Source organism: Bufo bufo, chromosome 4 (assembly GCF_905171765.1).
Source record: "Bufo bufo chromosome 4, aBufBuf1.1, whole genome shotgun sequence".
NCBI classification, from domain to species: domain Eukaryota; kingdom Metazoa; phylum Chordata; class Amphibia; order Anura; family Bufonidae; genus Bufo; species Bufo bufo.
In genome coordinates this window covers 351,327,257-351,471,435 of record NC_053392.1, presented here as the reverse complement: position 1 = coordinate 351,471,435, position 144,179 = coordinate 351,327,257, and positions in this window count along the sequence as shown.

Sequence of the window (144,179 nt, the reverse complement as noted above, 5' to 3'; positions counted from 1 at the left end):
CTAGAAGAATGGTCAGAACTCTGGCAACTGAAATTTAATGTGGATAAGTGCAAGATGATGCACCTAGGGCGTAAAAACCCAAGGGCAGAATATAGAATATTCGACACAGTCCTGACCTCAGTATCTGAGGAAAGGGATTTAGGAGTAATTATTTCAGAAGACTTAAAGGTGGGAAGACAATGTAATAGGGCAGCACGAAATGCCAGCAGAATGATTGGATGTATAGGGAGAGGTATAAGCAGTAGAAAGAGTGAAGTGCTTATGCCGCTGTACAGAACACTGGTGAGACCTCACTTGGAGTATTGTGCGCAGTACTGGAGGCCATATCTCCAGAAGGATATAGATACTCTAGAGAGAGTTCAGAGAAGAGCTACTAAACTAGTACATGGATTGCAGGATAAAACTTACCAGGAAAGGTTAAAGGACCTTAACATGTATAGCTTGGAAGAAAGAAGAGACAGAGGGGATATGATAGAAACTTTTAAATACATAAAGGGAATCAACTCGGTAAAGGAGGAGAGCATATTTAAAAGAAGAAAAACTACCACAAGAGGACACAGTTTTAAATTAGAGGGGCAAAGGTTTAAAAGTAATATAAGGAAGTATTACTTTACTGAGAGAGTAGTGGATGCATGGAATAGCCTTCCTGCAGAAGTGGTAGCTGAAAATACAGTGAAGGGGTTTAAGCGTGCATGGGATAGGCATATGGCTATCCTTCATATAAGATAGGGCCAGGGGCTATCCATAGTATTCAGATATATTGGGCAGACTAGATGGGCCAAATGATTCTTATCTGCCGACACATTCTATGTTTCTATGTTTCTATGTAAAATCCTCTGTTGTATTGCTGGGTGACATGATCCCCCTTTTGCCGTGAATGAACCCCTGCTCTGCTATGCTGACAGGGGCCTAAATCTCTCAAAATCCTCTGTTCTATTGCTGGGTGTCATGAACCCCCTTTTGCCATGAATGAACCCCTGCTGTGCCTGGGTGACTGGGGCCTAAATCTCTCAAAATCCTCTGTTGTATTGCAGGGTGACATGAACCCCCTTTTGCTGTGAATGAACCCCTGCTCTGCATTGCTGACAGGGGCCTAAATCTCTCAAAATCCTCTGTTGTATTGCTGGGTGACATGAACCCCCTTTTGCCGTGGATGAACCCCTGCTGTGCCTGGGTGACATGGGCCTAAATCTCTCAAAATCCTCTGTTCTATTGCTGGGTGACATGAACCCCCTTTTACCGTGAATGAACCTCTGCTGTGCCTGGGTGACAGGGGCCTAAATCTCTCAAAATCCTCTGTTCTATTGCTGGGTGACATGAACCCCCTTTTGCCGTGAATAAACCCCTGCTCTGCATTGCTGACAGGGAACTAAATTTAGTGAAAAGATCTTTTACTGATCGGAAGATGTGCGACTACAAGCGCACGCTGCTGATGACATTCCCACCTGACAGCGGGGGCACAGTGGAAGCACAAGGCGAAGGCAGAGGAGGAGGAAGAGGTCGCCAACGCAGCTGGGGCACCGCCAGCACATGAGAAGGCAGGGTTAGCATGGCCCAAATGTGGAAAAGCTTTGTCAGCCTTGGAGGTGCTGACCTGCCCTGCAGCCAGTGTATAGTGTGAACGTGTGTTTAGCACGGCAGAGAGCATTATCACAGGCCGCAGCCAATGTGGACAAGCTTACGTTTATTAAAATGAACCAGGCATGGATCCCACAGGACTTGTCCGTACCTTGTGCAGAATAGACATTTATACCAGCCTCAACCATCCATTCTTGTACTCAAGTGCACTTATTCTTAGTTTTATTTTGTTATATGTCCCAATATTTTGGGGGATACCCCAATTTAAAAAAAAAAAATAACTCAAATCAGTGTTGGCTACCTATTCTTCCTTCACCCTCCGCTTCCACCTATACCGTCACGTCAACCTACATTGCCACATCCACCCATCCACCACCTCCTCAACCTCCTACTCCTAGATCCAGATTGTTATTTAAAATTTTTCTGTATTTTATGTTATTTTAAGTCATTTCCCTATCCACATTTGTTTACAGAACAGTTACCATGCTCTTAAGCATATTTTGATGCCCTTTGCAGCTCTCTAGCCCTTTCCAGGACTATTTTAGAGCCATTTTAGTACCCAAAAGTTTGGGTCCCTATTGACTTCAATGGGTTTCGGGGTCAAGTTCGGGTCAAGTTCGGGTCCCGAACCCGAACTTTTTTTTCAAGTTCGGCCAAACCTACCAAACCCGAACATCCAGGTGTCTGCTCAACTCTAATATTGACTAAAATGTATGACTGTCATGAAGTACAATGTGTCAAGAGAAAATATCAGAATGTACAAAAAATAGTGGTAGGTTGTGGTGGCTCACTAGCAAGTAGTTAAGGTATGGTGCTACAAGGAGAGTAAATCTACCCGTAATGCGTATGGTGAAACAAGTGATGTACTTGCATTGAAAAGCCTCCGATAATACTGTATGGCCATTCAGAAGAAAATTTCTACAGTAAAGGATTAACTATTCTTATCGTCGAAAGCTGCACCAAAGGAAATTGCGGAACAGAGTGGCAACTCCCGCGATCTTTGGAACTCCCGCGAAATTTAAACCAGCTTGCTGTATGGAGCGACTGAATAAGCCGGTAAATATTTAAAGCTCCATTGAAGCAATAGGCAGACAACAGATGCTAGACGGCAAGCCAAATATCGATTTAAAGTTTTCTTTGATTCAAAGCTCATATCGACCTTAAAAGGATATGCTATAAGAGACTTTTCACATTTTTAGGATTCCTGTGGACACTTTATGAACATATTACGCTCCCAGTGAATACACCTACAACATTTTCAGTGACATTCAGTTTCCCAAATTGGGATAGAGCGCTAGAAGATAATACCCCCTCTTTCCCAAATAACAGCATATGCTTGAAGTTTTTTGGTGTGATATATATTATTGAATTTATCGACAGTATTGAGTGGTATCGAATATTCTATCGAATATTTCAACATTGAATTTTCTACCATTCAATTTATCGAATATTTCTATTGAATATATTTTTATCGAATATAGTATCGATCATATCTACCACAATATATGTGACTGTAATGTTGTATATTATTGCTACATTGTTCTTATAAATTATATTACTTGTATTTTATGGGGATTTAATAAATATTTTCTGCACATGTCAATTTGGTTGCCAAGTGTATGAGTGCTGGCTCATTTTCCTATTAAAATATCATAATGGTTTGGATAAGCAAAAGTGTTTCAAAGTTATTACCACATAAAGTGACACCTGTCAAATTAGCAAAAAACGGCCTGGGCAGTTGGGCAAAAACTGGCCCAGGGTAGAAGGAATTAAATAGCAGACACCTGGGGCATAGCAGACCTATGCAATTGATGATCATGCCGATCGCGCACATTTAACAGCTCAGATGCCTTGGTCAAATGTGACCACTGCATTGGCTCCCCTTAGCAGATATTGGGGGAGCTAGATGGTGTGTGCGGCAGCCTCGGTCCTTCTGAATGATCCGAGGCTGCAGCAACTATGTTCCTATGAAGAAGAACTCCATAGGAACATAGTGAAATTCTCATAGACTCCAATGCTAATGCATTGGAGTCTATGAGAAAAGCTAATTAATGATTGCTTTTTCAGGTTTCTAGTGGAACTATTAAAAAGTGTAAAAAAAAAAGTTTTTTTCGCGAATATTTTGTAGAATATTAGTCATATATTTGCAAATTCGTATATTCGTTATCTTCTACATTCTTTTTTTTTTTACGCGAAAATCGGCAAGGTAAGGATCGCGTAATACTCTAATATTGTGCGCTCAATACAGATGTAGGTCATTACAAATATACCTTGTATAGCACTATATTCTAAATATTTGCGAATTCTTGAAGTGCCAGTATTCAAGATTAAAATTCGCTATTCGAATATTCGCGCTCAACACTAATTCCAAAATGGTATTAATAAAAACTACATATTGCCCGACATAGGCGTGTGCAGCCTATTGCATTAGGGTGTGCACCCTAAAGCACAAACACACACGCCGCGCATGCGTATATGTATGTATATATTATATACACTTACACACTCACACATATATATATACACAGGGGCGTAGCTATAAATGACTGGGCCCCATAGCAAAAAAAAATTTATGGCCCCCCCCCCCCCCTTTAAATAATGCAGCTGTGCCTGCCAGGCTTGAGGTACAGCCGGATCTCAGCATCTTCCCTATTCACACATATACCTGCTCAAGCCTGGCAGGCGCAGCTGCATTATTTATTTATTTATTTGTGTGGTGTGGTGTGGTAATGGTTAATGGCATTTTGGTGAAGAAACAGCCACCTAGGCTACTTTCACACTTGCCGCAGTGTGATCCGGCGGGCAGTTCCGTCATCAGAACTGCCCGCCGGATCCGCTGATTTTGATGTGACTGAAAGCATTTGTGAGACGGATCCAGATGAGGATCCGTCTCACAAATGCATTGCAAGAACGGATCCGTCTTGTATTTATTTTCACATTTTTACCGGTCTCATAGTGATAACTCTCTGAGTATAGATAATGTAGTAGATATCACCTGCAGCCCTATGTAACAACACAGATAACACAGTACTGGCTATCTGAGTACAGAAAATGTAGTAGTGTTACCTGCAGTCCTATGTAAAACTACAGATAACACTAGAGCTGATAATGTGGTAGTGTTACCTGCAGTTCTATGTAAAAACCACAGATAACACTAGTGTAGATCATGTGGTAGTGTTACCTGCAGTCCTATGTAAAACCACAGATAACACTAGTGTAGATCATGTGGTAGTGTTACCTGCAGTCCTATGTAAAAACCACAGATAACACTAGTGTAGATAATGTGGTAGTGTTACCTGCAGTCCTATGTAAAAACCACAGATAACACTAGTGTAGATAATGTGGTAGTGTTACCTGCAGTCCTATGTAAAAACCACAGATAACACTAGTGTAGATCATGTGGTAGTGTTACCTGCATCCTTAGTGTGCCTCCCTGTGTCTCTCCCACGGACTCCATGCTGGCGGCGCTGCCTCCTCTTCCATCTTCTTCTTGCCCCGCACAGAACGTCTGATGCAGCTGTGTCAAGACATAGGAACACTGTGGGCATGGTGATGGTGACACACAGGGAGAGACACACAGACACAGGTGACAGACACACACCCACACAGGGACAGGGACATACATATGGACAGACACTTATACGATGGCGAGATCGTCACAGGACCTGCTGTGTATGGGGCAGGCTCACCGCCGCAGTCCGCTCCATACATTGTCTCAGCTCAGCACCGCATAGTGAGTGGAGCACAACACTGCCTGCATGGCCCGGCTTATCATAAGCTGTGCCATGCAGGCAGCCGCCTGAGACAGCGGTGAAAACCCAGTGACAACTCAGGCTTCTTTCACATCACCGTTCAGCCTTTCCGTTCTCCTGCTCCATTTAGGACTAGGAGAACGGAAAGGACGGATTCGGCACATAACTGAGCCGAACCGATCCTAAGGACCCCATAGACTATAATGGGGTCCGTTAGGTGTTCGCTCAGAAGAAGATTTTTGAAGCGGAGACAAAAGTCCTGCATGCACTACTTTTGTTTCTGCTCCAAATTCATCTTCTGAGCGGAAACATAAGGACCCCATTATAGTCTATGGGGTCCGTAGGCTCCGTTATGTTCCGAATCCGTCCTTTCCGTTCTCCTGCTCCTAAACTGAGCAGGAGAACGGAATGGCTGAACGGTGCTGTGAACGAAGCCTCATATTGATCCTTTCTATACGGGCCCCCTTCTCTCTCTGTACAGGGAACACTGACAACTGTTGCGGTCCGCATCTTTTGCAGCCCTATTGAAATTACGGAGGCGGACCCAGAATTACGGTCGTGTGACTAGACCCTAAAGGTGGGTCATCAGCGATACTTGGTGGTGACAGCAGCGCTGAGGGACAGTAACTACTGACAACACCTACTAAGGACACGCTCTAAAGATTTAGCATGACAAGTACTACTTCTCCATGCTAAATCTTACAGCGTGTCCTAATTAGAAGTAAATGGGACATCATGGGAGGGGAGTGGTGCTGGCTGAGACTCACTATTTGGCTAATGGAAAAAGCTCAGTCACTGTGACATGGCTGAGCCTCAAGGGGTTAAAATGAAACAACTGGACAAAAGAAGGAAAAAAAAGAAAAAAAAGGACCTTACTAGCTTGAAGACAGGCCAGCAGCAAGCAGGACAGGAAACAAATCTGCAGGGATGGTAGAAAGGCAGGAGCAGCCACACTGGTCACCCTCTGGTGATCACAGAAGAACGTGGGGCATGTCAGGAGGACTGCAGAAGGAGGAGGCAATGATAGGGTTATTTTCCTGGGACCCGGCCCCTCCTCCTGCAAGTGTCTCTCTCTCAAGGCTCCCGAGCTCTTTTCCCTGGCTGTGTGAGGAGGCGGAGCCAGGAGGCAGCATCGCACAGTCAGTGAATGAGAGGCAGCAGCACACTGCCTGCATGGCCGGGCTTATCATAAGCCGGGACATGCAGGCAGCGACATTTGGGACCGATCATATGCAGCTGCAGGAGTGAGCTGGCACAGTGGGCCCCCCCAGGAGCAGTGGGCCCCGGCACTTGACCCACCCACACTCCAGCAGCTCACCTCGCACGCAGCTTCCTATTCTTGAAAGTGCCGCTCCAAGTCTGCGACTCCGCCTCCTCCACTTCCGGCCAATCACCTCCCAGACTGCCTCTCTACCTCCGCCCTCCAGCTCCGAGTCCGACTGCCCCCTATCTGCCCCCTATCACAGCACCACGGCCGGCCCGCTGGCCACATGAATTTTATTTTTATTTTTTTAATCCTCAGTCGGCGGCGGGCCCCCAGTGGCGTAGGGCCCCATAGCCATTGCTATGGCTGCTATGGCGATCCCTACGCCACTGTATATACACAAATACACTCTGCATACATACATACATACATACATACATACCCACACTATCAATATAATGAAGGGAGAAGAAATCATTTTTAAACTTACCCGTATTTTTCGCCCTATAAGACGCTCCGGCCCATAAGACGCACTTAGGTTTTAGAGGGGGACAATAAAAAAAAAATTTCATTACACCTGAGGTCAGACCCCAATGTTAATCAGACCCCAGCTGACAGCCCCAATAAGACCCCCAATGTTAATAAGACCCCAATAAGACCTCAGATCAGACCCCAATGTGTATTACCCCCAATCAGACCTCAGATAAGAGCCCCAGTGCCTCATATCAGCCCCTAGTGCCCCTCTTCAGCCCCCCAGTGCCACTCTTCAGCCCCAGCAGCCTCTCTTCAGCCCCCCAGTGCCTCATATCAGCCACCAGTGCCTCATATCAGCCCCCAGTGCCTCATATCAGACCCCCATCAGCCTCTCTTCAGCCCCCAGTGCCGCTCTTTAGCCCCCCAGTCCCTCATATTAGCCCCCCAGCAGCCTCTCTTCAGCCCCCAGTGCCTCATATCAACCCCCAGTGTCTCATATCAGCCCCCAGTGCCCCTTTTCAGCCCCCCAGTGCCCCTCTTCAGCCCCCAGTGCCTAATATCAGCCCCCCAGCAGCCCCTCTTCATCCCTCAGTGCCTATCAACCCCCCAGTAGCCTCCATCAGCCCCCAATTAAAAAAAATAACACTTACCGTTCCTGCTCCGGATGCTGCCCACTCGGTAATACTCTTGTACAGTCTACTGTGTGGGCACGCACATTGTGAGGTCACAGCACGGCCTCACACTGTGTGCATCCTTCACAGTGGAGCACCGAGGACCAGGCAGGAAGAGGTGAGTATAATTTTTCAAAAGTTTTTCATTTTTTAGAAAGAAAAACTATACAAGTGGTATTACTGTAATTATACTAGCATGGAGAATGAAAGTAACAGGTCAGTTTTTCTGCATAGGAAACGCTGTAAAAACAAGGCCCATAAAACTGTAATAGAATTTTTTTTTTTTATAATTCCACCCCTTTTGAACGTTTTTTACCAGTTCCCACTACATTGTATGCAACTGTAAATGGAAAAATAAAAAATGTATGGCTCTGGGAAGTTTGAGAGTAAAAAATGAAAAAATGTCCTGTTCCTGAATGGGTTAAGACATTTTAATACATTTATTAATAAAGAAAAAATAAAATTTTACATGACGTAAGTATTCACACCCTTTGCTATGAGACTTGAAATTTAGCTCTGGGGCCTTCCATTTCTCATGATCAACTCTGATCAGGGCGAACATATGGCGATGTCCGCCAGAGCCTTATTCTTTTACATTGTGAAGAACTTTGACCCATGACACATCTATCAGGTGGTACAGCACAGCCAATTGAGACGATTCAGCACATGGACATATCCCCTACCTTATAAATAAACCCGATCGGGCCGCCGTTTTGTATTCAGTCTTTTGCCAGTGTAGGGAAAGGTAGCTGTGTGGAGCAGGGACAGACTGTTAGGGATAGGGATGAGCGAACCCGAACTGTATAGTTCGGAATCGTACCGAATTTTGGGGTGTCCGTGACACGGACCCGAACCCGAACATTTTCGTAAAAGTCCGGGTTCGGGTTCGGTGTTCGGCTCTTTCTTGGCGCTTTTTGAAAGGCTGCAAAGCAGCCAATCAACAAGCGTCATACTACTTGCCCCAAGAGGCCATCACAGCCATGCCTACTATTGGCATGGCTGTGATTGGCCAGTGCAGCATGTGACCCAGCCTCTATTTAAGCTGGAGACACGTAGCGCCGCACGTCACTCTGCTATGATCAGTATAGGGAGAGGTTGCAGCTGCGACGTTAGGGCGAGATTAGGCAGATTAACTCCTCCAAAAGACTTCATTCTGTGATCGATCTGCAGCTGTGGATCATTGAAGTGCTATTATTGACTTGCTCACTTTTTTGAGGCTGCCCAGAGCGTTTTTAGATCACTTTTTTTCTGGGGTGATCGGCGGCCATTTTGTGACTTGTGGTGCGCCAGCACAAGCTATCACCAAGTGTATTTAACCATCGATAGTGTGGTTATTTTGTGCTATATCCTACATCAGCTGCAGGCTGAGCCTGTGTCACCGAAGTGCATTTAACCATCAACAGTCTGGTTATTTTTTGGCCATATACTACATCAGCTGCAGGCTGAGCTTGTGTCACCCAAGTGCATTTAACCATCAACAGTGTGGTTATTTTTTGGCCATATATTACATCAGGGGCAAGTTGAGCCTGTCACCCAGCGCCTAAAAAATAGACCTGACATTTCTATTCAACCAAATCTGTACTGTTTTAGCTGGTCAAGTTATTTGTAGTGACCGTAAAAGCACACTTTTTTTTCTGTGTTGAAAAACCATTCCCAAATTTGCCATTCTCAAAATAACTAGTTTCTGGTATTTGAGGCCTACTTGAAATCTATCCCAAACAGAATATCTTACATTGAAGCTAGTGATAGTGTCATTCAGAAAAACCTAAGACACACGCTAGCGTGCTGATAGAAATCGGATTCTGTGATTAAACCTATACCTGTCACACAGCGCAAAAAAAAACAGGCCTCACATCTCTATTTAACCAAATCTCTACTGTTTTAGCTGGTCAAGTTATTTGTAGTGACCGTAAAAGCACACTTTTTTTTCTGGGTTGAAAAACCATTCCCAAATTTGCCATTCTCAAAATAACTAGTTTCTGGTATTTGAGGCCTACTTGAAATCTATCCCAAAAAGAATATCTTACATTGAAGCTAGTGATAGTGTCATTCAGAAAAACCTAAGACACACGCTAGCGTGCTGATAGAAATCTGATTCTGTGATTAAACCTATACCTGTCACACAGCGCAAAAAAAAAACAGGCCTCAAATCTCTATTTAACCAAATCTCTACTGTTTTAGCTGGTCAAGTTATTTGTAGTGACCGTAAAAGCACACTTTTTTTTCTGGGTTGAAAAACCATTCCCAAATTTGCCATTCTCAAAATTGTGTTGAACGGGAACAATGAGGAAAACATCTAATAAGGGACGCGGACATGGACATGGTCGTGGTGGTGTTAGTGGACCCTCTGCCACAGCCACACGTCCTAGTGAACCAACTACCTCAGGTCCCAGTAGCCAGCAGAATTTACAGCGATATTTGGTGGGGCCCAATGCCGTTCTAAGGATGGTAAGGCCTGAGCAGGTGCAGGCATTAGTCAATTGGGTGGCCGACAGTGGATCCAGCACGTTCACATTATCTCCCACCCAGTCTTTTGCAGAAAGCGCACAGATGGCGCATGAAAACCAAGCCCATCGGTCTGTCACATCACCCCCATGCATATCAGGGAAACTGTCTGAGCCTCAAGTTATGCAGCAGTCTCTTATGCTGTTTGAAAACTCTGCTGCCAGGGTTTCCCAAAGGCATCCACCTAGCCCTTCCCCAGGGGTGGAAGAGATAGAATGCACTAACGCACAACCACTTATTTTTCCTGATGATGAGGACATGGGAATACCACCTCAGCACGTCTCTGATGATGACGAAACACAGGTGCCAACTGCTGCGTCTTTCTGCAGTGTGCAGACTGAACAGGAGGTCAGGGATCAAGACTGGGTGGAAGACGATGCAGGGGATGATGAGGTCCTAGACCCCACATGGAATGAAGGTCGTGCCACTGACTTTCACAGTTTGGAGGAAGAGGCAGTGGTGAGACCGAGCCAACAGCGTAGCAAAAGAGGGAGCAGTGGGCAAAATCAGAACACCCGCCGCCAAGAGACTCCGCCTGCTACTGACCGCCGCCATCTGGGACCGAGCACCCCAAAGGCAGCTTCAAGGAGTTCCCTGGCATGGCACTTCTTCAAACAATGTGCTGACGACAAGACCTGAGTGGTTTGCACGCTGTGCCATCAGAGCCTGAAGCGAGGCATTAACGTTCTGAACCTTAGCACAACCTGCATGACCAGGCACCTGCATGCAAAGCATGAACTGCAGTGGAGTAAACACCTTAAAAACAAAGAAGTCACTCAGGCTCCCCCTGCTACCTCTTCTGCTGCTGCTGCCTCGGCCTCTTCTGCTGCTGCCGCCGCCTCGGCCTCTTCCTCCGCCTCTGGAGGAACGTTGGCACCTGCCGCCCAGCAAACATGGGATGTACCACCAACACCACCACCTGCGTCACCAAGCATCTCAACCATGTCACACGGCAGCGTTCAGCTCTCCATCTCACAAACATTTGAGAGAAAGCGTAAATTCCCACCTAGCCACCCTCGATCCCTGGCCCTGAATGCCAGCATTTCTAAACTACTGGCCTATGAAATGCTGTCATTTAGGCTGGTGGACACACACAGCTTCAAACAGCTCATGTCACTTGCTGTCCCACAGTATGTTGTTCCCAGCCGCCACTACTTCTCCAAGAGAGCCGTGCCTTCCCTGCACAAACAAGTGTCCGATAAAATCAAGTGTGCACTGCGCAACGCCATCTGTGGCAAGGTCCACCTAACCACAGATACGTGGACCAGTAAGCACGGCCAGGGACGCTATATCTCCCTAACTGCACACTGGGTAAATGTAGTGGCGGCTGGGCCCCAGGCGGAGAGCTGTTTGGCGCACGTCCTTCCGCCGCCAAGGATCGCAGGGCAACATTCTTTGCCTCCTGTCTCCTCCTCCTCCTACTCAGCTTCCTCCTCCTCTTCTTCCACCTGCTCATCCAGTCAGCCACACACCTTCACCACCAACTTCAGCACAGCACGGGGTAAACGTCAGCAGGCCATTCTGAAACTCATATGTTTAGGGGACAGGCCCCACACCGCACAGGAGTTGTGGCGGGGTATAGAACAACAGTCCGACGAGTGGTTGCTGCCGGTGAGCCTCAAAGCCCGGCCTGGTGGTGTGCGATAATGGGCGAAATCTCGTTGCAGCTCTGGGACTAGCCGGTTTGACGCACATCCCTTGCCTGGCGCATGTGCTGAATTTGGTGGTGCAGAAGTTCATTCGCAACTACCCCGACATGTCAGAGCTGCTGCATAAAGTGCGGGCCGTCTGTTCGCGCTTCCGGCGTTCACATCCTGCCGCTGCTCGCCTGTCTGCGCTACAGCGTAACTTCGGCCTTCCCGCTCACCGCCTCATATGCGACGTACCCACCAGGTGGAACTCCACCTTGCATATGCTGGACAGACTGTGCGAGCAGCAGCAGGCCATAGTGGAGTTTCAGCTGCAGCACGCACGGGTCAGTCGCACTGCGGATCAGACACACTTCACCACCAATGACTGGGCCTCCATGCGAGACCTGTGTGCCCTGTTGCGCTGTTTCAAATACTCCACCAACATGGCCAGTGGCGATGACGCCGTTATCAGCGTTACAATACCCCTTCTATGTCTCCTTGAGAAAACACTTAGGGCGATGATGGAAGAGGAGGTGGCCCAGGAGGAAGAGGAGGAAGAGGGGTCATTTTTAGCACTTTCAGGCCAGTCTCTTCAAAGTGACTCAGAGGGAGGTTTTTTGCAACACCAGAGGCCAGGTACAAATGTGGCCAGACAGGGCCCACTACTGGAGGACGAGGAGGACGAGGATGAGAAGGAGGTGGAGGAGGATGAGGATGAAGCATGTTCACAGCGGGGTGGCACCCAAAGCAGCTCGGGCCCATCACTGGTGCGTGGCTGGGGGGAAACACAGGACGATGACGATACGCCTCCCACAGAGGACAGCTTGTCCTTACCTCTGGGCAGCCTGGCACACATGAGCGACTACATGCTGCAGTGCCTGCGCAACGACAGCAGAGTTGCCCACATTTTAACGTGTGCGGAATACTGGGTTGCCACCCTGCTGGATCCCCGGTACAAAGACAATGTGCCAACCTTACTTCCTACACTTGAGCGTGATAGGAAGATGCGCGAGTACAAGCGCACGTTGGTAGACGCGCTACTGAGAGCATTCCCAAATGTCACAGGGGAACCAGTGGAAGCCCAAGGCGAAGGCAGAGGAGGAGCAAGAGGTCGCCAAGGCAGCTGTGTCACGGCCAGCTCCTCTGAGGGCAGGGTTAGCATGGCAGAGATGTGGAAAAGTTTTGTCACCACGCCACAGCTAACTGCACCACCACCTGATACGGAACGTGTTAGCAGGAGGCAACATTTCACTAACATGGTGGAACAGTACCTGTGCACACCCCTCCACGTACTGACTGATGGTTCGGCCCCATTCAACTTCTGGGTCTCCAAATTGTCCACGTGGCCAGAGCTAGCCTTTTATGCCTTGGAGGTGCTGGCCTGCAAGGCGGCAGGCGTATTGTTAGAGCGTGTATTCAGCACGGCAGGGGGCGTCATTACAGACAAACGCAGCCGCCTGTCTACAGGCAATGTGGACAAGCTGACGTTCATAAAAATGAACCAGGCATGGATCCCACAGGACCTGTCCATCCCTTGTGCAGATTAGATATTAACTACCTCCCCTTAACAATATATTATTCTACTCCAGGGCACTTCCTCATTCAATACTATTTTTAATTTTTTATTTTACCATTATATTGCGGGGCAACCCAAAGTTGAATGAACCTCTCCTCTGTCTGGGTGCCGGGGCCTAAATGTGTGACAGTGGCCTGTTCCAGTGGTGGATGACGTGAAGCCTGATTCTCTGCTATGACATGAAGACAGATTCTGCGCTGACATAAGGCCAGATTCTCTGTTACGGGACCGCTCTCCTCTGTCTGGGTGCCGGGGCCTAAATGTGTGACAGTGGCCTGTTCCAGTGGTGGGTGACGTGAAGCCTGATTCTCTGCTATGACATGAATACAGATTCTGCGCTGACATAAGGCCAGATTCTCTGTTACGGGACCTCTCTCCTCTGCCTGGGTGCCTGGGCCTAAATGTGTGACAGTGGCCTGTTCCAGTGGTGGGTGACGTGAAGCCTGATTCTCTGCTATGACATGAAGACAGATTCTGCGCTGACATAAGGCCAGATTCTCTGTTACGGGACCTCTCTCCTCTGCCTGGGTGCCTGGGCCTAAATGTGTGACAGTGGCCTGTTCCAGTGGTGGGTGACGTGAAGCCTGATTCTCTGCTATGACATGAAGACAGATTCTGCGCTGACATAAGGCCAGATTCTCTGTTACGGGACCTCTCTCCTCTGCCTGGGTGCCTGGGCCTAAATGTGTGACAGTGGCCTGTTCCAGTGGTGGGTGACGTGAAGCCTGATTCTCTGCTATGACATGAATACAGATTCTGCGCTGACATAGGGCCAGATTCTCTGTTACGGGACCTCTCTCCTCTGCCTGGGTGCCTGGGCCTAAATGTGTGACAGTGGCCTGTTCCAGTGGTGGGTGACGTGAAGCCTGATTCTCTGCTATGACATGAAGAAAGATTCTGCGCTGACATAAGGCCAGATTCTCTGTTACGGGACCGCTCTCCTCTGTCTGGGTGCCGGGCACCTAAATGTGTGACAGTGGCCTGTTCCAGTGGTGGGTGACGTGAAGCCTGATTCTCTGCTATGACATGAATACAGATTCTGCGCTGACATAAGGCCAGATTCTCTGTTACGGGACCTCTCTCCTCTGCCTGGGTGCCTGGGCCTAAATGTGTGACAGTGGCCTGTTCCAGTGGTGGGTGACGTGAAGCCTGATTCTCTGCTATGACATGAAGACAGATTCTGCGCTGACATAAGGCCAGATTCTCTGTTACGGGACCGCTCTCCTCTGTCTGGGTGCCGGAGCCTAAATGTGTGACAGTGGCCTGTTCCAGTGGTGGGTGACGTGAAGCCTGATTCTCTGCTATGACATGAAGACAGATTCTGCGCTGACATAAGGCCAGATTCTCTGTTACGGGACCTCTCTCCTCTGCCTGGGTGCCTGGGCCTAAATGTGTGACAGTGGCCTGTTCCAGTGGTGGGTGACGTGAAGCCTGATTCTCTGCTATGACATGAAGACAGATTCTGCGCTGACATAAGGCCAGATTCTCTGTTACGGGACCTCTCTCCTCTGCCTGGGTGCCTGGGCCTAAATGTGTGACAGTGGCCTGTTCCAGTGGTGGGTGACGTGAAGCCTGATTCTCTGCTATGACATGAAGACAGATTCTGCGCTGACATAAGGCCAGATTCTCTTTACGGGACCGCTCTCCTCTGTCTGGGTGCCGGGGCCTAAATGTGTGACAGTGGCCTGTTCCAGTGGTGGGTGACGTGAAGCCTGATTCTCTGCTATGACATGAATACAGATTCTGCGCTGACATAAGGCTAGATTCTCTGTTATGGGACCTCTCTCCTCTGCCTGGGTGCCTGGGCCTAAATGTGTGACAGTGGCCTGTTCCAGTGGTGGGTGACGTGAAGCCTGATTCTCTGCTATGACATGAAGACAGATTCTGCGCTGACATAAGGCCAGATTCTCTGTTACGGGACCGCTCTCCTCTGTCTGGGTGCCGGGGCCTAAATGTGTGACAGTGGCCTGTTCCAGTGGTGGGTGACGTGAAGCCTGATTCTCTGCTATGACATGAAGACAGATTCTGTGCTGACATCAGGCCAGATTCTCTGTTACGGGACCTCTCTCCTCTGCCTGGGTGCCGGGGCCTAAATGTGTGACAGTGGCCTGTTCCAGTGGTGGGTGACGTGAAGCCTGATTCTCTGCTATGACATGAAGACTGATTCTGCGCTGACATGAAGCCAGATTCTCTGCTATGGCATGAAGAGACTGATTCTTTGTTGACATGAAGCCAGATTCTTTGCTATGGCATGAAGAGACTGATTCTCTGCTGACGTGAAGCCAGATTCTCTGCTATGGGACCTCTGTCCAATTGATATTGGTTCATTTTTATTTTTTTAATTTTAATTTTAATTCATTTCCCTATCCACATTTGTTTGCAGGGGATTTACCTACATGTTGCTGCCTTTTGCAGCCCTCTAGCTCTTTCCTGGGCTGTTTTACAGCCTTTTTAGTGCCCAAAAGTTCGGGTCCCCATTGACTTCAATGGGGTTCGGATTCGGGACGGAGTTCGGATCGGGTTCGGATCCCGAACCCGAACATTTCCGGGAAGTTCGGCCGAATTTCTCGAACCCGAACATCCAGGTGTTCGCTCAACTCTAGTTAGGGACACTAAACGCTAGCTAATAGGGCCACAAAAGTCCTTTTAAGGACTGGTATAGGTGTTCTATCGATAGGTGTGACTTACTGAGGGGTGTGATATACTTATAAGATACTTTCTAAGGCTCCATTGTCACGCCCTGCCCTGTGGGTGTTCTGAAGTGATCTGTCAGAGTTGCTGCATATGACTCGATCTGACAGTTTGTTTTGTTGTGGGTTTGAACTGAATCCCACCTCCTCCCAGGTGTTGTTCTTTAGGTAATTGGTGAGGGTATTTATTCCTCCCTCTCCCTATAGCCTTTGCGGGTTATAGTTCTGCCTTGTGTGAGCTCTGGAAGTTTGGTGGATCGTCTTCTCCAACACATCTCTAGATAATTCCTTTTCCCTTTTTTCCTTCTGTGTCTGTTTTTTCTAGGCCTCTAGGGTGACGCTGGCTCCTTTGGTTTTTGAAGGAGCTGGGTGTCTCTTTCCCTCTTCCCTACAGCTGAGGGTTTGGTTCAGTGTGTTTTAGTCTTAGGTACATGGGCATGTGCATATCTACCATCGAGATATGCACATGGGCATAGCAGCTTAGGGAAAGTGTTTTAGGGATTGCTAGGAGGTGACCCCTTTGTTCCCTAGCATTTGGAGCCGTGTCAGTTGTTTTGTTTGCCTCGTCGTGTTCTGTTTCCTTCTCTTATCTTACCTACCGTGACATTATACCCCGCCATACCATAATTTTTTCCCTTGCTGTTTGCAAAATGGAAACTATTGATGCTTTGGTTGATCACATGCAGAGATTGTCTTTGGAGGTAGCTGACCTCCGCAATTCGGTTGCACAGTGTCAGAGTACTTTGGCGTCTGGTGCCGCCGGGGGAAACCAGGTCTGCCTGGAACCTAAGGTCGCTCTCCCTGATAGGTTTTCCGGGGGAAGAGATAACTTTGTTCGGTTCAGGGAGTCCTGTAAATTGTATTTTCGTCTACGTCCGATTTCATCTGAAAACCGAAGAGATGGAATTATTATTTCTCTGCTAAAAGGTGACGCTCAGTCTTGGGCTTTTTCTCTGCCGACAGGTTCACAGTCCTTCCGGTTTGTGGATTAATTTTTCGGAGCCCTGGGCCTGATTTATGATGACCCAGACAGGGTCTCTATGGCTGAATCTAAGTTGCGCAGCTTGTGCCAGGGAGAATGTACTGTTTAGTCGTATTGTGCTGAATTTAGAAGATGGGCGACTGACTCGGAGTGGAATGATCCTGCACTCCGTAGTCAGTTCTGTCAGGGGCTATCTGAGAGATTAAAAGATGCCCTTGCATTTCATGAAAAACCTGATTCTTTGGAGGCGGCCATGTCTTTGGCCGTACGGATTGATAGACGTTTTAGGGAGAGGTGCAAGCTTCCCCTCGGGCCGGTGCTGTCTGGTGGAGAATCAGTCCCTCCTGTCCCTCGGGGAACTATGACACTTGAATTAGGGGCTGGAGAGGAGCCTATGCAATTGGGTCAGGTTACTTCTTGCTCTGGTAATAGGAATTTTAGGAAGCTGAATAGATTGTGTGACTTCTGTGGTAAAGAAGGTCATTTCGTTAATGTGTGCCCTTTTATTAAACCTCGAAAAGGTAATGAAAAACAAATGGGGGATTCCTTAAAAGAAAAAAAAAAACTCCCTTACTCTTGGTAGTGTGAATCGGGAGTCAGAGCAGGCATATTCGTATCCTACCTGCAGTACACGATTCGTCCTGTCTGCCATGGTGGCGCTAGACTCTGGAAATTTTGAGTTAAAAGTATTTGTTGACAGTGGCGCAGGGGTTAATCTTATTGATTTTCAATTTCTTCAGAGTCATGGTTTTAAAACTAGCGCATTAAGCAAAGAGATACCAGTGTTTGCTATAGATTCCGCCCCCCTCTCGCAAAGATTTCTAACTCATAATTTTCAGGATATTCATTTGAGGGTGGGTGATTCTCATGGTGAGTTCATTTCTTGCTTTGTTATGAAAGGTTTGCCTGTTCCGATGGTTCTGGGTTTACCATGGTTGATAAAACATAACCCTACCATTTACTGGTAAACAAGACAAATTAGTAATTGGAGTGAATTTTGTATGAACAACTGTCTTAGTGCCTCTATTTCGGGGGTGTCCACTAAGGTATTGCCTCAGTTTCTTTCCGATTTTTCAGACGTATTCTTGGAGGGTGGAGCTCAGGAGTTGCCCCCTCACCGAGAGTATGATCGTCCAGTCAATCTTATCCCCAGAGCAAAATTGCCAAAATCTCGGTTATATAATCTTTCTCAACCCGAAAGAGTAGCTATGCGTGAGTATATTGCCGAGAGTTTGGCAAAGGGACATATTAGACTATCTAAGTCTACTATGGCCGCTGACTTCTTTTTCGTAAACAAGAAGGAAGGATCCCTTAGACCGTGCCTAGATTTTCGGGAACTGAATCTCATTACTGTCCGTGATCCTTATCCCCTTCCCTTGATTTCGGATCTATTTGATCAGATTGTTGGTGCCAAGGTGTTTTCTAAGTTGGATTTAAGAGGAGCTTATAATCTGATCAGAATCAGGGAAGGAGATGAATGGAAAACGGCCTTCAATACCCCCGAGGGTCACTTCGAGAACCTAGTCATGCCCTTTGGTTTAACTAATGCTCAAGCAGTCTTTCAGCGCTTTATGAATGAAATTTTTCATCATTTGGTGGGAGGTTCATTGTTATTTTCCTTAATGACATACTAATTTACTTACCCAATATGAAGACTCATCAGGATCATTTGAGACAAGTGTTATTGGTCCTTCGGGAGAATAAATTGTATGTTAAGTTGGAAAAATGTGTGTTTGCGGTTCAGGAGCTGCCATTTTTGGCGTACTTGCTTTCTGCCTCCGGTTTTCATATGGATCCTGAAAAAGGTCCGTGCGGTACTGGAATGGGACCGGCCGGAGAATCAGAAAGCCCTGTTGTGGTTTTTAGGATTTACTAATTACTACAGAAAATTCATCCTGAATTATTCCACCATTTTCAAACCTTTGACAGATATGACTAGGAAGGGCGCTGACTTCTCTGTCTGGTCGGATGAGGCATTACAGGCTTTTTCTGCTATTAAGAAATGTTTTGCTTCTGATCCCATTCTGATGCAAACTGATGTGTCTCAACCCTTCATTGTGGAGGTTGATGCGTCAGAAGTGGGAGTCGGAGCAGTCTTGTCGCAGGGCCCCTCTCCTAGCAAATAGGGCCCGTGTGCTTTTTTTCTCCAAGAAACTCTTGGCCGCTGAAAGAAATTATGATGTTGGGAATAGAGAGTTGTTGGCCATCAAATTGGCCTTTGAAGAGTGGCGTCATTGACTAGAAGGGGCTACCCAACCGATTACGGTATTAGTTGACCATAAGAATCTGGCTTACCTGCAATCTGCAAAGCGTTTAAATCCTAGGCAGGCTAGATGGTCATTGTTTTTTAACTGGTTCAATTTTGTGGTCACCTATCGCACTGGGATCAAAAACATCAAAGTGGATGCTTTGTCACGTAGCTTTTCCGGGGGCGGATTGGATATGGAGGATCCCGCTCCGATTTTGGCTGATGGGGTGGTGGTTTCCGCTCTTTACCCCGAGCTGGGGGCGGAAGTGTTGGGGGCTCAAGAGGAGGCCGCTGATTCTTGTCCTCCAGGCAAGTTGTTTGTTCCTTCTGAACTGTGATATAAGGTGTTCAAGGAACATCATGATACTGTCCTTGCGGGACATCCTGGAAGTAGATCCACTGTAGATCTTATTTCCCGGAGATTCTGGTGGCCAGGGTTGCATAAAAGTGTTGAGTGTTATGTAGCAGCTTGTGAGACCTGTGCACGCGAGAAAGTGGCTCACACTCGGCCATCAGGATCTCTTCTTCCTTTGTCCATCTCGTCCTTGGACGCATTTGTCCATGGACTTCATTACTGATTTGCCAAGTTCCTCTGGGAAAACTGTGGTTTTGGTGGTAGTGGACAGCTACAGCAAGATGGCTCACGTTGTACCATTATCAGGTTTGCCCAATACGAAAACTCTCGCTCAGGTTTTTATTGATAACATTGTGAAATTACATGGCATTCCCTCTGATGTGGTGTCTGATAGGGGGACGCAATTTGTTTCCAGGTTTTGGAGGGCGTTTTGTTCTCGTCTGGGTATTCAGTTGTCTTTCTCTTCGGCTTTTCATCCTCAGTCGAATGGTCAAACTGTAGTAAAGAAATCCCAGCGGGCGTAAATCTTCATTTGATGTATCCTTTATTTCATAATAGCAGAAATGCAACAATGTAACAATGAATTTGCAACAAAGGATACATTAATTGAAGATTTACGCCCGCTGAGATTTCTTTGCTACATTTGAGGAGTTTCCTTTCCCGTGCGGACGTCCTGTGGGGTTGAAGTGCTGACCGTTTTACTGCACCGAATGGTCAAACTGAGCGCACTCAACAAAACTTCGAGACCTATTTGAGGTGTTTTGTTGCTGAGAATCAGGACTAGTGGTCCTCATTCTTGTCTTTAGCTAAGTTTGCCTTGAATAATCGTAGGCAGGAGTCAACTAATAAGAAACCATTTTTTTGTGCATATGGTTTTCACCCTCTGTTTGGTACTTTTTCTGGGACCAAATATTCTGGGATACCGGAAGAGGAGAGATTCTCTTCCTCTTTGTCATCTATCTGGCGGAAGATTCAAGTTAATTTGAAAGAAATGGGTTAAAGATATAAACGGATGGCTGACAAAAGACGTATGACTGATCCGGACCTGTGTGTGGGTGATTTGGTGTGGTTATCCACTAAAAACTTTAAGCTGAAGGTAACCTCTTGGAAATTGGGTCCAAGATTTATTGGCCCTTACAAAATCTCGGCCATTGTCAATCCGGTGGCGTTTCTTCTGGAACTTCCGCAAGCTTGGAAGATCCGTAATGTGTTTCACAGGTCCTTGTTGAAGAAATATGTGGAACCTGCGGAACCATCTTCTTTGCCTCCTCCTCCTGTTTTGCTTGATGGTAATATGGAGTTTCAGATCTCTAGAATTCTCAACTCATGTGTTCTTCGGGGTTCCCTTCAGTACCTGGTGCAATGGAGGGGATACGGTCCCGAGGAAAGAATGTGGCTTCCGGCTACCGATGTTAATGCTAGCCACCTTTTCAATGCCTTTCACAGGGCACACCCGGATAAAGTTGGACCTGGGTGTCCGGAGGTCACCCGTAGAGGGGTGGGTACTGTCACGACCTGCTCTGTGGGTGTTCTGAGGAGATCTGTCAGAGTTACTGTACGTGACTCGATCTGACAGTTTGTTTTGTTGTGGGTTTGAACTGAATCCCACCTCCTCCCAGGTTTTGTTCTTTAGGTAATTGGTGAGGCTATTTATTCCTCCCTCTCCCTATTGCCTTTGCGGGTTATAGTTCTGCCTTGTGTGAGCTCTCGCAGTTTGGAGGATCGTCTGTTCCAACACATCTCTAGCCACCTCCGGACCGCCTAACGCAGGATCGTGTTCCGGAGGTGGCAGCCCTGCGCAGAGTCACGCATATATGCGTCATCTCGCGATGGCCGAGATTTCCTGTGAACGCGCGCACACAGGCGCGCGCGCTCACAGGAACGGAAGGTAAGAGAGTTGATCTCCAGCCTGCCAGCGGCGATCGTTCGCTGGCAGGCTGGAGATGTGTTTTTTTTAACCCCTAACAGGTATATTAGACGCTGTTTTGATAACAGTGTCTAATATACCTGCTACCTGGTCCTCTGGTGGTCCCCTTTGTTTGGATCGACCACCAGAGGACACAGGTAGCTCAGTAAAGTAGCACCAAGCACCACTACACTACACTACACCCCCCCATCACTTATTAACCCCTTATTAGCCCCTGATCACCCCTGATCACCCCATATAGACTCCCTGATCACCCCCCTGTCATTGATTACCCCCCTGTCATTGATCAACCCCCTGTAAAGCTCCATTCAGACGTCCGCATGATTTTTACGGATCCACTGATAGATGGATCGGATCCGCAAAACGCATCCGGACGTCTGAATGAAGCCTTACAGTTACAGGGGCGTGATCAATGACTGTGGTGATCACCCCATACAGACTCCCTGATCACCCCCCTGTCATTGATTACCCCCCTGTCATTGATTACCCTCCTGTAAAGCTCCATTCAGATGTCCGCATGATTTTTACGGATGCACTGATAGATGGATCGGATCCGCAAAACGCATCCGGACGTCTGAATGAAGCCTTACAGGGGCATGATCAATGACTGTGGTGATCACCCCATATAGACTCCCTGATCACCCCCCTGTAAAGCTCCATTCAGATATCCACATGATTTTTACGGATGCACTGATAGATGGATCCGATCCGCAAAACGCATCCGGACGTCTGAATGAAGCCTTACAGGGGCATGATCAATGACTGTGGTGATCACCCCATATAGACTCCCTGATCACCCCCCTGTAAAGCTCCATTCAGATGTCCGCATGATTTTTACGGATGCACTGATAGATGGATCCGATCCGCAAAACGCATCCGGACGTCTGAATGAAGCCTTACAGGGGCATGATCAATGACTGTGGTGATCACCCCCCTGTCATTGATTACCCCCCTGTAAAGCTCCATTCAGATGTCCGCATGATTTTTACGGATGCACTGATAGATGGATCGGATCCGCAAAACGCATCCGGACGTCTGAATGAAGCCTTACAGGGGCATGATCAATGACTGTGGTGATCACCCCATATAGACTCCCTGATCACCCCCCTGTAAAGCTCCATTCAGATGTCCGCATGATTTTTACGGATGCACTGATAGATGGATCCGATCCGCCAAACGCATCCGGACGTCTGAATGAAGCCTTACAGGGGCATGATCAATGACTGTGGTGATCACCCCATATAGACTCCCTGATCACCCCCCTGTCATTGATCACCCCCCCTGTCATTGATCACCCCCCCTGTCATTGATCACTCCCCCTGTCATTGATCACTCCCCCTGTCATTGATCACCCCCCTGTCATTGATCACCCCTCTGTAAGGCTCCATTCAGACATTTTTTTGGCCCAAGTTAGCGGAATTATTTTTTTTTTTTCTTACAAAGTCTCATATTCCACTAACTTGTGTCAAAAAATAAAATCTCACATGAACTCACCATACCCCTCACGGAATCCAAATGCGTAAAATTTTTTAGACATTTATATTCCAGACTTCTTCTCACGCTTTAGGGCCCCTAGAATGCCAGGGCAGTATAAATACCCCACATGTGACCCCATTTCGGAAAGAAGACACCCCCAGGTATTCCGTGAGGGGCATATTGAGTCCATGAAAGATTGAAATTTTTGTCCCAAGTTAGCGGAACGGGAGACTTTGTGAGAAAAAAATTAAAAATATCAATTTCCGCTAACTTGTGCCAAAAAAAAAAAATTTCTATGAACTCGCCATGCCCCTCATTGAATACCTTGGGGTGTCTTCTTTCCAAAATGGGGTCACATGTGGGGTATTTATACTGCCCTGGCATTCTAGGGGCCCCAAAGCGTGAGAAGAAGTCTGGTATCCAAATGTCTAAAAATGCCCTCCTAAAAGGAATTTGGGCACCTTTGCGCATCTAGGCTGCAAAAAAGTGTCACACATCTGGTATCGCCGTACTCAGGAGAAGTTGGGGAATGTGTTTTGGGGTGTCATTTTACATATACCCATGCTGGGTGAGAGAAATATCTTGGTCAAATGCCAACTTTGTATAAAAAAATGGGAAAAGTTGTCTTTTGCCAAGATATTTCTCTCACCCAGCAAGGGTATATGTAAAATGACACCCCAAAACACATTCCCCAACTTCTCCCGAGTACGGAGATACCAGATGTGTGACACTTTTTTGCAGCCTAGGTGGGCAAAGGGGCCCATATTCCAAAGAGCACCTTTAGGATTTCACAGGTCATTTACCTACTTACCACACATTAGGGCCCCTGGAAAATGCCAGGGCAGTATAACTACCCCACAAGTGACCCCATTTTGGAAAGAAGACACCCCAAGGTATTCCGTGAGGGGCATGGCGAGTTCCTAGAATTTTTTATTTTTTGTCACAAGTTAGTGGAAAATGATGATTTTTATATTTTTTTTTTTCATACAAAGTCTCATATTCCACTAACTTGTGACAAAAAATAAAAACTTCCATGAACTCACTATGCCCATCAGCGAATACTTTGGGGTCTCTTCTTTCCAAAATGGGGTCACTTGTGGGGTAGTTATACTGCCCTGGCATTCTAGGGGCCCAAATGTGTGGTAAGGAGTTTGAAATCAAATTCTGTAAAAAATGACCTGTGAAATCCGAAAGGTGCTCTTTGGAATGTGGGCCCCTTTGCCCACCTAGGCTGCAAAAAAGTGTCACACATCTGGTATCGCCGTACTCAGGAGAAGTTGGGGAATGTGTTTTGGGGTGTCATTTTACATATGCCCATGCTGGGTGAGAGAAATATCTTGGCAAAAGACAACTTTTCCCATTTTTTTATACAAAGTTGGCATTTGACCAAGATATTTATCTCACCCAGCATGGGTATATGTAAAATGACACCCCAAAACACATTCCCCACCTTCTCCTGAGTACGGCAATACCAGATGTGTGACACTTTTTTGCAGCCTAGGTGGGCAAAGGGGCCCATATTCCAAAGAGCACCATTCGGATTTCACAGGTCATTTTTTACAGAATTTGATTTCAAACTCCTTACCACACATTTTGGCCCCTAGAATGCGAGGGCAGTATAACTACCCCACAAGTGACCCCATTTTGGAAAGAAGAGACCCCAAGGTATTCGCTGATGGGCATAGTGAGTTCATGGAAGTTTTTATTTTTTGTCACAAGTTAGTGGAATATGAGACTTTGTATGAAAAAAAAAAAAAAAAAAAATCATCATTTTCCACTAACTTGTGACAAAAAATAAAAAATTCTAGGAACTTGCCATGCCCCTCACGGAATACCTTGGGGTGTCTTCTTTCCAAAATGGGGTCACTTGTGGGGTAGTTATACTGCCCTGGCATTCTAGGGGCCCAAATGTATGGTAAGGAGTTTGAAATCAAATTCTGTAAAAAATGACCTGTGAAATCCGAAAGGTGCTCTTTGGAATATGGGCCCCTTTGCCCACCTAGGCTGCAAAAAAGTGTCACACTTCTGGTATCTCCGTACTCAGAAGAAGGTGGGGAATGTGTTTTGGGGTGTCATTTTACATATACCCATGCTGGGTGAGAGAAATATCTTGGCAAAAGACAACTTTTCCCATTTTTTATACAAAGTTGGCATTTGACCAAGATATTTATCTCACCCAGCATGGGTATATGTAAAAAGACACCCCAAAACACATTCCCCACCTTCTCCTGAGTACGGAGATACCAGATGTGTGACACTTTTTTGCAGCCTAGGTGGGCAAAGGGGCCCATATTCCAAAGAGCACCTTTCGGATTTCACAGGTCATTTTTTACAGAATTTGATTTCAAACTCCTTACCACACATTTGGGCCCCTAGAATGCCAGGGCAGTATAACTACCCCACAAGTGACCCCATTTTGGAAAGAAGAGACCCCAAGGTATTTCGTGATGGGCATAGTGAGTTCATAGAAGTTTTTATTTTTTGTCACAAGTTAGTGGAATATGAGACTTTGTAAGAAAAAAAAAAAATCATCATTTTCCGCTAACTTGTGACAAAAAATAAAAAGTTCTATGAACTCACTATGCCCATCAGCGAATACCTTAGGGTGTGTACTTTCCGAAATGGGGTCATTTGTGGGGTGTTTGTACTGTCTGGCCATTGTAGAACCTCAGGAAACATGACAGGTGCTCAGAAAGTCAGAGCTGCTTCAAAAAGCGGAAATTCACATTTTTGTACCATAGTTTGTAAACGCTATAACTTTTACCCAAACCATTTTTTTTTTACCCAAACATTTTTTTTTTATCAAAGACATGTAGAACTATAAATTTAGAGCAAAATTTCTATATGGATCTCGTTTTTTTTGCAAAATTTTACAACTGAAAGTGAAAAATGTCATTTTTTTGCAAAAAAATCGTTAAATTTCGATTAATAACAAAAAAAGTAAAAATGTCAGCAGCAATGAAATACCACCAAATGAAAGCTCTATTAGTGAGAAGAAAAGGAGGTAAAATTCATTTGGGTGATAAGTTGCATGACCGAGCAATAAACGGTGAAAGTAGTGTAGGTCAGAAGTGTAAAAAGTGGCCTGGTCTTTCAGGGTGTTTAAGCACTGGGGGCTGAAGTGGCTAGATAAGTCCTTTTCCCTTTTTTCCTTCTGTGTCTGTTTTTTCTAGGCCTCTAAGGTGACGCTAGCTCCTTCGAATTTTGAAGGAGCTGGGTGTCTCTTTCCCTCTTCCCTACAGCTGAGGGTTTGGTTCAGTCTGTTTTAGTCTTAGGTACGTGGGCATGTGCATATCGACCATCGAAATATGCACATAGGCATAGCAGCTTAGGGAAAGTGTTTTACGGATTGCTAGGTGACCCCTTTGTTCCCTAACATTTGGGGCCTAGCCAGCTATTTTGTTTGCCTTGTCGTGTTCTGTTTCCTTCCTTTATCTTACCTACCGTGACATCCATTCATATGTCCGTAATAATTGTTCCGCAACCTTTCCACAAATTGCGGAATGGGTGCGGACCCATTAATTCTCTATGGGGCAGGAATGGATTCGGACAGCACACAGTGTGCTGTCTGCATCCACATTATCGGAGCGCGCCGCCGATCTTCCAGTCCTCGGCTCTGGAAAAAAATAGAACATGTCTTGCAGACAAGAATAGGCGTTTCTATGGGGATGCAGGCCAGGTGTATTGCGTATCCGCAATTTGCTGATCCGCAATGAACTACGGACGTGTAAATGGACACTAACATAGAAAGTACATTATAGTGTATTTGTATTGTGCAGCAGTTGTGTGCATTTCTGCTGCGATACTGCAGCTATACAGAGGCGCAAACGCTCTTGGAACAAAAAATTTCAACTGGTGTGATATACTAGTTGCCCCCCCCAAAAAAAAACTAATTGAAGCAGGGGTGTTATATACCAATAATATACTTTCTATATAGTGCATTTGGGTAGTGCAGCATTTGTTTTCTTTTCTGCTGCGATACTGCAGCTATACAGTGGGGCAAACGTTCTTGGAACAAATAATTTCAACTGGTGTGATATACCAGTTGCCCCCCAAAAAAACTGATTGAGGCAGGTGTGTGATATACCATTAATATACTTTCTATATAGTGCATTTGGGTAGTGCAGCATTTGTTTGCGGTTCTGCTGCTTTATCGCAGCTACACAGTGTGACAAACGCTATTGGAACAAATAATTTCAACTGGTGTGATATACCAGTTGCCCCCCCCCCCCCCTAAAAACTGATTGAGGCAGGGGCGTGATATACCAATAATATACTTTCTACATTGTGCATTTGTGTAGTGCAGCATTTGTTTTCCCTTCTGCTGTGATACTGCAGCTATACAGAGGGGCAAATGCTCTTGGAACAAATTTTTTCAACTGCTACACAGAGTGACAAACGCTATTGGAACAAATAATTTCTACTGGTGTGAAATACCAGTTGCCCCCCCCAAAAAAACTGATTGAGGCAGGGGTGTGATATACCTTCTACCACAAATGCTGTTCGTCTATAGGGACTTTTGTCACAGATATATTTTGAAAATGACAGGCAGAGGAAGAGGCAGGCCATTCCGCAGGGGTGGTAGGGGTCGGGCAGGTCTCTAAGTGGGAATTTTCAGAAGGTGCATGCGATTACGTCAAAGGACGCACCAGAGTTGGTTGAGTGGCTTACTCAGCCTTCCGCTTCTGCACCCTCCTCATCCTCTCTATCTGCACCCTCTTCACTCTCTGCTGTGTGCACCCCCAAAGACACCACCACCACCACCAATACCATATCCCCTCCGCTCGAATCAGAGGAATTATTTTCCCATCCATTCCAAGACCTTACCAATGCGCAGCCATTCTTGGCATCGGGTCAGGAAGAGGAGGTATCAACAGTTTGCCACCCAGCAGTCTGAAGACAGTACCCAGATCAGCCCAAGGAGGGTGGTCCCCGCTGTTGCTGCCTACTCCGAGATCTCTAATGTCAGTGGTAGTGAAGGTGACAATAATGATGTGTCGATGGACGTCACGTGGTGCCCACAAGAGAGAAATAAAAGGGGAGTTCTGAGGGAGAGACGAAGCAGCAGATAGGGAAGATAAAGAGGAGAAGCAGGCAGAACTTACAGTGCACAGGAACCAAAAAGCAGACTGCTAATGTATCTGGAAAGAGCCATCCACCATTCACGGTCACATCTGGTGCTCCCAGGACGCCGGCACATGGCTCCGCAGTGTGGGCTTTTTTTAACGTGTTTGCTGCTGGCAATAGTGTTGCCATATGCAGCCTGTGCTGTCAACGCATAAGTCGCTGTAAGCCCAACAGTCACCTAGGGACGACCACCTTAATAAGGCACCTGGCCTCCCATCACCGAGCCCAGTGGGAGTAACACTGTCTGAACCCACAAAGCCACACTCCCGTCGCTCCACGTCCTGCCTCTTCTCCTTCTCCTCTCTCCTCCCATTTGTCCTCCACTCCACCTTCCACCGTGCCGTCGTAGCGTTCATCTGACAAAAGGCAGGCTTCCGTGGCCCAAATGTTCGAGCGTAAAAAGATGATGATGCCGGATAACCCTCTTGCCCAACGGCTGACTGTCAGCTTGTTGGAACTGCTAGCCTGCCAACTACTGCCATATAAACTGGTCTTTAGAAAATTTGTGGTCATTGGCACACCGCAATGGAAGGTCGCGGAAGGAAATATTTCTCCCAGAAGGGCATTTGGCCAGGTTTAGCGGCAAGTGAATGTATCTCTGGCACACAGTGTTGGTGCCAAGATACATCTGACCACAGACACGTGGTCTAGTAAACACAGTTAGGGTACATAACTTTTACTATCCACTGGGTGAACCTTCTGAGCCGTCAAGCATGCAACCCGTGGCACCCGTGTGGATTTGGAGTTACCGCCACGGATTGCATGCAGGCCTGCCTCTTCTTCTCCTCCTCCTACTCCATCCTCCGTCTTCTCATCGGCTGACTCCTCCTTTTCCACTGCTACCGCATCTTCCGCTGCACCCCCCAAGCTCCCCAGAACTTATTCAATGGGCCAGGTGAGACGTTGCCATGCTGTGCTGAGTCTGTTGTGCCTGGAAGCCAAGAGCCACACCGGTCCTGAACTCCTTTCAGCTTTGCGGTCACAGGCCGATCACTGGCTAACCCCACTCAATTTGACAGTTGGTAAAGTGGTGTGCGACAAAGGTGCCAATCTGCTAAGCGCACTGAAAAAGGGCAAAATGACACACATGCTGTGCATGGCACACGTCCCTAACTTAGCCGTGCAGCGATTCGTTGCCAAATACCCCAAGGTCCAGGAAAATCTCTGGCCATTTTATAAGATCTAACACGGATATGGCTCACCTTGCTGACGTTCAGCGGAGACACCACCTGCCCGTAAGACATCTGATTTGTGACTGCCCGACATGCTGGAACTCCACCTTGTATATTTTTGATAGGCTGCTCCAGCAGAAACGTGCAGTTAACGACTACTTGTACGAACTATGCTGCGGCCATTTGATGAGATCACCAAACTTGTCAGTCGCAGCCAGGGCGCCATTAGTGACATCGTACCTTACGCCTTCTTTCTGGAGCATGCATTGCGTCATGTTATTAATCAAGTCGTCGAGGAGCAGGAGCAGGAAGATGAGGAAGTCGCAATGCTGGATGAATTCCCGGGGGGGCGACTCCATCTGAGACAGAGTCTGAAGAGGAGTCAGAGCAGGATGGTATTGGGGCAGAGGAGGAGCAAGAAGAGCATGCTTTAAACTTTTCTGGGATCCCTGGTGTTGTCAGTGGCTGGAGGGAGGAGACAGAGGACGACATTATCTTGGACAATGAGCACGAGCTAGGCAACTTCACCGCTTCCAGTTTAGTGTAAATGGGGGTCTTCATGCTCAAGTGTTTGAATAGGGACCCTTGTATAAAAAGCATAAAGGGCAATGACCAGTATTGGGTGGCAACGTACTTAGACCCCCGGTACAAACACAAAATGGCGGATATATTACTAGCATCACAGAAGGCTATCAGAATGCAGCACTTCCAGGCCTTGCTTCGAAAAATGCTGCATTCTGCTTTTGCAGGCACTGGCAGAGGAATTTCCACTCACAGAGAAACAGTTGCGGGTACCAATCCAACAGCGCATGCAAGAAGAGGGCCGATGTGTTGGTCACTTCGGATATGAGATCATTCTTACAGCCAACCCATCGACAGTCGTCCTCCGGATCCAGCCTCAGGGAACGCCTAGACCGACAGGTGTCCAACTACATCAGGCTAACGACCGATGTGGACGCTCTGAGAAGCGAGAAACCCCTGGACTACTCGGTGTGCAGGCTTGACCTGTGGCCAGAGCTAGCACAACTTGCCATGGAACTCTTGGCTTGCCCCTCATCCAGTGTCCTGTCCAAAAGGACGTTCAACGCCGATAAGCGCACTCGCCTAGCTCACGACAGTGTGGACTGCCTCACATTTCTAAAAATGAATGAGGCATGGATCTTGAAGGAATTCAACACATGTGACGACCACGTTTAATTGAATTTCCTCATAACAGCATCCAAATATCCGCCACCACCCAGAACAAATCTTAGGTAAATACAGCAGCATAAAAGGCTTTTTCTGTCCGGTGAATGCCTAATGTTTTGGGCCTCGGAGGAATTCAACACCTGTGACGACCACATGTTTCAACTATTATCATTAGGGGTTTATTCAAAAGGGGAGATTTCGTTAGCCATGTTTTTAATTCAATTTTATATTTGTAGTTCTTTTCAATATATGTATTTGACCTGAATTTGTACTGGCCTTCAGTAAAATTGATATCCATTGACCGTCTAATAGACCTCCAGCCACATAATCACTTAATCTTTTCTGTACGGTGAATGCATAATTTTTGCGGCCTGTAATACACTGGCCTGCAGTAAAATTGATATCCAATGACCGTGTAATCTACCTCCAGCCACATACTTACTTGTTCTTTTCTGTACGGTAAATGCCTAATTTTTGGGGCCTGTAGTCCACTGGCCTGCTGTAAAATTGATATCCAATGACTGTGTAATCTACCTCCAGCCACATACTTACTTGTTCTTTTCTATACACTGAATGCATAATTTTTGGGGCCTGTAGTCCACAGGCCTGCTGTAAAATTGATATCCAATGACAGTGTAATCTACCTCCAGCCACATACTTACTTGTTCTTTTCTGTACGGTGAATGAATAATTGTTGCGGCCTCGGAGGAATTCAGCACCATTGACCACCACGTGTTATCGAATTTCAACTATTATAATTAGTTTTTTTTTTCAAGAGGGGGGATTACATTAACCATGTTTTTAATCCAATTTTATATTTTTAGTTCTTTTAAACATATGTATTTGACCTGTATTTGTACTGGCCTGCAGTAAAATTGATATCCATTGACCTTGTAATATACCTCCGGCCACATAATCACTTGATCTTTTCTGTCCGGTGAATGCCTAATGTTTGGGGCCTGTAGTCCACTGGCCTGCTGTAAAATTGATATCCAATGACCGTGTAATCTACCTCTAGCCACATACTTACTTGTTCTTTTCTGTACGGTAAATGCATAATTTTTGGGGCCTGTATTCCACTGGCCTGCTGTAAAATTGATATCAAATGACCGTGTAATCTACCTCCAGCCACATACTTACTTGTTCTTTTCTGTACGGTGAATGTCTAATGTTTGGGGCCTGTAGTCCAGTGGCCTACAGTAAAATTTGCATCCATTGACCGCATAATGTACCTCGAGTCACATCATCAGAATTTCTTTTATGTCAGGTGAATGCCTAATTTTTAAGGCCCGTACTCCCGTAGCCTAAAATAAAAAATTTCTAGGCTCCGACAGGGCACATTTCAGAGAATTTCCCTTTAAGACGCAAAAAAATGTCCCCTGATTAAGATACATATTTTTTGTTGGAATTTTTGTCATTGATCCCCCTCCTAGTATGTCACTGTCCATGTTGTAGGACTATTTGTGCACTTCTACTTAGTATTTGGTGGCTGCAAATATGAGCTGAAGGTTTTTCAGGTTCGCCTGCCATTAAAGTGCATGGGGCCTGCCGCGAACTTGCGGTTCGCGAACATTTGATCGCTTTCGTGCGATTGCGTTCACGAACCGTCCTGGCCGATGTTCGTCCATCACTACTCATGCACACGGCCGTGGCCAAATTGAGGCCCGCATACAGCGGGTCCGCAATACATGGGCACAGGCCATGTGCACCCCGTTGCACCCTGCATCATGGATGTTGACCCATTCACTTGAATAGGTGCGCAATCCAGGAGATGTAGTGCGGTATGGAACGGAGGCACGGATCGTAAGCCCACGGAAGCACTAAAGAGTGAAAGGATTTGCGATCCGAATGCGGCTGTCCACTGTTCCATGAAAAATTACAGATATTTATCCTTGATATTTTAAACATATAAAATACTAAATGTAACCAAATGTAGGGTTCTTGCAACACCCATAAATCAGAGGGATGACAGGTCCTCTTTAAATATAAGTTGCAACCATATTGCAGTAATTGTTAAGTCTAAAATATTTGTTTCACTTTTCTCAAGTGGCAAAAATGCTACTTAACAATTCAGAATATAAGCTATAATTTTAATATATGTATGAATGTGTTTGAAGGAATTCTCTCCTGAGGGCATTTTCTATCTTTATGACAGAACATTACTGTTTGAAGCACGCACACAAAAGAGCATTTACTATGTGAAATATTTTTTAGATATCAAAGATATGACAATCTTGTAACCGTCTACCTTGATGTGGAAAAGACAGTGTATTGCAGACTTCAGCTTTACACAATGGGGAGTATGAAGGTTAGACAAGTAATATAAAATAAATACTGCATACCGTCAAGTGGAAAATGAAAAAGACTACATAAAATGTATTTCTTGTAGATTTATGGTATGGCCACACATGGTGTATTATGTTGCAGAAATTCCTATTTTTGGCAAAATCAACATGGGGATTTAGACTGTGATTTGGCTGTGGATTTGCTGAGGATTTCACCCATAAGGGCTCTTGCACACAAGTGTGTATGCCCTCTACCCATGCTGCGGACTGCAAATAGTATTCTGCAATGCATGGGCACCATCCGTGTACATGCCGGTTGCGGATGCAGACCCACTGGCTTAAATGGGTCCGCAATCCGCAAGATTCCCATGAATCCTCCTGATGTCACACACCTGCTGCCTCTTCTGCCCTTTTCTCCTATTGCCACCATATTGCGCTGTTACTGCCACTGTTGTTGACTGTTGTTTGGCCTTCATGACAACACTGTTTATTTTACCTTTCTTCTGATCCATCAGAAGAAACTAAAAATGAAAAACACAACAGATCCTGTCTTTGGAGCATCCATAAGGCCTCAATCACCGGGTCAGTATTTTGCATCAGGATTTGATCATAATTTGGAAGCCAAAAGCAGAAGTGGGTTCAAAACACAGAAGACATACAAATATTTCCTTCACATGTCATCTCTATTTTGGACCCTCTCCTGTTTTTGTCTTACAAATACTGACCAATTACTGACCAAATGCTGACAGTGTAAAAGCGGATCGTCAAAATACAGGATCAGTTGTTTTCTTTTGGGGGGGGGGTTGGGGGGGAGGGTTGTTCTTTTGACTGATCAGAAGTAGGGAAAGATACACAGTGACGTCAACACAAACCTACTGCTTTTGCCCTCCCACTCTGTGACTAGGCCACTACTTGTATCAGTGGCTAACAAAATAGGTTATCTATCAATCTATGTGGAAAAAGCAGACCGTGTAAAATGGGACAGCTCTTTCACTCTATCGTAGAATTAGTGCCTAACAGAACAGGTTATCAAGCAATGTATGTGGACACCCCACAAACAGTGAAATGAGACACCTCTTTCCCACTTTAGTAGAATCAGTAGCTAACATGTTAACTAGCAATCTATGTGGAAACAGCAGACTGTGTAAAATAAGATAGCTGTTTCATCCTATAGTAGAATATTGGGCCACTGCATGGTTATGTACATTATACCTGACGCTATTCGGTCACTTAATTCCAACAGTTACTGCATGGTGAGCCAAAATCAGATGAGGTATTATGAAAACATCTGCACCTGTTCTGTGTTTTTGACCCATAACCGGCCAAATATGTGAAGTGGGAATTAAGCCTAATAGTGACACACAGTCATTCTACAGCTAACAGAAGTGATTCAAAAGCATGTGTTTGCACTCCCACAACATGGCTTAAAAGAAACTTTTTTTTTCTCCTCTACTTTATTGCCACTGCCTCCATGTCTTTCTTTTGTTCTACTAAAGAGTCATGGGTAACCACCAATTAAACAAATACCTCAATACAATTAGTAAGCAAAATATGGTTTATTAAATAATTGATAAAATCATGATGACATATATGGATATCAATATAGCAGCAATGAGCATATCAGAGAGCTGCCCTCTCAGTTGTGTATAATCCAAATCTACAGAAATCAAATGTATTAAAATACTCCCAACACTGGTAGACATATAAAATGGTAGACACCCAAAAGGGAAGGTAGCTAGTATATCATATAATCAATATCATAATGTTCGGATAGTAGAAATAAAAAATAAGGCAACATATGCAAATTACCGACCGACAGTTCAGTGCCCTCCTCCCAATGCCGTTTCGCCCAAACAGGCTTCTTCCGGGGATAAAGAACATACATTCCAAACCCTCATCCTTTTATACCCAATACAAATTAGTTAATCAAAAACAGACTTCACAAGCAAAAACCTAATTGTATCCATAATAACCGATTCACACAATACCACACTGGCTAGAAGGCATCAAGGCGCACGCGCCGGGCCAAGACGAGGCCCAAGGAGCGCGTCATCACGCAACTAATGCGGCCACTGCGTTTAAGATGGCCGTGCATTCCGCAATAGGGAAGTATATATCAACATCTGACATTATATAAAATGTAATATAATAGTAACATAAATAGAAATAGAAATTACATAATTGTTGGCAAAAAATTAGCAAAAATACAAAAAATATACATGATTGTAGATAAAAGTAAGAATTGTGATAATAGTATGATTGTGTCAAAATGCAGTATTGTATTTAAATTAATTTAAATAAAATAGTTACATAATTATTAACAGAAAATTACAAAAATTACATGATTATTGATGATTAGAGTAGTGATGATATGATAATTGTGTTGGGATAGAATGACATGTGAGCAAAACAATGAACGTGTCAAAAAAAAAAGATAGTGAGTGATCTAAATAACAAAAATCAAACAAAAAATGACATGATTACGAGAAAATAAAAATACCAACATTGGTGACAAAAAATGTTAAGTGATGAAAAAATAAAAATGAAAAATCAATACAAGTCATATGCAAAAGTGATAACAAAATATACAGCAAAAGAAAATAGCAATCAATGAGATTACAAAGTGAATTGGGGACAAAGAGTCATGGGGGCACAGATCTTGCCGGGGCAAACAGTGTTTTTCTCTCTTTTACTAAAGACTGCTTTCTTTTGATTTAGCTACAGTAGAGGTTAGCCAGGACTGTTGATGGCCTGTACGACAATGTGCACATCCATATACTGTATGAGACCTGCCTGTCATACTGACGTACATTAACTGTTTGACTACCAGAAAAGGGTTAGCTGTGCATGTTTCCACAATGCACAGTAATGTACACCAAGATACACTCTCCCAGCAGGCCAGGATATAGCTGATTTAACTCGCATCGTGATAAATTAATTCGGAACAAAGCAATTTTTTCGAAAAATTTGACGAAGCATCCGAATCGAATTTTTTAAAACTTCGTTCATCTCTACTCACAATCGTTGATGGACATCACTGATCAAACACTGACCAAACACTGACTGTGTGAAAGCAGCCCTTCTGCTTGCTGGCTATTTTGTCTCTTGTTTCTTGTTCCTACCTTCATGTACAGTATGTGAGACTACTACAAATGCAGGATGAGATGAGTTGACTGCTGCTTTTTGTATTTACCTGTAATCATCACTTGGATTACATCACACTTTACAGAATTTACATCTCAGTTTAAAGCAATCCAACAGGGCAGGATGGTGGAATATTTTGATATTAGCCATCAGCATCTCCACAATTTACAGAGGAAGTTGCCTACTCCGAGGGTAGGCACATGAAAGTCAGAAAAGAAAAATTGCAGAGGTCTTCAGCTTTTCGATATACTTAATTCGTAAATTCTACTTTTTTTAAGTGACACTGCAGGGAAATGTAGCATTGCAGAAAGTTCATTCCAGTTAAAAACCTCCATGGAATGCAGGGATGTGTCAGGTGCTTCAAGAGGCAGAGCATCTCTTTGTAATTGTTCTTTGCTCCAGATAAAGTAGGTCCTAAGTAGTGTTGAGAAAATTCATCCGGATGAAGTGGAATTCCATCTGAATTTCAGGGAAAATTTCATTTGCCGATTTTCCCTGAATGGCGGTAAAAAATAAAAAAACACTAGATCTTCTATCAAGATGGTGGTGACCGGCTCTTTCCTATCAAATGGATAAGGTAAGTGTGATTTTTTTTTATTTTCTTTCGTTACACTATTTGAGGAATGTGGAGTTATGATTTAATTCCTGCCATTTGCTCCCAGAGTGGGAAATCAAACTCCACAGGGAAGCCCTGCTTTAAAGGGCGACCACATGTTTACAGTTCACACCCCACTCAGCCACCCTGGCAACTAAATCTCTCTGGCAGGAGGAATGCCGGTGGGGGAGGGCTGAGTTGGTCATCAGAACAAAATATTCCATCAGACATCATGGAACCAGGAGTTCATAAGGAATTATGAATTGCCCGTCCATCACAGGCATGAACCGGTTACTTATCTACAACCCTGGGACCAAGACGGACTTGACCCTGGTAGCCGCTTGGGTCGGGTGCCAGGAAGGGGAGATGCAGAGATCTTCCAGTAGGAAAGTAATAACAGCACCATGTTTGGTCTCCACTTGTAGCTGAAACCCAGCCAGATATGGTGCTGCCAGAACAATCTCCCTGTGATCTTCCGGTGAGGAGCTATGATCCATAATGGTTTTTTGGAGTCTGAGTTGCTTCACTGGACAAAGGGGAAATGAGGGAGGGGGGGAGTGGCCGACTACAGGTGAAAAGGTCCATGCAGGACAGAAGCCAGCATCTTTCTCTGAAGGGAGCCATATCATGTAATGTGTTTGGGGGAGACCTGGATCTGCTGACTAGTGATGAGCGGCAGGGGCAATATTCTAATTCGCAATATTTTGCAAATTTTTGGACGAATATTCATGATCTCCAGTCATTATTTTCTACATTGTGAAAATCGGCAATCAGAAAATTCGCAATGAAAATTCGCGATAAGAAAATTCACAATCAACACTACTTCGAAAGTCAAAGATATTGCAGCCTTCTCATTGACCCACAAGCAATAAGCAGTGAGGGATCATAGGTACTGATGAAAAAAAATCTAGAATATTCGCGATTACGAATATATAGCACTATATTCTACTGTAGATATTCGCAAATTTTCGAAGTGCCAATATTCGCAATAAAAATTTTGCGATTCGAATATTCATGATCAACACTACTGCTGACATCACTGCCTCCATGTGACTACAGCTAAGGACTATAGCAACAAAGAATTCATCATCATAACCCAAAGGACTATACATCCACCTGGTAACTGACTTTTGCTCTGTTTAACCCTGTTTGTACCACGTCATCTGTATTTGCACATCCGACCATTGTATATATTCTGCGTGTATAAAGTGTTATGTCTAGTGCATCCTTAAGGCAATCTAATATATAAAGATGAGTGTATGTGTGTGTGTGTGTGTGTGTATGTCCGTTAAAGGAATCCACACTGTCGCATTTGCAATCACGAAATTTGGCACACAGGTACATAAGGTGTCCGGAAAGGTTTTAGAGCAGGTCTAAGCTCTCTAGGACGTACCGTTCCCGAGATATTCCCCAAAAATGTATTAGCCAATAGAAGCTTGGTCACATGACCCTTATCAGCCAATAGAAGCTCTCAGGTCCTTCAGCCTCCACATACACAGTTTTACCCCAGGTTTCCATAACAACCCAGCCATTTAACTTCACTGCTGTAGATGAGTTTTAAAGGAAATCTGTCACAAGGATAATCGCTATTGAAGTAAAGCCATTGGCCTAATAGCACTTAGTACCTTATTTCAAGATGTGCCTTGGTTCCAGCAATAGATGTATTTATTTGATATGCAAATGAAACCGTAAGGTGCCCAGAGGGGCGTCACTCTTGCAGGAAGAAGCCCAGACACGCCCCTGCCAAAATGTGTCCACCCTCAAAATAATTAAAACCCCGCCCCCAGGTCCTGCTAAGCCACGCCCATGATCTGGTTAGACCACGCCCCCTCTCACACCTGAGCCGACGGGGATTGAAAAAATGAAGGTAAAAATCAACTTCTGTCAGCTGCAGGGGTGGGAGGGACGGTGACTTTCTCCCTGCAGCTCACACTCACTTAGGCTCCACTACACTAAGGCTCCATTCAGACGTCCGTAGTGCATTGCGGATCCTCAATACACCCAGCCGGCACTCCCATAGAAATGCCTATTCTTGTCCGCCATTGCGAACAAGAATAGGACATGCTCTATTTTTTTCCGGAGCTGCAGACCGGAAGATCGGGGCAGCGCTCCGGAAATGCGGATGCGGACAGCACACTGTGTGCTGTCCCCATCTCTTCCGGCCCCATAGAGAATAATTGGGTCCGCACCTGTTCCGCATCTTTGCGGAATGGATGCGTACCCATTCTACGGACATGTGAATGTACACTTAGAGTGAGCTGTTCAAAAGGACACGCCCCCGATCTGGTTAGGCCACGCCTCCCACATCTCAGCCGACTGAGATTGAAGAAATGAAGTTAAAAATCAACTTCTAGGTCCCACTAAGCCACGCCCATATCTGATTAGGCCACGCTTCCCTCCACTCCTTAGCCGACAGGGATTTAAAAAATGAAGGTAAAAATTTACTTCTTTCAGCTGCAGAGGTGGAGGGTGACTTTCTCCCTGCAGATCACACTCAGACAGCACAGTACTGCTGTCTTAGAGTGATCTGTTCAAAAGGACTCGCCTCCGATCTAGTAAAGGCCACTGTTAAGGGGACGGGCCCCTGTGGAGGTCACTGTCAAGGGGGTGGTATGCTGGGAAAGTCACTGTTAAAGGGAAAGGCTGCTGTAAAGTTCAAAGTTAAGGGGGTGGGCTGCTGTGGAGGTCCAATTTTAAGGGACGGGGCACTGTGGGGGGATCAGTGTTAAGGGGTGGGGGGCTGTGGTGGTCACTGTTTTGGGGGCGGGAGGCTGTAGAGGTGTCACGGCCTATGGTGTTCGCTGTGACACTGTTGCCACACTTGCGGTTGCCCATGGCAACATGTTGCTGTTAGAGCATGCGGTGGCAGTGTCTCGGCCTTCTGGGTGATTGCCGTGACATGGTTGCCACGCATGCTGTTGCCGGTGGTAACGTGTGGCTTAGTTTGCTTGTGTGTGCACTTCCCCTTTAAGTGGCTTCCTTCCTCTGTCTGGTGTTGGAAGGGTTAACTCCCTTCCTAGCGTTTTGTGAACACTGGGTTTATGCGTTTGTGGGTGTGGCTGCTTGGGCTATTTAGTCTCTGCTGGAAGCCTGTTGCTCAGTGTTCCTCCAGTCTTGGTGTGTGCTGGTGGTTCACTGCTCCTGGCTTTACCATCTGTCCAGTGAGTGCCACCCTTGTGGTCATAGATGTTCTATGTCATCCCGGTGTCTCCTTCCCTTCCTGTCCCTATTTGTATGGAGTGGGTTATGTTCAGGGTGTTTGTATGTCTAGCTTGGTGTTACATGTCTGGTGGTGTTTGGTGTCATGTTTACTAGACATTCCCCTGTCTCATGTTATTGCTGCTATGGTGTCCTGGGTTCCTGTGTGGTTTGTTGTGTGTGCTGTGTCCTTTAATGTTGGTGTGGACACCAGCACTTGTGCACGGGTTCCAATCAGTGTGTCGGTGGCAGGTAAGTGTGTTATTGGTTTCGCTTACCTGCCATCTCCTTAAGCTGTATGTGTTTCCCTTTCCCTGCTTCTAGGCCTTTAGAGACTCCTGTTACTCCGTGTTGTGGATGAACAGGTCGTCTCTCCCCTGCTCCTAAGTGAGGGATTTCCAGGGCGACTCAGGATATTAGGTATCCAGGGTATGAGCCGTCCCACCATTGGGGTCCGCTCATACGGTTAGGAGTTAGGGAGAGTATTAGGGATGCAATAGGAGGTGACCTGATCCCGCCGTCCTGGCCTAGTTGCTACCATTATCCTTCTTACATTGTATGGTGGGGGTTTTCCCCCTCTCCCCGTCGTGACAAGAGGTCACTGTTATAGTGGATAGTGTTAATATCTTTTAACGACACACACAAACATTAAATGAAATAGATTAAATATACCCGAGCGAAGCCGGGTTCTTTAGCTAGTTAAATATATAATTTAATCTTGCGCTGTTCTGGTATCTCGATCACGAATCCCCACAGTTGTGTTTCGGCCTAGTTATATGCTTAGGATTGGTTCCCGACCCAATATAATTCCGCTAGCAGACTGGGCTTATATCTAACAAGAAACTGGTGGCAGTCTACTGGGCTGACAGGGCGCTGTCTTACTGGGGCAGTGAAAAGGCCCTTTCAGCTTGTCAGGGCTGTGAGTGAGTGTGGACTCACGCCGGAGATAGTGTGCACCACCCTCTCTCACTGCCCGTGCCTCCCTGTGCCTGCATGGACATGAGGTGTCTGTGTAAACTGTGCCAAGAGGACCTTATGTACTCCCAGGGAGGGCGTAACGTCACGTCTTGGTAACCAAGTACGAAACCGTGCCATGTGAGCTCGACATAGTTGACGTCAGGCGGGGCTGCGAGGTGCGGTATTCGTTACACACTATAATATCAATGTCAGATGCCTCGATCAGCTTTTTTCTCTGAGGCTTGTTTGAATGACATCATAGCAGCTAGTCTTCATCTCTTTCCTCCCCCTCGTATAATTTAATGGGAAAGTGTAACCTGTTCTCTCAGTGAAGATGAAAAACTGCTCTTATCCAGGAGTTACAATCACTCTGGAATCCAGCAGTGATGGCTATGCTTGCACACTATAGGAAAAAGTGGTGACTGGGACCATGGAAGTGCGCATAGGACAGCAGTTTTTCCTGTATTGTGTGGTGGCCGTACCCCTAGATACAAGCAGTGTATAATGCGATGAAAAAATTAATGAAGCCAAGAAATGAGGCAATATACACAATCACAGTACATTTGTAAATGCCTTGTATTAACTTTGTCTACGTGTTAAATGTAATTTGCTTAAATGAGATGACCCTTTAAAATATAGAGGGTCCGATGTATTACTTCAATTGTAAGGCCCAGTTTGTGGCAGTTGTAATAACTGTTGGTATCATGAGCGTTCTAAACTATTTCTGACCTGATGTAAATTTCCACCTTCCATACCCCTTTGGGTGCCAGACACATTAGTTAGCTACTTCTCCCTTTTCTCAAAAACTGTCCAGAAACATTAAGTTAGCAAACAATCAACCGCGTTGTTCTACTTATGAAATACCCTCCAGATATGCCAAGAAATACCTGAACATCATAATTACTACCCATCATTAATGTCCTCCTCACCCTGAACACCAGCAATCCTGTCTCCTCACAACATAACTACCTAGCCCCCAAAAAATCCACCACCCATCAAAAACCTGGATACCATGATAACCACAACCCCCATGCTCATCCTTTATACAAGCTTAAGTACCTCTATTTATTTTTGTTACCTCAATATACAAGGCACTTGCACCTTCCTCTAAAAGAAATACCCACCCACAGTTTGATATCATCTAATAAGATGTCATGCCTACCAAGTAACGCAGCTATACCTTCTCCCAATTGAGCATCAGGTAATCAATACCATCACCCATTAGACAAAGTTAAACCTGCATTTTATTGTCAATTGAGCAAGAGGAAGAATTATCTAACCAACTTCATGCTGGATGCCAAGTTTTATTATTGAATGGCTACTTTAATGAACACTAATGATCTTAAAATACCAGATTAGAGATGAGCAAATTTCATGAAATCCAGTTTGTGTCTGATTTGGGCAGTCGGGTTTATCTCTGATTGGACATTTTAAAATGTCTTTTCAGAGATTGCAGCTGCACGCTAATTAACAGTTACTTCACCTACCAAAAAAACATAATGTTAATCGATCAAAAAGTCATATGTACCCCAAAATGATAGCAATAAAAACGTCACCTCATCCCGCAAAAAAGGAGCCAGAAAAATAAAATAAAAATGTGGTTCTAGGAAAATTGCAGCAAAAAAATAAGATTTTTTTCTAAAAATGCTCCTATTGTGTAAAACGTAAAAAATAATAATCAAAAATAGACATATTTGTTATTGCCGTATCTGTAACAACTTGCCCTGCAAAAATATCACATGATATGCCCCATCAATTGAATGGCGTAAAAAAAATTATAAGATTACTCTAAAACAGCTTTTTTTAGTCCCCTCACCACTAGGGTTGAGCGAACCCGAACTGTAAAGTTCGGGTTCGTACCGAATTTTAGGATTTTTGGACCCCGGACCCGAACCCAAACATTTTAGTAAAAGTTCAGGTTCGGTGTTCAGCGCTTTCTTGGCGCTTTTTAAAAGGCTGCAGAGCCAATCAACAAGCGGTTAGCTGTCTGACCTTAGAAGCCATCACAGCCATGCCTACTGATGGCATGGCTGTGATTGGCCAGAGCAGCATGTGACCCAGCCTCTATATAAGCTGGAGTCACTTAAGGCTGCACTTCACTCTGCTGTTACAAGTGTAGGGAGAGGATGCTGATGGACTTATGATTTCAGGGAGAGAATAGGAGAGAATCTAACTCAGCGATCTACCTAGAAATAGTTGTGTGGGAGCAGGACACAATCGTTTTACCCTGCCCTAAGCCCATTGACCAAAAAAAAAACTTTTACAATTCTGTTAGTTAGGTGGGGGCGGCGGCGGCCATTTTATGCAAGCTCAGTGCACCAGCACTGCATCTGAGCTTTTGGGACATTGCAAATCACCATTTTTTTTGGGCAATCTACAACATCTGGATTAGTCAGTGTGCAATTTAAGCTAGAAATACACCCATCATTTTCTGGGGTTTGAAAAACACAATTTTTTTTGTCAAAAAACAGTATTTTCCTGATCTGCAAGTGTTAAATTCAAGTTTAATATATATACAGCTTTCATATTCTGTTACCAAAAAAACATTTTTTGGGCAATCTACAACATCTGGATTAGGCTACTTTCACACTTGCGTTCAGAGCGGGTCCGTCTGATGTCTGCACAGACGGATCCGCTCCTATAATGCAGACGTTTGGATCCGTTCAGAACGGAAAATTCTAAGTGTGAAAGTAGTTCAGACGGATCCGTCCAGACTTTACATTGAAAGTCAATGGGGGACGGATCAGTTTGAAAATTGAGCCATACTGTGTCAACTTCAAAAGGATCCGTCCCCATTGACTTACATTGTAAGTCTGGACGGATCCGTTTGCCTCCGCACGGCCAGGCGGACACCCGAACGCTGCAAGCAGCGTTCAGGTGTCCGCTTGCTGAGCGGAGCGGAGGCTGAACGCTGCCAGACTGATGCATTCTGAGCGGATCCGCATCCACTTAGAATGCATTGGGGCAGTACGGATGCGTTGGGGGCCGCTTGTGAGACCCTTCAAACGGAGCTCACAAGCGGAGCCCCGAACGCTAGTGTGAAAGTAGCCATAGGCTCAGTTCACACCTGAGCGTTCTGAAAGGAGCGCTCTGTATGCGCGATTGTACGGACGTTTACAAGCGCGCATACAGAGACAAGTGTGCACACAGTGTCGCGCGTTCCCGAAAGTCTATGTACGGGAACGCGCGACAAGCACCCAAAAAAACGCTCCTGTACTTGTGTGAGCGTCGGGCGTTTTACAGCGCGATCGTACGCGCTGTAAAACGCCCAGGTGAGAACCATTCCCATAGGGAAGCATTGGTTTCTCCTTGTTGAGCGTTTTACAGCGCGTAGGAACGCGCTGTAAAACGCTCAGGTGTGAACTGAGCCTAAGTCAGTGTGCAATTTAAGCTTGGAATTGTCAGAACTATTGAGTATAAATAAAGTCCATAAGTATAAGGCCTATATAAGATGTATGGACATGAACCTAAAGAACAACCATTTTGTCTTATTTTAAAAGTGCAGGGTGAGTTCAGGATTTTAACTCAGGATTACTAACCTAAGATTTACAATATGTACCAGAGTGTTTAGCCAAGTCTGTTTTTGTGAGAAGGAGCTGTCCCAAGGTCTAATGAAAAGTATTTGCCTAGATAAGACAATCTATTAGAAATGTGCTGAGTTTTGATGATTTTCAGTGAATAGAAAGAATATAATTTTTCTTTGTTTTTTTTTTATTAATCAATGTATGAGTGGATTTTGATTTTTATATCATCAATTTAAATACGGGTGCTGTATATATGAGTGTGGTCCTTATAGATATATTCAGTTTTAAGGTTAGAAATGAGGTACAAATTCCTATGTCATTTTTAGAATCTCTCCCAGAGTAAAGCACAAGTTAATGATCTCTTTCCTTAAGGTTTCTTGAATGGAGAAATGTGGACACAGGTAATCATAAACAAACCCTGTCTTTTCCCCAGAACAATGACCTAAGAATGGTCATGTGTATGGCTACTTTCACACTAGCGTTCGGGGCTCCGCTTGTGAGTTCCGTTTGAAGGCTCTCACAAGCGGCCCCGAACGGATCCGTACTGCCCCAATGCATTCTGAGTGGATGCGGATCCGCTCAGAATGCATCAGTTTGGCACCGTTTGGCCTCCGCTCCGCTCAGCAGGCGGACACCCGAACGCAGCTTGCAGCGTTTTCGTGTCCGCCTGGCCGTGCGGAGCCAAACGGATCCGTCCAGACTTACAATGCAAGTCAATGGGGACGGATCCGTTTGACATTGACACAATATGGTGCAATTTCCAACGGATCCGTCCCCCATTGACTTTCAATGTAAAGTCAGGATTATACCATCAGATCGGAGTTTTCTCCAATCCGATGGTATATTTTAACTTGAAGCGTCCCCATCACCATGGGAACGCCTCTATGTTAGAATATACCATCGGATTTGAGTTACATCGTGAAACTCAAATCCGACAGTATATTCTAACACAGAGGCGTTCCCATGGTGATGGGGACGCTTCAAGTTAGAATATAATGAGAACTGTGTACATGACTGCCCCCTGCTGCCTGGCAGATGCTGCCAGGCAGCAGGGGGCAGACCCCCCCCCCCTCCTGTATTTAACTTATTGGTGGCCAGTGGGGCCCCCCCTCCCTCCCCAGTATTAATTGTAAGCAGTGCGGCCCCCCTCCCTCTATATTCATCGGTGGCCAGTGCGGATATTAAATATGAGCAGTGCGGTCTCCCCCTCCCTCCCTCCCCAGTATTAAATATGAGCAGTGTGGTCTCCCCCTCCCTCCCTCCCCAGTATTAAATATGAGCAGTGCGGTCTCCCCCTCCCTCTATTCATTGGTGGCCAGTGCGGATTCAAAGTATTGTGATCAGTGCGGCCTCTCCTCTCGACCCCCCCCCCCCCCCCCATCATTGGTGGCAGCGGAGAGTACCGATCGGAGTCCCAGTTTAAATCGCTGGGGCTCCGATCGGTTACCATGGCAGCCAAGACGCTATTGCAGTCTTGGCTGCCATGGTTACTTAGCAACAAATAGCAGCATTATACTTACCTGAAGAGCTGCGATCTATGTGACCGGCCGGGAGCTCCTCCTACTGGTAAGTGACAGGTCTATAGGCAATGCGCCGCACAGACCTGTCACTTTACCAGTAGGAGGAGCTCCCGGCCGGTCACATAGATCGCAGCTCTTCAGGTAAGTATAATGCTGCTATTTGTTGCTAAGTAACCATGGCAGCCAAGACTGCAATATCGTCTTGGCTGCCATGGTAACCGATCGGAGCCCCAGCGATTTAAACTGGGACTCCGATCGGTACTCTCCGCTGCCACCAATGATGGGGGTGGGGGGGGTCGAGAGGAGAGGCCGCACTGATCACAATACTTTGAATCCGCACTGGCCACCAATGAATAGAGGGAGGGGGAGGCCGCACTGCTCATATTTAATACTGGGGAGGGAGGGAGGGGGAGACCGCACTGCTCATATTTAATACTGGGGAGGGAGGGAGGGGGAGACCGCACTGCTCATATTTAATACTGGGGAGGGAGGGAGGGGGAGACCGCACTGCTCATATTTAATACTGGGGATGGAGGGAGGGAGGGGGAGACCGCACTGCTCATATTTAATATCCGCACTGGCCACCGATGAATATAGAGGGAGGGGGGCCGCACTGCTTACAATTAATACTGGGGAGGGAGGGGGGGCCGCACTGGCCACCAATAAGTTAAATACAGGAGGGGGGGGGGGGGGCTGCCCCCTGCTGCCTGGAAGCACCTGCCAGGCAGCAGGGGGCAGTCATGTACACAGTTCTCAGTATATTCTAACTTGAAGCGTCCCCATCACCATGGGAACGCTTCTGTGTTTAGAATATACTGTCGGATCTGAGTTTTCCGAAGTGAAAAATCAGATCTGAAATAAACTGTTATGCAAACGGATCCGTTCTGAACGGATGCAAGCGTTTGCATTATAGGAGCGGATCCGTCTGATGAAACATCAGACGGATCCGCTCCGAACGCTAGTGTGAAAGTAGCCTATCTTGATTTAATTAGGTCTGGTCAAAAGATTAAGGGATGAACGAGGTGTTTGACTAAATACAAAAGTCATTGTCTATTTAAGATCTCCTCAAGGTTTTGTCTGGAATATTAGTTAAAGTTTATTTCAAGTAAATGAATAAGAGAAATAAGTGCCTCGATTTTTGTATGGAGCACTAGTGCCATCTAGTGTTAGGGTAACAAAAAAGTTTAGGGAGTATTTTCGCTAAGGGAGGTTCTATTAATTATAAAGTGAGGTCACTAGTTAATGATAAAACTTGGCCAAGCCCTTTCTAAGATAGGATAAAAAGATGGTATGGGCTGACCATCTTCAGAGCTCTACCCATCAGCAGAAGGAACTATCATCAAGGATCTATCATCAGGGAACGATCATCAGGAAACCATCAAAAGGGAGAAGACCAGATCCAGCCCTGACCACCTTTTCAGTCATTGGAGGCAGCCATCTTAGAACCATTGAAACTGATTTCTGCTAGCTGACATTTTGGTATAGTATACCCTTACCTATATTTTGTAGGATAATTAATTAATATAATACATATCTATATATATATTCAATTAACCATACCTTGTGTATAGTATCTGTTTTGGAATAAGATTGGGGTGTACCTGCAGCATCATCCTGAAAATGAATCCAATACAGGGAGATTGAAAATATACTGGTGAAAACATGGTATTATCTCCAAGGAATTGAATTCAGTTCTAGACCGGTATGGTTGAGATATATATATATATATATATATCTGTATAGATAAAAGATAAACCAGATTTGGGTTTAATCAGACATTTGTCGGTTGAGAGAAATCAAGTATTAAATTGATTTAAAATATAATTGAGGGGTATCATAAGGAGAAGGCATAATTGTGTATATATATATATTCTCAATTATTTTTTACTTTCTCACTATTTTGCATATCATTGATTGAATTTCAATTGTCACCAATTTCATTATATATTATTTTGTACTAAAAATTGTATTAATAAATTACATATATATTTTGTCTGTAACTGGGCTTTGTCTTCAATTCAACGCAGATCACGAGCTTGTTTTAGCTTGATATTTATGATAATAAATTAGAATCTCCTTCATTACAGATTTTAATTTATTCACATAAATAATATAGACTGTCAATCGGAGGCAGCATAAATATTCCGACATAATACACCCATCATTTTCTGAGGTTTGAAAAACACACTTTTGTTTGTCAAAAAACAGTATTTTCCTGATCTGCAAGTGTTAAATTCAAGTTTAATATATACACAGCTTTCATATTCTGTTACCAAAAAAACATTTTTTCCTGGCAATCTACAACATCTTGATTAGTCAGTGTGCAATTTAAGCTAGAAATACACCCATCATTTTCTGGGGTTTGAAAAACACACTTTTGTTTGTCAAAAAATAGTATTTTCCTGATCTGCAAGTGTTAAATTCAAGTTTAATATATACAGCTTTCATATTCTGCTACCAAAAAAAACACTTTTTTGGCAATCTACAACATCTGGATTAGTCAGTGTGCAATTTAAGGTAGAAATACACCCATAATTTTCTGGGGTTTGAAAAACATACTTTTTTGACAAAAAACTGTATTTTCCTGATCTGCAAGTGTTAAATTCAAGTTTAATATATACAGCTTTCATATTCTGTTACCAAAAACACACTTTTTTTTACAAAAACCACTATTTTAAGGCCTTGCAGCATCAGCACGTGTGAAATTACAGGCTTATATATTGCTGTCAAATTCAGTTGTTAAACAAACACTCGTTTAGGCACCAAAAAATTTGTTGGCAGCCTTTGATGCAGATGTCATTGTGAGATACACCCTTAATACATTTGGGTTAGATTCAGAGATTTTAAATACCGCCATTTGGTGCACCTATCTTGAATTCAGGCCTTCACTGGTTCAGGCCCTGTAAGATACACCCTCTACATACAGGGGTTTGATTCAGGAATTTGAAATACAGCCATTTTGGGCAAATAAATATTTAATTCAGGCCTTCACTGGTTCAGGCCCTGTAAGATACACCCTCTACATACAGGGGTTTGATTCAAGCATTAGAAATACAGCCATTTGAAATACAGCCATTTTGTGCAAAGAAATCTTTAATTCAGGACTACACTGGTTCAGGCCATGTGAGATACACTCTTTACATACTGACGTTCTATTCTACTATTAATTAAACATCCATTTAGGGCAAGATCCTAAATTTGAAAAATATGAGGAGAGCGTCAAATAAGGCACGTGCTCCAGTTGGAGCTCCTGTTGCAGGGAGAGGACGTGGTCGATCTGTTCCAGCTACACGCACAAGTGAAACCCCTTCCTCAGGTGCGAGTAGGCGACAAAACCTGCAGGGGTATCTGGTCGGGCCTAATGCTGCTCTACGAATGGAGAGGCCTGAACAAGTACAGGCGATAGTAGATTGGGTTGCTGACAATGGATCCAGTTCCTTCACATTGTCTCCCACCCAGTCTCCTGCTGAAAGACCACAGTTGGCACCTGCAGCCGATGTCCATCAGTCTTTCACCTCACCCCCTTGCAAATCAGCCAAGCAGTCTGAGCCCCAAGTCATGCAGCAGTCTAATTTGCTTTATGATGACTCTGTTAGCAGGGTTTCCCAGGGCCATCCACCTAGCCCTGCCCCAGAAGTGGAAGAGATTAAGTGCACCGATGCCCAACCACTTATTTTTCAAGATGAGTACATGGGAGGACCATCGCAGCACGTCTCGGATGATGACGAAACACAGGTGCCAACTGCTGGGGCTTTCGAAAGTGTGCAGACCGACAAGGAAGGCAGGGGTGAAGACTGGGTGGAAGATGATGTGGTGGACGATGAGATCCTCGACCCCACATGGAATTAAGGTCATGCGAGGGACCTCTGTAGTTCGGAGGAAGAGGCGGTGGTCGCACAGAGCCACCAGCACAGCAGAAGAGGGAGCAGGGTGCAAAAGCGGAGCGGCCGTCCTCTAGACAGTACGCCTGCTACTGCCCACCGCAGCAAGGGACCGAGCACACCAAAGCCAGCTCCAAGGAGTTCCATGGTGTGGCAGTTCTTCAGACAATGTGCTGACGACAAGACACGAGTGGTTTGCACGCTGTGCAATCAGAGCCTGAAGCGAGGCATAAACATTCTCAACCTGAGCACGACCTGCATGACCAGGCATTTAAGTGCAAAGCACGAGCTGCAGTGGAGTAGACACCTCAAAAACCAAGAAAGTTCTCTGGCTCCTCCTGCTTCCTCTTCTGCTGCAGTCTCGGCCTCTTCATCCACCTCTGGAGTGACAGTACCACCTGCCACCCCGCAAACAGAGGATCTGCAGCAACACCAACACCTGGGTCACCAAGCATCTCCACAATGTCCCACGGAAGTGTTCAGCTCTCCATCTCTCAAATGCTGGAGAGGAAGAGGAAGTACCCCCCTACCCACCTGCGATCCCTAGACCTGAATGCCAGTATTTCTAAATTACTGGCCTTTGAAATGCTGTTATTCCGTCTGGTGGAGACGGATAGTTTTAAAGGCCTTATGGCGGTGGCTGTCCCACAGTACGTCGTGCCCAGCTGCCACTACTTTTCAAGGCGAGCCATTCCTTCCCTGCACAACCAAGTAGGGGACAAAATCTGGTGTGCACTGTGCAACGCCATCTGTGGCAAGGTGAACCTGACTGCGGATACGTGGACCAGTAAGCACGGTCAGGGCCGTTATATCTCCATAACAGCACACTGGGTAAATGCCGTGGCGGCTGGGCCTGAGGCGGATAGCAGTTTGGCGCATGTCCTTCCACCACCGAGGATTGCAGGGCGCTTCAGTTTGCCTCCTGTTGCTTCCTCCTCTTACTCTGCTTCCTCATCCTCTACCAGCTCCTCAACCTGTCAGCGTAACACCTTCACCACTAACTTCGGCACAGCCAGGGGTAAACGACAGCAGGCAGTTTTAAAACTTATCTGTTTGGCTGACAAACCCCACACCACACAGGAGCTGTGGACGGGCCTTGAACAACAGACCGATGAGTGGTTTGTCCTCAAGCCCGGCCTGGTGGTGTGCGATAATGGGTGAAATCTCGTAGCAGCTCTGGGACTAGCCGGTTTGACGCACATCCCTTGCCTGACGCATGTGCTGAATTTGGTGGTGCAGAGATTCCTTAAAACTTACCCCGATATGTTAGAGCTTCTGCATAAAGTGCGGGCCGTCTGTGCACGCTTTGGGCGTTCTCACCCTGCTGCTGCTTGACTGTGAGCGCTGCAGCGTAACTTCGGCCTTCCAGCTCACCGCCTCATATGCGACATGCCTACAAGGTGGAACGCTACCTTGCACATGCTGGCCAGACTGTGCGAGTAGCAGCAGGTGATAGTGGAGTTTCAGCTGCAGCACGCACGAATGAGTCGCTCGGCGGAACAGCACCACTTCACCACCAATGACTGGGCCTCCATAAGAGACCTGTGTTCCTTGTTGCGCTGTTTCGAGTACTTCACCAACCTGGCCAGTGCCGATAACGCCGTTCTCAGCGTTACTATCCCACTTCTATGCCTCCTTGAAAAAACTCTCCTGGCGATGATGGAAAAGGATGTGGCACTGGAGAAGGAGGAGGAGGAAGAGGGATCATTTCGTAGGGTTTCAGTCATTCCCAAGTGGCTCCAAGAATGGGTTCCTGCACCCACAAACCAAAGGTACACAATTGTCCAGCCAGGGCACAGTTCTGGAGGATGACGAGGTGGAGGATGAGGAGGAGGAACCATGTTCACAGCAGGGTGGCACCCAGACCAGCTCATGGCCATCACTGGTGCGTGGCTGAGGGGATACAGAGGACACAGACGATACACCTCCCAAAGAGGACAGCTTTTCGTAGCCTCTGTGCAGCCTGGCACACATGAGTGATTACATGCTGCAGTGTCTCCGCAACGACCGCCGAGTTGCCCACATTCTAACTTGTGCTGATTACTGGGTGGCCACGCTGCTGGATCCCCGTTACAAGGACAACGTACCGTTTTTAATTCCGTCACTGGAGCGTGATCGTAAGATGTGCAAGTACAAGCACACGCTTGTAGATGCGCTGCTGGTGGCATTTCCACCTGACAGCAGGGGCACAGTGGAAGCACAAGGCGAAGGCAGAGGACGAGGAAGAGGTCGCCAACACAGCTGGGGCACCTCCAGCACCTCTGAAGGCAGGGTTAGCATGGCCGATATGTGGAAAAACGTTGTTGTATACCGGCACTAACCAGCCATTGTTTTACTGCAGCGCAATTGCTCATGTTTGTATTTTGGATATTTCACACTCTTTTGGAGTGTACCCTAATTTAAAAAAATTAAATTAAAACCAAAAACCTGTGTTGGCTACCTCGTCCTCCTCCACCGCCGCTTCCACCTACACCGCTACGTCCACCACCTCCTCAAACTCCTACTGCATATGGAACTCCACCTCATAAATAATTTTTTTTTTTTATTTGTACGTGTTTTATTTTATATCATTTCACTACTTTGTCATTTACATTTTCGGGTGAAATTCGCCAAACATAATATTAATCAATCAAAAAGTTGCATGTACCTCAAAATTGTAGCAATAAAAACTTATCCTTATACCTTATCCTGCAAAAAACAAGCCCTCACACAAGACCATAGCCAGAAAAAAATACAAAAAACATATGGATCTAAGAAAATGGCAACACAAAAACATGATTTTTTTTCTTAAAATGTTCTTATTGTGTAAAACGTAAAAATAAAAAAAATAGATATATTTAATATTGTTGCATCCGTAACAACCGGATCTATAAAAATATCACATGATCTACCCCATCAAGTGAATGGTAAAAAAAATAATATAGAAAAATGAAACTTCACTTTCCAAAAAATTAGATAAAAAGCAACTAGAAAGCAAAATGTACCCCAAAATTGTGCTAATATAAACCACAGCTTGTCCCGCACAAAACAAGCCCTCACACAGCTCAGTCAATAAAAAAATAAAAAAGTTATCGCTCTTAAAATCCATGACAGAAAATTCCATGTTGGAAAATCCAGATGCCACTCCTTCCCTTCTGAGCCTTGGCGTATCCCAAAATAACAGTTTAAGACCACAATTGGGGTGCTAATGTAATCAAGAGAAAATGGATGACAAATTGTGTGGAGATATTCTCCTGTTATCTTTTGTGAAAAAGAAAGTTTGGGCCTAAAGCACCATTTTCTTGTAAAAAAAAATGTAATTTTTCATTTTCCCAGCCAATTATTACAAATTCTATGAAACGCCTGTTGGGTAAAAATCTCACTATACCGCTTAATAATTCCTTGGGTAGTGTAGTTTACGAAATGTGGTCACTTTTTGGAGGTTTTCACTGTGGGGATACTTCAGGGTCTCTTCATATGCAACATGGTGCTCTAAGACCATTCCGGCAAAATCTACCCTCCAATAATCATACGGTGCTCCTTGTCTTCTATGCCCTGCCGTGTGTCCATACAGCGGTATACAAGCAAATGTGGGGTGTTTCTGCAAACTGCAGAATCAGGGTAATAAATATTGAGGTTTGTTTTGTTGTTACCCCTTAATGCTACAGGGAAAAGAATTGTCAAATAGAAAATCTACAAAAAAAAGAAATTTCTCATCTATTTTGTTTTAATTCCTGTGGAATACTTAAAGGGTTAATAACATTTCTAAAACCAGTTTTGAATAGTTTGAGGGGTGTTGTTTCTAAAATGGGGTCATTTATGGGTGGTTTCTATTATGTGAGCTCCTCAAAGTGACTTCAGAACTGATCTGGTCCTTAAAAAATTTTCTTTTACATTTTTAAAATTGCTTCTATAATTCTAAACCTTCTAACGTCCTAAAAAAATAAAATTATATTACCAAAGGTATGCCAACATAAAGTAGACATATGGTAAATGTTAAGTCATAAGTATTTTATGAGGTATCTCTACCTGTCTTAAATTTATAAAACAGTGATTTATTTTTTATTTTTTGTTAACTTTTAGTAAAACATATTGACTCAAATTTACTAATAAAATATACAATGTTTAACGAGAAAACACTCTCTGAATGGCTTGGATAAGTAAACGAGTTCGAAAGTTATTACCGCATAAAGTGACACATGTCAGATTTGAAAAATTAGGCCTGGTCAGGAAGGGGGCAAATGGCCCAGTCTGGAAGTGGTTAAAATCTGTCACATGTCTTATGCTTTTTCATATTAGAAGCCTTTCAAATATTGTCCCTCATCAGAGCAGATGGTGTTTAAGCACACATGGTGTTATAGGCAGGGCCGTATTTAATATTTTCCTGGGCCCCCTGGATCCCGCCTTCCCACACCCTAGCATGCAATCACTCCCTCCACCACAACACACACACAAAAAAAGTTATATATAAAATATAGCTTACAGTGAATTAGAAGACTCCAGCAGGCTCAGGATCAGTGCTCTGGGCAGCTGGGCTCAGGGCTGGATGTGGGCACCGCTATGCAGTTCAGGAAGGAGACTGGGGCTCGGCTCACCCCAGCTTTGCAGTGCCTGCGCGTGACGTCACGACGTTCCAAAACATTAATTCTCTGGTCACCTTGCCTCACAAAAAGCGTAATACCAAGTGATCATAGAGCTGTATATACCCCAAAATAGTACCAATCAAACAGTAATTTCATCCTGCAAAAATTGAGAACCTATATAAGACAATCGCTCAAAAAATAAAAATAATATGGCTCTCTGTCAAAATTCTTTTACTGTGTAAAACTTAATGAAAAATGCTTCATATCGAGTTATCAAAAAGTCATATGTACCCCAAAATAGTACCAATGAAAATGTACCCCCACATAAGACAATTGTCCAAAAAATAAAAACCAATGGCGCCCGTAAACCAATCTATCAAAATCTGCGCTGCAAAAGCAATATTGCAAACTTCCATGTGCCCCTACAGCAGTTTAGCACCACATATGAGGTGTTACCATATTTAGGAGAAAATGGGTAACAAATTATGGAGTGCTTTTTCCACTGTTACCCCTTATGAAAATGAAAAATTTGGGGCTAATGCAACATTTTCATTTTCACAGCCAAGTGTTTCTAATTTCTTTAGGATGCTTATAGGATCAAAGTACACACTTTGAGGGGTGTCACTTTCAAAATGGGGTCACTTTTTAAGGGTTTCCATTGTAAGGGTACATAATGGTCTTTTCAAATACCAAATGGTGCCTTAAAACCATTCTAGCAAAATCTGCCTCCAAAAACCAAATGGCGCTCCTTTCCTTCTGACCACTACCATGTTCCCCTCAACAGTTTACTACCACATAAGGGGTGTTTCTGTAAATTGCATAATTAGAGTATAGCATTTTGAGGTTCATTTTGCTGTTAACCCTTGCTGTGTTTCAAGAAAAAAATTGATCAACACGAAAAATCAGCAAAAAAAATGAAATTTAAAATTTCCCCTTCATTTTCCTTTAATTCTTGTGGAACACCTAAAGGGTTAACAAAGTTTGTAACATCAGTTAAGATCAGCTCCTCAAAATCACTTTATAACTGAATTGGTGCTTTACAAATGGTTTTGGAAATTTTCTTGAAAATGTTAAAAATTGCTTCTATATTTCTAAGCCTTCTAATGTCCTAAAAGAATAAAATGACATTTACAAAATGATGGCAACATAAAGTAGACATATGAGGAATGGTGAATGATAACTATTTTTTGAGGCATTAAAAGTAGAATGTGAATTTTTCTAAATCTTTGATAAATTTGGGATTTTTTCATAAATAAAGGCGAGATATATTGACTCAAATTTACCACTGTCATGAAGTACAATGTGTCACGAGAAAACAAGTTCAGAATGACTTGGATAAGTTAAAGCTTTCAAAAGTTATTACCACATAAAGTGACACATGTCAGATTTGCAAAAAATGGCCTGGGCAGGAAGGTGAAAACTGGCCCAGGGTAGAAGGGGTTAATGTTATAAGAGATAGTGACTGTACAGTCGTGGCCAAAAGTTTTGAGAATTACATAAATATTGGAAATTGGAAAAATTGCTGCTTAAGTTTTTATAATAGCAATTTGCATATACTCCAGAATGTTATGAAGAGTGATCAGATGAATTGCATAGTCCTTCTTTGCCATGAAAATTAACTTAATCCCAAAAAAACCTTTCCACTGCATTTCATTGCTGTCATTAAAGGACCTGCTGAGATCATTTCAGTAATCGTCTTGTTAACTCAGGTGAGAATGCTGACGAGCACAAGGCTGGAGATCATTATGTCAGGCTGATTGGGTTAAAATGGCAGACTTGGCATGTTAAAAGGAGGGTGATGCTTGAAATCATTGTTCTTCCATTGTTAACCATGGTGACCTGCAAAGAAACGCGTGCTGCACGCGTTTCTTTGCAGGTCACCATGGTTAACAATGGAAGAACAATGATCATTGTGTTGCAAAAAAATGGCTTCACAGGCAAGGATATTGTGGCTACTAAGATTGCACCTCAATCAACAATTTATAGGATCATCAAGAACTTCAAGGAAAGAGGTTCAATTCTTGTTAAGAAGGCTTCAGGGCGTCCAAGAAAGTCCAGCAAGCACCAGGATCGTCTCCTAAAGAGGATTCAGCTGCGGGATCGGAGTGCCACGAGTGCAGAGCTTGCTCAGGAATGGCAGCAGGTAGGTGTGAGCGCATCTGCACGCACAGTGAGGCGAAGACTTTTGGAAGATTGCCTGGTGTCAAGAAAGGCAGCAAAGAAGCCACTTCTCTCCAAAAAAAACATCAGGGACAGATTGATCTTCTGCAGAAAGTATGGTGAATGGACTGCTGAGGACTGGGGCAAAGTCATATTCTCCGATGAAGCCTCTTTCCGATTGTTTGGGGCATCTGGAAAAAGGCTTGTCCGGAGAAGAAAAGGTGAGCACTACCATCAGTCCTGTGTCATGCCAACAGTAAAGCATCCTGAGACCATTCATGTGTGGGGTTGCTTCTCATCCAAGGGAGTGGGCTCACTTACAATTTTGCCCAAAAACATAGCCATGAATAAAGAATGGTACCAAAACACCCTCCAACAGCAACTTCTTCCAAGAATCCAACAACAGTTTGGTGAAGAACAATGCATTTTCCAGCATGATGGAGCACCGTGCCATAAGGAAAAAGTGATAACTAAGTGGCTCGGGGACCAAAACGTTGACATTTTGGGTCCATGGCCTGGAAACTCCCCAGATCTTAATCCCATTGAGAACTTGTGGTCAATCCTCAAGAGGCGGGTGGACAAACAAAAACCCACTAATTCTGATAAACTCCAAGAAGTGATTATGAAAGAATGGGTTGCTATCAGTCAGGAATTGGCTCAGAAGTTGATTGAGAGCATGCCCAGTCGAATTGCAGAGGTCCTGAAAAAGAAGGGCCAACACTGCAAATACTGACTCTTTGCATAAATGTCATGTAATTGTCGATAAAAGCCTTTGAAACGTATGAAGTGCATGTAATTATATTTCACTACATCCCAGAAACAACTGAAACAAAGATCTAAAAGCAGTTTAGCAGCAAACTTTGTGAAATCGAATATTTGTGTCATTCTCAAAACTTTTGGTCACGAGCATCCAGAAATTATGCATTAATGGGGGCAGAATGCTTGCCAGTATTTATACATACACTACTGTTAAAGGATAACTGTCATATATATATTTTTTGGAGTATTGGATTGTGGTGATTAATATCACCTTGGTGGCCCTATTTCAACTTTTCACTGTGTATTCAATTACCCCTTAATTTCAAATTTTTGGTCCCTGTACTGCCTACTTTTACTTGTGCTTAAAATAGGGTTACTAGGTATCTGTTGATCTGTTGAAGGATGGAGCACGCAGAAGCAGACTGCGTGCAAGGCAGTGGCGTGCCCATAGGGGGGGGGCGGGCGGTGCACCACGGGTGCCGGCTCTGACGGGGGTGCCAGCAGGCTCAGAAGCAATGAGCGCTTCCATCAATACAGATGGAAGCGCTCATTGCTGAAGTGCTGACACCCGTGACCCAGTCCCACATACTGCTGCAGGGCAGGGAGCGGAGCGCATTGTTCCCTGCCCTGCCGCCGATCACTGCAATAGGCTTCAGGCCTAGTAGGCCTGAAGCCTATGCGGTAGTAAAATCCGGGCGCAGGCGCGCGTGATGACGTCATCGCGCGCCCCTGTGCCGGGACTCAGCAGCACAGTGCAGGTAAATATTTAGCTTTTAGGGTTTCTTTCTTTCTTTTTTCTTTTATGAGGCAACTTTGGGGGACATGAGGGGGCCGGGGTGGACAGAGGATGTGTGGGGGCAAATTTTTATTTTATTTTATATTATAATGTGGCAACTTTGGGGGACATGAGGGGGCCGGGGTGGACAGAGGACGTGTGGGGGCAAACTTTTATTTTATTTTATTTTATATTATAATGTGGCAACTTTGGGGGACATGAGGGGGGTGCACACAGGAGGACGTGGGGGGAATATGGTGGATACTGTGTGAGACAGTGCGGGGACAATTTTTTTATGGGAGGGATAGCAATGTGTGGGACACTGCAGTGTGGGGGGCAGCGTGGGGGACACTACTGTGTGGGGGGCAGTGTGGGGGACACTACTGTGTGGTTGACACTACTGTGTGGAGGGCAGCATGGGGGACACTACTGTGTAAGGGGCAGCGTGGGGGACACTACTGTGTGGGGGGACTACTGTGTGGGGGAAATTACTGTGTGGGGGACACTACTGTGTGGGGGGCAGTGTGGGGGGACACTACTGTGTGGGGGGCAGTGTGAGGGGCAGCGTGGGGGACTACTGTGTGGGGGGCAGCGTGGGGGGACACTACTGTGTGGGGGGCAGTGTGGGGGAAATTACTGTGTGGGGGGGCAGCGTGGGGGAAATTACTGTGTGGGGGGCAGCGTTGGGGGGACATTACTGTGTGGGGGACTACTGTGTGGGGGGCAGTGTGGGGGAAATTACTGTGTGGGGGGCAGCGTGGGGGACAATACTGTGTGGGTGGCAGCATGGGGGACACTACTGTGTGGGGGGCAGTGTGGGGGACACTAGTGTGTGGGGGACACTACTGTGTGGGGGCAGCATGGGGGACACTACTGTGTGGGGGACACTACTGTGTGGAGGGCAGCATGGGGGACACTACTGTGTGGGGGCAACGTGGGGGACACTACTGTGTGGGGGCAGTGTGGGGGAAATTACTGTGTGGTGGACACTACTGTGTGGGGGGCAATATGGGGGAAATTACTGTGTGGGGGGAAGCATGGGGGCCTTGCTATTAAGGAGGCACTGTAGGGGCCATTCTATTATTTCTGAGGACACTATACAGGGATTATTACCTGGAGCACAATATAAGGTATTATTATTACTGGGGGCACTCTAGGGGACGTTATAGCTGCTGTAGACACTATAGGGACATTTGGGGTAATTTATCAAACTGGTGTAAAGTAGAACTGGCTTAGTTGCCCATAGCAACCAATCAGATTCCACCTTTCATATTTGACAGCTCTTTTGGAAATCCAGTTCTAGTTTACACCAGTTTGATAAAGGACTCCAATTATGTCTATTAGGGTCACTATTTTTTCAGCAGTATAGTACCTGGGGCATTGGGGGGCACAACGGGCACAGTATTGGGGGTGACAGCAGGATGACACTGTGGGGACACCAGGATGGGGAGGTTGATGGAAAAATTGAGAAATCTAACATGTCTGTTACAAACTCTGTAGAGACGAGATGCGGCTGAAAGGATTTCTCATGGCGGTCTAACGGCGGAGAAGAGGAAAGAGAAGGCCTTCATGACAGGAGATATCCCTGGATGTAAGAGGTATGTGGTCAAGTATTGGTGGGGGAGGGGGCCAGAGAAATGACCCGCCCCGGGTGACAAACACCCTGGGCACGCCACTGGTGCAAGGTCACATTACTGACAGCCAGGGACTGTAAGTAAATGATTAAAGCCAGGTCCTCCCCAGCAGCTGATAACAGTGCCTGGGCTGTGTGCACTTCTCCCTGTCCCTGAGCTTGGCAGACGCTCCCTCACTCAGCAGAGCTGGAGGATGCAGAGTTGAAACAGCGCAGACCAGGGAAGGGAGATCTGCCATCTGCTCAATGTATAAATGAAAGCAACATGTGGTAAGAGGACTCCTTTGTGCTGCAGGAGATTAACCCTTTAGGGGGAGTGTTCTGGTTACTGACACTTTTGGGGGGCTATTGTTACTAGCTAGTGAGGGCAGGGTGAGGGCAGTGGTGGCCATCTTAACTGAATAGTGAAATTGCAGTTTTATGCAGACTGGTTGCTAAGGGCTGAATCTTATTAAATATGGGGTAAGTCAGTCTAATAGTAACTGATTCTGGAATATCATGTTATTAGTAACTACATATATGAAAATTGAAATTAGGGTCTAAATGTGACAGTTATCCTTAAATTTTTTAAACAAACAGTGGCGTGTTCTGAGTGAGTCTATAAAAATTATTCCTTTTATTTCGGAGCAGCGGCAGTAGAGAGTGGATGTTGAAAGTGTAAGGTAATAGTGGCATGTGGTTGCAATAAAAGCGGTAGCAGTAGCAGCACAACATGGAACAGACAAGGCACTAGATGCATGTGTGGCTGTTCCATTGGGTCAGAAAATACACTTTGTGCGGGGGAAGTCCAGAATCCAGATAGGAATAAACCTGGGTGTTCAGGTGATATATCTCCGTTTGCTAATTTGCGACAACCTGGTGTGGCATAGAAATTTTTCCATCATGTTGATGATACTGAAGCTGCAGCTGCTGCTGTGGTAGTTTATCCTGTTCTGATAGTGGAGACGTTGGGAGGTGAATGACTCTGTAGGGGCAAATAGGCGCCTCCTGGTCAGATATACGTGCAGCAGACGTCAGCTCGTTGAAAGCTGCGGAAAGCTGCATACCCAGTGTATCCTGGTAATAAAGTAATTTTGCCTCCTTTTTGCTAATAGAAAAATATTTCCACAGTTTGCTTTGATATCAAGGGTCTAAAAGCATGTTGATATCAAGGGTCTAAATGCAGTTGATGTCTGGTTGATGTCATTTGTACCTGAAGAAGGGGTATATCCCCGAAACGCGTTGTACCGCTTGCTTAATAAAAAATCCAGTAGTCAGCAGATATCTTTATGTCAGTAAGTAAACAAACAAGCTTAAAATAAGAAATCATGGTTAGGGAGGCTGAGCGCAAACCATCAGCTCTCTAAAGACAGCAGAGTCCACTAAGTGGTATGGCAGCAACTGCACCACCAACAACTTGGTAGTTAAGTTAGCTTGTGCACCAGCAGATTGCCAATGCAGCGGAGTAGGAGGAAGAAGCATAGTCTGAGCAGGAAAAGAAGGAACTGAAGATGACAATAGCAAGGACACTGTACTTGCAGTAATGTGCAACACGTTTAATAACACAAGTATAATAATTCCGTTATTACTGTAAAGTGCTTTTGCTATAACCACCCATATAAAAAAGCTGTAGCTACCAGTTATCTTACAGCAATATGCAACACACTTAATAACATGAATAAAATAATACCATTATTGCCATAAAATGCTTTTACTATAACTGAACATTTTCTTGCAGTAAAGTGCAACGTGTTTAATAACAGTTATAATAATGGCATTATTGCTATAACATGCTTTTGCTATAACTACCCGTTATCTTACAGCAACGTGCAATGCATTTAATAACACAGGTATAATAATGGCGTTATTACACTAAAATGCTTTTGCAAGAACTAACAGTTATCTTGCTGTAGTATGCAACACGTTTGATACTCATAAAAGTATAATAATGGTGTTATTACCGTAAAATACTTTTGTTATAAGTTATTTACCAGTAATATGCAAGGTATTTAAACCATGAGTATAATAATGACATTATTGACACAAAATGCTTTTGCTATAACTGAATGTTATCTTGCAGTATATGCAATGTGTTTAATAACACAGATATAGTAATGGCATCATTGCCATAAAATGTCTTTGCTATAACTACTCATTATCTTATAGTAATATGCAGGGGCGGACTGGGAACTTAAAGTGGCCCTGCAAAAAAAAAAAACTTAAAGTGGCCTCATTTTGTAGATAGGTCCCAATTAACAGAAGGGGGTAACACAAGTAGGCGGGGTCAACAATACCATAGTGCAAAATACCGTCCCATCACAAACAAATAACACAGTGCAGCACAATATACTGCCCCAAAATCTTCCCCTCTGTGGTAGCCACCAATAGCTACCATCTTCTCTCTTCCTCCTCCAGTTGTCTATTGAGCAGGGGGTTTAGGAGGTGAGATGAAGCCACAGCAGTTGAATTCAGGAGGGCATGTGCTGTCACTGGCTGGTTACATGGGTACCTGGTTCTCACAGAGTTAATTACTGTTGAGAGCTCATTATGTACCCAGTCAGTGGCAGGGAGGAGGACTTGGGTGGCTTCCTGGGGCATCGGCCCACCGGGAAATTTCCCTGTAGTGTCTATGGCCAATCCACCCCATGTAATATGCAATGCATTTAATAACACTGCGTTATTGCTGTAAAATGCTTTCACTATAGCTGATTGTTATCTTGCAGTAATATATAACGCGTTAAATGACATGGGTATAATGCACTCAATGGCTTTTAGAAGAAGAAAAAAAATGTGCAATTGCTCACTGTTTGGAGCAGAATGCTTTTGATGTGCTAGCAATATGCCTATGAACTATACAAAGTTGAGGTTTTTGTTTTAAAAAAAAAAGGCTGGGCTGGCTGATCTTATACAGAAAAGATATTTTTTCTTGCAAGGGGTTTTGTAATGCAGATCTAGCTGGCCAGTCCCTCATTCCCTTAAATCTTTCCCAAAAGCTTTCCTCGATCTAACTCCCTAAAATCCACCTAATTATATCTCCTTATTCTCTCCCTCTAGTGACCTTACTACAGCTATTACTGGCTTGTGTCTGCAATTGCTTTTTGTCAATGCCACAAACACATTTTTCCTGGTGATTCTTCTGTCTCTGCAGAAGGATCTGCCTGCCTACCGCCTCCTTATTGGCTGATCAGGCTGTCTTTCAGGCTCTGAGCCAATAAGGTCAAGCCCCACCTCCCCACACACACACAGACACACATACTTCCAACCAGTGTCATGTGATCCTCCCAATTCTTCCTACCTCTGGGTTTTCCTTACCAATATACAGGGTGGGCTATTTATATGAATACGCCTTAATAAAATGGGAATGGTTGGTGATATTAACTTCCTGTTTGTGGCACATTAGTATATGTGAGGGGGGAAAATTTTCAAGATGGGTGGTGACCATGGCGGCCATTTTGAAGTCGGCCATTTTGAAGTCGGCCATTTTGAATCCAACTTTTGTTTTTTCAATAGGAAGAGGGTCATGTGACACATCAAACTTATTGGGAATTTCACACGAAAAACAATGGTGTGCTTTGTTTTAACGTAACTTTATTCTTTCATGAGTAATTTACAAGTTTCTCTTTATTTACAGCCATTGACATGTCGCTGAGGTTAACACGTGAGGAGCAGATAGAAATTGTGTTGATGTCTGGTGAACGCAGTAACCGGGTCATTGCAGCAGATTTCAATGCAAGACACCCTACGAGACCACCCATCTCCCATGCTACAGTTAGCAAACTGCTTGCTAAGTTTTGTGAAACTGGTTCAGTGTTGGATTTGCCAAAATGTGGACGCATTAAATCTGTCTCTAATGAAGAAACATCAGTGGCTGTTCTAGCTTCATTCAGCAAGAGCCCACAGCGTAGCACTCACCGCATGTCACTGGAGAGTGGCATTAGTCGAACATCCCTTCGGCGGATATTAGCTACTCACAAATGGCACCCTTACAAATTCCAGCTACTGCAGCATCTCAACGAGGATGACCAAGATCGACGCACTGAATTTGCAGAATGGGCAAAACAAAAATTGGAACAGGACCCTCAGTTTACGCAGAAGATTTTGTTCAGTGATGAGGCAAACTTTTATGTGAATGGTGAAGTTAACAAACAAAACCACCGCTATTGGTCTGACACTAACCCACATTGCGTTTCGGGGATATACCCCTTCTTCAGGTACAAATGACTTGCATACATACAAGCAAATTACATACATTTAAATACATTGTAAAAAAACGCCAAAGACAAAGGGGGCGGGAAAGGGGAGGGTCAATGGGCAGTGCTAGGAAAGCTCTCAAGGCTTGGCAAAAGGAAAGAGTAAAATGTTTAAATACCTGGATATTTTATTTAAATCAGTCTTCTTAGGATCTATGGTCAAAAGATCGACCCTCAAACATGGTGCGATCTCTAGTTCAGACTAGAGATCGCACCATGTTTGAGGGTTGATCTTTTGACCATAGATCTTTACTCTTTCCTTTTGCCAAGCTTTGAGAGCTTTCCTAGCACTGCCCATGACCCGCCCCTTTCCCGCCCCCTTTGTCTTTGGCGGTTTTTTACAATGTATTTAAATGTATGTAATTTGCTTGTATGTATGCAAGTCATTTGTACCTGAAGAAGGGGTATATCCCCGAAACGCGTTGTACCGCTTGCTTAACCACCTCCGGACCGCCTAACGCAGGATCGCGTTCCGGAGGTGGCAGCCCTGCGCAGAGTCACGCATATATGCGTCATCTCACGATGGCCGAGATTTCCTGTGAACGCGCGCACACAGGCGCGCGCGCTCACAGGAACGGAAGGTAAGAGAGTTGATCTCCAGCCTGCCAGCGGCGATCGTTCGCTGGCAGGCTGGAGATGTGTTTTTTTTAACCCCTAACAGGTATATTAGACGCTGTTTTGATAACAGCGTCTAATATACCTGCTACCTGGTCCTCTGGTGGTCCCCTTTGTTTGGATCGACCACCAGAGGACACAGGTAGCTCAGTAAAGTAGCACCAAGCACCACTACACTACACTACACCCCCCCCCGTCACTTATTAACCCCTTATTAGCCCCTGATCACCCCTGATCACCCCATATAGACTCCCTGATCACCCCCCTGTCATTGATTACCCCCCTGTCATTGATTACCCCCCTGTCATTGATCAACCCCCTGTAAAGCTCCATTCAGACGTCCGCATGATTTTTACGGATCCACTGATAGATGGATCGGATCCGCAAAACGCATCCGGACGTCTGAATGAAGCCTTACACGGGCGTGATCAATGACTGTGGTGATCACCCCATATAGACTCCCTGATCACCCCCCTGTCATTGATTACCCCCCTGTAAAGCTCCATTCAGATGTCCGCATGATTTTTACGGATGCACTGATAGATGGATCGGATCCGCAAAACGCATCCGGACGTCTGAATGAAGCCTTACAGGGGCATGATCAATGACTGTGGTTATCACCCCATATAGACTCCCTGATCACCCCCCTGTCATTGATTACCCCCCTGTAAAGCTCCATTCAGATGTCCGCATGATTTTTACGGATGCACTGATAGATGGATCGGATCCGCAAAACGCATACGGACGTCTGAATGAAGCCTTACACGGGCGTGATCAATGACTGTGGTTATCACCCCATATAGACTCCCTGATCACCCCCCTGTCATTGATCACCCCCCTGTCATTGATCACCCCCCTGTCATTGATCATCCCCCTGTCATTGATCACCCCCCCTGTCATTGATCACCCCCCCTGTCATTGATCACCCTCTGTAAGGCTCCATTCAGACATTTTTTTGGCCCAAGTTAGCGGAATTATTTTTTTTTTTTCTTACAAAGTCTCATATTCCACTAACTTGTGTCAAAAAATAAAATCTCACATGAACTCACCATACCCCTCACGGAATCCAAATGCGTAAAAATTTTTAGACATTTATATTCCAGACTTCTTCTCACGCTTTAGGGCCCCTAGAATGCCAGGGCAGTATAAATACCCCACATGTGACCCCATTTCGGAAAGAAGACACCCCCAGGTATTCCGTGAGGGGCATATTGAGTCCATGAAAGATTGAAATTTTTGTCCCAAGTTAGCGGAACGGGAGACTTTGTGAGAAAAAAATTTAAAATATCAATTTCCGCTAACTTGTGCCAAAAAAAAAAAATTTCTATGAACTCGCCATGCCCCTCATTGAATACCTTGGGGTGTCTTCTTTCCAAAATGGGGTCACATGTGGGGTATTTATACTGCCCTGGCATTCTAGGGGCCCCAAAGCGTGAGAAGAGGTATCCAAATGTCTAAAAATGCCCTCCTAAAAGGAATTTGGGCACCTTTGCGCATCTAGGCTGCAAAAAAGTGTCACACATCTGGTATCGCCGTACTCAGGAGAAGTTGGGGAATGTGTTTTGGGGTGTCATTTTACATATACCCATGCTGGGTGAGATAAATATCTTGGTCAAATGCCAACTTTGTATAAAAAAATGGGAAAAGTTGTCTTTTGCCAAGATATTTCTCTCACCCAGCAAGGGTATATGTAAAATGACACCCCAAAACACATTCCCCAACTTCTTCTAAATACGGCGATGCCACATGTGTGACACTTTTTTGCAGCCTAGGTGGGCAAAGGGGCCCATATTCCAAAGAGCACCTTTAGGATTTCACAGGTCATTTACCTACTTACCACACATTAGGGCCCCTGGAAAATGCCAGGGCAGTATAACTACCCCACAAGTGACCCCATTTTGGAAAGAAGACACCCCAAGGTATTCCGTGAGGGGCATGGCGAGTTCCTAGAATTTTTTATTTTTTGTCACAAGTTAGTGGAAAATGCTGTTTTTTTTTTTGTTTTTTTTTCATACAAAGTCTCATATTCCACTAACTTGTGACAAAAAATAAAAACTTCCATGAACTCACTATGCCCATCAGCGAATACCTTGGGGTCTCTTCTTTCCAAAATGGGGTCACTTGTGGGGTAGTTATACTGCCCTGGCATTCTAGGGGCCCAAATGTGTGGTAAGGAGTTTGAAATCAAATTCTGTAAAAAATGACCTGTGAAATCCGAAAGGTGCTCTTTGGAATATGGGCCCCTTTGCCCACCTAGGCTGCAAAAAAGTGTCACACATCTGGTATCTCCGTACTCAGGAGAAGTTGGGGAATGTGTTTTGGGGTGTCATTTTACATATACCCATGCTGGGTGAGAGAGATATCTTGGCAAAAGACAACTTTTCCCATTTTTTTATACAAAGTTGGCATTTGACCAAGATATTTATCTCACCCAGCATGGGTATATGTAAAAAGACACCCCAAAACACATTCCTCAACTTCTCCTGAATACAGAGATACCAGATGTGTGACACTTTTTTGCAGCCTAGGTGGGCAAAGGGGCCCATATTCCAAAGAGCACCTTTCGGATTTCACAGGTCATTTTTTACAGAATTTGATTTCAAACTCCTTACCACACATTTGGGCCCCTAGAATGCTAGGGCAGTATAACTACCCCACAAGTGACCCCATTTTGGAAAGAAGAGACCCCAAGGTATTCGCTGATGGGCATAGTGAGTTCATGGAAGTTTTTATTTTTTGTCACAAGTTAGTGGAATATGAGACTTTGTATGAAAAAAAAAAAATCATCATTTCCCACTAACTTGTGACAAAAAATAAAAAATTCTAGGAACTTGCCATGCCCCTCACGGAATACCTTGGGGTGTCTTCTTTCCAAAATGGGGTCACTTGTGGGGTAGTTATACTGCCCTGGCATTCTAGGGGCCCAAATGTGTGGTAAGGAGTTTGAAATCAAATTCTGTAAAAAATGACCTGTGAAATCCGAAAGGTGCTCTTTGGAATATGGGCCCCTTTGCCCACCTAGGCTGCAAAAATGTGTCACACATCTGGTATCTCCGTACTCAGGAGAAGTTGGGGAATGTGTTTTGGGGTGTCATTTTACATATACCCATGCTGGGTGAGAGAAATATCTTGGCAAAAGACAACTTTTCCCATTTTTTTATACAAAGTTGGCATTTGACCAAGATATTTATCTCACCCAGCATGGGTATATGTAAAAAGACACCCCAAAACACATTCCTCAACTTCTCCTGAATACAGAGATACCAGATGTGTGACACTTTTTTGCAGCCTAGGTGGGCAAAGGGGCCCATATTCCAAAGAGCACCTTTCGGATTTCACTTGTCATTTTTTACAGAATTTGATTTCAAACTCCTTACCACACATTTGGGCCCCTAGAATGCCAGGGCAGTATAACTACCCCACAAGTGACCCCATTTTGGAAAGAAGAGACCCCAAGGTATTCGCTGATGGGCATAGTGAGTTCATAGAACTTTTTATTTTTTGTCACAAGTTAGTGGAATATGAGACTTTGCAAGAAAAAAGAAAAAAAGAAAAAAAATCATCATTTTCCGCTAACTTGTGACAAAAAATAAAAAGTTCTATGAACTCACTATGCCCATCAGCGAATACCTTAGGGTGTGTACTTTCCTAAATGGGGTCATTTGTGGGGTGTTTGTACTGTCTGGGCATTGTAGAACCTCAGGAAACATGACAGGTGCTCAGAAAGTCAGAGCTGCTTCAAAAAGCGGAAATTCACATTTTTGTACCATAGTTTGTAAACGCTATAACTTTTACCCAAACCATTTTTTTTTTACCCAAACATTTTTTTTTTATCAACAATAGAACAATAAATTTAGAGCAAAATTTATATATGGATGTAGTTTTTTTTGCAAAATTTTACAATCGTTAAATTTCGATTAATAACAAAAAAAGTAAAAATGTCAGCAGCAGTGAAATACCACCAAATGAAAGCTCTATTAGTGAGAAGAAAAGGAGGTAAAATTCATTTGGGTGGTAAGTTGCATGACCGAGCAATAAATGGTGAAAGTAGTGTAGGTCAGAAGTGTAAAAAGTGGCCTGGTCTTTCAGGGTGTTTAAGCACTGGGGGCTGAAGTGGTTAATAAAAAAGAACCCTCATTCTATTCCAACTACTGGGTGGTTCTTGCGGCATGGGATATTCTTTTTCTCTATTGAACTACTGGCTTTCTGAGGGATTCCAGGCATCCCTGAACAGAAGCACTCATCCCGGGCTGCATACCATCCGCCGTGAGGGGCTTATGCCAACCTGACATACGTCTACATTAGAGTTGTGCCTAATTTAGCACAACTCTACCAGGTGAGCCTCCATTTTTTGGAGATACTACTTATTACCTATCTAAAACGTTATTACCCTATGGTGCGCCATTTTTTTGTTCTACAGCTGAACGAAGCCTGCTTTTATTACTAACCCACATTGGATAGATGCCTCCAAGACTGTTGGAACAAAATTGATGGTATGGTGTGGTATATGGGGTACAAAGATAGTGGGGCCATTCTTCATCAATGGAAACCTCAAGGCCACTGGATATGCAAAATTGCTACATGATGATGTGTTTCCCTCTTTATGCACTGAAGCTGGCACGTTCCCTGAGTTTTTCCAGCAAGATGGTGCACCACCACATTATGGGTGTCAGGTCCGAGCATTCCTATATGAACAGTTTCCTGGAAAGTGGATTGGTCATCATGGGCCAGTTGAATGGCCCCCAAGGTCTCCCGATCTGACCCCCTTAGACTTTTATCTTTGGGGTCATCTGAAGGCAATTGAAGATACGAGATGTGCAGCACCTGAAACTACGGATACTGGAAGCCTGTGCTAGGATTTCTCCTGCGGTGTTGCTATCAGTGTGTGAAGAGTGGGAGAAGAGGGTTGCATTGACAATCCAACACAATGGGCAGCACATTGAACACATTTTATAAGTGGTCAGAAACTTGTAAATAGCTCATGAAAGAATAAAGTTACGTTAAAACCAATGTTTTTCTTGTGAAATTCCCAATAAGTTTGATGTGTCACATGACCCTCTTCCTATTGAAAAAACAAAAGTTGGATTCAAAATGGCCGACTTCAAAATGGCCGCCATGGTCACCACCCATCTTGAAAAGTTTCCCCCCTCACATATACTAATGTGCCACAAACAGGAAGTTAATATCACCAACCATTCCCATTTTCTTAAGGTGTATCCATATAAATGGCGCACCCTATACACAGTAAAATTGGGGCCATTTTTATGTAAGCCATTCGAAACAAATCACAAAAGTTTCGGATTTATTCGGCAGATTAATTTTTATGAAATTCATAACAAATTCGATTTGCTCATCTCTATACCAGATACAGATTGCATTACTGACAGCCAAACACTGTCTCAAGGTAAAAATTTAAATAAAGTAGTTGGTTGACTTTATTACACTAATGATGTAATTATTTTAATATCAGAGCTATCTTGCGGTTGTTGAAACTTCCTATGCATAATGTACATAACTCCTACTCCCCCCACCCCCTGATTTGTAATATATACAGTATATGTACTTAAAAACCACAAATAAGGTGGAAACAGAGCGCAAACAACCTGCTCAAACAGGTCTCCTTCCTCTCTGCAAAGAGGTCATAAATTAATATAAACCATGTAATGTAGTAATAAGATCACAGAGAGGCAAAGAGCATTATCAATCATGTTAATGCTCCGTGTCTCTGCTGTCGGGAATGGGGCTTGGCACTCTTTCACGCAGCAGATTACACGCACAGCTTTAGCTCGTGTGAAAGAGCCCTAATGGTCTCTTCATATCGTCCTCATCGACAGTCCCTCCCGTAGACTTGTATAGATCACCACAAGTTGCTGCAGATAGCCACAATGCAGCCCCTGACATTTTCAAATCACTGTTTACCAGTAGTGTTGGGCGGAAATATTCGAATAGCGAATATTAATCGCGAACATCGGCACATCGAGAATTTGCGAATATTTAGAATATATTGATATATATTCGTAATTTTGAATATTCTAGATTTTTATTTTCATCAGTAACCTCCCTTCTTGCTTGTGGGCCAATGAGAAGGCTGTAATGTCTTTGTATGAGCTTAGCAACATCCCTAGCAACCAATAGGAAAGATGCCTACCCCTTACTATATAAGAACCTATATAAGAACCTCCCCAGCATCCCTTGTATGCAGTATTTTGCAGATCTGAGAGAGACAGCATTGTTATTGCTGTGCTCTCTGCTTTCCTGTGTCATTAAATTAGATAGTTAGTTAGTTAGTTAGTTAGCTTATATATATATATATATATATATATATATATATAATACAGATAGTGGGAGATAGTCAGTGTAGGTTAGATAGTGATATAGTGTAGGTCCTGCTGTCCATACATACATGCTACATACATAGTGCTGTATGTATGTATGTATGTATTGTAAGGGATCGCCTCTTATTTGGGGGTTTCTCACAATAATCTTCATCGACCACAGGGTTAGGGGCTAAACATTGCTTTTATTTGGCACCTCAGCAAAACCAAAACAAACAATACAAATAAAACACCTGCCCGGCTGGGCTCTAACTAAACATGAGGACTCCCTACCTCACTGAAAGCCCCATTCACACACAGTAAGAACATGCAGCTTTTCCAAGCCTAACAATCCAGCACTTCCAAGCTGTAACAAAGTCCAGTACCTTTTGGGGGATTGTGGCACAGAAGTCCTCCTGAGTCTGGCCTAGCGACCGTCGATTCCAAGACCTCGCGGAGTCCGTCAAAGTTCAGGCTAACGCGTAGCCCCGTGGCCCCTCAGCCAGCTTGGCTGAGCCCACTTGTACAGAGCCTTCCCAGGCCTCTGCTGCACACAGACTCTTCCTCCTCCTAACAGTCTGGACTGGGCTCTTATCCCAGACTGATTGTTCCACCTGGTGCGGCCTCTAACTTGCTGATTGACAGCGAAGAAATGGAAACTCCTGCCATATCTCTCCCCTAGCAGCCGTGAGGCCTGTCACTGCCTCACAGTATGTATGCTACATACATACATAGTGCTGTGATGTCACAAGTTCACAACAATACTTTGTGCACCAATCACTAAAAGGTAGTCAGACCTGTTAAAATGTGAAGTTGCACATATTGCGCCAAAATAATTGCATCATTAGTGCCGATTTAGTCATCGCAAATATATTGGAGCACTTTGCATATAAAGATATTGTAATGTTCTGCCGTGCCAACCATTTTCTCCAGTCTCAGAAAACTTCTAGCAGCTTGAAAAATTTAGCTATAGTGACCCATGCCTGTATTTCGCGCGCATTACGTGATTATTACATTGCCGATTTTTCGCGATCAAAAAAATTATTAAAATTTTACTGTAGGCCACTGGACTACAGGCCCCAAACATTAGGCATTCACCGGACAGAAAAGATCAAGTGATTATGTGGCTGGAGGTATATTACACGGTCAATGAATATAAATTTTCCTGCAGGCAAGTACAAATACAGGTCAAATAAATATGTTTAAAAGAACTAAAAATATAAAACTGGATTAAAAACATGGCTAACGAAATCCCCCCTCTTGAAAAAAAAACTAATTATAGTAGTTGAAATTCGATAACACGTGGTAGTCACTGGTGTTGAATTCCTCCGAGGCGCCAACAATTATTCATTCACTGTACAGAAAAGAAAAAGTAAGTATGTGGCTCGAGGTAGATTACACGGTCATCGGATATCAATTTTACAGCAGGCCACTGGACTACAGGCCCAAAAAATTATGCATTCAGCAAAAAGAAAAGAACAAGTAAGTATGTGGCTGGAGGTAGATTACATGGTCATTGGATATCCATTTTACAGCAGGCCAGTGGACTACAGGCCCCAAAAAATTATGCATTCAGCGGACAGAAAAGAACAAGTAAGTATGTGGCTCTATGTAGATTACACGGTCATTGGATATCAATTTAACAGCAGGCTAGTGGACTACAGGCCCCATAAATTATGCATTCAGCAAAAAGAAAAGAACAAGTAAGTATGTGGCTGGAGGTAGATTACACCACCATTGGATATCAATTTTACAGCAGGCAGTGGACTACAGACCCCAAAAATTTTGCATTCACCATACAGAAAAGAACAATTGACAATGTGGCTGGATGTACATTAGGTGGTCACCAAATAAAAATGTTACTGTTGGCCAGTTAGATTACAAACCCCAAAAATTATGCATTCACCATACATAAAAGATCAAGTAATTATGTGGCAGGAGGTATATTAGACGGTCAATGGCTATCAAATTTACTTAAGGCCAGTACAAATACATGTCAAATACATATGTTTAAAATAACTAAAAATATAAGATTGGATTAAAAACATGGCTAACGAATTCCCCACTCTTGAAATAAAAAACTAATGATAATAGTTGAAACACGTGGTCGTCCTAGGTGTTGAATTCCTCCGAGGCCCAAAACATTAGGCATTCAATGGACAGAAAAGGCCTTCTATGCCTTATTATTTACATAAGACCATTCTTTGTTCTTGGTTTTGTAGGATATGTGTGGGCTGGCATGAGGAAATTCAATTAAACGTGGTCGTCACAGGTGTTGAATTCCTCCGCGATCCATGCCTCATTCTTTTTTAGAAATGTGATGCAGTTCATACTATCCTGAGCTAGGCGAGTGCGCTTATCGGTCACGATACCCCCTGCTGCGCTGAACGTCCTTTCGAACAGGACACTGGACGAGGGGCAAGCCTATAGTTGGCAAATTGTGCCAGCTCTGGCCACAGGTCAAGCCTGCACACCCAGTAGTCCAGGAGTTTCTCGCTTCTCAAAGCGTCCACATCGGCCGTTAACCTAATGTAGTCGGACACCTGTCAGTCTAGGTGTTCCCTGAGGCTGCATCCAGAGGGCGCTGTCGATGGGTTGGCTGCAAGAATGATCTCATATTAAAAGTGACCAACACATCTTCAAACCACCCCTTCTTGCATGCGCTATAGGATTGGTACCCGCAAATGTTTCTCTGTGAGTGGAAATTCCTCTACCAGCACCCTCAAAAGCAGAATGCAGCATTTTTCGAAGCAAGGCCTGGAAGTGCTACATTCTGACAGCCCTCTGTGATGCTGGTAACATGTCCACCATTTTGTGTTTGTACCGGGGGTCTAAATACGTTGCCACCCAGTACTGGTCCTTACCCTTTATGCTTTTTATATGGGGGTCCCTCTTCAAACACTGGAACATGAAGGCCCCCATTTACACTAAACTGGAAGCTGTGGAGTGGCCTGGCTCCTGCTCATTGTCCAAGATAATGTCGTCCTCTGTCTCCTCCCCCCAGCCATTGACAACACCAGGGATCACAGAAAAGTTTAAAGCATGCTCTTCTTGCTCCTCCTCCGCCCCGACACCATCCTGCTCTGACTCCTCTTCAGACCCTTGTTGACTTGTCTCAGATGGAGTAGCCCCCCTGGGAATTCATCCAGCATTGCGACTTCCTCATCTTCCTGCTCCTCGATGGCTTGATATGACACGACACAATGCATGCTCCAGAAAGAAAGCGTAAGGTGCGATGTCACTGATGGTGCCCTGGCTGCGACTGACCAGTTTGGTGATCTCATCAAATGGCCGCAGAAGTCTGCATGCGTCGCGCATGAGCAGCCACTGGCACGGCGGAAAAAAAACAAGCTCCCAAGAACCTGTCCTGCCGCAAAATTCGTACAGGTCGTCGTTAACTGCAGCCTATCAAGCATATAGAAGGTAGAGTTCCAGCAAGTCGGACAGTCACAAATCAAACATCTGACGGGTAGGTGGGGCCGTCACTGAACAGCAGCAAGGCGAGCCATGGCCGTGTAAGATCTTCTAAAATGGCCAGAGATTTTCCTGGCCTGCCGCAAGACGTCCTGGACCCCAGGTATTTGGCAACGAATCGCTGCACGACTAAGTTCAGTATGTGTGTGCCATTTTTAGTGTTGATCGCGAATCACGAATTTTAATGTTTAGAATATAGTGCTATATATTCGTATTCGCGGATAGTGTTTATTGCAATAGTGTTGATCGTGAATAGAGTTGAGCGAACACCTGGATGTTCGGGTTCGAGAAGTTCGGCCGAACTTCACGGAAATGTTCGGGTTCGGGATCCGAATCCGATCCGAACTTCGTCCCGAACCCCATTGAAGTCAATAGGGACCCGAACTTTTGGGCACTAAAAAGGCTTTAAAACAGCCCAGGAAAGAGCTAGAGGGCTGCAAAAGGCAGCAGAATGTAGGTAAATCCCCTGCAAACAAATGTAGATAGGGAAATGAATTAAAATAAAAATTAAAAAAATAAAAATGACCCAATATCAATTGGACAGAGGTCCCATAGCAGAGAATCTGGCTTCACGTCAGCAGAGAATCAGTCTCTTCATGCCATAGCAAAGAATCTGGCTTCATGTCAGCACAGAATCAGTCTCTTCATGCCATAGCAGAGAATCTGGCTTCATGTCAGCACAGAATCAGTCTTCATGTCATAGCAGAGAATCAGGCTTCACGTCACCCACCACTGGAACAGGCCACTGTCACACATTTAGGCCCCGGCACCCAGACAGAGGAGAGAGGTCCTGTAACAGAGAATCTGGCCTTATGTCAGCACAGAATCTGTCTTCATGTCATAGCAGAGAATCAGGCATCACGTCACCCACCACTGGAACAGGCCACTGTCACACATTTAGGCCCAGGCACCCAGGCAGAGGAGAGAGGTCCCGTAACAGAGAATCTGGCCTTATGTCAGCGCAGAATCAGTCTTCATGTTATAGCAGAGAATCAGGCTTCACGTCACCCACCACTAGAACAGGCCACTGTCACATATTTAGGCCCAGGCACCCAGGCAGAGGAGAGAGGTCGCGTAACAGAGAATCTGGCTTCATGTCAGCACAGAATAAGTCTTCATGTCATAGCAGAGAATCAGGCATCACGTCACCCACCACTGGAACAGGCCACTGTCACACATTTAGGCCCAGGCACCCAGGCAGAGGAGAGAGGTCCCGTAAAAGAGAATCTGGCCTTATGTCAGCGCAGAATCAGTCTTCATGTCATAGCAGAGAATCAGGCTTCACGTCACCCACCACTGGAACAGGCCACTGTCACATATTTAGGCCCAGGCACCCAGGCAGAGGAGAGAGGTCGCGTAACAGAGAATCTGGCTTCATGTCAGCAGTCAGCACAGAATAAGTCTTCATGTCATAGCAGATAATCAGGCATCACGTCACCCACCACTGGAACAGGCCACTGTTACACATTTAGGCCCAGGCACCCAGGCAGAGGAGAGAGGTCCCGTAACAGAGAATCTGGCCTTATGTCAGCGCAGAATCAGTCTTCATGTCATAGCAGAGAATCAGGCTTCACGTCACCCACCACTGGAACAGGCCACTGTCACACATTTAGGCCCAGGCACCCAGGCAGAGGAGAGAGGTCCCGTAACAGAGAATCTGGCCTTATGTCAGCACAGAATCAGTCTTCATGTCATAGCAGAGAATCAGGCATCACGTCACCCACCACTGGAACAGGCCACTGTCACACATTTAGGCCCAGGCACCCAGGCAGAGGAGAGAGGTCCCGTAACAGAGAATCTGGCCTTATGTCAGCGCAGAATCAGTCTTCATGTCATAGCAGAGAATCAGGCTTCACGTCACCCACCACTGGAACAGGCCACTGTCACACATTTAGGCCCCGGCACCCAGACAGAGGAGAGCGGTCCCGTAACAGAGAATCTGGCCTTATGCCAGCGCAGAATCAGTCTTCATGTCATAGCAGAGAATCAGGCTTCACGTCACCCACCACTAGAACAGGCCACTGTCACACATTTAGGCCCAGGCACCCAGGCAGAGGAGAGAGGTCCCGTAACAGAGAATCTGGCCTTATGTCAGCGCAGAATCAGTCTTCATGTCATAGCAGAGAATCAGGCTTCACGTCACCCACCACTGCAACAGGCCACTGTCACATATTTAGGCCCAGGCACCCAGGCAGAGGAGAGAGGTCGCGTAACAGAGAATCTGGCTTCATGTCAGCACAGAATAAGTCTTCATGTCATAGCAGAGAATCAGGCATCACGTCACCCACCACTGGAACAGGCCACTGTCACACCTTTAGGCCCAGGCACCCAGGCAGATGAGAGAGGTCCCGTAACAGAGAATCTGGCCTTATGTCAGCACAGAATAAGTCTTCATGTCATAGCAGAGAATCAGGCATCACGTCACCCACCACTGGAACAGGCCACTGTCACACATTTAGGCCCAGGCACCCAGGCAGAGGAGAGAGGTCCCGTAACAGAGAATCTGGCCTTATGTCAGCGCAGAATCAGTCTTTATGTCATAGCAGAGAATCAGGCTTCACGTTACCCACCACTGGAACAGGCCACTGTCACACATTTAGGCCCAGGCACCCAGGCAGAGGAGAGAGGTCCCGTAACAGAGAATCTGGCCTTATGTCAGCACAGAATCTGTCTTCATGTCATAGCAGAGAATCAGGCATCACGTCACCCACCACTGGAACAGGCCACTGTCACACATTTAGGCCCAGGCACCCAGGCAGAGATGAGAGGTCCCGTAACAGAGAATCTGGCCTTATGTCAGCGCAGAATCAGTCTTCATGTTATAGCAGAGAATCAGGCTTCATGTCACCCACCACTGGAACAGGCCACTGTCACATATTTAGGCACAGGCACCCAGGCAGAGGAGAGAGGTCGCGTAACAGAGAATCTGGCTTCATGTCAGCACAGAATAAGTCTTCATGTCATAGCAGAGAATCAGGCATCACGTCACCCACCACTGGAACAGGCCACTGTCACACATTTAGGCCCAGGCACCCAGGCAGAGGAGAGAGGTCCCGTAAAAGAGAATCTGGCCTTATGTCAGCGCAGAATCAGTCTTCATGTCATAGCAGAGAATCAGGCTTCACGTCACCCACCACTGGAAAAGGCCACTGTCACATATTTAGGCCCAGGCACCCAGGCAGAGGAGAGAGGTCGCGTAACAGAGAATCTGGCTTCATGTCAGCAGTCAGCACAGAATAAGTCTTCATGTCATAGCAGAGAATCAGGCATCACGTCACCCACCACTGGAACAGGCCACTGTCACACATTTAGGCCCAGGCACCCAGGCAGAGGAGAGAGGTCCCGTAACAGAGAATCTGGCCTTATGTCAGCGCAGAATCAGTCTTCATGTCATAGCAGAGAATCAGGCTTCACGTCACCCACCACTGGAACAGGCCACTGTCACACATTTAGGCCCAGGCACCCAGGCAGAGGAGAGAGGTCCCGTAACAGAGAATCTGGCCTTATGTCAGCACAGAATCTGTCTTCATGTCATAGCAGAGAATCAGGCATCACGTCACCCACCACTGGAACAGGCCACTGTCACACCTTTAGGCCCAGGCACCCAGGCAGAGGAGAGAGGTCCCGTAACAGAGAATCTGGCCTTATGTCAGCGCAGAATCAGTCTTCATGTCATAGCAGAGAATCAGGCTTCACGTCACCCACCAGTGGAACAGGCCACTGTCACACATTTAGGCCCCGGCACCCAGACAGAGGAGAGCGGTCCCGTAACAGAGAATCTGGCCTTATGTCAGCGCAGAATCAGTCTTCATGTCATAGCAGAGAATCAGGCTTCACGTCACCCACCACTGGAACAGGCCACTGTCACACATTTAGGCCCAGGCACCCAGGCAGAGCAGAGAGGTCCCGTAACAGAGAATCTGGCCTTATGTCAGCACAGAATCTGTCTTCATGTCATAGCAGAGAATCAGGCATCACGTCACCCACCACTGGAACAGGCCACTGTCACACCTTTAGGCCCAGGCACCCAGGCAGAGGAGAGAGGTTTCGTAACAGAGAATCTGGCCTTATGTCAGCGCAGAATCAGTCTTCATGTCATAGCAGAGAATCAGGCTTCACGTCACCCACCACTGGAACAGGCCACTGTCACATATTTAGGCCCAGGCACCCAGGCAGAGGAGAGAGGTCGCGTAACAGAGAATCTGGCTTCATGTCAGCACAGAATAAGTCTTCATGTCATAGCAGAGAATCAGGCATCACGTCACCCACCACTGGAACAGGCCACTGTCACACATTTAGGCCCAGGCACCCAGGCAGAGGAGAGAGGTCCCGTAACAGAGAATCTGGCCTTATGTCAGCGCAGAATCAGTCTTCATGTCATAGCAGAGAATCAGGCTTCACGTCACCCACCACTGCAACAGGCCACTGTCACATATTTAGGCCCAGGCACCCAGGCAGAGGAGAGAGGTCGCGTAACAGAGAATCTGGCTTCATGTCAGCACAGAATAAGTCTTCATGTCATAGCAGAGAATCAGGCATCACGTCACCCACCACTGGAACAGGCCACTGTCACACATTTAGGCCCAGGCACCCAGGCAGAGGAGAGAGGTCCCGTAACAGAGAATCTGGCCTTATGTCAGCACAGAATCTGTCCTCATGTCATAGCAGAGCATCAGGCATCACGTCACCCACCACTGGAACAGGCCACTGTCACACATTTAGGCCCAGGCACCCAGGCAGAGGAGAGAGGTCCCGTAACAGAGAATCTGGCATTATGTCAGCGCAGAATCAGTCTTCATGTCATAGCAGAGAATCAGGCTTCACGTCACCCTCCACTGCAACAGGCCACTGTCACACATTTAGGCCCAGGCACCCAGGCAGAGGAGAGAGGTCCCGTAACAGAGAATCTGGCCTTATTTCAGCACAGAATAAGTCTTCATGTCATAGCAGAGAATCAGGCTTCACGTCACCCACCACTGGAACAGGCCACTGTCACACATTTAGGCCCCGGCACCCAGACAGAGGAGAGGTTCATTCAACTTTGGGTTGCCCCGCAATATAATGGTAAAATGAAATGAAAAATAGTATTGAATGAGGAAGTGCCCTGGAGTAGAATAATATATTGTTAAGGGGAGGTAGTTAATATCTAATCTGCACAAGGGATGGACAGGTCCTGTGGGATCCATGCCTGGTTCATTTTTATGAACGTCAGCTTGTCCACATTGGCTGTAGACAGGCGGCTGCGTTTTTCTGTAATGAAGCCCCCTGCCGTGCTGAATACACGTTCAGACAAAACGCTGGCCGTTTTATGCACCTCCAAGGCATAAATAAAAGGCTAGCTCTGGCCACGTGGACAATTTGGAGACCCAGAAGTTGAATGGGGCCGAACCATCAGTCAGTACGTGGAGGGGTGTGCATAGGTACTGTTCCACCATGTTAGTGAAATGTTGCCTCCTGCTAACACGTTCCGTATCAGGTGGTGGTGCACTTAGCTGTGGCGTGTTGACAAAACTTTTCCACATCTCTGCCATGCTAACCCTGCCCTCAGAGGAGCTGGGCGTGACACAGCTGCGTTGGCGACCTCTTGCTCCTCCTCTGCCTTCGCCTTCCACTGGTTCCCCTGTGACATTTGGGAATGCTCTCAGTAGCGCGTCTACCAACGTGCGCTTGTACTCGCGCATCTTCCTATCACGCTCCAGTGTAGGAAGTAAGGTGGGCACATTGTCTTTGTACCGGGGATCCAGCAGGGTGGCAACCCAGTAGTCTGCACACGTTAAAATGTGGGCAACTCTGCTGTCGTTACGCAGGCACTGCAGCATGTAGTCGCTCATGTGTGCCAGGCTGCCCAGAGTTAAGGACAAGCTGTCCTCTGTGGGAGGCGTATCGTCATCGTCCTGTGTTTCCCCCCAGCCACGCACCAGTGATGGGCCCGAGATGCTTTGGGTGCCACCCCGCTGTGAACATGCTTCATCCTCATCCTCCTCCACCTCCTCCTCATCCTCGTCCTCCTCGTCCTCCAGTAGTGGGCCCTGTCTGGCCACATTTGAACCTGGCCTCTGGTGTTGCAAAAAACCTCCCTCTGAGTCACTTCGAAGAGACTGGCCTGAAAGTGCTAAAAATGACCCCTCTTCCTCCTCTTCCTCCTGGGCCACCTCCTCTTCCATCATCGCCCTAAGTGTTTTCTCAAGGAGACATAGAAGTGGTATTGTAACGCTGATAACGGCGTCATCGCCACTGGCCATGTTGGTGGAGTACTCGAAACAGCGCAACAGGGCACACAGGTCTCGCATGGAGGCCCAGTCATTGGTGGTGAAGTGGTGCTGTTCCGCAGTGCGACTGACCCGTGCGTGCTGCAGCTGAAACTCCACTATGGCCTGCTGCTGCTCGCACAGTCTGTCCAGCATGTGCAAGGTGGAGTTCCACCTGGTGGGCACATCGCATATGAGGCGGTGAGCAGGAAGGCCGAAGTTACGCTGTAGCGCAGACAGGCGAGCAGCGGCAGGGTGTGAACGCCGGAAGCGCGAACAGACGGCCCGCACTTTATGCAGCAGCTCTGACATGTCGGGGTAGTTGCGAATGAACTTCTGCACCACCAAATTCAGCACATGCGCCAGGCAAGGGATGTGCGTCAAACCGGCTAGTCCCAGAGCTGCAACGGGATTTCGCCCATTATCGCACACCACCAGGCCGGGCTTGAGGCTCACCAGCAGCAACCACTCGTCGGTCTGTTGTTCTATACCCCGCCACAACTCCTGTGCGGTGTGGGGCCTGTCCCCCAAACATATGAGTTTCAGAATGGCCTGCTGACGTTTACCCCGGGCTGTGCTGAAGTTGGTGGTGAAGGTGTGTGGCTGACTGGATGAGCAGGTGGAAGAAGAGGAGGAGGAAGCTGAGTAGGAGGAGGAGGAGACAGGAGGCAAAGAATGTTGCCCTGCGATCCTTGGCGGCGGAAGGACGTGCGCCAAACAGCTCTCCGCCTGGGGCCCAGCCGTCACTACATTTACCTAGTGTGCAGTTAGGGAGATATAGCGTCCCTGGCCGTGCTTACTGGTCCACGTATCTGTGGTTAGGTGGACCTTGCCACAGATGGCGTTGCGCAGTGCACACTTGATTTTATCGGACACTTGTTTGTGCAGGGAAGGCACGGCTCTCTTGGAGAAGTAGTGGCGGCTGGGAACAACATACTGTGGGACAGCAAGTGACATGAGCTGTTTGAAGCTGTGTGTGTCCACCAGCCTAAATGACAGCATTTCATAGGCCAGTAGTTTAGAAATGCTGGCATTGAGGGCCAGGGATCGAGCGTGGCTAGGTGGGAATTTACGCTTTCTCTCAAATGTTTGTGAGATGGAGAGCTGAACGCTGCCGTGTGACATGGTTGAGATGCTTGGTGACGCAGGTGGTGGTGTTGGTGGTACATCCCATGTTTGCTGGGCGGCAGGTGCCAACGTTCCTCCAGAGGCAGAGGAAGAGGCCGAGGCGGCGGCGGCAGCAGCAGCAGAAGAGGCCGAGGCGGCGGCAGCAGCAGAAGAGGCCGAGGCCGCAGCAGCAGAAGAGGCAGCAGGGGGAGCCTGAGTGACTTCCTTGTTTTTAAGGTGTTTACTCCACTGCAGTTCATGCTTTGCATGCAGGTGCCTGGTCATGCAGGTTGTGCTAAGGTTCAGAACGTTAATGCCTCGCTTCAGGCTCTGATGGCACAGCGTGCAAACCACTCGGGTCTTGTCGTCAGCACATTGTTTGAAGAAGTGCCATGCCAGGGAACTCCTTGAAGCTGCCTTTGGGGTGCTCGGTCCCAGATGGCGGCGGTCAGTAGCAGGCGGAGTCTCTTGGCGGCAGGTGTTCTGATTTTGCCCACTGCTCCCTCTTTTGCTACGCTGTTGGCTCGGTCTCACCACTGCCTCTTCCTCCGAACTCTGAAAGTCAGTGGCACGACCTTCATTCCATGTGGGGTCTAGGACCTCATCGTCCCCTGCATCGTCTTCCACCAAGTCTTGACTCCTGACCTCCTGTTCAGTCTGCACACTGCAGAAAGACGCAGCAGTTGGCCCCTGTGTTTCGTCATCATCAGAGACGTGCTGAGGTGGTATTCCCATGTCCTCATCATCAGGAAACATAAGTGGTTGTGCGTTAGTGCATTCTATCTCTTCCACCCCTGGTGAAGAGCTAGGTGGATGCCCTTGGGAAACCCTGGCAGCAGAGTCTTCAAACAGCATAAGAGACTGCTGCATAACTTGAGGCTCAGACAGTTTCCCTGATATGCATGGGGGTGATGTGACAGACTAATGGGCTTGGTTTTCATGCGCCATCTGTGCGCTTTCTGCAGAAGACTGGGTGGGAGATAATGTGAACGTGCTGGATGCACTGTCGGCCACCCAATTGACTAATGCCTATACCTGCTCAGGCCTTACCATCCTTAGAATGGCATTGGGCCCCACCAAATATCGCTGTAAATTCTGGCGGCTACTGGGACCTGAGGTAGTTGGTACACTGGGACGTGTGGCTGTGGCAGAACGGCCACGTCCTCTCCCAGCACCAGAGGGTCCACTAACACCACCACGACCATGTCCACGTCCGCGTCCGCGTCCCTTATTAGATGTTTTCCTCATTGTTCCCGTTCACCACAATTTTGAGAATGGCAAATTTGGGAATAGTTTTTCAACCCAGAAAAAAAAGTGTGCTTTTACGGTCGCTACAAATAACTTGACCAGCTAAAACAGTACAGATTTGCTTGAATAGAAATGTGAGACCTGTTTGTTTTTGCACTGTGTGACAGGTTAAGGTTTAATCTCAGAATCAGACTTCTATCTGCACGGTAGCGTGTGTCTTAGGTTTTTCTGAATGACACTATCAGTACCTTCAATGTAAGATATCCTTTTTGGGATAGATTTCAAGTAGGCCTCAAATACCAGAAACTAGTTATTTTGAGAATGGCAAATTTGGGAATAGTTTTTCAACCCAGAAAAAAAAGTGTGCTTTTACGGTCGCTACAAATAACTTGACCAACTAAAACAGTACAGATTTGCTTGAATAGAAATGTGAGACCTGTTTTTTTTTGCACTGTGTGACAGGTTAAGGTTTAATCTCAGAATCAGACTTCTATCTGCACGGTAGCGTGTCTTAGGTTTTTCTGAATGACACTATCAGTACCTTCAATGTAAGATATGCTTTTTGGGATAGATTTCAAGTAGGCCTCAAATACCAGAAACTAGTTATTTTGAGAATGGCAAATTTGGGAATAGTTTTTCAACCCAGAAAAAAAAGTGTGCTTTTACGGTCGCTACAAATAACTTGACCAACTAAAACAGTACAGATTTGCTTGAATAGAAATGTGAGACCTGTTTTTTTTTTGCACTGTGTGACAGGTTAAGGTTTAATCACAGAATCAGACTTCTATCTGCACGGTAGCGTGTGTCTTAGGTTTTTCTGAATGACACTATCAGTACCTTCAATGTAAGATATCCTTTTTGGGATAGATTTCAAGTAGGCCTCAAATACCAGAAACTAGTTATTTTGAGAATGGCAAATTTGGGAATAGTTTTTCAACCCAGAAAAAAAAGTGTGCTTTTACGGTCGCTACAAATAACTTGACCAACTAAAACAGTACAGATTTGCTTGAATAGAAATGTGAGACCTGTTTTTTTTTTGCACTGTGTGACAGGTTAAGGTTTAATCACAGAATCAGACTTCTATCTGCACGGTAGCGTGTGTCTTAGGTTTTTCTGAATGACACTATCAGTACCTTCAATGTAAGATATCCTTTTTGGGATAGATTTCAAGTAGGCCTCAAATACCAGAAACTAGTTATTTTGAGAATGGCAAATTTGGGAATAGTTTTTCAAACCAGAAAAAAAAGTGTGCTTTTACGGTCGCTACAAATAACTTGACCAGCTAAAACAGTACAGATTTGCTTGAATAGAAATGTGAGACCTGTTTTTTTTTGCACTGTGTGACAGGTTAAGGTTTAATCTCAGAATCAGACTTCTATCTGCACGGTAGCGTGTGTCTTAGGTTTTTCTGAATGACACTATCAGTACCTTCAATGTAAGATATCCTTTTTGGGATAGATTTCAAGTAGGCCTCAAATACCAGAAACTAGTTATTTTGAGAATGGCAAATTTGGGAATAGTTTTTCAACCCAGAAAAAAAAAAAGGGCTTTTACGGTCACTACAAATAACTTGACCAACTAAAACAGTACAGATTTGCTTGAATAGAAATGTGAGACCTGTTTTTTTTTGCACTGTGTGACAGGTTAAGGTTTAATCACAGAATCAGACTTCTATCTGCACGGTAGCGTGTGTCTTAGGTTTTTCTGAATGACACTATCAGTACCTTCAATGTAAGATATCCTTTTTGGGATAGATTTCAAGTAGGCCTCAAATACCAGAAACTAGTTATTTTGAGAATGGCAAATTTGGGAATAGTTTTTCAACCCAGAAAAAAAAGTGTGCTTTTACGGTCACTACAAATAACTTGACCAGCTAAAACAGTACAGATTTGCTTGAATAGAAATGTGAGACCTGTTTTTTTTTGCACTGTGTGACAGGTTAAGGTTTAATCTCAGAATCAGACTTCTATCTGCACGGTAGCATGTGTCTTAGGTTTTTCTGAATGACACTATCAGTACCTTCAATGTAAGATATCCTTTTTGGGATAGATTTCAAGTAGGCCTCATATACCAGAAACTAGTTATTTTGAGAATGGCAAATTTGGGAATAGTTTTTCAACCCAGAACAAAAAGTGTGCTTTTACGGTCACTACAAATAACTTGACCAGCTAAAACAGTACAGATTTGGTTGAATAGAAATGTGAGGTCTATTTTTTAGGCGCTGGGTGACAGGCTCAACTTGCCCCTGATGTAGTATATGGCAAAAAAATAACTACACTGTTGATGGTTAAATGCACTTGGGTGACACTGGCTCAGCCTGCACCAGATGTAGTATATGGCCAAAAAATAATCAGACTGTTGATGGTTAAATGCACTTCGGTGACACAGGCTCAGCCTGCAGCTGATGTAGTATATGGCCAAAAAATAACCAGACTGTTGATGGTTAAATGCACTTCGGTGACACAGGCTCAGCCTGCAGCTGATGTAGGATATAGCACAAAATAACCACACTATTGATGGTTAAATACACTTGGTGATAGCTTGTGCTGGCGCACCACAAGTCACAAAATGGCCGCCGATCACCCCAGAAAAAAAGTGATCTAAAAACGCTCTGGGCTGCCTCAAAAAAGTGAGCAAGTCAATACTAGCACTTAAATGATCCACAGCTGCAGATCGATCACAGAATGAAGTCTTTTGGAGGAGTTAATCACTGCTTAATCTCGCCCTAACGTCGCAGCTGCAACCTCTCCCTATGCTTCAATCAGCAGAGTGACGTGCAGCGCAACGTGACCCAAGCTTATATAGAGGCTGGGTCACATGCTGCACTGGCCAATCACAGCCATGCCAATAGTAGGCAAGGCTGTGATGGCCTCTTGGGGGGGGGCAAGTAGTATGACGCTTGTTGATTGGCTGCTTTGCAGCCTTTCAAAAAGCGCCAAGAAAGCGCCGAACACCGAACCCGAACACGGACTTTTACGAAAATGTTCGGGTTCGGGTCCGTGTCACGGACACCCCAAAATTCGGTACGAACCCGAACTATACAGTTCGGGTTCGCTCATCCCTAATCGTGAATATTCTAATCGCAAATTTATTGCTAATTTATCGTTAGTATCGTCACTTAGCAACATCCCTAGCAACCAATAAGAAAGTTGCTTACCCCTTATAGTGTTGATCGCGAATATACTAATCGCTAATTTTTATCATTAATATATTACATTGCCGTTTTTCGCAATCAAGAAAATAATGACTGGAGATCACAAATTCTCGAAATTGTGAATTTATGGCGAATATTCGCCCAAAAATTGGCGAAATATTGCGTATTCGAATATTGCCTATGCCGCTCATCACTAGTCATTTTGCCCTGTTTTAGCGCTCTCAGCAGATTGATCGCACGCACCTTCTGCAACTTCCCACTTAGGCTCCGGCCTGGTGTACCTGCCCTACCCCTGCCACCCCTGCAGAATGGCCTGCCTCTTCCTCTGCCTGTGATTTTCAAATCGACCCTGTAATAAAAATCTTTAGAAGAGCTGTATTTGTGGAAGAAGGTATATCACACCCCTGCCTCAATCAGTTTTTTTTAAGGGGCAAATGGTATATCACACCAGTAGAAATTATTTATTCCAATAGCGTTTGTCACTCTGCGCAGCTGCGGTAACGCAGCAGAACCGCACACAAATGCTGAACTAGCCAAATGCACTATATAGAAAGTATATTATAGGTATATCACGCCCCTGCATCAATCAGTTTTTTGGGGGGGCAACTGGTATATCACACAAGTTGAAATTATTTGTCCCAATAGCGTTTGTCACTCTGTGTACCTGCGGTAATGCAGCAGAAGCGCACACAAATGCTGCACTACCCAAATGCACTATATAGAAAGTATATTATTGGTATATCACACCCTTGCCTCAATCAGTTTTGGGGGGGGAGGCAACTGGTATATCACACCAGTTGAAATTATTTGTTACAATAGTGTTTGTCACTCTGTGTAACTGCGGGAACGCAGCAGAACCGAAAAACAAATGCTGCACTACCCAAATGCACTATATAGAAATTATATTAATGGTATATCACACACCTGCCTCAATCAGTTTTTTGTGGGACAACTGTTATATCACACTAGTTGAAATTATTTGTTCCAAGAGCGTTTGCCCCTCTGTATAGCTGCATTATCGCAGCAGAAACGCACACAACTGCTGCACAATACAAATGCACTATAATATACTTTCTATGTTAGAAAGTATATTATTTATTATAAGTAGAGATGTTGCGAACATAAAATTTTCCGTTCGCCAACGGCGAACGCGAATTTCCGCAAGTGTTCGGGAACGGGCGAACCGGGCGAATCGCCATAGACTTCAATAATTGGCGAAATATTGCGTATTCGAATATTGCCTATGCCGCTCATCACTAGTCATTTTGCCCTGTTTTAGCGCTCTCAGCAGATTGGCACCGTTGTCGCACACCACTTTACCAACTGTCAAATTGAACGGGGTTAGCCACTGATCGGCCTGTGACCGCAGAGCTGAAAGGAGTGCAGAACCAGTGTGGCTCTTGGCTTCCAGGGACAACAGCCGCAGCACCACATAGCAACGTCTCACCTGGCACGTCGAATAGATTCTGGGGAGCTTGGGAGATGCAGCGGAAGAGGCAGTAGCAGTGGAAAAGGAGGAGTCAGCCGAGGAGGAGACAGAGGATGGAGTAGGAGGAGGAGAAGAAAAGGCAGGCCTGCATGCAATCCGTGGTGGTAACACCAAATCCACACGGGTGCCAAGGGTTACATGCTTGACGGCTGTCTCAGAAGGCTCACCCAGTGGGCACTAAAAGTTATGTACCTTCCCTGCCCGTGTGTGCTAGACCATGTGTCTGAGGTCAGATGTACAGTATCTTGGCACCGACACTGTGTGCCAGAGAAACATTCACTTGCCGCTGAATGTGGCCATATAGCTCCGGGATGCTCTTCTGGGAGAAATATTTCCTTCTGGGGACCTTTCATTGCAGTGTACCAATGGCCACAAATTTTCTAAAGGCCTCCGAGTCCACCAGTTTATATGGCAGTAGTTGGCGGGCTAGCAATTCCGACAAGCCGGCAATCAGCCGTTGGGCAAGAGGGTTCTCCGGTGTCATCATCTTTTTACGCTCGAACATTTGGGCCACGGAAGCCTGCCTTTTGCCAGATGAACGCAACGACGGCACGGTGGAAGGTGGAGGACAAATGGGAGGAGAAGAGGCAGGACAAGGAACGCCGGGAGTATGGCTTTGTGGATTATGACGGTGTTGCTCCCACTGGGCTTGGTGATGGGAGGCCAGGTGCCTACTTAAGGCGGTCGTCCCTAGGTGAGTGTTGGGCTTACTGCGACTTAGACTACTTTCACACTCGTGTTTTGGCTTTCCGTTTGTGAGATCCGTCATGGGCTCTCACAAGCGGTCCAATACGGATCAGTTTTTCCCTAATGCATTCTGAATGGAAAAGGATCCGCTCAGAATGCATCAGCTTGCTTCTGTTCAGTAAATATTCCGCTCTGGAGGTGGTCACCAAAACGCTGCTTGCAGCAAATGGATCCGGCACACATCCCGACACACAATGTAAGTCAATGGGGATGGATCCGTTTTCTCGGACACAATCTGCCACAAAATAAAACGTCTTGGCTATGTTAAAGATAATACAAACGGATCCGTTCATGACGGATGCATGCGGTTGTATTATTGTAACCGATCCGTTTTTGCACATCCATGACGGATTTGCCCAAAGCGCGAGTGTGAAAATAGCCTTATGCGTTGACAGCACAGGCTGCAGATGGGAACACTATTGTCAGCAGCGGACACGTTCAAAATAACCCACACTGCAGAGCCATGTGTCGGCGTCCCGGGAGCGCCAGATGTGACTGTGAATGGTGGCTGGCTCATTCCAGATACATTAGCAGTCTGCTTTTTGCCTCCTGTGCACTGTGAATTCTGCTTGCTTCTCCTCCTTCTGCTCCCTATCTACTGCTCTGTCTCTCCCTCTGAACTCCCCTCCTCTTCCTCTCTTGTGGGCACCCATGTGACATCCATCGACACGTCATCATTGTCACCTTCACCACCACTAATATTAGAGATCTCAAAGTAGGCAGCAACAGCTGGGACCACCCTCCTTGGGCTGATCTGGGTACTGTCATCAGGCTGCTGGGTGGCGACCGTTGATACCTCCTCTTCCTGATCTGATGCCAAGAAAGGCTGTGCATCGGTAAGGTCTTGGAATGGAAGGGAAAATAATTCGAGCGGAGGGGATATGGTGGTGTCTATTGGGGGGTGCACGCAGTAGAGAGTGAAGAGGGTGCAGATAGAGAGGATGAGGAGGATGCAGAAGCCGAAGGCTGTGTGAGTCACTCAACCAACTTTGGTGCGTCCTTTGACGTAATCGCACGCACCTTCTGCAACTTCCCACTTAGGCTCCGGCCTGGTGTACCTGCCCTACCCCTGCCACCCCTGCAGAATGGCCTGCCTCTGACTTAATAGGATGGAAGAATCTCCTCCAGCTACAAAAAACCTACCCTGTTCCCCTTTTAAAATAAACCACACCAACACTTACTTGCTTGGTATAATGACCATAGTGGCCAACTTTATTATTCCACGCATAACAAAACCACATCGTACACCATATAACATTAATAATAATAATAATAACAATAATAACAATAACCATAATAACATCCGACATTTTACACACATAACAAGGATCCTGGAGGGCAACCCAAACGAGCCGTATCCTCCTTCACCGCCTCACTTCAAGACTTACCCCTGGCCGCACTCACCGACCCAAGGGCACCAACTCCTTGAAGTATACTAGTATCCCCCCTGTAGGCCTTGTAGCCCAAACAGGGGACCCATCCTCGTCATTAACAAACCATCTGAGATGCAGGCTCCAACATGTCCTGCACCTCTTAACCATTGAATTGCTCCCCAGGATCCTATTTCCATCAGCCCTACTACTATCACCAATCTCAAATTAAAATCAATAAAAAAGGGGTGGGAGGGAGGGAAATTCCACGTTGGAAGGCTGCAACTGACCCAAAGCTCCGCCTCCCAGTCTTATATTTTCCCGCCTCAAAACCAACTCCTCCCCACCCAACTCAACCAACCCCTAAACATACCCCCGTCCATTTTAACCCTCTCCTAGCCTCCGGTCTTCCCCCTAAGTCAGCTCGCCCTGCGCTAAGGCTGCGCCCCCGCTCCGTTGCTTTTATGACTTAATAGGATGGAAGAATCTCCTCCAGCTACAAAAAACCTACCCTGTTCCCCTTTTAAAATAAACCACACCAACACTTACTTGCTTGGTATAATGACCATAGTGGCCAACTTTATTATTCCACGCATAACAAAACCACATCGTACACCATATAACATTAATAATAATAATAATAACAATAATAACAATAACCATAATAACATCCGACATTTTACACACATAACAAGGATCCTGGAGGGCAACCCAAACGAGCCGTATCCTCCTTCACCGCCTCACTTCAAGACTTACCCCTGGCCGCACTCACCGACCCAAGGGCACCAACTCCTTGAAGTATACTAGTATCCCCCCTGTAGGCCTTGTAGCCCAAACAGGGGACCCATCCTCGTCATTAACAAACCATCTGAGATGCAGGCTCCAACATGTCCTGCACCTCTTAACCATTGAATTGCTCCCCAGGATCCTATTTCCATCAGCCACCGACAACCACCGGTGAAACCTCACCTGTGGGCGTCCCGCCAAACCCTAATAGCCGTCTCCAAACCCTCCTGGATTCCCAAAGCCCACATATCTATGCCCACATCATTCAGATGTACACCATCATCTCTTAAGAATTGAGGCGACGCCGCCTCCAATTCCCGATGACGAACAACAATCCCACCTTGCCTGCGCACAAACCGCCCCACTTCCTTATTCAATTTCGCCCGGGCTTTGTTAATCCGCTCCACCGACCTAGCAAACCGCCAGCAACGCCGCGCCACCACCTCTGACCACACCAGCAACAGATCCGGAAACTCCGACAATAAGCGTAGCACATCCAATTTGATATCCCGAATAACATCCCGGGAACGCCGCACCCCCAAATCGTTGCCTCCAACATGAAGCACCAATATATCAGGTGGCCGATCTAAAGTGGCATTCGTGTGAATTTCAGGCAGAACCCGCCCCCAAAGTAGCCCCCTCAAACCAATCCAACGAACTAGCAATTCCTCCACCGGGAAACCCAACTGGCGTCCATTCCTTCTAACATCGGCGCGTAAGGCCCCCCAGTAGACGTAGGAATGCCCGAAGATCCATGCGAGACACGGCGCCGCCCCTAAAACAAAATAACATAGTTGTGACAACAGATCCAACACACTGAATCCCGTAAACAACGCCACCCACCCCACAATCACAACAAATGAGGCCGAATATAAGAGTGAAAACAATCCGACTCCCAACGCCCAATCCTTTTAATCACTTCTTCACCGAGCCCCCACTTGGCCGCCTCCGTCGCAGCCCCTATCCTAAAAGAATGAGACGCATATTCATTAACAGGGAGCCCAGCTGCGCCCAGACATTTTTTAAATACTGCAACAAATTGAAAACGCGACAACCGCGAACCGTCCCGGTGAATCAACAAAGAACCCATACCATCAGGCCGCACCTCCAAATACTCAGTCACACAACGCACCGGACAAAGCGCAGACCCCACCAAAGGCCTGAGCCACAAAACTGCACCCTTACCTAACTGATCTGTTTTTGACCTGCGTATCACACACCGTAAACCGCCCTCTCCTAACCAAACATCCTCCCTCAACAAACCACCATCACCAGACCGACTGGCAGAAACCAATTCTGAAATCCGAAAGGCTCCGAAAAAGGCCAACGAAAACGCCGCCCTAAACAAAAGCCCTTCAAATTCAGACACACAAACCACACCTGCTTTCTCCCACAAGACTTGTAACACATCAAAAGAAACCGGCCGTCTACCGTCCTTACGAATCGTGCCCCGCCTATAACCTTTCAGCGCCTGCCGAACCATAAAACACCGAGACACATCCGTAAGTCCCCGCACCCGCAACCAGAAGGCAACAGCCGCCACCCTCTTAGACGCCACAGAAAAAGACAAACCTTCAGCATAACATGAACCTACCCAAAAAACCAACAAAGTCTGAAGCTCCGCAACCGAACTATACCCCCCAACCCGCTCTATCAACTGTTCCCACAACAACCACACTGACGAATATGCCGACCACGTACCTCTACTGAGTGACTGACCAATCAAGCCCGCTGACACCCCAAGGCCACGCTCCAGAGCCACTGGGGACAGGACAAGCCCTGAACTTCGGCGCCTGGCGCCAGACTGCGGAAACGATCCCACTGAAAACGAGAAAGGGAATCTGCGAGTGAGTTATCTACACCTGGAACATGTACCGCGACAAAACATGCATTCAAGCGCAGCCCCCGCAACACCAAATGCCTGAGTAAATTTAACACCGGCGGAGAATTAGCCGTCTGGCTATTAATCGCCTGCACTACCCCCATGTTGTCACAATAAAACCGAACTCGCCGATTCCTGAGCCAATCCCCCCACAACTCAGTAGCCAAAACTATGGGAAAAAGCTCCAACAGAACCAAGTTGCTAAGGAAACCAGCCCGCTCCCACTCCACAGGCCACGCACCCGCACTCCATTGTCCCTGGCAAAAAACCCCATATCCACACGAACCCGCGGCATCAGAAAACAACTCCAAATCCACACTATTAATCGCTTCCTCCATCCACATTGACCGCCCATTATATTCCCCCAGAAAATTCTCCCACACCACCAAATCCTCCTTTACCGCAACCGGCAATCGCAAATAATGAAAAGGGGCGACCACCCCAGCCGTAGCTAACGCTAAACGCCGACAAAAAACCCTACCCATTGGCAAAATACGACACGCAAAATTCAATTTTCCCAATACAGACTGAACCCGCTTAAGCTGAACCTTCTTAGCTTTCCTCAGAAAAACAACCTCCTCCAACAAATCAGACACCTTATTGTCCGGTAACCGACATTCCATGGCCATGCTGTCGATTTCTATCCCCAAAAACGTAATGACCGTGGACGGCCCTTCCGTTTTTTCCCCGGCTAAAGGAATACCAAACCTCCCTGCAACTCGCTCCATCGTGCGCAACAACACCGGACACACCCTGGATCCGGCCGGACCTAAGAACAAGAAATCATCTAAATAATGTAGCACCGAGTTCCATCCAGACTCCTGCTTCACCACCCACTCCAGAAAAGAACTAAACGATTCAAACAGTGAACAAGAAATCGCGCAGCCCATAGGCAAACAACAATCCACATAATAACAACCATCCCATTGAAATCCCAGCAAATGCAAACTATCCGGGTGAATGGGCAACAACCGAAAAGCAGCCTCAATGTCCGTCTTAGCAAGCAAGGCGCCCTGCCCAAAACGCCTAACCCATCGCACCGCCGCATCAAAGGACGTATAAGACACAGAGCACAACTCATCCGCTATTCCATCATTCACAGACCCCCCTTGCGGATAAGACAAATGATGAATAAGTCTAAACTTATTGGGTTCCTTCTTGGGAACCAATCCCAACGGGGACACCCACAAGTCGGGCAAGGGGAGCTCAACAAAGGGGCCTACAACCCTGCCCATAGCGACCTCCTTCTCAATCTTCTCCCTCACCACATCCGGATGACGCAACGCTGATGGCAAATTCCGCACCGACAAACACGGCACAACTGAACTACACGGGATCACAAAACCCTTAGTAAACCCCGCCAGCAAAAACCGCCCAACCTCCTTATTTGGATAACTCTTTAAATAGGGCTCCATCTCTCCCACCCTCACCGGAGTCACCCCTCTTCTGCACAACCTCGGGTCCCTTACCCTTCCCTCGCTTGAAGCAGCGCGACAAACTATGGGAACCGCCGCAACCGGAACACTCGTGCTTGTACCTGCAATCCGACAAGAACCTACAATGTCCCTCATTGTATTGCCAACAACAGCCTTTTCTACCTCCTCCCTGTGATTCATAAGCCGAGGGACCCCCGGCCGGTCCCCGAAAAGGCTGCGGGCCACTCCTAGGTGCCGCCATCAATCGCATCCAGAGACCGATGTCTTTATGGTCCCACCTTATATTAGGCCTAACCGCCTTCCGTTGCCGGAACTGCTCATCATACCTGAGCCACGCCACGCCCCCATACGTCCGATGAGCCTCCCCTATCGCATCCATATAACAGAACAGCGAAGAGCAATGTTCAGGCGATTTTTCCCCAACCACGCTGGCCAAAATCGCAAATGCCTGCAGCCAATTCTGAAACGTACGTGGGATCAACCTGTACCGCCTCCTTTCCTCATCCTCCTTTTTACTGTCATCTGGCCTTCCACGATCCAAATTAAATTTTTCTAAAGGAAGCAAGGAAAATATTTCTACATATTCATCCCTCCATATCTTCTCCCTGATTTCTTGCTTTAAATGAGACCCCAATGGCCCTTCAAAGCACACGTAAATTTCACCTTTTGCTGCATCCGACAACCGAACGCCATCCCCCACTTCACTTCTACCCCCCGCCGCAGAGGCCTGCACACCACCGGTGCCCACGCTATCCCCAACACCCGCCGTACCTTGCACCGTCACTTGCCCTAGGGTCCCGCCCGCCTGCACGGGCGCCCAGACCGACGCCGGAGATGAAGGTGCTCCTGACCCCAACCGTGACAACAAAGACAACATCCCTGACAGAACCTCCCGCGCCAAATTATCTGAACCCCCCCCACTATACTGAACATCACTCCCAGCTAACATCTGCCCCGTCGTCATCTCACCTGGCCGTCCCCGGACAGATCCTCCGGCAGCCGCCTCTTCCCTCAGAGAAGTCCCCGCCGGCGAGCTCGCTCCACATGGCACGGCCAGTTCCAGAGTTGCGTCATCTCTTCCGCCTGCCGCGACATCCTCTCCCGATTCCAGCTCTCCTTCCTCCATAATCGCAGCCTCCCCCTCAGAACGCCGTCGTGAGGGGAGGGTAACCGTCCGCACCCCAGCCGGGCAGGCCTCATCCTCTGGCCGCTGTTCCACAATCGCTCCTGCTCCCCCAGTTACCGGCTCAGCTGCGGTCCTGCAGCCAGCCGCCACACCATGCCGCCGTTCCGTGTATATGACCCCAGCTTCCTCCCTGACGTTAATCTGGCTGCCATGCCGCCGACCCACCGCCAGGGGTCGCGGCGTACCTGCATCAGATCCAGCCGCTGCGCACCGATCCTCCTCACACTGAAGCTGCCGGCCAGAAACCCTCTGCCGCAGCGCCGGAGACGCCAGCTCTTCACTCACCGGTAGGCCCAAGCCCGCAGACAGCCCAGCCGCGACACTTCTTCTCTCCACAGGTGATGTCCTCCTGGCTCGACCCCGACGCGGAGCTTCTCGCGGGGACGTCGCCGCCTGGGAACGATCCCTCCCCCGTGCTGAAAGGGAGACTGGTCTAGGGGAAGCCTGACCCTCTCCCGCCGGCCCGCCACGCGATGCTGAATTCCTCCCGCTGCGTCTGGGGGTCCGGTTGGCCAAAGACACCCCAGACCTCAGCGGAGGGTCCCTGGCGGGGCTTCTAATGCGTCGGCGGACCCGGGGGGTAGCTTCTGGGCTCAAGCGCTCAGGGGGGACAGATCTCCTGGCCCTGACAGCGCGAGCTACCGCAACCGGAGGGGCGGGAGGGAGGAGGGCAGCCTGGATGGATTGCTGCATAAAATCCACTCCATGTACCTGCACCGCGTCCCTCAATGCCGCCAGCAACTCGTCCAGGGAGGCCATGTCTAAATTCCACGTTGGAAGGCTGCAACTGACCCAAAGCTCCGCCTCCCAGTCTTATATTTTCCCGCCTCAAAACCAACTCCTCCCCACCCAACTCAACCAACCCCTAAACATACCCCCGTCCATTTTAACCCTCTCCTAGCCTCCGGTCTTCCCCCTAAGTCAGCTCGCCCTGCGCTAAGGCTGCGCCCCCGCTCCGTTGCTTTTATTCCTCTGCCTGTGATTTTCAAAATGACCCTGTAATAAAAATCTTTAGAAGAGCTGTATTTGTGGAAGAAGGTATATCACACCCCTGCCTCAATCAGTTTTTTTGAGGGGCAAATGGTATATCACACCAGTAGAAATTATTTATTCCAATAGCGTTTGTCACTCTGCGCAGCTGCGGTAACGCAGCAGAACCGCACACAAATGCTGAACTAGCCAAATGCACTATATAGAAAGTATATTATAGGTATATCACGCCCCTGCATCAATCAGTTTTTTGGGGGGGCAACTGGTATATCACACAAGTTGAAATTATTTGTCCCAATAGCGTTTGTCACTCTGTGTACCTGCGGTAATGCAGCAGAAGCGCACACAAATGCTGCACTACCCAAATGCACTATATAGAAAGTATATTATTGGTATATCACACCCTTGCCTCAATCAGTTTTGGGGGGGGAGGCAACTGGTATATCACACCAGTTGAAATTATTTGTTACAATAGTGTTTGTCACTCTGTGTAACTGCGGGAACGCAGCAGAACCGAAAAACAAATGCTGCACTACCCAAATGCACTATATAGAAATTATATTAATGGTATATCACACACCTGCCTCAATCAGTTTTTTGTGGGACAACTGTTATATCACACTAGTTGAAATTATTTGTTCCAAGAGCGTTTGCCCCTCTGTATAGCTGCATTATCGCAGCAGAAACGCACACAACTGCTGCACAATACAAATGCACTATAATATACTTTCTATGTTAGAAAGTATATTATTTATTATAAGTAGAGATGTTGCGAACATAAAATTTTCCGTTCGCCAACGGCGAACGCGAATTTCCGCAAGTGTTCGGGAACGGGCGAACCGGGCGAATCGCCATAGACTTCAATAGGCAGGCGAATTTTAACACCCACAGGGACTCTTTCTGGCCACAATAGTGATGGAAAAGTTGTTTCAAGGGGACTAACACCTGGACTGTAGCATGCCGGAGGGGATCCATGGCAAAACTCCAATGGAAAATTGCGTAGTTGACGCAGAGTCGGGTTTTAATCCATGAAGGGCATAAATCTCCTAACATTCCTAAATTGTTTGGAATAATGTGCTTTAAAACATCAGGTATGATGTAGTTTCGATCAGGTAGTGTAAGGGTTACGCCCGCTTCACAGTGACAGACCAAACTCTGACAGACCAAAATCCCCGTTTAACGTATTGCAAACAACCGCAAACAGTCCATTTGCACAACCGCAAACTCCCCATTTGCACAAGGTTGGATACCAAGCTAGCCATGTCCCGTTCCTTGTCCTCACTTACGTCTTTGAAGGTCTCTTCCTCCACCCAGCCACGTACAACACCAAGGGTCCCCGAAAGGTGACAACAAGCCCCCTGGGACGCCTGCTGTGGTTGGTCTTCCACCTCCTCAAAGCCACCTTCCTCCTCTGACTCCTCTTCTTCAGACTCCTCTCTCTGCGTTGCCACAGGTCCAGCAATCGACGACGACAAGGCTGCTTCTGGTGGTGATGGTGACACAACTCTTCCTCTTCATGCTCATCTTTGGCCTGATCCAGCACTCTTCACCTGATCCAGCACGCTCCAGAAAAAACGCATATGGGATGAGGTCGATGATGTTGCCTTGGGTTTGACTAACCAGGTTTGTCACCTCCGCAAAAGGACGCATGAGCCTACAGTCATTGTGCATGAGCGTTCAGTAACGCGGCCAAAAAATGCCCAGTTCCGCAGAGGCTGTCCTCTTTTTTTTTAATAAAAAAAATCTGTTCTTACCAAAGATGGTTGGTCGGTCCTCTTACTTCCAATTTGGAGCACTGCGCGTGCGCCGTGCAATGTACTGTGCTACCCTATATGAGTGGTATGTTAAGTAGTACTATTCCTATCAGTTTAATCCCTGTTGCGTCCCCTATCAGGGGCCGGTGTATGGAATAGATTTTAGGAACCGGGAGATGGAAAAAGATGGTTGGTCGGTCCTCTTACTTCCAATTTGGGGCACTGCGCGTGTGCCGTGCAATGTACTGTGCTACCCTATATGAGTGGTATGTTAAGTAGTACTATTCTTATCAGTTTAATCCCTGTTACGTCCCCTATCAGTTTAGACAACCGCAAAGAGTTGTCAATAGTTGACACACTCATGACATAAATTTTATTCCTCTATGCGTCAATATTGGTGTAGTGATGACTGTGCTCGTGCGCACGTTTGGGAGATTGCAGGCGATGGGGTTTTTTCAAAGCCTATGGTCGTGCTGAGGTAGTTCAGTGACAGTTAAGTGACCCAGAAAACAATGATTATGCAGTGTGCGCCCATTGTTGGCCTAGTAGGCTTTAATGTTCACCTTAGATGATCACAAAGAAAATTTATGTTTTTTCTATGCAAAATTATCCAGCCGATCGCTTTTGGTCTGTTCACAATTAAGTAACGACCTTATCATCTGGGGTGTGCCAACATTGCCATTGCCAACACACTCATAGTGATGATCGCTTCATTGTGATACGCAAGCCCCTTCACCACAACAAGGTAACGATCATGAAGGGGAATTGACACATGTATGTGCCTTTTTTTTTTATTTGTTTTTGCAGCCACAGTGCAGCACCAGAGGCCAGAAAAATTAGGCATGTACACATGCCTGAAAAATTAGGTATTGTTGCAGCCACTGCTACAGCAGCACCCGGAAAAATTTATGTTTTCCAGGCAGAAAGTGCACTAAAACATTCCGGCTTGAACCCTAGTTGGTGGCGGAGAAGTCACGCAAGTCATCCGGCATGCAGAGATTAAATACAGCAGCGTGTGGACCATTTTTAGCCCAAGGCATCTCATCAGGCCTTTTTTAGTCAAATGCATCCCCCACTGTCAGTCCCTTCGGGATCCATGCCTCATTCAGGTGAGGTAATCTAGACTTTTTTGACATAGGCGACTTCTCTTCTCAGTGACAATACCTCCTGCTGCGCTGAAGGTCCTTTCTGACAGGACACTTGAAGCGGGGCAGGCCAGAAGTTCTATCGCAAATTGGGATAGCTCAGGCCACAGGTCAAGCCAGCACACCCAGTAGTCAAGGGGTTCATCGCTCCTCATAGTGTCGATATCTGCAATTAAGGCGAGGTAGTCTGCTACCTGTCGGTCGAGTCGTTATCAGAGGGTTGACCCCGAAGGGGTCCTCCATCAACAACACATCTGTAAAGCGTCCTGTCCTTGCCGGCGTGGTCGTTGTAGGAGGAGGATTACTTTCACCTCTTCCCCTGTTAGATTCCCGTTGTGCTGTGACATCACCCTTATACGCTATGTAAAGCATACTTTTTAACTTGTTTTGAAACTGCTGCATCCTTTCCGACTTCCAGTAATTCGGTAACATTTCAGCCACTTTCTGCTTATACTGGGGGTCTAGTAGCGTGGCCACCCAGTACAGGTCGTTCTCCTTCAGCCTTTTTATACGAGGGTCCCTCAACAGGCATGACAGCATGAAAGACCCCATTTGCACAAGGTTAGATGCCGAGCTACTCATGTCCCGTTCCTCGTCCTCACTGATCTCATTGAAGGTCTGTTCTTCCCCCCAGCCACGTACAACACCACGGGTACCAGATAGGTGACAACGAGTACCCTGGGATGCCTGCTGTGGTTGGTCTTCCTCCTCAAAGCCACATTCCTCCTCTTCCTCAGACTCCTCTTCCAGCGTTGCCGAAGGTCCAGCAAACGATGCTGATAAGGCTGTTTCTGGGGGTGATGGTGACCACAACTCTTCCTCTTCACGCTCATCTACGGCCTGATCCAGCACTCTTTGCAGGGCACGCTCCAGGAAGAAAACAATTGGGATGATGTCGCTGATGGTGCCTTCGGTGCGACTGACTAGGTTTGTCACCTCCTCAAAAGGACACATGAGCGTCCAGTAACGTGGCAAAAAAATACCCAGCTCCGCAGAGGCTGTCCTAGCATTCCGGTCATACAAATACTCGTTGACGGCTTTTTCTTGTTGGAGCAGGCGGTCGAACATTAGGAGTGTTGAATTCCAACGTATCGTGCTGTCGCAAATCAAGCGCCTCACTGGCATGTTATTTCGCCGCTGAGTATCGGAAAAGTGTGCCAAGGCCATGTAGGAACGCCTGAAATGGCCACACACCTTCCTGGCCTGCTTGAGGACGTCCTGTAAGCCTGGGTACTTATGCACAAAGCATTGTACGATTAGATTCAACACATGTGCCATGCACGGCACATGTGTCAACTTGACCAAATTCAATGCCGCCAACAAATTGCTTCCGTTGTCACACACCACTTTGCTGATCTCCAGTTGGTGCGGGGTCAGCCACTGATCCAACTGTGCGTTCAGGGCGGACAGGAGTGCTGGTCCGGTGTGACTCTCTGCTTTCAGGAAAGTCAACCCCAAGACGGCATGACACTGTCGTATCCGGGATGTGGAATAGCCCCTGGGGAGCTGGGGGGGTGCAGTTGATGTGGAGCAAGATGCAGCAGCAAAAGAGGACTTAGCCGAGGAGGTTAGCGAAGAGGATGGAGTAGGAGGCGTAGAGGAGGTGGCAGCAGGCCTGCCTGCAAGTCGTGGCGGTGTCACCAATTCCTCTGCAGAGCCACGCATTCCATGCTTGGCAGCCGTCAGCAGGTTTACCCAATGCGCAGTGTACGTGATATACCTGCCCTGACCGTGCTTTGCAGACCAGGTATCAGTGGTCAGATGGACCCTTGCCCCAACACTGTGTGCCAGACAGGCCATGACTTCCTTTTCCACAATATAGTACAGGTTGGGGATTGCCTTTTGTGAAAAAAAAATTCGGCCGGGTACCTTCCACTGCGGTGTCCCAATAGCTACAAATTTTTGGAAGGTCTCAGACTCCACCAGCTTGTATGGTAAAAGCTGGCGGGCTAAGAGTTCAGACAAGCCAGCTGTCAGAAGCCGGGCAAGGGGATGACTCTGTGACATTGACTTCTTACGCTCAAACATTTCCTTGACAGACACCTGACTGTGGGCAGATGAGCAGGAACTGCTGAAGGTGAGAGGCGGAGTGGCGGGTGGTTGAGAGGGGGCAAGGAGGACAGCAGTGGTTGACGTGGCTGAAGATGCTGGACCAGAAGGAGGATGGTGGCTTTGAGTTTGTGTGCTGCTTGTACTCATCATGTGTTGATCCCATAGGCGTTTGTGATGTGAGATCATGTGCCTTCGCAAAGCAGTTGTACCTAGATGGGTGTTGGACTTCCCACGACTCAGTTTCTTTTGGCACAGGTTGCAAATGGCATCGCTGTTATCAGAGGCAGACACACAAAAAAAATGCCACACTGCTGAGCTTTGCAATGACGGCATTCTGGTGGTGTCAACAGCATGCGTTGATTGGCGTGCTGTCTGGCTGACCCCGGGTGCCGATACATGCTGTCTGACTGTGCCACTAGCTCTTTGCGACGACCTCCCCCTGCTTCCAACTCGTCTCCTCCTCCTCTCTGTCTCCCCATCTGAACTTTCCCCCTGTTCTTCTTCTCTTCGAGCGGGCACCCACGTGACATCCACGGACACATCGTCATCATCAACCGCTTCACTTGTATCTGAAAACTCAGCAAAGGAATCAGCAGCGGGTACATCATCATCATCACACCGTACGTCCATGTGTGTAATGCTGCCTGACAGACATATCCCTGTTATCTTCATCCTCTGGCAATAATGGTTGCGCATCACTCATTTCTTCCAACTGATGTGTAAATAACTCCTCTGACAGATCAAGTGAAGCGGCTGTGGTGCTAGTGGTTGGTGGTGGCGGCAGGCAGGCGAGTGGTAACTTGAGAGGTGCCCGAAGCTGAGCTGGAGGAGGATTGTGCGTCAAGGAACCGAGCGGAAGCTGTAGAAGATTGGGTGTCCTGTGTTAGCCAGTCAACTATGTCCTCAGAGCTTTTTGAGTTCAGGGTACGTCACCTCTGAACACTGGGCATTAATCTAGGGCCGAAGGAAACACAGACGGCCCCTGTGGGGTGGCCTGCCTCTGCCTGTCATTTTTTTTTAGATTAGTGGTACCATGCGTGCAAGGTACTGTGCCACCCGATATGAGTGGTGGGCAGTGGGCACAGTACAGTCTGTGGGCCTGACACACACTGGCAGGCAACTGCAATTATATTACAGAGAAAAAAATTTATTACTTTTTTATCTGCAAGGTTCTGTGCTACCAGATATGAGTGGTGGGCACTGGTAGTGGGCACAGTACACTCTGTAGGCCTGACACACACTGGCAGGCAACTGCAATTATATTCCAGAGAAAAAATTGTATTACTTTTTTATCTGCACGGTACTGTGCCACCAGATATGAGTGGTGGGCACTGGCAGTGGGCACAGAACACTCTGTGGGCCTGACACACACTGGCAGGCAACTGCAATTATATTACAGAGAAAAAATTGTATTACTTTTTTATCTGCAAGGTACTGTGCCACCAGATATGAGTGGTGGGCACTGGCAGTGGGCACAGTACACTCTGTGGGCCTGACACAAACTGGCAGGCAACTGCAATTATATTACAGAGAAAAAATTGTATTACTTTTTTATCTGCAAGGTACTGTGCCACCCGATATGAGTGGTGGGCACTGGCAGTGGGCACAGTACAGTCAGTGGGCCTGACACACACGGGCAGACAACTTCAATACATATATATATATATATATATATATATATATATATAAAAAGCAGACTGATGTACTAGGCCTAAAAAGGGCTTTTTTGGGTGCTGTCAGGACGCTGTCCTTACAGCAGATCAGATAAGTCTTTGAGGACTGGAGTGGACACAGAACACTGGCCTAGCTAACGATTTCCCTATTAATTCAGCAGCAGCAGCACTCTTCCTGCTCTCACTAACACTGCAGCTTCAGAATGAATCTAAGATGGATGCTGTCCTTGCTTTTTGATAGGAGGTGGGAGGGTCTGGAAGGGAGGGTATGCTGACTATGAGGAACAGGGTCAATTTTGCTCAATGATGACGTATAGGGGGCGGACCGAACATCGCAATAGTTTGGGACTTCTCTAATTATAAGTATATCACACCCCTCAGTAAGTCACACCTATCGATAGCACACCTATACCAGTCCTTAACTTTTGTGGCCCTATTAGTTAGCATTTGGTGTTTCTAATAGTCTGTGCCTGCTCCACACAGCAACCTCTCCCTACACTGGCAAAAGACTGAATATAAAATGGCGGCCAGATTGGGTTTATTTATAAGTTAGGGGGTGTGTTCATGTGCTGAAACGTCTTAATTGGCTGTCCTGTACCATCTGATGGATGTGTCATGGGTTAAAGTTCTTCACAATGTAAAAGAATATGGCGCCGGCGGACATCGCCATATGTTTGCTCGTTCGGCGAACCGTGAATGAGCAAAGTTCACCGCGAAATGACCGCTGGGCGAACCGCAAAGCCATCTCTATTTACCATCTGGAGCTACGTATCTTGGATCACAATCTTGGATCAAGATAAAACAACCTGCTGTATTTATTCAGAATTCTCACAAAATGAAAATGTAGTAAAATAATAGGAATCATCTCAGGATGGAGCTCATAAGTGCCCAACTAGTTTTGCCTCCCAAGGCTTCTTCTACAATAAAGTAAATGACACTAGAGAAAAAGGGATATAAAAAAAAAATCCTGAGTGACACCAGTAATAACAACCACCTTCTTTTGATTAGCTGATTACTTACCTACACACACACACACACACACACACACACACATCTTTCCCAAAGCACTCTTATTTTATTTATTTTGTGCAGAACAATATTCATACACAATATTGAATTGCATGTTGAACTATTTCATTCCTTACTACTAATCAGACCTGCACAATAAATAATCAAGAATGGAAGAAGACTAACTAAGCACAAGGTCATTTGTTTTGTACTTCTGCTCAGTATGGCTCATACCGGAATATTCTGTAAAGATCTGCAGGAAGCCATAAAAGATAAATTGCCTTGATGAAAATTGAAAATTTTAATTTACATAAGCAACAGCACACAAAATAATACAACATTCTTGTATTCAACTAAGAAAAGCCAAGCATAATTATTAAAAAATACAAAATTTATACATAAAGTATATCAGTAGTAATAAGTCAGAGCAACTGGACTTTTTCTTGAAGACAAAGTTATATAGGATAAACCAGGCACTCAAGTATGGAGTATATTGATAAGGGTATTTATTCCCACAATAGAATATAACAATAAAATTCACCAATAAAATACTATAAAATATTAAAAAAACACTTTAAACCATATTAGCAGCAATAATATACAATAATATACATATACACCAAAAGTCAATGCGTTAATTGGATAGCAGCGGCATCAGTACATAAATTAGCAGCAGCAATGGACATATGCACTAGTTAATAAATAGCGGCATTGGACATATGCGGTTTGGAGATGCTGAAGTCATTGGGTTCAGAAGACAAGGAAAACGCAGGAAAACCGCAGTTGATAGCAAAGTCTTATAAGCGCTTTTTCGGTTTTGGTAATATTGAATTGCACAGCGGTGGCGTCCCACCGATTTGAGCAACTGTGTTGCTTAGTTTTACCTGGCCAGTATGTCTTTGTCCTACGACCGGATCTGTAGAAATTTGCTGTGAGTGCGGTGTCACCTGGATATCCTGCTCACGAAAGCAATGTCTGTGGCTTTGTTAGGATTCCTCCGGTGTTCGTCGCTCTCAGTCACAGCTAGTCAATTCTTGGAAGTCCAGGGGAGCTATTTTTCCAGCATGCCGGTACAGGGTATTAAACCATACGCGTTTCGGGGTTCTCTGAATGACCCCTTCCTCAGTGGTAACCCTGAAGTGCTTCCCCACATCCTTTTATATAAAATCTTGGAAAGAAACAAGATCCGGACAGGATCTCATCGTGCCAAAACATGGAAGACTGGAATTATCCAATATATTCATTAAATGCGTTTTTCCTTATGCGATTCCTGTGCTCTGATTTTCGCTGCGTTTTTTAGGCGTTTTATGCTCCACTGCTATTTAAATGATCATATGCCACATAATTTCAGTTACAATATAATACTTAAAATATATTTAAAAATATATAAATATATAAAAATATGCATATATATATAAAAATGCATATATATATATAAAACACAACCACATCAGTCTCTTTATTTTTATTCTTATTAGACAATGTTTTGAAGGGGGAAGAAAAAAGTTCAAGGGTCATGGAATCACAAGAAACCGAAAAGTTCCCAATCAGCATTCAGTCCTTGTGGGACTAGGGAACCAAAGTCAAATATAAACTTGGATTCCACCCTTGACATCTTTTTTATCAAATCTCCCCCCCTCCACTCTGGTGTCACCATCGTTAAAGCTGTATAGGTGAGACCTGTTGGATCGCTATTATGACATAGCTTAAAGTGCCTTGAGACAGTATGATTTTCATAGCCTTTACGAATATTTGCTATATGTTCTGAAATCCTTGTCTTAAGGCACCTTTTTGTGCGACCAATATATTGCTTCCTGCACGGACAGGTTAACAGATATATTATATTTTTACTGTTACATGTCAGAAAGGTTTTGATTTCATACACATATTCATTACTGGTTGAGGAAACTTTGACTGTCTTTCTTTGAAAATTTGTTATTTTGCAGTTTGAACAAGTTCTGCATCTGAAGAAGCCTTCAAAGCATAGCCATTGATTGTCCTTTTTTTGGGGGTTATTTTTAGTTGTTTTTATCGTCGGTGCAATTTTTAAACCTAAGTTGTTGGCACGAGTGTAAATTATTTTTGGTTTTGTCGGCATCAATGGTCCTATGATTTTATCTTTCTGCAGAAATGACCAGTGTTTAACAATGATGGTTTCAATCTTTTTATACTGAGTGTTAAAGGGTAAGATCACCTGTAACTCCCCACATGTCATACCATCACTATTTAATGCAACTGGTTTCTCTGTAAAAAAATCCTGTCGGTCTAGATTTTTTACTTTATTCAAGGATTTTTCGATGCAGTCATTAGGGTAATCTTTTTCAACGAACTGCTGCCTCAGTATTTCGGCCTCATTCTCAAATGTCTCGTTCTTCGTACAATTCCTGTGAAGATAAGTTTAATAAGGAGTGGGACCAATTACTTAAAAATCAGTCTATTTTATTAATGGAATTAATAATTAAGAGACGTGTACAGATCTTAGACGAATTATCTGGAAAAATTATGAGGATTAAAGATAAAGTCGAAATGTTACCAAAAAATGAGGATTTTAATAATTGGCAACAAAGGATCTGTAAAAATATAGATAAATTGGAACAAGAAATAATAGATAAAAAAATGAAAAAACATAGCAGACGACACTCAGCCAATGATGGGGAACATATAAGTGAGATAGTGCAGGCAAAGGAAATCACTGTACAACACTCAAAAGTAAAAGGGAAAAATAAACACAAAGAAACGCACAGAAACACTATAGAAGAAATAGACACGAATGTAGACACTAATATAAAAACTTCAAATAAATATGAAGTATTGAGCAGGGAACCTTTTTTAGATCAAAGCCCTGCACATTACCGAACTCAGAATGCACGACAACGTATGCAACACTCCCCGAAGAGAATACATCACTTAGAGTCACCAGCCCAACACACGTACAATTTACGGAACAAACAAACCACACAGAATTGGACACCCCCGAATCACAATTCACATTGGAGGCACAACAGAACACCAGACAGGTCACTAGACTGGACACAAGATTATCAAAGACCAAAAGAAAGACACGAAGGGCAAAGAGAAAGATACAGACACAGATATTAGATTCAGCAACATCATCACTAAGCCCTATCATTAATCTGAGTGGAGTCAACTTAACATCATCCCAAATATCCTTATTAAACAAGGGCCTTAAGTTTGCCCCAAGCACACGGTTAAATAAATTCGACACCTATGTGGGCATAGAAAAATATGTAAGGAAAATCTGTCTTAAAAAGTATTTTATGAAGAATCCCATCACATTACAATCCCAGGCAACATCTGGCTTTATTCATACAGAATTAAAAGCGAGGTCGACTAAATATCCCAGAAATGAGATTAGTCCAGAGATTGAAACATTTAGGAAAAATGTAGAAAGGGATATTAGAGTTTTAGGAGGCACAAAGAATAAAAAATCGAATCTCTCCAACCAGGAGATTGCAGCAATTAAGCAGTTGCAGAAGGATGATGGGATTACTATACGCCCTGCCGACAAGGGCGGTGCGATAGTAATCCTAAATACTGACGACTACAATAGAGAATGTCAGAGACAACTGTTGGATACAAATGTATATACCAAATTAAGGGCCGATCCTACTAATGATTTTTATCCGCAATTGAGGCAATTATGTGAAAAAGGTATAAGGGGAAATATTTTATTAGAAAGTGAGGCCAATTTTATATTAAGCACACAGTGTAGACTTCCTGTATTTTATCATCTGCCGAAAATACACAAAAGCCTCACAAATCCCCCTGGCCGCCCTATAATTTCGGGGATTAATTCCCTCACGGCCAACCTCTCCCAATATGTGGATCACCAGCTGCAACCGGTAGTTAAAAAAACAAAATTCTACCTAAAAGATACCACACAGGTAGTAAAAATATTGGAGGAATTAATGGTAGAAGAGAATTGGACATTGGGGACTCTCGATGTCCGATCCCTTTATACATCTATTAGGCAGGATCAGGGACTTGCGGCATTGAGATCTCAACTTGACAAGAGCGGTCTTTTTAAAGTAGCACAAATAGAATATATTTTAGAAGCAGTGAATTTTATATTGAAGCACAACTATTTTGCTTTTAATACAGAATTCTTTTTACAGGAATCTGGTACCGCGATGGGCACCAGGTTCGCACCCAGTTACGCAAATCTTTTTATGGCGAATTGGGAGGATGAATATATTCAGCCAATACTGGGTGCGGATCTGGTGCTCTGGAAGCGGTACATAGATGACGTGATTTTTATCTGGAGAGGCACGGATTTGGCGTTGGGTTCCTTCCTGTCTAACATCAATCTAAATGATCAGAACCTTCAGTTTACAGCTAACCTAAGTAAAACAGGCATTGAATTTCTAGATCTAAAGATTGATGTTGATAGGGACAAACTCAGCTGCAGTACCTATTATAAACCTACAGCTAAGAACAATTTTATTTTACATTCAAGCTGCCACCTTCCCAGGTGGCTGCTGAATGTACCAACAAGCCAATTCAGACGCCTCAAGAGGAATTGTACGAAGAACGAGACATTTGAGAATGAGGCCGAAATACTGAGGCAGCAGTTCGTTGAAAAAGATTACCCTAATGACTGCATCGAAAAAGCCTTGAATAAAGTAAAAAATCTAGACCGACAGGATTTTTTTACAGAGAAACCAGTTGCATTAAATAGTGATGGTATGACATGTGGGGAGTTACAGGTGATCTTACCCTTTAACACTCAGTATAAAAAGATTGAAACCATCATTGTTAAACACTGGTCATTTCTGCAGAAAGATAAAATCATAGGACCATTGATGCCGACAAAACCAAAAATAATTTACACTCGTGCCAACAACTTAGGTTTAAAAATTGCACCGACGATAAAAACAACTAAAAATAACCCCAAAAAAAAGGACAATCAATGGCTATGCTTTGAAGGCTTCTTCAGATGCAGAACTTGTTCAAACTGCAAAATAACAAATTTTCAAAGAAAGACAGTCAAAGTTTCCTCAACCAGTAATGAATATGTGTATGAAATCAAAACCTTTCTGACATGTAACAGTAAAAATATAATATATCTGTTAACCTGTCCGTGCAGGAAGCAATATATTGGTCGCACAAAAAGGTGCCTTAAGACAAGGATTTCAGAACATATAGCAAATATTCGTAAAGGCTATGAAAATCATACTGTCTCAAGGCACTTTAAGCTATGTCATAATAGCGATCCAACAGGTCTCACCTATACAGCTTTAACGATGGTGACACCAGAGTGGAGGGGGGGAGATTTGATAAAAAAGATGTCAAGGGTGGAATCCAAGTTTATATTTGACTTTGGTTCCCTAGTCCCACAAGGACTGAATGCTGATTGGGAACTTTTCGGTTTCTTGTGATTCCATGACCCTTGAACTTTTTTCTCCCCCCTTCAAAACATTGTCTAATAAGAATAAAAATAAAGAGACTGATGTGGTTGTGTTTTATATATATATATGCATTTTTATATATATATGCATATTTTTATATATTTATATATTTTTAAATATATTTTAAGTATTATATTGTAACTGAAATTATGTGGCATATGATCTACTCTGCATTTAAATAGCAGTGGAGCATAAAACGCAACTTACCTAAAAAACGCAGCGAAAATCAGAGCACAGGAATCAAATAAGGAAAAACGCATTTAATGAATATATTGGATAATTCCAGTCTTCCATGTTTTGGCACGATGAGATCCTGTCCGGATCTTGTTTCTTTCCAAGATTTTATATAAAAGGATGTGGGGAAGCACTTCAGGGTTACCACTGAGGAAGGGGTCATTCAGAGAACCCCGAAACGCGTATGGTTTAATACCCTGTACCGGCATGCTGGAAAAATAGCTCCCCTGGACTTCCAAGAATTGACTAGCTGTGACTGAGAGCGACGAACACCGGAGGAATCCTAACAAAGCCACAGACATTGCTTTCGTGAGCAGGATATCCAGGTGACACCGCACTCACAGCAAATTTCTACAGATCCGGTCGTAGGACAAAGACATACTGGCCAGGTAAAACTAAGCAACACAGTTGCTCAAATCGGTGGGATGCCACCGCTGTGCAATTCAATATTACCAAAACCGAAAAAGCGCTTATAAGACTTTGCTATCAACTGCGGTTTTCCTGCGTTTTCCTTGTCTTCTGAACCCAATGACTTCAGCATCTCCAAACCGCATATGTCCAATGCCGCTATTTATTAACTAGTGCATATGTCCATTGCTGCTGCTAATTTATGTACTGATGCCGCTGCTATCCAATTAACGCATTGACTTTTGGTGTATATGTATATTATTGTATATTATTGCTGCTAATATGGTTTAAAGTGTTTTTTTAATATTTTATAGTATTTTATTGGTGAATTTTATTGTTATATTCTATTGTGGGAATAAATACCCTTATCAATATACTCCATACTTGAGTGCCTGGTTTATCCTATATAACTTTGTATTTCTCTTTGTGACTGGGTGGGTCACATAAACCAAGAGCACCTTAAATCCATTACTCAGCTGTAGTGATCCACAGATACCGCACCTTGATTTTTCTTGAAGGCGTTTTGCTAGTCATCCGACTGGCCTTCTCGATTAGAATAGCTTGTATGAAAATACTCTGGCATCAGTCATGGAGGTAAGATGTTGATTGCATTTGCATGACTGAAGTTATTAGGTGTGATTAAACTGCCTTGGAAAAGGTGTTAGAACAGCACTGTAAGTGGCAGACAATAGTTGTTGTATCCCCACCACCAATATTGAAGCTTGGTTTCTCCAATTTATTATAAATAGCTTCTTTAACACCTCTTTTGAACCAGCCCTCCTCAGTGTCTGAGATGCAAACATTGCTGTCATAAAATCAGTGTCCTTTGTCCTTAAGATGTAGATACACAGCTGAGTTCTAACAGCAGGTGTTAACTCTTCTGTGCTGGGCCATATGTTGGTGTAACTGCGGTTTCATTTCCCCAAGGTACAGTTCTTGGCACTCCTTATGGTGCTGGACTGCATACACAATATTGCTCTTTTTCGGGAAGATTGATCATAGTCTGGTGGCATATCCCTGGCTACTATAGCCAGGCACATGGCCGGATGTCGCACCTGATTCATGATCACATGTACTCCTCATCATAAATCAGGTCAGCATCTGACAGTCCATGCACCTGAACTGAAATTTATAACAGCATCTGGTTGGTGTAGATTTCAGTGTTCTTCTACGGCAGAAAACTGGCATAGAAGAATATAAATATGGTGAGGCCACTGGCCCCATCCCCTCCTCTTTTCAGTAAAATGGCGAGACCAGCGGAGTAATGGCACTTCCACAAAATTTTTGTGCAAGTGCCATTGAAAGAGCTGCAAATGTACAGTTTGCGACTTTTTCACACCACAAAAGTGGAGTATGTTAATGAAAAATGTGGCCATTGGTTTTTTGCCACAGGGTCTTTTGAGTGAACCAGTTGCTGCCTTAATGTGGGTTAAAGCAGACAGGGAATGTTATTAATAGAGATGAGCAAATTTTTAAAAATTTCGATTCGGCCGGTTTGCATAATTTTTTGGAAAAATTTGCTTTGATCTGATTGTATTTGCGGCAAATCGCGTTAATAAACAGCTTTTTCAGGGCTACAGAGAGCCTGTATAGAGGTGTTGAACACTGTGCCTTGTAGTAACACACATATGGAGTCTGCTGTGGTAGTGAAACAATACTGTGAGTCAGTATGGCAAGCACAGGTGTCGCTCTTAGAATCACTGCATACTTCACTTATTTGGGCAGTCACGGGGCCAAAACTGACCAAATAACTCAAGAATCAACTCAGCCTTACAGGTAGATGTTAGTGTCAAGAAGAAGCACACTCCTTTTTCATCCTCGTCAGCAGATTCCACATAGATGTCTACAGAACCTGTTCTATTAAGCACTTAGAAAAGTAGAGCCGCCCCTGAGAGAGTGGAGAGGTAAGTTTGTGTTGACGTCACTGATTATTTTGCCCTTCCTCTGATCCGCCACAAGAATAACCCATCAAAACGGATCCTGTCTGTTGAGCATTTCCCTTCACTCGGTCAGCATTTGGTCAGTAATTCATCAGTATTGTAACGCTAAAAAAAAAACAGGAGTGGATCTAAAACAGAGATGACAGGTGAACCGAAAATTTGCATGTATTCTGTGTTTTCTACCCACTCCTGCTTTTGGCTACCAGATCATAAGCCAATTCTAATGGGACCACATAGGCCTTTCAAGCTGCTACACAGACAGGATCCGTTGTGCGTCTAATTTTTCCATCCTTTTGACAAATCAGAAGAAGTGCCAAATAAATGATGATGTCAGTCAGGCCAAAAGCCAAAATAGTGGACCAGTCATGAAGTGGGAAATTGTGGGAACAGCATGAGAAGTTCATAGAGTGGACCTATGACATAGCGGTGAGGTGGAAACAGCTTGTGGAGACCACAGAGTGGCACAATGACAGGGTCTGGAGGTGGAAGCAGTATGAGGAGGCCACCGAGTGGCACAATGACAGAGTCTGTAGGTAGCGGCAGCAGCATTAGGAGAAGGCCACCGAGTGGCACAATGACAGAGTCTAGAGGTGGCGGCAGTATGAGGAGCCCACCGAGTGGCACAATGACCAAGTCTGGAGTTGGCAGCAGTATGAGGAGGGTACCGAATGGCACAATGACTGAGTCTGGAGTTGGCAGCAGTATGAGGAGGCCACCAAGTGGCACAATAACAGAGTCTGGAGGTGGCAGCAGCATGAGTAGGCCACAGAGTGGCACAATAACCAAGTCTGGAGGTGGCAGCAGCATGAGTAGGTCACAGAGTCGCACAACGAGAGAGTCTGGAGGTGGAAGCAGCATGAGTAGGCCAGAGAGTGGCACAATGAAAGAGTCTGGAGGTGGCAGCAGCATCAGGAGGAGGCCACCGAATGGCACAATGACAGTCTGGAGGTAGCAGCAGCAGGTGGAAGCCACAAAATGGCACAATCACAGAGTCTGGAGGTGGTAGCAGCATGAGTAGGCCACAGAGTGGCACAATGACAGAGCCTAGAGGTGACAGCAGCATCAAGAGGAGGCCACAGAGTGGCACAATTACCGAGTCTGGAGGTGGCAGGAGCATGAGTAGACAACAGAGTGGCACAATGACCCAGTCTGGAGGTGGCAGCAGCATGTGGAAGCCACATAATGGCACAACAACAGAGTCTGGAGGTGGCAGCAGCATGAGTAGGCCATAAAGTGGCACAATGACAGAGTCTGGAGGTGGGAGCAGCATCAGGAGGAGGCCACAGAGTGGCACAATGACCGAGTCTGGAGGTGGAAGCAGCATGAGTAGGCCACAGAGTGGCACAATGATTGAGTCTGGAGGTAAAAGCAGCATGAGTAGGTCACAGAGTGGCACAATGACAGAGTCTGGAGGTGGCAGCAGCAGCAGCATCAGGAGGAGGCCACAGAGTGGCACAATGACCGAGTCTGGAGGTGGCAGCAGAAAGTGGAAGCCACATAATGGCACAACGAGAGAGTCTGGAGGTGGCAGCAGCATGAGTAGGCCACAGAGTGGCACAATGACAGAGTCTGGAAGTGACAGAAGCAGCGTCAGGAGGAGACCACAGAGCGGCACAATGACAGAGTGTCGATCGACCAAGACACTTCTGGGGGAACCTGCCTGGCATGAACAGACCTCTAGTAGCTACAGACAATGAGAAGACAAAGCGTCAAAATAGCTTTGATCCCGGAAGAGTCACGAAGTTCATCAAGATACGTCACTAAAGATTTTACCGCATATAACTACAGCCATGAACGCTGAATATAATTTGTTTTTCCACCGAAATACGTCACAAAAGATATTACCGCATATAATGGCAGCTCTGAATGCTGAATAAAATTAGTTTTTCCATCAAAATACGTCAATAAAGAATTTACCTTATATAACTACAGTGCTGAACGCTGAATATAATAAATTTTTCCACCGAAATACGTCACAAAAGATTTGACCGCATATAACGGAGCACGGAGATGGAGAGGGTCTTCGGATTCCCCCCACACTATACGGACGTCTAAGAAATGAACCGCTGCTCCTGACAACAGCTCCTGGGAAGGTCATGGAGCTTCCCGGTCATCCGGCATCTATTTGCTCCGCTGAAGGATTATTTTGAAAGTGTGTAGAAGCCACACGGGGCCCACACACTGCAGATTTATCATGGAGACATCATGGAGATTTTACCTTATATAACTACAGCTCTGAACGCTGAATACAATTTTTTTTCGACCGCAATACATCAATAAAGATTTTACCACATAACTGCAGCGCTGAACAAATTTAGTTTTTCGACTGAAATACGTCACAAAAGATTTTACCACATATAACTGCAGCACTGAACGCTGATTACAATTTGTTTTTCCACCAAAATACTAGAGATGTCCCGAACTATTCGCCGGCGAACATAGCTTGTTCGCGTTCGCCGCGGCGGTCGAACATATGAAATGTTCGGTCCGCCCCCTATACATCATCATTGAGCAAACTTTGACCCTGTACCTCACAGTCAGCAGACACATTCCAGCCAATCAGCATACCCTCCCTCCCAGACCCTCCCACCTCCTATCAAAAAGCAAGGACAGCATCCATCTTAGATTCATTCTGAAGCTGCAGTGTCACAAATTTGACTAAGTTGTAATCGCAATGCGATTAATACAGGTTATATTAATCGTATTGCGAATTCAACTTAGAGCTGGGTTCCTAATGGTTGTATTGCTAGAATATAACGAAGATTAAGAATATAGTGCTATATTCGTTATATTCGTCATTATTGCAATGGTTATATTAATCGCATTGCGAATTCAACTTAGAGCTGGTTTCCTAATGGTTGCAGTGGCGTTGCTATGGTGGTGTCACCCGGTGCGGTAGAAAATGGTGTCACCCCTGCCCCCTTCCCCCCCCCAAGCCATAATAAAGAGATAAAGAGAAAAAAAAAGAAGTCACTAAGTCAGCTCCAATCAGATATCTGCATAGACCCAGAGTCTTGTCTATGTGCAGATATCTGATTGGAGCTGACTTCTTATTTTCTCTTTTGCACATAAACGTTTAAACTATATTCCTTAGTAAAAATGACCAGTCCACACCATGTGGGTCTATATTTATGAGGGCCCCCCTGAGCAAAGATAATGTGGCCAGGTGGCCCCAGCCCACAGTTCAACCCAACCCCTTATGTCTCCTGGCCTAGGGCCGTCTCTATAATAATCCACCAGTAATTTATGAATGGGGTTAGGTTATTAACTTATTATTATTGGGGTATTATTAAAAATAATTTGGTCTATAAAGTCAGAGCCGCTCTACCTACCTCCTCCTCCCTGCACCAGAGACTCCTGCAGGGCAGCTGCCGCGGCGCCCCACCACTCACCAGGCTGCAGTGAGTCACACCCCCGTCCCCTATTACCACGTGACGGCGCAACGTGCTTGCTTGCTTGTGAAGTTTAGAAGTTGAACTTGTGAGTGAGAACTCCTGCGCCGGCGGGCCCCGGTTGACACCCCATCAGACTAGTGTCACCCAGTGCGGCCCGCACCCACCGCACCCCCCTCGCAATGCCACTGAATGGTTGTATTGCTAGAATATAACGAAGATTGAGAATAACCATGTTCTCAATGAACTCAAAAAACTTATTAATATCAAAGCTGAATATTTTTGGAAGTAGTTTTTAGTTTGTTTTTAGTTTTAGCTATTTTAGGGGGATATCTGTGTGTGCAGGTGACTATTACTGTGCATAATTATTAGGCAACTTAACAAAAAACAAATATATACCCATTTCAATTATTTATTTTTACCAGTGAAACCAATATAACATCTCAACATTCACAAATATACATTTCTGACATTCAAAAACAAAACAAAAACAAATCAGTGACCAATATAGCCACCTTTCTTTGCAAGGACACTCAAAAGCCTGGCATCCATGGATTCTGTCAGTGTTTTGATCTGTTCACCATCAACATTGCGTGCAGCAGCAACCACAGCCTCCCAGACACTGTTCAGAGAGGTGTACTGTTTTCCCTCCTTGTAAATCTCACATTTGATGATGGACCACAGGTTCTCAATGGGGTTCAGATCAGGTGAACAAGGAGGCCATGTCATTAGATTTTCTTCTTTTATACCCTTTCTTGCCAGCCACGCTGTGGAGTACTTGGACGCGTGTGATGGAGCATTGTCCTGCATGAAAATCATGTTTTTCTTGAAGGATGCAGACTTCTTCCTGTACCACTGCTTGAAGAAGGTGTCTTCCAGAAACTGGCAGTAGGACTGGGAGTTGAGCTTGACTCCATCCTCAACCCGAAAAGGCCCCACAAGCTCATCTTTGATGATATCAGCCCAAACCAGTACTCCACCTCCACCTTGCTGGCGTCTGAGTCGGACTGGAGCTCTCTGCCCTTTAACAATCCAGCCACGGGCCCATCCATCTGGCCCATCAAGACTCACTCTCATTTCATCAGTCCATAAAACCTTAGAAAAATCAGTCTTGAGATATTTCTTGGCCCAGTCTTGACGTTTCAGCTTGTGTGTCTTGTTCAGTGGTGGTCGTCTTTCAGCCTTTCTTACCTTGGCCATGTCTCTGAGTATTGCACACCTTGTGCTTTTGGGCACTCCAGTGATGTTGCAGCTCTGAAATATGGCCAAACTGGTGGCAAGTGGCATCTTGGCAGCTGCACGCTTGACTTTTCTCAGTTCATGGGCAGTTATTTTGCGCCTTGGTTTTTCCACACGCTTCTTGCGACCCTGTTGACTATTTTGAATGAAACGCTTGATTGTTCGATGATCACGCTTCAGAAGCTTTGCAATTTTAAGAGTGCTGCATCCCTCTGCAAGATATCTCACTATTTTTGACTTTTCTGAGCCTGTCAAGTCCTTCTTTTGACCCATTTTGCCAAAGGAAAGGAAGTTGCTTAATAATTATGCACACCTAATATAGGGTGTTGATGTCATTAGACCACACCCCTTCTCATTACAGAGATGCACATCACCTAATATGCTTAATTGGTAGTAGGCTTTCGAGCCTATACAGCTTGGAGTAAGACAACATGCATAAAGAGGATGATGTGGTCAAAATACTCATTTGCCTAATAATTCTGCACTCCCTGTATATTCGGCAATTCTAGCAATACAACCATTAGGAACTCAGATCTAAGTTGTAATCGCAATGCGATTAATACAGGTTATATCGCATCGCAAATTCAACTTAGAGCTGGGTTCCTAATGTTTGCAGTGGCGTTGCTATGGCTGGTGTCACCCGGTGCGGTAGAAAATGGTGTCACCCCTGCCCCCCCCCAAGCCATAATAAAGAGATAAAGAGAAAAAAAAAGATGTCACTAAGTCAGCTCCAATCAGATTTCTGGATAGACCCAGAGTCTTGGTCTATGTGCAGATATCTGATTGGAGCTGACTTCTTATTTTCTCTATTGCACATAAACGTTTAAACTATATGCCTTAGTAAAAATGACCAGTCCACACCATGTGGGTCTATATTTATGAGGGCCCCCCTGAGCAAAGATTAGTAAATGTGGCCGGGTGGCCCCAACCAACAGTTCAACCCAACCCCTTATGTCTCCTGGCCTAGGGCCGTCTCTATAATAATCCACCAGTAATTTATGAATGGGGTTAGGTTATTAACTTATTATTATTGGGGTATTATTAAAAATAATTTGGTCTATAAAGTCAGAGCCGCTCTCCCTACCTCCTCCTCCCGGCAACAGAGACTCCTGCAGGGCAGCTGCCGCGGTGCCCCACCACTCACCAGGCTGCAGTGAGTCACACCGCTGTCCCCCTTTACCACGTGACGGCGCGATGTGCTTGCTTGCTTGTGAAGTTTAGAAGTTGAACTTGTGAGTGAGAACTCCGCACCCCCCTCGCAACGCCACTGAATGGTTGTATTGCTAGAATATAACGAAGATTGAAAATATAGTGCTATATTCCTTATATTCCTTAATTCTAGCAATACAACCATTAGGAACTCAGATCTAAGTTGTAATCGCAATGCGATTAATACAGGTTATATTAATCGCATTGCGAATTCAACTTAGAGCTGGGTTCCTAATGGTTTTATTGCTAGAATATAACAAAGATTGAGAATATAGTGCTATATTCGTTATATTCGTCAATTCTAGCTATACAACCATCAGGAACTTAGCTCTAATCGCAATGCGATTAATGCAGGTTATATTAATCGCATTGCGAATTTAACTTACCACACTCTGCGTCAACTACGTAATTTTCCATGGGAGTTTTGCCATGATCCCCCTCCGGCATGCCACAGTCCAGGTGTTAGTCCCCTTGAAACAACTTTTCCATCACTATTGTGGCCAGAAAGAGTCCCTGTTGGTTTAAAAATTTGCCTGTCTATTGAAGTCTATGGCGGTTCGTCCGGTTCGCCAGTTCGCGGAAAATTTTCTGTTTGCGACATCTCTACAAAATACATCACAAAAGATTTTATCACATATAAGTACAGCGCTGAATGCTGAAAAAGATTAGTTTTTCCACCAAAATACATTACAAAAGATTTTACCACATACAGTGGGATGCGAAAGTTTGGGCAACCTTGTTAATCGTCATGATTTTTCTGTATAAATCGTTGGTTGTTACGATAAAAAATGTCAGTTAAATATATCATATAGGAGACATATAGGCAGTGATATTTGAGAAGTGAAATGAAGTTTATTGGATTTACAGAAAGTGTGTTATAATTGTTTAAACAAAATTAGGCAGGTGCATAAATTTGGGCATTACAAAAAAGAAATGAAATCAATATTTAGTAGATCCTCCTTTTTCAGAAATTACATCCTCTAAACGTTTCCTGTAGGTTCCAATGAAAATCTGGATTCTGGTTGAAGGTATTTTAGACCATTCCTCTTTACAAAACATCTTTACTTCATTCAGGTTTGATGGCTTCCGAGCATGGACAGCTCTCTTTAAGTCACACCACAGATTTTCAATTATATTCAGGTCTGGGAACTGAGATGGCCATTCCAGAACGTTGTACTTGTTCCTCTGCATAAATGCCTTAGTGGATTTTGAGCTGTGTTTAGGGTCGTTGTCTTGTTGAAAGATCCAGCCCCGGCGCAGCTTCAGCTTTGTCACTGATTCCTGGACATTGGTCTCCAGAATCTGCTGATACTGAGTGGAATCCATGTGTCCCTCAACTTTGACAAGATTCCCAGTCCCTGCACTGGCCACACAGCCCCACAGCATGATGGAACCACCACCATATTTTACTGTAGGTAGCAGGTGTTTTTCTTGGAATGCTGTGTTCTTTTTCCTCCATGCATAACGCCCCTTGTTATGGCCAAATAACTCAATTTTAGTTTCATCAGTCCACAGCACCTTATTCCAAAATGAAGCTGGCTTGTCCAAATGTGCTTTAGCCCACCTCAAGCGGCACTTTTTGTCCTGTGGGTGGAGAAAAGGCTTCCTCTGCATCACTCTCGCATACAGCATCTCCTTGTGTAAAGTGCGCCGAATGGTTGAACGATGCACAGTGACTCCATCTGCAGCAAGATGATGTTGTAGGTCTTTGGTGCTGGTCTGTGGGTTGACTCTGACTGTTCTCACCATTCGTCGCTTCTGTCTATCCGAGATTTTTCTTGGTCTGCCACTTCAAGCCTTAACTTGAACTGAGCCTGTGGTCTTCTATTTCCTCAATATGTTCCTAACTGTGGAAACAGACAGCTGAAATCTCTGAGACAGCTTTCTGTATCCTTCCCCTAAACCATGATGGTGAACAATCTTTGTCTTCAGGTCATTTGAGAGTTGTTTTGAGACCCCCATGTTGCTACTCTTCAGAGAAAATTAAAAGAGGAGGGAAACTTACAATTGACCCCCTTAAATACTCTTTCTCATAATTGGATTCACTTGTGTATGTAGGTCAGGGGTCACTGAGCTTACCAAGCCAATTTGAGTTCCAATAATTAGTTCTAAAGGTTTTGGAATCAATAAAATGACAACAGTGCCCAAATTTATGCACCTGCCTAATTTTGTTTAAACAATTATAGCATACTTTCTGTAAATCCAATAAACTTCATTTCACTTCTCAAATATCACTGTGTGTGTCTCCTGTATGATATATTTAACTGACATTTTTTATCGTAACAACCAACGATTTATACAAGAAAATCATGACGATTAACAAGGTTGCCCAAACTTTCGCATCCCACTGTATAACTGCGGCGCTGAACACAATTTGTTTTTCCACCGAAATCCGTCTAAAAGGTTTTACCACATATAACTTCGACAGAAATACGTCAATAAAGATTTTACCACTTATAACAGAGATGGAACGGGGCTTTGGATTCCCCCGCACTATACGGACGTCTCAGAAAAGAACCGTGAACCGCTGCTCCCGACAGCAGCTCCTGGGAAGGTCATGGAGGGTCCCGGTCATCCGGCATCTATTTGCCCCGCTGAAGGATTATTTTGAAAGTGTTTAGAAGCCACACAGGGCCCCCACGCTCCAGATTTATCATTGAGACATCAGAGAGATTTCACCGCATATAACTGCAGCACTGACCGCTGAATAAATTTTGTTTTTCTAAATACTTCAATAAAGATTTTACCACATATAACCGCCGCACTGACTGACTGCTACCGCTGCTACTTCCGTGAACCCCTGCACCACTACTTTCCGGGTAGGTAGGCTGCTGCGAAGCAGGTGCTCTAACCCGGGCATGTTTTGCTCCCGATTTGCCACTGCTGCCACCCTACTGACTCCCAGCCATGCTTTCAACACATATAACCGCTGACATGAACTGAGAATATATTTTTCTTTTTGTACTGAAATAGGCCAGTAAACTCTTTCAGCAGAAATAAATGCACCAATAAAGTGCGTATATATTTTTCTTTCTGTACTGAAATAGGCCACTAAACGCTTTTGCCACAAATAAGAGCACCAGTGAAGTGCGTATATATTTTTCTTTCTATAATTAAATAGGCCACTGAATGCTTTTTGCCACAAATAAGTGCACCAGTGAAGTGTGTATAAATTTATCTTTTTTTACTGTACATTTTGCTCCCGATCTGCCACTGCTGCCACCCTGCTGACTCCCAGCCATGCTTTCAACACATATAACCGCTGACGTGAACTGAGAATATATTTTTCTTGTTGAACTGAAATAGGCCACTATACACTTTCACTAGAATTAACTGCAGAAATGCACTGAGAATACATTTTTCTTGTTGTACTGGAATACAACCCTATACGCTTTGACCAGAAAAAACTTAAAGAGTGAAGTGCATATATATTTTTCTTGTAGTACTGAAATACGCCCCTATACGCTTTCACCAGAAATAACTGCAACAGTGTGGTGCGTATATAGTTTTCTTTTTTTACTGTAATACGCCCCTATACATTTTCGACAGAAATACGTCAATAAAGATTTTACCACTTATAACAGAGATGGAGAGGGTCTTTGGATTCCCCCGCACTTATAACTACCTCCCCTTAACCATATATTCTTGTACTCCAGGGCACTTCCTCATTCAATCCTCTTTTTTTAATTTTACCATTATATTGCGGGGCAACCCAAAGTTGAATGAACCTCTCCTCTGTCTGGGTGCCGGGGCCTAAAAATATCTGACAGTGGCCTGTTCCAGTGTTGGGTGACATGAAGCCTGATTCTCTGCTATGACATGAAGCCTGAATCTCTGCTATGGGACCTCTCTCCTCTGTCTGGGTGTCGGGGCCTAAAAATATCTGATAGTGGCATTTTCCAGTGTTGGGTGACATGAAGCCTGATTCTCTGCTATGACATGAAGTCTGAATCTCTGCTATGGGACCTCTCTCCTCTGTCTGGGTGCCGGGGCCTAAAAATATCTGACAGTGGCCTGTTCCAGTGTTGGGTGACATGAAGCCTGATTCTCTGCTATGACATGAAGCCTGATTCTCTGCTATGGGACCTCTCTCCTCTGTCTGGGTGCCGGGGCCTAAAAATATCTGACAGTGGCCTGTTCCAGTGGTGGGTGACATGAAGCCTGATTCTCTGCTATGGGACCTCTCTCCTCTGTCTGGGTGCCGGGGCCTAAAAATATCTGACAGTGGCCTGTTCCAGTGTTGGGTGACATGAAGCCTGATTCTCTGCTATGACATGAAGGTGGGGTTTCACCCATAAAATAGTCCATAAATTCATGGGGGACCCCGCACAAGTGCCCGGTTTTTCATATTTATTACTCCGGCAAAGTTATGGGCCTCTTTTGTAAAATTAGGGAAAAGTGGCCTGGCCAGCAGCAGGGAGGGTCGAACAAGCCCTCCCAAAACCCTCCTTCAGGAACACCCTTGGCTGGGCCAACCCCCCTTACCCTCCCACAGAATGGGGCATAAAGGTCAGTGCGCAAGGGGAGAGGAGAGCTTTTTGCCCTGTGGTCACATCGCCGATAGGCTGTCCGTTGGAACGTAAGTTTGTGCCTGGATTTTGCATAGGCAAAATCCAAGATAGTATTTCTCTTTTTATCCCTGTTTATTTTCCACATGATTTCAGCTTGCTATTGTAATATTTTTCTGTAAATTTTTGTATGCATTGTTTGTTTCACTTCTGTGTTACTTATAGTAAAAGATATTTTCATATCTTTTAAATTGTCTCTCTCTTATTGCTCTAAGCCCCACTGCAACAAAGTACTCGTACGCCCTGAAGAGACCTACCTGTTTTATAGTAGACTGATATTAGAGACCTCACTGTTTTATGACTCGATTGGGTTAGCTTGTAGCGTGATAGTGGGCTGATCTGTGAGTGGTCCAAACCCCTATCCCTACAATTATAGAGTCGTTCACTCACGAACATGGTGGCAGCAGAAAATAAGGGGGTGCAGGATTGACTGTTTGGGTAATTCTGAATCTCCCCCCTGTCGCGGTCCACCCTCGGTTGGGCTTTTTTCCACTCTGGGGCGTCCTGGCGGTCAGAAGTCTGATTTACACGGGGGTGGTCGTGACAGAATTTGCTATGACATGAAGCCTGACTCTCTGCTATGGGACCTCTCTCCTTTGTCTGGGTGCCGGGGCCTAAAAATATCTGACAATGGCCTGTTCCAGTGTTGGGTGACATGAAGCCTGATTCTCTGCTATGACATGAAGCCTGAATCTCTGCTATGGGGCCTCTCTCCTCTATCTGGGTGCCGGGGCCTAAAAATATCTGACAGTGGCATTTTCCAGTGTTGGGTGACATGAAGCCTGATTCTCTGCTATGACATGAAGTCTGAATCTCTGCTATGGGACCTCTCTCCTCTGTCTGGGTGCCGGGGCCTAAAAATATCTGACAGTGGCCTGTTCCAGTGTTGGGTGACATGAAGCCTGATTCTCTGCTATGACATGAAGCCTGATTCTCTGCTATGGGACCTCTCTCCTCTGTCTGGGTGCCGGGGCCTAAAAATATCTGACAGTGGCCTGTTCCAGTGGTGGGTGACATGAAGCCTGATTCTCTGCTATGGGACCTCTCTCCTCTGTCTGGGTGCCGAGGTCTAAAAATATCTGACAGTGGCCTGTTCCAGTGGTGGGTGACATGAAGCCTGATTCTCTGCTATGGGACCTCTCTCCTCTGTCTGGGTGCTGGGGCCTAAAAATATCTGACAGTGGCCTGTTCCAGTGGTGGGTGACATGAAGCCTGATTCTCTGCTATGAGACCTCTCTCCTCTGTCTGGGTGCCGGGGCCTAAAAATATCTGACAGTGGCCTGTTCCAGTGTTGGGTGACATGAAGCCTGATTCTCTGCTATGACATGAAGCCTGATTCTCTGCTTTGGGACCTCTCTCCTCTGTATGGGTGCCGGGGCCTAAAAATATCTGGCAGTGGCCTTTTGCAGTGGTGGGTGACATGAAGCCTGATTCTCTGCTATGGGATCTCTCTCCTCTGTCTGGGTGCCGGGGCCTAAAAATATCTGACAGTGGCCTGTTCCAGTGGTGGGTGACATGAAGCCTGATTCTCTGCTATGACATGAAGCCTGAATCTCTGCTATGGGGCCTCTCTCCTCTGTCTGGGTGACGGGGCTTAAAAATATCTGACAGTGGCCTGTTCCAGTGGTGGGTGACATGAAGCCTGATTCTCTGCTATGGGATCTCTCTCCTCTGTCTGGGTGCCGGGGCCTAAAAATATCTGACAGTGGCCTGTTCCAGTGGTGGGTGACATGAAGCCTGATTCTCTGCTATGGGACCTCTCTCCAATTGATATTGGTTAATTATTATTATTTTTTTATTATTTATTTCCCTATCCACATTTGTTTGCAGGGGATTTACCTACATTCTGCTGCCTTTTGCAGTCCTCTAGCCCTTTCCTGGGCTATTTTACAGCCTTTTTAGTGCCGAAAAGTTCGGGGCGAAGTTCGGGTCGAGTTCTGATCCCGAACTCGAACATTTTCTGGAAGTTCGGCCGAACTTCTCGAACCCGAACATCCAGGTGTTCGCTCAACTCTAATTAGGACAGGTTTTGTGTGTACTGATAGGACAGTGGCCATTTTATTTCTTCTAATGATTGCTTCCTAGATAAAACAAGCTATTCTAAGCAATGAAGGTATTTGTGAATATATAAAAAGAGAGAAATAAAGCGGCTCAACTGCTCAATAGAATGGCTGAGGTGCCGAGCTGCTGGTTTGACTCGCCCAGTCAAAGAAAGAGAGTTTGAAATAAGGAAGTAGCAGGCACACTCATAAATGGGATTGAATATGGTCGTTTTATTTAAAATACTTAATTAAAATTAGGTAGGGATTTTTGGAGCATAAGGTGAGTGAGTGAGGGAATCTGGGCACTTGTTGTAGGTGCCAGATGAGGGGTGGCTGGTACCAGTTTTTTTTTAGGATGGATTCGTGGAAAAAAATCGGTGGTGTCTAGTCCATTAGGATAAATGGTATATAGAGTGGTGGAAAAAAGTGGTGAAAAAGATTAGGACATAAAAATATTAATATATAAAATATATAAAAATGAAATGGTGAAAAATTATATATTTTTCCAGGATGAAAAAGGTTTGGAAAAATTAATAAAATGTAGTATTGGTGCTAATGACTATGTGTTGAGTCTTTTCTGGTGGGCTCCTGTGCATATAATATTCTTTCCCAGCAGTTTGTGATCAGTCTATGTCCCTTTATTAATAGGTGGATGTATAGGTTGCGCTAAAAAGGAAGAAAGTATTGCACAGTCCTGTAAAATATAATCATGCACAATATGGTCCCATGTGGGACTTTTGCTTGTGGATATAAAAGGTAGCGCTAAAAAGGAAAAAATGAAAAAAAGGGGAAAAATAGCACTATCCTGTACAATGTACAATGAGGAACTTATACTTGTGGAAAAAAGCAACAACTACCTGTCGGGGAATTAGTGTTCTGAACCTCGGTACGGCGTCCCGTACTGTCTTGGGTTCAGAGATCACTTACCCACCACGCTGTGATGTCTTCCGTCAGTGCTCCAACCAGATGTTGCTTGCGGCTCTGTTCTCCGGCTGTCGGCGTCCCACGTGGTATCCGAGCGCGCGCGTCTGTTATTAGGTGTATAGCGTGCACGTGACCTAGTGTTGGTCACATGATCGGGATCTGCCGGGACGGTTTGAAAGTGGCAATAATGTTATAGCAGAGAATCAGGCTTTTCGGGACTTCACTTGGTCCCTTCATCAGTAAGTGTCCACTTACTGATGAAGGGACCAAGTGAAGTCCCGAAACGCGTTTAAGGAATACAGAGGAACATTGCCAATAGAGCAATAGCAGCATACAAAGAAGAACCTGGAAATAGTAGCGCTCCCCTAACTTTATTGCCACTCTCAAAGCGGCCCGGCAGATTCCGATCACGTGACCAACACTAGGTCACGTGCACGCTATACACCTAACAACAGACGCGCACGCTCGGATACCGGTTGGAGCACTGACGGAAGACATCACCGCGTGGTGAGTAAGTGATCTCTGAACCCAAGACAGTACGGGACGCCGTACCGAGGTTCAGAACACCAATTCCCCCACAGGTAGTTGTTGCTTTTTTCCACAAGCATAAGTTACACATTGTACATTGTACAGGATAGTGCTATTTTTCCCCTTTTTTTCATTTTTTCCTTTTTAGCGCTACTTTTTATATCCACAAGCAAAATTCCCACATGGGACCATATTGTGCATGGTTATATTTTACAGGACTGTGCAATACTTTCTTCCTTTTTAGCGCAACCTATACATCCACCTATTAATAAAGGGACATAGATTGATCACAAACTGCTGGGAAAGGATATTATATCCACAGGAGCCCACCAGAAAAAACTCAACACATGGTCATTAGCACCAATACTACATTTTATAAATTTTTCCAAACCTTTTTCATCCTGGAAAAATATATAATTTTTCAACATTTCATTTTTATATATTTTATATATTAATATTTTTATGTCCTAATCTTTTTCACCACTTTTTTCCACCACCTACCATTTATCCTAGTGGACTAGACACCACCGATTTTTTCCACGGATCCATCCTAAAAAAAACTGGTACCAGCCACCCCTCATCTGGCACCTACAACAAGTGCCCAGATTCCCTCACTCACTCACCTTATGCTCCAAAAATCCCTACCTAATTTTAATTAAGTATTTTAAATAAAACTACCATATTTAATCCCATTTATGAGTGTGCCTGCTACTTCCTTATTTGTGAATATATTTATCATAAAATAATATTTAAATATTTAAATTTTTTTGATTCTTGGAGAACCCATTTAACCAGCTGCACGCTACGGTTTTTGTCCGGCCGCCTCTCGGCATGTTTGTATTGTAGTGAATGTGGCCGGGCGGACTTCCGGCAGCAAATGTGTGCCAATAGTAGTACAGATCCGGCAGGTTGTTCCAGCAGGGTAAAGCCTAACCCCAGTGTGAAAGTAGCCTTAAACTACTGCCACACTATGCATTTTGCTAATCTCTATAGAAAGGTTTTTAAGGCAGTATTTATCAATACTAGGGATGAGCGAATTGACTTCGGATGGTACATCCAAATTTGATTTGATAAATACTTTGTTCTAATACTGTACAGAAATCCCGCTCCATACAGTATTAGAATGTATTTGCTCCAATGAGCCAAAGTTATTACTTCACGAAATTGTGCAAGACTTTGTGCAATAACTTCGGGAATTAATTATTACTGTAAAAAACCTTGATACCGAGCTCGGGTTCGGGTCCAAGGTACCACTAGGAAATGATCCCGAGTTTGGTACCAAGGTTTTTTACAGTAATAATTAATTCCCAAAGTTATTACACAAAGTCTCACTCAACTTAGCAAAGTAATAACTTCGGCTCATCGGATCCAATACATTCTAATACTGTACGGAGCGGGATCTCCGTACAGTATTAGAACAAAGCTTTTAGTGAATCAATTTTGGATGTACCATCCAAAGTCGATTCGCTCATCCCTAATCAATGCATAAATCAGGAAAAGACAGTTAAAAATATATAACCTAACCCCAATCGCCAATATACATAATTCATTCCTCAACAATGCATTAAATATGGCCTAAAGCATATACAAATAAAATATAATATTAAAATGTTAAAATAAAACACAATAATAGTATTAATAATCTCCAGTCCAACAATAAACCTAGCTGCGGGCCCAGCAGATGGTAAAATATTATTAGAATAAAGATTGAGCTATCTAAAATACAAACAGGAGTCAGTTTTTGCAAAAAATTAAGATATTGTACAGATTGTGTGGATTGTACACTGCGTGCAGAATTATTAGGCAAATTAGTATTTTGACCACATCATCCTCTTTATGCATGTTGTCTTACTCCAAGCTGTATAGGCTCGAAAGCCTACTACCAATTAAGCATATTAGGTGATGTGCATCTCTGTAATGAGAAGGGGTGTGGTCTAATGACATCAACACCCTATATTAGGTGTGCATAATTATTAGGCAACCTTTCCTTTCCTTTGGCAAAATGGGTCAAAAGAAGGACTTGACAGGCTCAGAAAAGTCAAAAATAGTGAGATATCTTGCAGAGGGATGCAGCACTCTTAAAATTGCAAAGCTTCTGAAGCGTGATCATCGAACAATCAAGCGTTTCATTCAAAATAGTCAACAGGGTCGCAAGAAGCGTGTGGAAAAACCAAAACGCAAAATAACTGCCCATGAACTGAGAAAAGTCAAGCGTGCAGCTGCCAAGATGCCACTTGCCACCAGTTTGGCCATATTTCAGAGCTGCAACATCACTGGAGTGCCCAAAAGCACAAGGTGTGCAATACTCAGAGACATGGCCAAGGTAAGAAAGGCTGAAAGACGACCACCACTGAACAAGACACACAAGCTGAAACGTCAAGACTGGGCCAAGAAATATCTCAAGACTGATTTTTCTAAGGTTTTATGGACTGATGAAATGAGAGTGAGTCTTGATGGGCCAGATGGATGGGCCCGTGGCTGGATTGTTAAAGGGCAGAGAGCTCCAGTCCGACTCAGACGCCAGCAAGGTGGAGGTGGAGTACTGGTTTGGGCTGGTATCATCAAAGATGAGCTTGTGGGGCCTTTTCGGGTTGAGGATGGAGTCAAGCTCAACTCCCAGTCCTACTGCCAGTTTCTGGAAGACACCTTCTTCAAGCAGTGGTACAGGAAGAAGTCTGCATCCTTCAAGAAAAACATGATTTTCATGCAGGACAATGCTCCATCACACGCGTCCAAGTACTCCACAGCGTGGCTGGCAAGAAAGGGTATAAAAGAAGAAAATCTAATGACATGGCCTCCTTGTTCACCTGATCTGAACCCCATTGAGAACCTGTGGTCCATCATCAAATGTGAGATTTACAAGGAGGGAAAACAGTACACCTCTCTGAACAGTGTCTGGGAGGCTGTGGTTGCTGCTGCACGCAATGTTGATGGTGAACAGATCAAAACACTGACAGAATCCATGGATGGCAGGCTTTTAAGTGTCCTTGCAAAGAAAGGTGGCTATATTGGTCACTGATTTGTTTTTGTTTTTGAATGTCAGAAATGTATATTTGTGAATGTTGAGATGTTATATTGGTTTCACTGGTAAAAATAAATAATTGAAATGGGTATATATTTGTTTTTTGTTAAGTTGCCTAATAATTATGCACAGTAATAGTCACCTGCACACACAGATATCCCCCTAAAATAGCTAAAACTAAAAACAAACTAAAAACTACTTCCAAAAATATTCAGCTTTGATATTAATGAGTTTTTTGGGTTCATTGAGAACATGGTTGTTGTTCAATAATAAAATTAATCCTCAAAAATACAACTTGCCTAATAATTCTGCACTCCCTGTATATATTGTAAGGGATCGCTCTCTCAAGCAGGCCAGCGATGACAGACTTCACTTAAACAGGGTGTTTAAAGTTCATACGGTGCTTTATTTTGGCTCTTCAGCACCAGCACCAACATAAACAAAGCAAAATAAACATCTGCCTGTCTAGGCACTACCTAATACATAGGTCGTCTCTACTTTACCTATAGAGCACAGGATTAGATGCGTCTTTCCTCAGCCATCAGATCCAGCAGCCTCCTGGCTTTCACACAGCCTCGTGGGCCCCCAGCCTCTGCAGGCTTCCTTTACCGAATCCTCCCTGGACTCCTACATTGAGGGCTGATTTATCTCCACAGTGATTACATCCATCTGGCCTCACCTATGGTGGAATAGGGGTGTGGACTTAAATATCCAACCCTTCTACATCTCTATCATGTATTAGGCCTGTCACTGCCTCACAATATACACTGTCTGTCCCAAAAAAAAGTCGCCACCTGGATTTAACAAAGCAAATAGTTATGAGCCTCCTATTGGATATTTACTGCATGGGAAATTATCTTTCAACTGGCAACAAGTTATTTAACCCCAACTGGTGCATTGAGTTGCTTCTCATTTTTTAAACAACCATGTCGAAAGACACATCTCGTGGTCGTGGAAAAGATGTTAGTCTGTTTGAGTAGGGTCAAATCATTGGCATGCATCAAGCAGAGAAAATATCTAAGAAGATTGCAGAAAATACTAAAATTGGGTTAAGAACTGTCCAACGCATTATTAAAAACTGGAAGGATATTCGAGGAAGAAATGTGGTGGGGAAAAAATCCTGAATGATTGTGATCGGCGATCACTTAAACGTTTGGTGAAATCAAATCGAAGAAAAACAAAAGTAGAACTCAGGGCTATGTTTAATAGTGAAAGTAAGAGCATTTCCACATGCACAATGCCAAGGGAACTCAAGAAATTGGGACTGAACAGCTGTGTAGCCGTAAGAAAACCCCTAATCAGTAAGGCAAACCAGAAAAAAAGGCTTCAATTTGCTAGGGAGCATAAAGATTGGACTCTGAAGCATATGGAAGAAGGTCATGTTGGTCTGATGAGTCAAGATTTACCCGGTTCCAGAGTGATGGGCACATCAGGGTTAGAAGTGAGGCAGATGAAGTGATGCACCCATCATGCCTAGTGCCTACTGTACAAGCCTGTGGGGGCAGTGCTATGATCTGGGGTTGCTGCAGTTGGTCAGGTCTAGGTTCAGCAACAGTATGTGCTCCAAGAATGAGGTCAGCTGACTACCTGAACATACTGAATGACCAGGTTATTCCATCAATGAATTTATTCTTCATGATGGCACGGGCATATTCCAAGATGACAATGCCAGGATTCATCGGGCTCAAATTGTGAAAGAGTGGTTCAGGGAGCATGAGACATCATTTTCACACATGGATTTGCCACCACCGAGTCCAGACCTTAACCCCATTGAGAATCTTTGGGATGTGCTGGAGAAGGCTTTGCGCAGCAGTCAGACTCTACCATCATCAATGCAAGATCTTGGTGAAAAATGAATGCAACACTTGATGGAAATAAATCTTGTGACATTGCAGAAGCTTAGCGAAACAATGTCACAGCAAATGCGTGCCGTAATCAAAGGTAAAGGTGGTTCAACGAAATATTAGAGTGTGTGACCTTTTTTTTTGGTGGCGACTTTTTTTTTGGACAGGCAGTGTATTGTATATATTATATATAATGGAAAATAATAAAATCACCCGAACACCGAACCTAGACTTCAGTGAAAAAGTCTGGGTTCGGGTCCACGTACCCAAACTCGCAAAGTTCGGTACAAACCCGAATTTTGCAGACCGGGTTCGCTCATCATTAGTCCTGGTAGCGGTAAACAGTAGTACTCACTAAATAAGGACACCATAAACTAGTGACAGATCCCCTTAGCAAAATGCCGGGTCACTTTATTTAATTTACTGAGCTCCAGCGCATGCCAATCGAGTCCCCATATTCATGAGCTCCTGGCTCTCCCCACCCACCTGCTGCTGATTCATATGGAAAAAAACTGTCAGAGGCAGGTGGGCGGGGAGAGCCGCGATCTCATGAATTTGAAGACTTGCTAACAAGCACTTGAGCTGTTAGGTTAGAACCTAGCAGCATAAAACTGGTTCCCTTGAATCAGGTGAATGAAGCAAATGAACTGCTGGCATATGGAAGTACATTTCCAATAATGGACTCTAGATGAATAGCTGTGTAGGCTACATTCAGGGCTCCTAGCCCCTTCTTAGTAGCCAAAAATACAGATAAGTTGTTTTCAGCTCTACATTTCACAATTTTATAGGTAAAAGGTTACATGCAAAATGTGGACTGGAGTGAAGTAGCACATAAAATGTGGACTGGATTAATTTTAGTATAATTAATCATAGTATATGTCAATATAGACATTATACTATACCCCTGCATATACTTATGTATAAATACAACACAAATTGTTACAAAAAATAAAATCATTGTGGTGTGAAGATGTTGAAAATGGTGTAAAAATGTAGATCTAGTGGGACACAGAGGCATCTTGTGTTTGAAAATAGCCTTACACAGATGGCCATGGGGCCCATCATACACTACAACATCCAAGAGACCTGAAAAAATCTGCTTATAGAACTCCGTCTAGGAAACCAAAAATTCCAGTTTGAATTTAGGTCTTTTGGGACTGGAGACTCCAAATTATATATCATCCTAGATTCTGCCCTAGACATTTTGCTGATGTAATTGCCCCATCACAAACAAACAATATTCTCTTAGCTCACTTTATAAGTTTTGACAATATTCTCTCACTTCAAAGAATTCCATAAATCCTAGTAAATCCTAGATCAAAAAATATTGGCGAGGGGGCAAATAAAAATAAAACATGCTTCTTACACACTCTTCAGCATAATACCTTACAAATAAGCAAAATTAGAAATCTCCAGTACATTTGCAACCTCCATTTACCTATGGCTTGAATACTAATAACAGGACTGCTCTGATAAAGCTACAAAGCTTTCTATATAACAGATATAAATGTAGACTTTAAAACATTTTAAAAACTTTAAAAAACTTTTAAACATTAAACTGTTTTTTCCCTTTAAAGTATGTATGCAAAAAGTTCACAATAGGATCGCCCACAGCTTTAGGAGGAGGATAAAAAGATATCCTCAGAGTACACTAATCTCTTTGTGCTTGTCTTAGTGGCACAGTATGAGATATTTCTCCAAGAATAATGCTTACTTTACAGGGCAATACTTCCATCATTTTCACTGCTTGATCCTCCAGAGTGAGACATGCTTGTCTTTGTCCTAGGTGACTGCATGTTGTATTATGTACATGAAAACAGACATACATTGGCCCCCATAACAAACATTTAACCCTGGTGGATACACTAATTTTGTCTCTACACTTTTTCTCGATTTCATTTGCATTATATATCTTTGTATGTCCTTAAGGTACCTTTACACAAAGTGATTATAGGTACGATAGAGCGAGGAATGAGTCATTTCTGGGTGTAGTGAATGATTCAACAATGACCCTTTAGCAATGACTAGTGATAAGCGAAAAGGGCTATATTCGAATTTGCAATATTTCACGAATATTTTGTAGAATATTCATCAAATATTTGCGAATTTCGAGAATTCGAGATTATTTTATTGAATGCGAAAAATCGGCAATTTTGGCTAAATTTTTCAAGCTGCTAGAAGTTTCAATGGTTGGCACGGCAGAACATTACAATAGCTTTTTATGCAGATAGAGTCAAGTGCTCCAATATATTCGCGGTTGCGCTAATTGGCAGTGATTAGAATATTTTACGTGCAACTTCATATTTTAGCAGGTCTGACTACAGATTACTGATTGGTGCACTAAGTATTGTTATGAACTTGACATTGCTTCCTTCTCATTGGCCCACAAGCAAGAAGCAGAGAGGAATCGCGTTCAGATGGAAAAGAAATGCTGAATATTCGATATAACGAATATATATAGCACTATATTCTAAATATTAGCGAATTCTTGAAGTGGCGATATTCGCGATAAAAATTAGCTATTCGAATATTCGTGCTCAACACGAGAAATGACGTGCTCAACACTAGAAATGACGATTATTGTTCGAAACATCGTAGTTGCGATCGCATAATCCATCGTTGGTAAAATAGACTGTCATGAGTCATTGGCCCACAAGCAATTTAAGCAGGAAGGAATTATGACTTCAGATAGAAAAAAATGACGAATATTCTAAAATACAAATATATAGCACTACATTGAATATAGTGCTACATATTCGTTTTTTAGAATATTCGTCATTTTTTTTTCCAATGACTCATTGGCCCACAAGCAAGAGGCAGGGAGGAATCATGTTTTCAGATGGAAAAAATGACGAATATTCTAAAAACTAATATATAGCACTATATTCTATAGTGCTATGTATTCGTTTTTGACCCACGACTGTATTGATCGCGTAATATTCACATATTACGCGATCCTTACCTTTCCGATTTTCAAGTAAAAAAAAAAAGAATGTAGAATATAACAAATATTCGAATTTGCAAATATTTAATGAATATACTACAAAATATTCACGAAATATTACGAATTCGAATATGACCCCTGCCGCTCATCACTATTAAACTGTTATCACTGCCCTGTGGGTGAAATAAACAATTACCAGACCTTTGTTTCTTATTTCTGTGCATTTGGTGTTGAATAAACAAAGTTTGAAGATATATGCAGATAAGTTGCTAGTGCTCAGGGGCATATATCGTCAAACTTCATTTATTCAACACCAAATACACAGAAATGAGAAACAAAGGTATGATCTGGTAATTGTTTATCTCACCTACATAGAAACATAGAATGTGTCGGCAGATAAGAACCATTTGGCCCATCTAGTCTGCCCAATATACTGAATACTATGAATAGCCCCTGGCCCTATCTTATATGAAGGATGGCCTTATGCCTATCCCATGCATGCTTAAAGGATAACTGTCACATTTAGACCCTAATTTCAATTTTCATATATGTAGTTACTAATAACTTGATATTCCAGAATCAGTTACTATTAGACTGACTTACCCCATATTTAATAAGATTCAGCCCTTAGCAACCAGTCTGCATAAAACTGAAATTTCACTATTCAGTTAAGATGGCCGCCACTGCCCTCACCCTGAGGCTAATCCCGCCTTCCCTCACTAGCCAGTAACAATAGCCCCCCCAAAAGTGTCAGTTACCAGAGCCCTCCCCCCTAAAGGGTTAATCTCCTGCAGCACAAAGGGGTCCTCTTACCACATGTTGCTTTCATTTTTACACTGAGCAGATGGCAGATCTTCCTTCCCTGGTCTGTGCTGCTTCAACTCTGCATTCTCCAGCTCTGCTGAGTGAGGGAGCGTCTGCCAAGTGCAGGGACAGGGAGAAGTGCACACAGCCCAGGCACTGTTATCAGCTGCTGGGGAGGACCTGGCTTTAATCATTTACTTACAGTCCCTGGCTGTCAGTAATTTGACCTTGCATGCTGCATGCTCCGTCTATCAACAGATAGACGGACCATGCCTAGCAACCCTATTTTAAGCACAGGTAAAAGTAGGCAGTACAGGGAACAAAAATGTGGAATTAAGGGGTAATTGAATACACAGTGAAAAGTGGAAATAGGGCCACAAGGTGATATTAATCACCACAATCCAATACTCCAATAATATATATAAATACGACAGTTATCCTTTAAACTCCTTCACTGTATTTGCAGCTACCAGTGGTGTAGGGATTGCCATAGCAGCCATAGCAATGGCTCTGGGGCCCTACGCCACTGGGGGCCCGCCGCCGACTGAGGATTAAAAAAATAAAAATAAAATTCATGTGGCGAGTGGGCCGGGCGTGGTGCTGTGATAGGGGGCGGATAGGGGCGGTCGGACTCGGAGCCGGAGGGCGGAGGTAGAGAGGCAGTCTGGGAGGTGGTTGGCCGGAAGTGGAGGAGGCGGAGTCGCAGACTTGGAGCGGCACGTACAAGAATAGGAAGCTGCTGGAGTGTGGGTGGGTCAAGTGCCGGGCCCCACTGCTCCTGGGGGGGGCCACTGTGCCAGCTCACTCCTGCAGCTGCATATGATAGGTCCCAAATGTCGTGGGCGGCTGCCTGCATGTCCCGGCTTATGATAAGCCCGGCCATGCAGGCAGTGTGCTGCCTCTCACTGTGCCAGTCTGCGATCCTTGGCTCCGCCTCCTCACACAGGCAGGGAAAAGAGCTCGGGAGCCTTGAGAGAGAGAGACTTGCAGAAGGAGGGGCCGGGTCCCAGGAAAATAACCCGATCATTGCCTCCTCCTTCTGCAGTCCTCCGTGCTCCTGACATGCCCCACGTTCTTCTGTGATCACCAGAGGATGACTACTCAGTGTGGCTACTCCTGCCTTTCTACCATCACTGCAGAGTTGCTTCCTTTCCTGCTTGCTGCAGGCCTGTCTTCAAACTAGTAAGCTAGTTAAGGTCCTTTTTTTTTTTTTTTTTTTTCTTCTTTTGTCCAGTTGTTTAATTATAACCCCTTGAGGCTCAGCCATGTCACAGTGACTGAGCTTTTTCCATTAGCCAAATAGTGAGTCTCAGCCAGCACCACTCCCCTCCCATGATGTCCCATTTACTTATAATTAGGACACGCTGTAAGATTTAGCATGGAGAAGTAGTACTTGTCCATGCTAAATCGTTAGAGTGTGTCCTTAGTAGTTGTTGTCAGTAGTTACTGTCAATCAGCGCTGCTGTCACCACCAAGTATCGCTGATGACCCACCTTTAGGGTCCAGTCACACGACCGTAATTCTGGGTCCACCTCCGTGCCACAATTTTGCGTAATGTGTGTGGACACATTCATTTCAATCGGGCTGCAAAAGATATACTCAGAGAGTTATCACTATGTGAGGGGGCCCACTGAGACTTTATTGCCCAAGGGCCCACAAGGACGGATCCGGCATTTTTCCCCATAGGAATGTATTAGTGCCGGATCTGTCCTTCCGGCCTGCGCATGCGCAGACCGGTAAAAATGTGAAAATAAATACAAGACGGATCCGTCTGTTCGCATGACAAGCGGAGAGACGGATCCGTTCTTGCAATGCATTTGTGAGACGGATCCGCCTCACAAATGCTTTCAGTCACATCAAAATCAGCGGATCCGGCGGGCAGTTCCGATGACGGAACTGCCCGCCGGATCACACTGCCGCAAGTGTGAAAGTAGCCTAGGTGGCTGTTTCTTCGCCAAAATGCCATTAACCATTACCACACCACACTATTAAATGATGCAGCTGCGCCTGCCAGGCTTGAACAGGTATATGTGTGAATAGGGAAGATGCTGAGATCCGGCTGTACCTCACAGTGAGGTACAGCCAGATCTCAGTATCTTCCCTAATCCATATTCACACATATACCTGCTCAAGCCTGGCAGGCGCAGCTGCATTATCCACCTCAGCCCCTATAGCTTAAACACCCTTAAAGACCAGGCCACTTTTTACACTTCTGACCTACACTACTTTCACCGTTTATTGCTCGGTCATGCAACTTACCACCCAAATGAATTTTACCTCCTTTTCTTCTCACTAATAGAGCTTTCATTTGGTGGTATTTCATTGCTGCTGACATTTTTACTTTTTTTGTTATTAATCGAAATTTAACGATTTTTTTGCAAAAAAATGACATTTTCACTTTCAGTTGTAAAATTTGGCAAAAAAAAATACATCCATATATAAATTTTTCTCTAAATTTATTTTTCTACATGTCTTTGATAAAAAAAAAATGTTTGGGTAAAAAAAAAAAATGGTTTGGGAAAAAGTTATAGCGTTTACAAACTATGGTGCAAAAATGTGAATTTCTGCTTTTTGAAGCAGCTCTGACTTTCTGAGCACCTGTCATGTTTCCTGAGGTTCTACAATGCCCAGACAGTACAAACACCCCACAAATGACCCCATTTCGGAAAGTAGACACCCTAAGGTATTCGCTGATGGGCATAGTGAGTTCATAGAACTTTTTATTTTTTGTCACAAGTTAGTGGAAAATGATGATTTATTTTATTTTTATTTTTTTTCTTACAAAGTCTCATATTCCACTAACTTGTGACAAAAAATAAAAGTTCTATGAACTCACTATGCCCATCAGCGAATACCTTGGGGTGTCTTCTTTCCAAAATGGGGTCACTTGTGGGGTAGTTATACTGCCCTGGCATTCTAGGGGCCCAAATGTGTGGTAAGAAGTTTGAAATCAAAATGTGTAAAAAATGACCGGTGAAATCCGAAAGGTGCTCTTTGGAATGTGGGCCCCTTTGCCCACCAAGGGTGCAAAAAAGTGCCACACATGTGGTATCGCCGTACTCAGGAGAAGTTGGGGAATGTGTTTTGGGGTGTCATTTTACATATACCCATGCTGGGTGAGATAAATATCTTGTTAAATGGCAACTTTGTATAAAAAAATGGGAAAAGTTGTCTTTTGCCAAGATATTTCTCTCACCCAGCATGGGTATATGTAAAATGACACCCCAAAACACATTCCCCAACTTCTCCTGAGTAAGGAGATACCACATGTGTGACACTTTTTTGCAGCCTAGGTGGGCAAAGGGGCCCATATTCCAAAGAGCACCTTTCAGATTTCACCGGTCATTTTTTACACATTTGATTTCAAACTTCTTACCACACATTTGGGCCCCTAGAATGCCAGGGCAGTATAACTACCCCACAAGTGACCCCATTTTTGAAAGAAGACACCCCAAGGTATTTCGTGATGGGCATAGTGAGTTCATGGAAGTTTTTATTTTTTGTCACAAGTTAGTGGAATATGAGACTTTGTAAGGAAAAAAAAAAATAAAAATCATCATTTTCCGCTAACTTGTGACAAAAAATATAAAATTCTAGGAATTCGCCATTCCCCTCACGGAATACCTTGGGGTGTCTTCTTTCCAAAATGGGGTCACTTGTGGGGTAGTTATACTGCCCTGGCATTTTCCAGGGGCCCTAATGTGTGGTAAGTAGGTAAATGACCTGTGAAATCCGAAAGGTGCTCTTTGGAATGTGGGCCCCTTTGCCCACCTAGGCTGCAAAAAAGTGTCACACATGTGGTATCTCCGTACTCAGGAGAAGTTGGGCAATGTGTTTTGGGGTGTCATTTTACATATACCCATACTGGGTGAGATAAATATCTTGGTCAAATGCCAACTTTGTATAAAAAAAAATGGGAAAAGTTGTCTTTTGCCAAGATATTTCTCTCACCCAGCATGGGTATATGTAAAATGATACCCCAAAACACATTGCCCAACTTCTCCTGAGTACAGCGATACCACATGTGTGACACTTTTTTGCAGCCTAGGTGGGCAAAGGGGCCCACATTCCAAAGAGCACCTTTCGGATTTCACCGGCAATTTTTTTTTACAGATTTTGATTTCAAACCACTTCTCACGCATTCGGCCACTAAAATGCCAGGGCAGTATAACTACCCCACAAGTGACCCCATTTTGGAAAGAAGACACCCCAAGGTATTTCGTGATGGGCATAGTGAGTTCATGGAAGTTTTTATTTTTTGTCACAAGTTAGTGGAATATGAGACTTTGTAAGGAAAAAAATAAATAAAAAAATCATCATTTTCCGCTAACTTGTGACAAAAAATATAAAATTCTAGGAACTCGCCATGCCCCTCACGGAATAACTTGGGGTGTCTTCTTTCCAAAATGGGGTCACTTGTGGGGTAGTTATACTGCCCTGGCATTTTCCAGGGGCCCTAATGTGTGGTAAGTAGGTAAATGACCTGTGAAATCCTAAAGATGCTCTTTGGAATGTGGGCCCCTTTGCCCACCTAGGATGCAAAAAAGTGTCACACATGTGGTATCGCCGTATTCAGGAGAAGTTGGGCAATGTGTTTGGGGTGTCTTTTTACATATACTCATGCTGGGTGAGAGAAATATCTCGGCAAAAGACAACTTTTCCCATTTTTTATACAAAGTTGGCATTTGACCAAGATATTTATCTCACCCAGCATGGGTATATGTAAAATGACACCCCAAAACACATTGCCCAACTTCTCTGAGTACGGCGATACACATGTGTGACACTTTTTTGCAGCCTAGATGCGCAAAGGGGCCCACATTCATTTATGAGGGCATTTTTAGACATTTGGATCCCAGACTTCTTCTCACGCTTTAGGGCCCCTATAATGCCAGGGCAGTATAAATACCCCACATGTGACCCCATTTTGGAAAGAAGACACCCCAAGGTATTCAATGAGGGGCATGGCGAGTTCATAGAATTTTTTTTTTTTGTTGGCACAAGTTAGCGGAAATTGATATTTTTTTTTTTCTCACAAAGTCTCCCTTTCCGCTAACTTGGGACAAAAATTTCAATCTTTCATGGACTCAATATGCCCCTCACGGAATACCTTGGGGTGTCTTCTTTCAAAAATGGGGTCACATGTGGGGTATTTATACTGCCCTGGCATTCTAGGGGCCCTAAAGTGTGAGAAGAAGTCTGGAATATAAATGTCTAAAAAAATTTACGCATTTGGATTCTGTGAGGGGTATGGTGAGTTCATGTGAGATTTTATTTTTTGACACAAGTTAGTGGAATATGAGACTTTGTAAGAAAGAAAATAATAATTTCCGTTAAATTGGGCCCAAAAATTTCTGAATGGAGCCTTACAGGGGGGTGATCAATGACAGGGGGGTGATCAATGACAGGGGGGTGATCAGGGAGTCTATATGGGGTGATCACCCCCCTGTCATTGATCACCCCCCTATAAGGCTCTATTCAGATGTCCGTATGTGTTTTGAGGATCCGATCCATGTATCAGTGGATCCGTAAAAATCATACGGACATCTGAATGCAGCCTTACAGGGGGGTGATCAATGACAGGGGGGTGATCAATGACAGGGGGGTGATCAATGACAGGGGGGTGATCAGGGAGTCTATATGGGGTGATCACCCCCCTGTAAGGCTCCATTCAGATGTCCGTATGTGTTTTGCGGATCCGATCCATGTATCAGTGGATCCGTAAGAATCATACGGACATCTGAATTCAGCCTGACAGGGGGGTGATCAATGACAGGGGGATGATCAGGGAGTCTATATGGGGTGATCACCCCCCTGTAAGGCTCCATTCAGATGTCCGTATTTGTTTTGCGGATCCGATCCATGTATCAGTGGATCCGTAAATATCATACGGACATCTGAATGCAGCCTGACAGGGGGGTGATCAATGACAGGGGGGTGATCAATGACAGGGGGGTGATCAGGGAGTCTATATGGGGTGATCACCCCCCTGTAAGGCTCCATTCAGATGTCCGTATGTGTTTTGCGGATCCGATCCATGTATCAGTGGATCCGTAAAAATCATACGGACATCTGAATGCAGCCTTACAGGGGGGTGATCAATGACAGGGGGGTGATCAGGGAGTCTATATGGGGTAATCACCCCCGTCATTGATCACCCCCCTGTAAGGCTCCATTCAGACGTCCGTATGCGTTTTGAGGATCCGATCCATCTATCAGTGGATCCGTAAAAATCATACGGACATCTGAATAGAGCCTTACAGGGGGGTGATCAATGACAGGGGGGTGATCAGGGAGTCTATATGGGGTGATCAGGGGTGATCAGGGGTTCATAAGGGGTTAATAAGGGACAGGGGGGGTGTAGTGTAGTGTAGTGGTGTTTGGTGCTACTTTCCTGAGCTACCTGTGTCCTCTGGTGGTCGATCCAAACAAAGGGGACCACCAGAGGACCAGGTAGCAGGTATATTAGACGCCGTTATCAAAACAGCGTCTAATATACCTGTTAAGGGTTAAAAAAATCACATCCCCAGCCTGCCAGCGAACGATCGCCGCTGGCAGGCTGGAGATCCACTCGCTCACCTTCAGATCCTGTGAGCGCGCGCGCCTGTGTGCGCGCGTTCACAGGAAATCTCGCGTCTCGCGAGATGACGCGTAGATGCGTGACTCTGCGCAGGGCTGCCGCCTCCGGAACGCGATCCTGCGTTAGGCGGTCCGGAGGCGGTTAAAGGGGGGGGGGCATAAAATTTTTTTGCTATGGGGCCCAGTCATTTCTAGCTACGCCCCTGGTAGCTACTACTTCTGCATAAAGGTTATTCCATGCATCCACTACTCTCTCAGTAAAGTAATACTTCCTGAGATTACTTTTAAACCTTTGCCCCTCTAGTTTAAAACTATGTCCTCTTGTAGCAGTTTTTCTTCTTTTAAATATTCTCTCCTCTTTTACCTTGTTGATTCCCTTTATGTATTTAAAAGTTTCTATCATATCCCCTCTGTCTCGTCTTTCTTCCAAGCTATACATGTTAAGGTCCTTTAATCTTTCCTGGTAAGTTTTATCCTGCAATCCATGTACCAGTTTAGTAGCTCTTCTCTGAACTCTCTCCAAAGTATCAATATCCTTCTGGAGATATGGTCTCCAGTACTGAGCACAATACTCCAAATTAGGTCTCACTAGTGCTCTGTAGAGCGGCATGAGCACCTCCCTCTTTCTACTGGTAATGCCTCTCCCTATACACCCAAACATTCTGCTAGCATTTCCTGCTGCTCTATGACATTGTCTGCCTACCTTTAAGTCTTCTGAAATAATGACCCCTAAATCCCTTTCCTCAGATACTGAGGTTAGGACTGTATCACAGGGCAGTGATAACAGTTTAGTATGTCTAAAGTAGGTGAAAGACTAAGTTTAAGCAATAACTATTAAACAGAATGTTGTTAAATTGGCCAGTTGCTCATTTAGAGTACTTGTATATTCATAATATTCCTTAATTAGTTTCCTTTTTATGCTGTTTGGCTAGTGATCAATGTAGATATCTACTGATCAAGGTATCATAAGCCATTACAACAGCTTTCCAGTGTTAGTGGCCCAAAAGCCCTGAAGAACCCTATCCCTTACCAAAAGAGCCTAGAATGGGTACATGAAAATTGAGATCTGAAACATGGAGCAATAAAAGACTGTGGCCCATTCTAATGTCTGTGTTTGTGTTGAGCACGAATATTCGAAAAGCAAATTTTTATCTTGAATATTGCCACTTCGAGAATTCGTGAATATTTAGAATATAGTGCTATATATTAGTTATATAGAATATTCGTCAGTTTTTTCATCTGAACACATGATTCCTCCCTGCTTCTTGCTTGTGGGCCAAGTACGGATAATTGCTTGGAGTAGTCTATGTGTGGTTGGCTGCTGACTCACAGGGGACAAGAGTCACCAGTGCATAGCACCAAAGGGACAGGTAAAACTCATAGTCAGTAACAGGTAGAAGTCATGGTGGGCAGAGTCCATGCGAACATGTGAAACAGAACCAAGATTAGGGCAGGCAACACAGGGTCAGTATGGTAAATCAGGCATAGGTCTGATCAGACAGCAGAGGAAATGGGCAGAGGTAAGTACACCAGCAGACAACGGCAAGCAACACCTTTGAAAGTAGCTAGAAAGCTAGAGACTTTATTTCTCATGCACCTCTTTACTGGTAAAGCAGAGGCAGCATGATGTTCTGTGCAATGTTATGCTAGCAAATCATGGGTACTGGCATTTTGGTGAAAGTTTCTTGCAGACCAAGTATGCTTCTATATGGTAAAGGTATACCCTAATGGCAGGGGACTCATTTGTTACATAGTTACATAGGTTGAAAAAGACACAGAGTCATCAAGTTAAAGTGTTATACAACATTATTTGTGAGATTAATCATAATCCTCAATGCTGTTTGCTATTTAATAAGTATCTAGCCTTTTTAAAATATTGACCTACCTCAGATGTATAGAGTGCCAAAGGGCCAAAGCTTTTATGGTGGTTGTAATGTTATGGCTAATTGGTGTAAGTTGTACGTATCCCAAATAGTAGAAATGAAATCTAAAGCTCATGCTACCAAAACAGGCCTCATAGAGGCTACGATGGAAAAATAAAAATGTATTCCTCTTGGAATTAGAAAAATTTGTCATGAAAAAGTACAAAAACAAACAATATTGTATATATTTCGTTTCACAATAATTATATTGACACTTATAATAAAGTTAAAATGTCAATTATACAGATATTGAATCCACATAAACTTGCCAGGATTATTTCAAATTTTCAGAGACAAATCCCAACAAATTCAGCATGTCCTGGCCCGAAAATAGATACAGCTATCTGTAGACCCTAAATATTTGTGGCCATTCTCAACTGACTTTGGGAAATGCCTGGGGGCTAGGCTCAAATACCCTGAATTTGCTAACAAAAATGTTGGTAATTATAGTGGAAAGAAAAGCACCATAAAAATTCATGCCCTCAAGAAACTGATACACTAGTCAATTGTTTAGAAATAAAGAGAGCAGCACTTAAAGACACACCAAAACATCATATCGAAAACATGACATACCTGTAGAATAGGGAAAATGAACATTTCTTTCACATATATATTAACATTTGTAAGTACCACCCTCAAAATGAACATGTGTACAACACAAATATGGTGTACAGAAATGAACCATAAAATGTCTATTACAAATTAACTGCCTCAATAAGGATTTCAAGACAACCACAATTTTATGCTAGGATGTTGACTTGCATAAAATATTACAGAGACCTAGTATTATGAGTAAGACAAATTAAATCTCCTGCTATTTCTATCTGCAGAAATGTATAGTGGGCACAGCAATTTATGTGCCATTCTTCTTAATTCAATGTGAGTTAAATGATCCAATGTGCTAAAAATGGTGATCCATTTCAAAGTGCAACACCAAAAGCAGGGGCGTTGCTAGGTTAACCACCTCAGCCCCCCTAGCTTAAACCCCCTTAATGACCAGACCACTTTTTACAATTCTGCACTACACTACTTTCACGGTTTATTGCTCGGTCATACAACTTACCACCCAAATGAATTTTACCTCCTTTTCTTCTGACAAATACACCTTTCTTTTGGTGGTATTTGATTGCTGCTAAGATATTTCGTTTTTTCGATATTAATCAAAATATGCCGCAATTTTCTCAAAAAAAGTGTATTTTTAACTTTCTCTGGTTAAATTGTTCAAATATAATTACATTTCTATACAAGTTTGTGTCAGAATTTATTGTGCTACATGTCTTTGATAAAAAAAAATTTAAAAAGTGTATATTTATTGGTTTGCGAAAAAGTTATAGCATTTACAAATTATGGTACAAAAATGTGAATTTCCGCATTTTGAAGCAGCTCTGACTTTCTGAGCACCTGTCATGTTTCTTGAGGTGCTAGAATGCCAGGATAGTATAAATACCCCCAAATGACCCCATTTTAGAAAGAAGACACCCCAAAGTATTCGCGGAGGGGCATGGTGAGTTCATGTATGATTTAATTTTTTTTTCACAAGTTATCGGAAAATGACACTTTCTGAGAAAAAATAAAAATAAATAAAGTTTCCATTTCTGCTAACTTCTGGCAAAAAAAAATAAAAATCTCCCACGGACCTTGGGGTGTCTACTTTCCGAAATGGTTTCATTTGTGGGGTGTGTTTACTGTTCTGGC